The sequence below is a fragment of the Aedes aegypti genome, chromosome 2, assembly GCF_002204515.2.
Source record: "Aedes aegypti strain LVP_AGWG chromosome 2, AaegL5.0 Primary Assembly, whole genome shotgun sequence".
In the NCBI taxonomy this organism is placed as follows: Eukaryota; Metazoa; Arthropoda; class Insecta; order Diptera; family Culicidae; genus Aedes; species Aedes aegypti.
Genome location: NC_035108.1, coordinates 104,788,161 through 104,913,475, shown reverse-complemented (window position 1 = coordinate 104,913,475; position 125,315 = coordinate 104,788,161). Strand labels below are relative to the sequence as shown.

The 125,315-nt window shown below is 40.9% G+C and overlaps 3 protein-coding genes and 2 long non-coding RNA genes across 8 annotated transcripts; 2 read left to right on the top strand and 3 right to left on the bottom strand.

Annotated features, from left to right (window-relative positions):
• Window positions 1–39,562: 39,562 nt before the first annotated feature.
• LOC5565995 (multiple inositol polyphosphate phosphatase 1) lies at window positions 39,563–71,016 on the bottom strand. 4 transcript variants are annotated; one of them, XM_021841827.1, is made up of 5 exons: window positions 70,679–71,016; window positions 41,065–41,282; window positions 40,905–40,999; window positions 40,601–40,837; window positions 39,563–40,544 (listed from the first exon to the last, which is right to left on the bottom strand). In XM_021841827.1, the coding sequence occupies exons 2-5, from the start codon at window positions 41,270–41,272 to the stop codon at window positions 39,612–39,614; spliced, it is 1,473 nt and encodes a 490-aa protein (XP_021697519.1). In that variant the 5' UTR covers window positions 41,273–41,282; window positions 70,679–71,016; the 3' UTR covers window positions 39,563–39,611. The 4 variants fall into 4 exon arrangements, with proteins under 4 accessions (XP_021697519.1, XP_021697517.1, XP_021697518.1 ...); XM_021841825.1 differs by having other exon boundaries at window positions 70,682–71,016; XM_021841826.1 differs by having other exon boundaries at window positions 70,694–71,016.
• A 2,518-nt stretch (window positions 71,017–73,534) lies between these two features.
• On the bottom strand, window positions 73,535–74,821 carry LOC110675874. The gene is made up of 3 exons (XR_002499871.1): window positions 74,712–74,821; window positions 74,547–74,652; window positions 73,535–73,737 (listed from the first exon to the last, which is right to left on the bottom strand). It is a non-coding gene; the product is annotated as an uncharacterized LOC110675874 (long non-coding RNA).
• Window positions 73,891–74,286, top strand: LOC110675875. The gene is made up of 2 exons (XR_002499872.1): window positions 73,891–74,059; window positions 74,118–74,286. It is a non-coding gene; the product is annotated as an uncharacterized LOC110675875 (long non-coding RNA).
• Window positions 74,822–80,766: 5,945 nt separating the features above from the next.
• On the bottom strand, window positions 80,767–87,745 carry LOC5575238 (heat shock protein 83). The gene is made up of 2 exons (XM_001655591.2): window positions 87,514–87,745; window positions 80,767–83,254 (listed from the first exon to the last, which is right to left on the bottom strand). The coding sequence occupies exon 2, from the start codon at window positions 83,252–83,254 to the stop codon at window positions 81,107–81,109; it is 2,148 nt and encodes a 715-aa protein (XP_001655641.2). The 5' UTR covers window positions 87,514–87,745; the 3' UTR covers window positions 80,767–81,106.
• Window positions 87,746–116,615: 28,870 nt separating this feature from the next.
• Window positions 116,616–120,220, top strand: LOC5565405 (heat shock protein 83). Its single transcript, XM_001649702.2, has 2 exons — window positions 116,616–116,807; window positions 117,802–120,220. The coding sequence occupies exon 2, from the start codon at window positions 117,802–117,804 to the stop codon at window positions 119,947–119,949; it is 2,148 nt and encodes a 715-aa protein (XP_001649752.1). The 5' UTR covers window positions 116,616–116,807; the 3' UTR covers window positions 119,950–120,220.
• The last annotated feature ends 5,095 nt before the right edge of the window (window positions 120,221–125,315 follow it).

Below are 125,315 nucleotides of genomic sequence, written 5' to 3'. Positions count from 1 at the left end.
AGGTTAGCCCACAAGTTCTTTCCGCTCGTTCCGTTGATAACGTTGGGAACGACCTCTACCTTAACGCATGACGGTTCCGGAGTACGAATGGTGGAAAAGCTGTAATTGGCATTACGTTTCTTGGTACTGGACAAAGAAATCTTACCGCCTCGGACCAGACTATTTCGATCTGCACCTGTCAACGATTTTTGGATCGAAGCATTGAACACAAAATCGTCAGATGTGAAATGCTGGGAGCATACATAAAGCGATGTACCCAGATCTTTGATGAGCCCACAAAATTTCACCCATTTCGATCGCTTGCTAGGTTATTTGGGGAAAGTGTGAAAACTTATGCAAATATCACTGTTTTTCGCTTCCTGTGTCGTTATCTTGCACACATTGACTGCACACTGCGGCATTCTATCAAAATTTACCAGAAATTGTTAAAACTGTACGAAACAAAGTGGAAAAACTTCTGAACTCGCGCACTTTTTGCTTTCGCTTCAAGGGATTTTAAATTGTAAACACAAATAGTGACGTAGGCAAGATCAGCGATGTATTGGTGTTAGGTGTCATTTTCAACTTTATACAGTTGTCACACACACTATTATACGGAACTGCGCCACCTGTTCTGTAACTCATTGGGTGGGGCGTGCAAGAAAAATCTCCACATGCGCGGGATAGAAACGGTAGGAAAAGGAAATACAAAAGATGTTCACTCATCGCATGACTTCTTCAGTACACGGAACATTTTGTTAACAACATATTACATATTAGATTTTTTTTTATAGGTGAGTTGATTTCACCTGCTTATAAGAGAAAAAAACGTTTTTAATATACTTAACCTAACTTAACCTAAACATATAACGCATTAATCGTGGCAATAGAAGATTGTAACGATTTTTGCCTGAAATTATTAATTATTTTATTTGACATTTGTTCCAATGTTTCAACATTGAATATTCTATGTAACTCATTTGTACTATACCAGGGAGGAAGCCTCAGAATCATTTTCAAATGTTATTTTAAATTCTCTGCAGAGCTTTCTTCCTGGTATTACAACAGCTAGTCCATATTGGTTACAGCATACAACATGGCTGGCCTGAAAATTTGTTTGAATATCAAAAGTTTGTTCTTAAGACAAAATTTTGATTTTATAATAATAAGGGGATAGAGACATTTTACATATTTGTTACATTTGGCTTGAATGTTCTCAATGTGATTTTGAAAGTTAAATTCTTATCTAGCATAAGCCCTAGATACTTAACTTCATCTGACCAATTTATTGGAACCCTCTCATCGTGACAACATGTCTACTTGAAGGTTTGAAATAAAGAGCTTTTGGTTTATGTGGGAATATTATTAGTTGAGTTTTAGAAGCATTAGGAGAAATCTTCCATTTCTGCAAGTATGAAGAAAAAATAACTAAACCTTTTTGCAATCGACTACAGATGACACGCAGGCTTCGTCCTTTGGCGGAGAGGCCTGTGTCATCCGCAAACAAGGATTTTTGACATCCCTGTGGTAACTCAGGTAAGTCAGATGTGAAAATATTGTATAATATGGTCCCAAAATGCTGCCATGAGGAACACCAGCTCTTACAGGTAGTATTTCAGATCTGGAGTTCTGATTAATTAACCTGAAGTGTATGATTTGACAGATAACTTTGAATTATTCTAACAATGTATGTTGGAAAATTAAAGTTTTTTAATTTTACGATCAAACCTTCATGCCAAACACTGTCGAATGCTTTTTCTATGTCTAGAAGAGCAAGACCAGTAGAATAGCCTTCAGATTTGTTGGAACGGATCAAATTTGTTACACGTAAAAGTTGATGAGTGGTCGAATGTCCATGGCGGAATCCGAACTGTTCATTGGCAAAAATTGAATTTTCGTTGATGTGGGCCATCATTCTGTTCAAAATGACCTTTTCAAAAAGTTTACTGATGGAGGCAAGCAAACTAATTGGATGATAGCTATAAGCTTCTGCAGGATTTTAGTCTGCTTTTAAAATTGGAACAACCGTAGCATTTTTTCCATTTGTCAGGAAAATATGCTAATTGAAAACATTTGTTATATATATCAACTAAAAATGATAAGCTACTTTCTGGAAGTTTCTTGATGAGGATGTAGAAAATTCCATCATCGCCAGGAGCTTTCATATTTTTGAATTTTTTAATAATAGTTTTCACTTTTTCCAAATCAGTCTCCCAGGCATTTTCGAAAACATTCTCTTGATTGAGAATATTTTCGAACTCCTGAGTAACTTCATTTTCAATTGGACTAGTAAGTCCTAAATTAAAATTGTGCGCACTTTCAAACTGCATAGCAAGTTTTTGAGCTTTTTCGCAATTAGTTAGTAATAATTTATTTTCCTCTTTCAATGCCGGTATTGGCTTCTGGGGTTTTTTCAAGATTTTAGATAATTTCCAAAAGGGCTTAGAGCCAGGATCCAATTGAGAATTTTTTTTTTCAAAATTTTTGTTTCTTAATTGAGCAAAACGCTTTTTGATTTCTTTCTGCAAATCCTGCCATATAATTTCCATAGCAGGATCGCGAGTGCGTTGAAATTGCCTTCTCCTCACGTTTTTAAGACGGATCAGAGTTTAAGATCATCGTCTATAATCACGGATTCAAATTTTACTTCCCATTTTGGAATTGCAATGCTCCGGGCTTCAACAATGGAATTTGTTAAAGTTTCAAGAGCATTGTCAATATCAAGTTTAGTTTCTAAAGAAATGTTAACATCAAGATTAGAGTCAACATACGTTTCATATATATTTCTGTCGGCTCGTAAATAATTGAAAGTGGAGCTGATAGGATTGAGAATCGCTTCATGGGATATTTGAAATGTAACAGGATCAGAATCAAAATCAGCATGAGTAACTAATTGGCTACAAAGATGACTAGAGTCGGTTAAGACCAAATCAATCGTAGATGGATTTCTAGACGAGGAAAAACATGTAGGGCTATCAGGGTATTGAATTGAGAAATATCCTGAAGAGCACTCATCAAATAAAATTCTGCCGTTGGAATTACTTTGAGAATTATTCCATGACCGATGTTTGGCATTAAAGTCACCAATGACAAAAAATTTTGACTTATTGCGAGTCAATTTACGCAAGTCAGTTTGGAGCAAACTAACTTGCTGTCTAGAGCATTGAAAAGGCATATAGGCAGCTATGAAAGTATATTTACCAGACTGTGTTTCAACAGAAACACCTAAAGTTTCAAAAACTTTAGTTTCAAATGATGAAAACAGTTGATGTTTTATACGCCTATGAATGATGATTGCAACTCCCCCACATGCCCCATCAAGTCGATCGTTACGACAAACAAAAAGTTAGGATCTCTTTTGAGTTTAGATCCAGGTTTCAAATACGTTTCGGTAATAACTGCTATATGCACGTTATTAACTCTAAGAAAATTAAACATTTCGTCCTCTTTACCATTCAGAGAACGAGCATTCCAATTTAAAATATTCAAATTATTATTTAGATCCATTATAAAAACGTAATCCAATAACATTTGATTTGTAAATTTTACACCAACTTGGACTGCTTCAGTCATAGTGGTGGCTTTGAACATTGCATCAATCATTAGATTCAATTGTTCAGTTAGAAAATTAAAATTTGAGCCAAACATATCACTTGAAGTGGGTACATTTGATGATTTCCCATTAGAATTTTCGGTAGACAAAGAAGCTGAGTAGGAGTTACCTGTGGCGGTAGGGGTTTTTTTTTTTCCATTTGATTTGAAACAAGTAGAATGGGTACTCATGGAACGAGTAGGGGAGGAGTTCAAATTACCTGCTACGATATCGGCAAAGGATTTACCGTGGGTAGATACATTCGAAATTTAAAGATTCGAACGGCTACCCGACGGATTAAAATTAGTTTGTGAATGAGCATGATTATGATCTTCTTGATGGTTATGATTCATGATCAAGCGATCGTTAACTGAAAAATGAGCATTGTTCGATATTCTACCAGGCAAATTCTGGAAACGACCGTTATCGTAACGGATATTATCTTTTATCTGCCTGGCACGAGCCTCAATGACTCTCTTGCGTGATGGGAAACCCCGCAATTAGAGCATATGAACTTGGTGGTATCTTCCTTTACTGGACAGACGTCCTCGGCGTGAGAAGAACCTCCGCAAATCATGCACTTAGCATCCATGCGACAATTTTTTGTACCATGACCCCACTTTTGGCACCGACGGCACTGAGTGGGGTTCTTGGTAATTTCCTCCAGGTTTCTGGAAATGTTCCCATGTCACACGGACATCGAACAAAAGTTTGCTTTTTCTAAAGCTTTAATATTATTTAGTTCTTTTTTGTTAAAGTGAACTAAATAATATTCTTGAGAAAGCCCTTTCCGAACAATGCTAGATTGGGTTCTCTTTTTCATAATGATTACTTGGACTGGGGAAAATCCGAGTAAATCATTTATTCCATTTTTGATCTCTTCAGGTGACTTATAGTCACTTGACAGACCTTTCAAGACAACTTTGAACAAACGTTCAGTTTTGTCGTCATAATAGTAAAAAACTTGTGCGTCTTCTCTTCAAGATGTTTGAGAAGAAGTTCGCGATCTTTAAGAGTTTCCGGCAAAACGCGACAGTCTCCTTTCTTTGCGATTTGGAAGGAACCTTGATTCCCTTAATGGAGTTCAAGATCTCCTGCCTAAATCCCCCAAATTCGGAACAACTGACCACGATAGGCGGCACTCTTTGCTTCCTCACTTGATCAAAGAGCCTGGGCTAGAGGCTGCTTCGATTTGGTGTTCGGAAAATTTGTCTAGAGCATCGAACTGATTGCTCATTTCGATACAATTATTCATTTCACCCTTGGAAGAAAGTTCGCATTCCGGGAAAAGTCCTTTCTTCCATCCTTGCCACTGTAGTGACAGTTTTAAAACCCATTTTTTTGGAAGGAAGTAGTGAATTCAGAGATTCACCCTTCCTTTTTGTTGTTTGATACCATGTTTAATTAATAAACGAAAGAAGACGTGCTTCGATATTTTTAGAGTCTGAAAAAATATTTGATAAATTTTCTGAAGAAATTCTTCGAGATTTCAAGAATAAATGGCAAAATCTTAGTAAATCTGATGAAAAATTTCTTCAATAAATTCCCAAATTAATCGTTAAAGCTGTCTTAAGAAAAAAAATCTCTGGAAAGTACTGAGATTAATTTTTGGTAAATTCTTCGGATGGATCCTAGGAAAACCATAATACGGTTCTCTAAGAAATCCTTTAACAAATTTCTCGGGAAAACTTTGAGTTTTTTCGTGGAAGAGTTTTTGAAAGAACAGTTGAACGTATTCCGCTTGTAATTTCAAAGGAATGTTAGAATTTTCTAAACACTTTTAGTTAGGCATTTTTTAAAACATAAAAAAATATTTTCGTGAGAGTTGCTGAGATGTTGCTGATGATGTCTGTAGAGAAATCTAAAAAAATAATTATTTATCAAACAAATGCAGATAGATCTGCGAATAAGTTCTTTGAGAAATCATGAATAACATTTTCCCAATTGAACTCTTTTTAATTGCTCATGATGTTTTTGTGGAATATTACGAGGAAGCCCTAGAGCAACACCTGGAAGAATCTTTTTTTTGCAGAAAGTCTGAATAATTATTTTGCTTCGATTTTTTTTGCTTCAGCTGTTGGTGAACTCTCTGGAGAATTCGTGAACTGAATCCTTGCTTGGTGATCTTGAAGACATTTTTGATGATACTCTTTGAATTTTTAGTAACAATTTTTGGAGAAACGCTCAGTAATTTCTGATCATTCTAAACAAATTATTTATAAACAACTGGAGGATACTTTAAACTTACAATTGCAATTTATATTTGATAATTACCTACGGGGCCTTCCAGGAGAAATGACCAAAAGAATTTCTAAAGAATTCTCTGGTGAAATTCTTTGAGAATTTTTAAACAATTCGATTTTTCGAGAAATTTTATGGTGAGATCAAAAAGTCTGGGAATGATTTTCTGTAAGAATCCCAGGACGAAATACAAATCTGTTAAAACTACGAAATTTGTGAAAATCTTGTTATTGCGACTGACATAACTATAAAACTAATATTTGCAAGGCCCCCCCTAGGCCCCCTCCAGCAAAAAATCCTAGCTACGCCAATGACATTTGCACTGTCTTTCAACATAACTCCAACAGGATTCCCACAGTATATTCTTGGGTTACCATCTAACAATTCCCACTGGAATGCCAGAATCCTCATTGGAATCCTCACACTATAGTTTCAAAACCCGCACTAGAAATCCATGATCTATACTGGAATCCAAAGATCCATGTTGGAATTGAAGGATCCACACTAGAAACTCAAACTCCCCACTGGTATCCCCATATTGCACTGAAATCCTAGGATCCACTTCTGAAATCCATGCTAAAATATGCCAGGATGCGCAGCGAATTCCAAAGATCTACACTGGAAATGCAAAATACTCACTGGTTTTCAAATATCTATAGTGGAATCCTAAAATTGGCACTGAAATCCCATCATTCACATTTGAAACCAAGGACCCATGTTCCAATCCTGCGATTCACTCTAAAATCGCAAGATCCATACTGGAGTATCAAGATACCGTTAATTCGGGTGAAATTGATCGGTAGGGTGAAATTGATCATCGTGTCACACAATTTTATATTTTATTTATAGAGAACAAATATCAATGCAACCTTTGGAAAATGAACGTTGTATGCCTTAATTACTGCCGAATTGCATATTGTGAAGTTTTTTTTATGCTAAAGAATGTTATTTCCATGAAAAAAAATGTAAAATTCCAGAATCATGTTTGATGTGGTATTGTGAGACATCTACAAAACTTCTAAGTTTATACTATGATTTGGACATGGTGTCAACCTAAAAGTTTGTGAGGATGCTTATAATATATCCCCAAAACAGATTGTATTATCGAAATCCGTATCAATACGTTCATTTTGTTGTAATAACTGAATTTCTGTTAGATATCAATAGATTCCTTTGGGAATTGCCTACATTTAAGCGTTTGCTGCGATAATCTTGAAAATATTTTATTTATTATTTCCATAACTATTACACTGTTAAGCATTTTTAAAGCATATTCGGATTAAGGGAGCCCAAATTAAGTAAGTAAAGTTATTTCGAAACTAACATTATTTGTTTTGACAAGTGATCAATTTCACCCCGAAATGGAGTATCCTGATTTTTTATTTTAGAGATTATTTTCAGCTTTAAAATCACATTTGTAAGAAAATTTCTGTACATGAGCCAATAAGGCTCACCGCCGTACTTGTTTTCCCGCATTTAGTTGTTTGGCATTGACATCATAGTAGAAAGCAGACGTGAAAAACTGTCAAAAATGATCAATTTCACCAGAAATTACGGTACTGAAAATCCAAGGTCCCCACTGAAATCTCAGGTTTTACATTAGAATTAAACGACGCATGTTACAATCCCAGGATCTGAACTGGAATACCAGGAGTCACACTGGAATTTCAATATCCAGAATAGAATACCAAGTTCCACACTGGCACACTATGGTCTGAACGATAGTCCCAGGATATACACAAAAATACAAACCTAGTGGAATCCCAATATTTATGTTAGAAGCCAGAGATTCACAATGCAGCAACATGATCTACACTAGAATCCTATGATCCATACTGGAACACTTGGAACCAGCCTGGAACACCAGGATCCACATTGTAATTCCAGGATTCACACTGAATTCCCAGCATTCACACTGAAACCCTATGATCCACATTAAAAATTTAAAATTTAAAATACAGAATCCGCACTGGATTCCCAGAATCAACATTGTATTGTATCCTAGAATCTAAACTGGATTTCAAGAATCCACACGGGATTCCTTGAATCCTTTCAAGATTCCCTCCCAAGTAGCAAAGTTAATTTTATGCTGTTCTTGAAGTATTCTCTTACACCAATTCTATAAAACTAGAAATAAAACCAGTAATTCTACAAACCTACACTAACCCAATGATAAACCTCTCATAAGACTAAAGTGGCCCATACTAAAGACGGTGTTGGAGAGCAACTGTCAAGTATCTCTTATAACATGTAATCATCACTCATGACAATCCTCAACACTTCAATAAACCTTTTACAAGCAATTCTCAAAACAAGTTAAACTCACAATATGTTTATCATGGTGGTTTGACTAACGAATTTATGAATACTTCTTCATAAAATTATCAATCAATAATAAAACAAAATGCAAATTAAAACATCTGTGATGATTCCGTGTTTTTTTTTTCGATACCTACCTGTGTTTCGGTTGTCACGCTGATTACATCGTGTATATCATGCATGAAACACCCGAAACGCACAATGCGCCTCGACAATATTGCATTTTCAGAAAAATAATTTCACCAACAAAAATGGTGAACAATCCAGCATACATGGATTCTCCCATCATGGCTCCCTTGCCAAAGCATCGATAATTACAATCATGGCGGTAGTTTTACTCAACATCATCATAGAACCATGATAAATTTAGCTGAACTCGGGCAAGCGTAACAAATATCACTTGAGAGTTCTTAGGCTTAAGGCGATCTTGACGAAGACAAACTGATCTTCTTGAAGAACGTGATAAGATTCGTTCGTTTTATTCAAGAGAAGCACATTTTGACGTTTGTTTATTTACACTTTTCGTTTTTGGAGAAAAGCGTTCATGCTAGATTTTGTTACGGCATGAAATTTAAAGCTACAAAACGACTAAAGGTAAATATTACCAGCTGTGGATAACTTCTTAACAAGGCCTAGATATTGAGCAGGGAAAGCAATCGGACATTTAACCACATCAAGAAGTCCACCTTGCAAGGAGGTGTCCAGTGGTCCAATTCCGCTCCTATATCATGGCCCAGGGGAGAAAGACCACTAAAATTGGTTGTTTGCGTTAACCGTGAAGAACAGATCGAAAATCCACGCAAGGATTCATAACACTACAATCAATAATGTACATATTAGTGCGTTGATTGATACGGGAGAAATTTATGATGTTCTCGGCCAAGAGTTCTTACTCTCGCTCGAGCGCGTTCTTGCAGATAAGTACGAGAGTTTCATTAAACTGTTGCCAAGGTCACTTGTTCTTATTGAAAATTAGGTTTTATGTGATGCATACGAAGTGTTCTTGAAGAAGTATTTAAAACCAAAAACGGTTCAAGATCATTTCTACTGGGTGAAAATAATTATAAAACCTAGAAGAATATGCAAATCTACGATAAAACTATCATAAAAATAAATAAAGCCAGTAAGAATCTAAATTGTTACTTGGAATCCTCTCGGGATTCCCAGAATCCGCACTATAATCCCAAAAACCCAAATTGGCATCCCATGATTCTCGACTGGAATCCCTCGATTCACATTGGCATCCCATGATATATTCTGAAATCCTAGAATTCACTCAGGAATCCCGGAGTCCACACTGACTTCCGGCACAGGATTCATTCTATAATTGTTCAGGAATATCTGATTTGGAAACCACGCTCATTGCACAGTCGCCTCTCCACATCTCGAAGGGACCATCGAGACAGGGAGAGATCGAGGCAAGGAACAAGTTTTTAATGAATACTAGATTGGAAACTACTCCGTTACCAAGAAAATAATAAACTATCAGACGTCATTTCACTTCCTAATTTGTTTTGCATACCAAAAATTTGGTCTAGTAACCTTCGATAATGGTCATATCGACATACGGAGAGAAATTTTGTAACAAAAGCTCAACAGGACGTATCGAAATAAAGAGATATCGAGATAAGGAGGATATCGAGATATATACTGCCCATAACTGCATGTTTGTAACATTCGACAAAAGTAGGCGTTGAGTAAATGGAGCACGAAGTGTGCATTTTATGGTAGTATGGGAAGAAACTAAAATGTTTAAAAATTACCAGGAACTCAAAAGTGCTTATTTGAGGCTGAAATTTTGTACAGCTCATATCGTATATTGGGTGAATAGTCAGAAAAAAATTCTGATGTAAATTTATTAACGACTACATTACGAGGCTCATGCATAATCTCAATGTGACTGTTATGCAAATGTGACAAAACAACTTGGTATTTTTTTAAGATTTGTTTTATTTGTTGATTGCTCTAAACTTCATTATCATTATAGGAAAGTTGCGCTGATACAATCCAGGAATTTTGGATTTTTTTCGTCCACTTCTTTGATGAGTTATATCATGTAATGAAAATAGCGCTCCTATGGCACTTCCAATTATTGAGTACTTCCATATAATGAAAATTACGTACTTGTGATTGAGGAAGTATGGCCGTTTTTCCACCCACCTTTCATTATGGAGTAGGGTAACGTATACTTGTAAAGCATATAATTTGGACATGCTATTCGTTATATGCTTATTTGCAATGACATAGTGAGGAATATAAGTACGGGAAATCATGTATTGCATAATTAATACACTATGCTATTAATTAATGATTACCATTTTCTTAACAATTACAAATTGGCTTCAAAAACATCAAAATTGTAAATTATATCAACAGAACATCTGTGAAACCTACGAATGCAAGAGGATGTGCATTTCAAGAACATACATTAAATGCAATAATAGCGCTAAGAATTGGCATTTATAAAAAGTTTAAAAATGGCAACTATCATGTTGCCTAAATATCTAAAATTTAAGCTAAGTTCATCTTAAATCTTAACATGAACATATAAGGCATATGTGTGCTTCATATTGTGATATTTGCAATATTTGACTATTGACAACAATTCAGGCCTAGAGAGACAAATAACTGTGCAGAGTGCTTGTTTTGAGTATAAGGCACCTGCCTGCATTGGTCCCATTAGGGGTCAATGCCAAATACACGATTTTTTTTCCAATAGTTGTGTGCTTCATGTAATTTTATGATATTTGCAATATTTGACTATTGACAAACAATTCAGGCCTAGAGGGACAAAATAACTAAGCAGGGTGCTTGTTTTGAGTATAATGCACCTGCCTGCATTGGTCCCATTAGGGGTCAATGCCAAATATATGATATTTTTTTCAATAGTTGTGTGCTTCATGTAATTTAATGATATTTGCAATATTTGATTATGACAAACAATGCAGGCCTAGAGGGACAAAATAACTGTGCAGGGGGCTTGATTGGAGTAAAATGCACCTGCCTGCATTGGTCCCATTAGGGGTCAATGCTATATATATGATATTTTTTTCAATAGTTGTGTGCTTCATGTAATTTTATGATATTTGCAATATTTGACTATTGACAAACAATTCAGGCCTAGAGGGACAAAATAACTGTGCAGGGGGCTTGTTTTAAGTATGAGGCACCTGTCTGCATTGGCCCCATTAGGGGTATGATTTTTTTCAATAGTTGTGTGCTTCATGTAATTTAATGATATTTGCAATATTTGACTATTGACAAACAATTCAGTCCTAGAGGGACAAAATAACTGTGCAGGGTGCTTGATTGGAGTATAATACACCTGCCTGTATTGGTCCCATTAGGGGTCAATGCCAAATATATGATTTTTTTTCAATAGTTGTGTGTTTCATGTAATTTCATGATATTTGCAATATTTGACTATTGACAAACAATTCAGGCCTAGAGGGACAAAATAACTGTGCAGGGGGCTTGATTGGAGTATAATGCACCTGCCTGCATTGGTCCCATTAGGGGTCAATGCTATATATATGATATTTTTTTCAATAGTTGTGTGCTTCATGTAATTTTATGATATTTGCAATATTTGACTATTGACAAACAATTCAGGCCTAGAGGGACAAAATAACTGTGCAGGGGGCTTGTTTTAAGTATGAGGCACCTGTCTGCATTGGCCCCATTAGGGGTATGATTTTTTTCAATAGTTGTGTGCTTCATGTAATTTAATGATATTTGCAATATTTGACTATTGACAAACAATTCAGTCCTAGAGGGACAAAATAACTGTGCAGGGTGCTTGATTGGAGTTTAATACACCTGCCTGTATTGGTCCCATTAGGGGTCAATGCCAAATATATGATTTCTTTTCAATAGTTGTGTGTTTCATGTAATTTCATGATATTTGCAATATTTGACTATTGACAAACAATTCAGGCCTAGAGGGACAAAATAACTGTGCAGGGGGCTTGATTGGAGTATAATGCACCTGCCTGCATTGGTCCCATTAGGGGTCAATGCTATATATATGATATTTTTTTCAATAGTTGTGTGCTTCATGTAATTTTATGATATTTGCAATATTTGACTATTGACAAACAATTCAGGCCTAGAGGGACAAAATAACTGTGCAGGGGGCTTGATTGGAGTATAATGCACCTGTCTGCATTGGTCCCATTAGGGGTCAATGCCAAATATATGATTTTTTTTTTTTCAATAGTTGTGTGCTTCATGTAATTTAATGATATTTGCAATATTTGACTATTGACAAACAATTCAGGCCTAGAGGGACAAAATAACTGTGCAGGGGGCTTGATTGGAGTATAATGCACCTGTCTGCATTGGTCCCATCAGGGGTCAATGCCAAATATATGATATTTTTTCAATAGTTGTGTGCTTCATGTAATTTTATGATATTTGCAATATTTGACTATTGACAAACAATTCAGGCCTAGAGGGACAAAATAACTGTGCAGGGGGCTTGATTGGAGTATAATGCACCTGTCTGCATTGGTCCCATTAGGGGTCAATGCCAAATATATGATTTTTTTTTTTCAATAGTTGTGTGCTTCATGTAATTTAATGATATTTGCAATATTTGACTATTGACAAACAATTCAGGCCTAGAGGGACAAAATAACTGTGCAGGGTGCTTGTTTTGAGTATAAGGCACCTGTCTTCATTGGTCCCATTAGGGGTCAATGCCAAATATATGATTTTTTTTTTTCAATAGTTGTGTGCTTCATGTAATTTAATGATATTTGCAATATTTGACTATTGACAAACAATTCAGGCCTAGAGGGACAAAATAACTGTGCAGGGGGCTTGATTGGAGTATAATGCACCTGTCTGCATTGGTCCCATCAGGGGTCAATGCCAAATATATGATATTTTTTTCAATAGTTGTGTGCTTCATGTAATTTTATGATATTTGCAATATTTGACTATTGACAAACAATTCAGGCCTAGAGGGACAAAATAACTGTGCAGGGGGCTTGATTGGAGTATAATGCATCTGCCTGCATTGGTCCCATTATGGGTCAATGCCAAATATATGATATTTTTTTCAATAGTTGTGTGCTTCATGTAATTTTATGATATTTGCAATATTTGACTATTGACAAACAATTCAGGCCTAGAGGGACAAAATAACTGTGCAGGGGGCTTGATTGGAGTATAATGCACCTGTCTGCATTGGTCCCATTAGGGGTCAATGCCAAATATATGATTTTTTTTTTTCAATAGTTGTGTGCTTCATGTAATTTAATGATATTTGCAATATTTGACTATTGACAAACAATTCAGGCCTAGAGGGACAAAATAACTGTGCAGGGTGCTTGTTTTGAGTATAAGGCACCTGTCTTCATTGGTCCCATTAGGGGTCAATGCCAAATATATGATATTTTTTTCAATAGTTGTGTGCTTCATGTAATTTAATGATATTTGCAATATTTGACTATTGACAAACAATGCAGGCCTAGAGGGACAAAATAACTGTGCAGGGGGCTTGATTGGAGTAAAATGCACCTGCCTGCATTGGTCCCATTAGGGGTCAATGCTATATATATGATATTTTTTTCAATAGTTGTGTGCTTCATGTAATTTTATGATATTTGCAATATTTGACTATTGACAAACAATTCAGGCCTAGAGGGACAAAATAACTGTGCAGGGGGCTTGTTTTAAGTATGAGGCACCTGTCTGCATTGGCCCCATTAGGGGTATGATTTTTTTCAATAGTTGTGTGCTTCATGTAATTTAATGATATTTGCAATATTTGACTATTGACAAACAATTCAGTCCTAGAGGGACAAAATAACTGTGCAGGGTGCTTGATTGGAGTTTAATACACCTGCCTGTATTGGTCCCATTAGGGGTCAATGCCAAATATATGATTTCTTTTCAATAGTTGTGTGTTTCATGTAATTTCATGATATTTGCAATATTTGACTATTGACAAACAATTCAGGCCTAGAGGGACAAAATAACTGTGCAGGGGGCTTGATTGGAGTATAATGCACCTGCCTGCATTGGTCCCATTAGGGGTCAATGCTATATATATGATATTTTTTTCAATAGTTGTGTGCTTCATGTAATTTTATGATATTTGCAATATTTGACTATTGACAAACAATTCAGGCCTAGAGGGACAAAATAACTGTGCAGGGGGCTTGTTTTAAGTATGAGGCACCTGTCTGCATTGGCCCCATTAGGGGTATGATTTTTTTCAATAGTTGTGTGCTTCATGTAATTTAATGATATTTGCAATATTTGACTATTGACAAACAATTCAGGCCTAGAGGGACAAAATAACTGTGCAGGGTGCTTGTTTTGAGTATAAGGCACCTGTCTCCATTGGTCCCATTAGGGGTCAATGCCAAATATATGATATTTTTTTCAATAGTTGTGTGCTTCATCTAATTTAATGATATTTGCAATATTTGACTATTGACAAACAATTCAGGCCTAGAGGGACAAAATAACTGTGTAGGGGGCTTGATTGGAGTATAATGCACCTGTCTGCATTGGTCCCATTAGGGGTCAATGCCAAATATATGATTTTTTTTTTTCAATAGTTGTGTGCTTCATGTAATTTAATGATATTTGCAATATTTGACTATTGACAAACAATTCAGGCCTAGAGGGACAAAATAACTGTGCAGGGGGCTTGATTGGAGTATAATGCATCTGCCTGCATTGGTCCCATTAGGGGTCAATGCCAAATATATGATTTTTTTTTTTTCAATAGTTGTGTGCTTCATGTAATTTAATGATATTTGCAATATTTGACTATTGACAAACAATTCAGTCCTAGAGGGACAAAATAACTGTGCAGGGTGCTTGATTGGAGTTTAATACACCTGCCTGTATTGGTCCCATTAGGGGTCAATGCCAAATATATGATTTCTTTTCAATAGTTGTGTGTTTCATGTAATTTCATGATATTTGCAATATTTGACTATTGACAAACAATTCAGGCCTAGAGGGACAAAATAACTGTGCAGGGGGCTTGATTGGAGTATAATGCACCTGCCTGCATTGGTCCCATTAGGGGTCAATGCTATATATATGATATTTTTTTCAATAGTTGTGTGCTTCATGTAATTTTATGATATTTGCAATATTTGACTATTGACAAACAATTCAGGCCTAGAGGGACAAAATAACTGTGCAGGGGGCTTGTTTTAAGTATGAGGCACCTGTCTGCATTGGCCCCATTAGGGGTATGATTTTTTTCAATAGTTGTGTGCTTCATGTAATTTAATGATATTTGCAATATTTGACTATTGACAAACAATTCAGGCCTAGAGGGACAAAATAACTGTGCAGGGTGCTTGTTTTGAGTATAAGGCACCTGTCTCCATTGGTCCCATTAGGGGTCAATGCCAAATATATGATATTTTTTTCAATAGTTGTGTGCTTCATCTAATTTAATGATATTTGCAATATTTGACTATTGACAAACAATTCAGGCCTAGAGGGACAAAATAACTGTGTAGGGGGCTTGATTGGAGTATAATGCACCTGTCTGCATTGGTCCCATTAGGGGTCAATGCCAAATATATGATTTTTTTTTTTCAATAGTTGTGTGCTTCATGTAATTTAATGATATTTGCAATATTTGACTATTGACAAACAATTCAGGCCTAGAGGGACAAAATAACTGTGCAGGGGGCTTGATTGGAGTATAATGCATCTGCCTGCATTGGTCCCATCAGGGGTCAATGCCAAATATATGATATTTTTTTCAATAGTTGTGTGCTTCATGTAATTTTATGATATTTGCAATATTTGACTATTGACAAACAATTCAGGCCTAGAGGGACAAAATAACTGTGCAGGGGGCTTGATTGGAGTATAATGCACCTGTCTCCATTGGTCCCATTAGGGGTCAATGCCAAATATATGATTTTTTTTTTCAATAGTTGTGTGCTTCATGTAATTTCATGATATTTGCAATATTTGACTATTGACAAACAATTCAGGCCTAGAGGGACAAAATAACTGTGCAGGGTGCTTGATTAGAGTATAATGCACCTGCCTGCATTGGTCCCATTAGGGGTCAATGCCAAATATATGATTTTTTTTTTTTCAATAGTTGTGTGCTTCATGTAATTTAATGATATTTGCAATATTTGACTATTGACAAACAATTCAGGCCTAGAGGGACAAAATAACTGTGCAGGGGGCTTGATTGGAGTATAATGCATCTACCTGCATTGGTCCCATCAGGGGTCAATGCCAAATATATGATATTTTTTTCAATAGTTGTGTGCTTCATGTAATTTTATGATATTTGCAATATTTGACTATTGACAAACAATTCAGGCCTAGAGGGACAAAATAACTGTGCAGGGGGCTTGATTGGAGTATAATGCATCTGCCTGCATTGGTCCCATTATGGGTCAATGCCAAATATATGATATTTTTTTCAATAGTTGTGTGCTTCATGTAATTTTATGATATTTGCAATATTTGACTATTGACAAACAATTCAGGCCTAGAGGGACAAAATAACTGTGCAGGGGGCTTGATTGGAGTATAATGCACCTGTCTGCATTGGTCCCATTAGGGGTCAATGCCAAATATATGATTTTTTTTTTTCAATAGTTGTGTGCTTCATGTAATTTAATGATATTTGCAATATTTGACTATTGACAAACAATTCAGGCCTAGAGGGACAAAATAACTGTGCAGGGTGCTTGTTTTGAGTATAAGGCACCTGTCTTCATTGGTCCCATTAGGGGTCAATGCCAAATATATGATATTTTTTTCAATAGTTGTGTGCTTCATGTAATTTAATGATATTTGCAATATTTGACTATTGACAAACAATGCAGGCCTAGAGGGACAAAATAACTGTGCAGGGGGCTTGATTGGAGTAAAATGCACCTGCCTGCATTGGTCCCATTAGGGGTCAATGCTATATATATGATATTTTTTTCAATAGTTGTGTGCTTCATGTAATTTTATGATATTTGCAATATTTGACTATTGACAAACAATTCAGGCCTAGAGGGACAAAATAACTGTGCAGGGGGCTTGTTTTAAGTATGAGGCACCTGTCTGCATTGGCCCCATTAGGGGTATGATTTTTTTCAATAGTTGTGTGCTTCATGTAATTTAATGATATTTGCAATATTTGACTATTGACAAACAATTCAGGCCTAGAGGGACAAAATAACTGTGCAGGGGGCTTGATTGGAGTATAATGCACCTGTCTGCATTGGTCCCATTAGGGGTCAATGCCAAATATATGATTTTTTTTTTTTCAATAGTTGTGTGCTTCATGTAATTTAATGATATTTGCAATATTTGACTATTGACAAACAATTCAGGCCTAGAGGGACAAAATAACTGTGCAGGGGGCTTGATTGGAGTATAATGCATCTGCCTGCATTGGTCCCATTAGGGGTCAATGCCAAATATATGATATTTTTTTCAATAGTTGTGTGCTTCATGTAATTTAATGATATTTGCAATATTTGACTATTGACAAACAATTCAGGCCTAGAGGGACAAAATAACTGTGCAGGGGGCTTGATTAGAGTATAATGCACCTGCCTGCATTGGTCCCATTAGGGGTCAATGCCAAATATATGATATTTTTTCAATAGTTGTGTGCTTCATGTAATTTCATGATATTTGCAATATGTGACTATTGACAAACAATTCAGGCCTAGGGGGACAAAATAACTGTGCAGGGTGCTTTTTTTGAGTATAAGGCTCCTGTCTCCATTGGTCCCATTAGGGGGTCAATGCCAAATATATGATTTTTTTTCAATAGTTGTGTGCTTCATGTAATTTAATGATATTTGCTATATTTGACTATTGACAAACAATTCAGGCCTAGAGGGACAAAATAACTGTGCAGGGTGCTTGTTTTGAGTATAAGGCACCTGTCTCCATTGGTCCCATTAGGGGTCAATGCCAAATATATGATATTTTTTTCAATAGTTGTGTGCTTCATGTAATTTCATGATATTTGCAATATGTGACTATTGACAAACAATTCAGGCCTAGGGGGACAAAATAACTGTGCAGGGTGCTTTTTTTGAGTATAAGGCTCCTGTCTCCATTGGTCCCATTAGGGGGTCAATGCCAAATATATGATTTTTTTTCAATAGTTGTGTGCTTCATGTAATTTAATGATATTTGCTATATTTGACTATTGACAAACAATTCAGGCCTAGAGGGACAAAATAACTGGGCAGGGTGCTTGTTTTGAGTATAAGGCACCTGTCTCCATTGGTCCCATTAGGGGTCAATGCCAAATATATGATATTTTTTTCAATAGTTGTGTGCTTCATGTAATTTTATGATATTTGCAATATATGACTAGCTTAGCTTAGCTTAGCTTAGACTGACTACACATATCAATGGTTGCTATTCCGTGATTGACCGAAGTCAGTGAAAATGCACAAAGAATCAACTAGAAGTTTGGCTGGGATTGGCCATAATCTTCTTCAATGTGCATAATTCAGTGCCTCTATTTATACAGGGTCAATAACGGCGCCGGCCATGTCCTTGCAGTCAGGTGGGATTGGGGGAAGGAATGTTAGTATGTAACCTTTGCTATTTGGAGACCGTGTTTGCCTCTGCATCTCCACAAAGGTTACTGGGAGGGATGTTTGTTAATGGGAAGGATCGTTGGGTCACAGGATTCACTTTGATAAGCGATTAGACCATGATAAATAATGATTTGTGAGATATATACATGCTTATTTGTAAATATAATATTTTCATTTGACATGAACAATTTCTATGTAGTGGAAAATTATGCCGACACTTGAGGTGACGAACCATTCAAAGTTTGTTGAACAAATACCTAAATGTAACATTCCTACAGCTGTCAGGACGAAAGCATGTGTTATTATATTTTACTTATTTGAAAAGAAACAAAAAACTTGATTGGTTGGCACATCATAGGACACTCTTATTCTTATGCCGACACTTACAGTGGCGAACCATCCAAAGTTTGTTGAATAAAGTGAACTTTTCGCAAGTCTACACTTGTAGTGTCGAACCATTCAATGTTTTTTTTTTTTAATTACAAAAATAAAGGTAAAAAGGGGTGTTCTGAAAATAAAAAAAAATGTGAAACATAAATAATTCATGAATCAGAGTTTGTGTCGACACTCACAGTGACGAACAATTCATAGTTTGTTGAAAATTCATATTTACGTCCCACAATTGTAACGATTAAATGTGCAGTCATACATATTTTATAGATTAGAAATAGTAGCATGAAACGAGCTCACCAATTGATCCTTTATCCTTCACTGTGCAGCCACAATCCACTCTCAGCCTCACTCGTTTGCTCGGCATATATAAAAGCACTCAGAAAAAAGAGGCGCGCGACCCGAAAAGGAAAAAAAACTTGGCTTTCTTGACGCACTGCCCAGCAGCAAGCGTCAAGGTCAAAGGATCAAAAAGAACTCTTTATCTGAAATAGTACAAAAGAAAGAAAAAGTAGAATAACAGAGAAGGAGTTGCGATCTAAACTATTAAATATATCAGGTTTGAAACCAGCTAAAAAGCGTATAACAGCACTGATAATTTTCAAGCTGATCAACGGAAATATAGCCTTTCAATCTGCTCTGAAAAACAGTGTCCTGTTGTGGTTGAACCATCTTAACATACTTGGAAATTATCATCAGTTACCTACCGGAGGCAAGTGGATAAGAAGAAATTCGAATCTAATTAAAATGTCAAATATGCAGCAGTCGGATAAGGATGGTGGTCAAAATGTTCCGGATAACGCTTCAGGGAACAATTCAATTCCGTCATCATCATCGATCATACAACTCCAGTTAGATTATTTGCAACAAGAGCATTCCATCAAGCTAAAGGCAATAGCAGATCGGGAGACTGTGGAATTGTCTCTTGCACGAAAAAAATACTACCTACTCAGATCACTACTGAAGATAGATTCCGATGGTGTAGCAAATAACTTTCTCGATTCGGATGATATTGAGAGCAGCTTCGATAGTGTAAATGTACCAGCTGCTTTTGAGTACACATCACCTATAAATGATTCGTTGCCCAAGACGTCTAACGCAAAACTAACATCGGAACAAATTTGTGCTCGCCAAGTCATGTCTGCAGATTTACCCACTTTTACCGGAGATCCTAAAGACCGGCCGGTGTTTTACAGCCAATACAAGCACACCACTTCCTTTATGATATTTGCAATATTTGACTATTGACAAACAATTCAGGCCTAGAGGGACAAAATAACTGTGCAGGGTGCTTGTTTTGAGTATAATGCACCTGCCTGCATTGGTCCCATTAGGGGTCAATGCCAAATATATGATTATTTTTTTCAATAGTTGTGTGCTTCATGTAATTTAATGATATTTGCAATATTTGACTATTGACAAACAATTCAGGCCTAGAGGGACAAAATAACTGTGCAGGGTGCTTGTTTTGAGTATAATGCACCTGCCTGCATTGGTCCCATTAGGGGTCAATGCCAAATATATGATTATTTTTTTCAATAGTTGTGTGCTTCATGTAATTTAATGATATTTGCTATATTTGACTATTGACAAACAATTCAGGCCTAGAGGGACAAAATAACTGTGCAGGGTGCTTGTTTTGAGTATAAGGCACCTGTCTTCAATGGTCCTATTAGGGGTCAATGCCAAATATATGATATTTTTTTCAATAGTTGTGTGCTTCATGTAATTTTATGATATTTGCAATATTTGACTATTGACAAACAATTCAGGCCTAGAGGGACAAAATAACTGTGCAGGGTGCTTGTTTTGAGTATAAGGCACCTGTCTCCATTGGTCCCATTAGGGGTCAATGCCAAATATATGATATTTTTTTCAATAGTTGTGTGCTTCATGTCATTTCATGATATTTGCAATATGTGACTATTGACAAACAATTCAGGCCTAGGGGGACAAAATAACTGTGCAGGGGGCTTGATTAGAGTATAATGCACCTGCCTGCATTGGTCCCATTAGGGGTCAATGCCAAATATATGATATTTTTTTCAATAGTTGTGTGCTTCATGTAATTTCATGATATTTGCAATATTTGACTATTGACAAACAATTCAGGCCTAGAGGGACAAAATAACTGTGCAGGGTGCTTGATTAGAGTATAATGCACCTGCCTGCATTGGTCCCATTAGGGGTCAATGCCAAATATATGATTTTTTTCAATAGTTGTGTGTTTCATGTAATTTCATGATATTTGCAATATTTGACTATTGACAAACAATTCAGGCCTAGAGGGACAAAATAACTGTGCAGGGGGCTTGATTGGAGTATAATGCACCTGTCTGCATTGGTCCCATTAGGGGTCAATGCCAAATATATGATTTTTTTCAATAGTTGTGTGCTTCATGTAATTTCATGATATTTGCAATATTTGACTATTGACAAACAATTCAGGCCTAGAGAAACAAAACAACTGTGCAGGGGGCTTGATTGGAGTATAATGCACCTGCCTGCATTGGTCCCATTAGGAGTCAATGCCAAATAAATGATTTTTTTCAATAGTTGTGTGCTTCATGTAATTTTATGATATTTGCTATATTTGACTATTGACAAACAATTCAGGCCTAGAGGGACAGAATTACTGTGCAGGGTGCTTGTTTCAAGTATAAGGCACCTGTCTGCATTGGTCCTATTAGGGGTCAATGCCAAATATATGATATTTTTTTAATAGTTGTGTGCTTCATGTAATTTTATGATTCCCACATTCCCCCTTGACTGCGATGACGGGGCCTGTTTAAATAGAGGCATTGAATTATGCACATTGAAGAAGATTATGGCCAATCCCAGCTGAACTTCTAATTGATTCTTTGTGCATCTTCACTGACTTTGGTCAATCACGGAATAGCAACCGTTGATATGTGTACTGCCGTGAATCGCTAGTCATTCCCATCTGCATTTTCGTCAAAATTGGGTTGAGTTCAGTTTTCAACATAACTTCTAATGCTTTTTCAGCTGCAGTAATGAGATAATGTGATTTATTCTGAAAAAATAGGAAAAAACAGCAAGTTAAATTGTCCCATAATGAAAAGTAACCGCATATCAGTCCCACTACAGATTCCCGCATTATGTAACACAAAAATGAATCGTATTTTGACCATCTTTATATTTTTCTCGGAAAGATATTGTAGTGAAAATCAAATTGTGAAAGTTTCATTGAGATATTATGTATCCGGTAGAAATCAAGATCAACATTTTTTAAAATTATTGTTTAGTCGGGCCCCGAGCGTCGCAGCTAATATGTGAATAGTGCGCTGTGTTCATAAAAATCTATTTTTGCAGCGCCACACTAAAAAACTGATTTTAAAATGCGGCGAATTGAGGCGCGTCGCGACTTTCACTGGCGCGATCCGTTTTGGTGGCGGTGCGACAATATGAACATGTTCCAATCCTCTGAAATTTTTTGAATATTCGCATGGAAAATGAGTTTGGGAACTTCACAGCCCATTATCTCAATGCCTACTTTTTACAGATGGGACTGACTTGCGATTCACGGCAGTGTAGTCAGTCTAAAGCTCTAAGCTAAGCTAAGTAAACTGCATTATGTAATTTCGTAATATTTGCAATATTTGACAAACAAGTCAGGCCTAATCACAGACAGACAGTCTGTGGCGTAATGTTAAAGTTTCCTAAAAAACGCGCATTTGCCCAAAATTCCATGCAGCGAATGGTCCAGGAAAGGTACAACCGTGTCTGATGAAACACCGCAACGTTATATCCCATAAGTATGAAGTAGAAAGTTAGCAAAATCGCGGTTGTTCCTTTCCTGGTTCCTTCGCGTATCGTGTTCCCGTGTATCCCCTTGAGGAAATGCGCTAATGTTGTCACAAAATTATTGTGCTCTGCAAGATAAATCCACGTAATGCGATTACCTGAAAATGTCGATATACCGTCGCAGTGATAATGAAAATCACCAAATGTTTCAGATTTAGCAAATTTGAAACATTTGTGTCCTTGAAGGACGAAAAACTCCAAGCCTACTTGAATTTTGACGTTGCGTTTGAATTGCGCGCATATCTTCTGCGCGTTACCGCCGCCGCTGGATGTGGATTTAATATAGACGCCGCAATATTCCAGAAAATACATTTTCATGGTTTTCCTCAAAATAGCCAAAAATGATTTAATTGGTTCAACCGGTGAAAATCGGCGCGAGCAACTTGTATACAAGAAAATATTTAATCTAAACTGCTAGCGCACTTGCATGCAAGTTACCCCCTTTTTGTTGCCCATGGAAAAAATGACTGCTAGCGCTGCTCGATTGCTCGCGCATTTAACAGCAGTTTAGAAAATCACAAGTTGATTGTACATTCGCTTAGAGGCACGTACCCCTGTTATTCTGAGGGGCCCCAACTTTGACTGAGCCCCAACACCCCTAGCTACGCCACTAGCTGCTAATGAATCCCATCAAAGAACATACCTGCATCAGCACTTTGGCGTACTCGAGCGGGTGCAAAGCGGTGGTCACTCCGAGCCGGAGCCCGAATCGAAGCCACTCACCGACCTCGTAATCGTTCCCGTTGTCGTCCTGTTCCGGCATTGTCGGCATTGGTGGCGAAGGGTTGCGAATACGGTCACTGGTGTGCAAGAACCCAAACCGAGGACGTTATTCTCAAGCAGCTGGTTTCTACAGCTAGTTTCCCGTTGAATTTATCCGGATTTTCACTGCGGATTACGAGCGGCTGCTGTTGCCGAACGTGAAAATTTTCTACCGTCGATTATTTTTTTCCTTTCCGAACGAACTGTCAAAGTCGGACCATCATCCGAGCAGCAGGTACGTTGAAAAATGATGGAACGTGTTGCTGATGGTTGACGAGGGGTGTTTTCCATTTGGATTGGGTCAACAAGCGGGATTAATTTTATTCAATCGGGAAATGGGGTTTAATGGGCAATTGGGTATATATTTAGGAGCGAAAAAAATTGTTGTGCACAAAGAGAAATATATATATATATATATATATATATATATATATATATATATATATATATATATATATATATATATATATATATATATATATATATATATATATATATATATGTAACAATATTTATAATAACAATATGTTGCGCAACTACACAGCCTGTTGGATGTAAGCTGGGAGGGAGAAACCAATACAAAATTTATGTACGTCATAGTGAGCCGAGATTCCGCTGTCACGAACCGTCACTGTGAGCCCAGATCTCGAACATTGGACTAACATGGAAAAAGCGCGTAACTGATTAAAACTCATTTTCGCATTTCATCAAAAGTTACAAAAATCGAATGATGCACACAATGCAAGTAATGTCACGTGAGCAAATTTAAATCTGATTGAATATAAAGCATTGACAAACGCATCGTTTTACTTTTTCCAATGAAAATGAATATTTAGTACATAGAAAACTGTGGCCCTTTTTCCATGTTTGTCAGGAAAGATCGAAAGTACACAACAATAGATAACTAGAGATTTTCCCCAAGCCTGCCTTGATTGTTGTTGGCAAGCTGGAGTTATCTTGCAGTTCAAACAAACGTTGTTGTATATTTCGTGTGTAGTATCTGTGCCTCCCTCCCAGGATGTAAGCATTGCATTAAGTCGAGTCTAGTACACTACACTAAAGACGGCCTTACAGTTGAATATACGCTTATCTGTCAAAGGCAGCCTATGGACATTAGCCTGGGACACGATTATATGAAAAATTTAGATCCTCGCTCCAGTCCACTTTTTGGATTGCATTTAGGTCCCATAACAACTGTGAAAAATTTCAGCTCGATCGGTGAAACTATATTTACGCGCCAGCCGTTCAAAGTTTGTGTGGGATTTGTTGAGATTGTAGTGTCGCACCCGTAGGTAGATTATACGGGAATCGTCGGTGGTAGTATTTAGAGGTATGTTATGTTGTGCTTAGTGGAAATGAATTGTAGATACCTGGATGAAATAAAAGGAACAGCAGTTGCTAGTTGAGTTATCAGTCAGTAGCTGTCTGCAGAGGAATGGACTAGCTTGTTTTCTTTGTGCTCAATAAGCTATCCTGGAATTGGAATTGTCCTTGTGTACTTCCAATAGGATTTACTATGGGAAAACTTACTTTTGCTAAAAAAAATCGCCAGAGGTCGCCCGTTGACCTCTATAAAAATTCTGAACACAGATTCTTCTTCTTTCTGGCGTTACGTCCCCACTGGGACAAAGCCTGCTTCTCAGCTTAGTGTTCTTATGAGCACTTCCACAGTTATTAACTGAGAGCTTTCTTTGCCGATTGACCATTTTTACATGTGTATATCGTGTGGCAGGTACGAAGATACTTCTATGCCCTGGGAATCGAGAAAATTTTCTTTACGAAAAGATCCTCGACCAGTGGGTTTCGAACCCACGACCCTCAGCATGGTCATGCTGAATAGCTGCGCGTTTACCGCTACGGCTATCTGGGCCCCTGCAACACCGATCTCGATAGGTATTTCTACGATGAACAACATTGCCGAAGACCACCAAACAATCCGATGCTTGTGAAAAAAGGTCCAATAAGGTGGGAACTGCGCAATACATCGTGGAACTATTGAAATATTGAAATGTGTGAGTTATTGTGGCATTTCAAGACCAACAATTGAAAAGGCCTCAAGTCCAAAATGCTAACAAATCGGTTTCTGCTGATTTCAGTGTATAAGAGCCTATTCTTACTCAAACATACAATAGTCATTCAAAAATATGCATAAAAGTTGAAAAATAACATTTTTCTAAAAGTCCCCATCTCATTTTCCGCTAACCAGGATACTCATCGCAAATGCGGCCTTTTCTCAAAAAGGCCTCATTTCTATATCTGACGGAAACCGAGTTGAGGCCTGTTGAACAAACATCAAAATTGAAATGTGGATTGCGAAAAACGTTCCAAATTCACTAAGTAGATGCAGGTTATACTACGGAGCGACTGCTCCTTGTATTATTTTATACAGTGGTTGTCTAAACGGCTAACATTATCGGGTTCCTGTAGACTGATATATTTTGTATCATACTACCTAATAAAACCTGTGTCAGCCTGTCTGTACTTCACAAATTATCAACAAAAACACGATTTGGTTTCATTTGCATGAAAAATAACGTTCAATTGCAATATTATTTCAATTGAACCAATATTTCCATACATTTTCTCGACGACAAACTCGCGTAGCACATACGTAATGTTCATGGATGACGAAGGGTTCAATCAATCGAATATTTTATCGACCGCACGAATCTTCTCTTGCTGTAGGAATCTCCATGTACTTTACTTCACCACTTAACACTCTTCTACACTTCAAATTTCTTATTTAATCATCAATTTTGAATGATTTTCAAAAGGCCACATCAAAATATGATGAAAAAACAAGCCACAACTAGAAGGCCTCATCACATTTTAGAGTAAACAAACAGTGCCGTAGCGTGCGGTTGGCCAGGTTGGCACCCGCCAAGGGCGCCAGTCTTCAGGGGGCGCCAAAATGCGCGATGCACTTGTCAAAATTTTGGAAGAAACATATCTAATAAATGTTCCATTTTCAAAGGGTTTTCGTTGACTTTACGATGGCAAATTGAAGATATTCTTGTTTTAACAATATATGCTAATAGCATTTCAGTTTTTTTTTTATTATTTTAAAAATGTTATAAGCGTTAAAAATATGCCTCCTCTCCTATGTCTATTGAACTATTTGCTAAGTAAAATTATAATTGTAATAAATTTGAAGGAAAGCTGTAGCTCTTCAGAGAAGTTCGCGATCACATTTTACTGCAGCATAAACTGGATTCTAATAAAATTTCTAAAACATATACTCAAAGAATCTTGAATCTGATTCTATTCAAATCTTAGAAGGGAATTCTGGAAAAAAATGTTTGTACATAGGTACTGTTGTTGTAAAATCTTGACACAGTTCTTATAATATCTTTAGCAATATTATTACAAACTATTTGAAAGGACTGCTTCAGAATGCTTAATAGATGCTTCACAGAATTATAAACAGGAGTTTTACACATTCCGTGACATAGGGAAACTAGTTTATTTTTGCAGTGAATGGTTTTTGCATGTAAAATTTTTTATGAATTATGAGCCCAGTCGCTTTTAAGAACTTTCCATGATGCAAAGAATAAAGCTGCCGAAATACCAGATTCTAGTCACCCTAGTTAGCACACAAAATCTTCGATATATTTATGGATTTCAACATAATACTTGGTGTCATTCTGACAGAATACTAGCCAAACTATTTCTTGTGGAATTCTGATTGATATTTTCAAAGAAATTTCTAACGAAATCCTAAATTAAACTATTACGAGATCCAAAATATTTTTTGCTGAGAATTTCATTCTTTGAGAGGACACCATTTGGCCGAATGCCGTTTGGCCGACTGCCGTTTGACCGAACGCCATTTGGCCGAATGCCATCTGGCCGAAGGGGTCGTTTGGCCGAATGCCGTTTGGCCGAATTACGAATAAAAAAAATCAAATTGCCTCAACGCTGAATGTGGCCCAATAACTAATTAATTTATTGATTTGTATGATGTGACGGGATGTCATGTTTGTCACTATATAAGTGCCCCAAGAGAACGATAAAATTGACCCGTTAATTCAGAACAAGACTCTAAGCCGATGGTCAATTTGCATCTGGGTTACCAACGGTGTGCTAGGGTTTCAAGCGTATTTAATGATTTCATCAGATTTTTTTACTTCTTTCAAACATAGGCTATTCTTTAGAGTTATACTGGTTTCATCACTATCGGCAATATTTTAGCTTACATTTCTATTGGGAAGTTTACCTTCTTTAAATCATTGGCAGTTCTTTGTAGTTAAACTAATAAAAACTATTATTTGCATTACACTAGCTTAAATTTTCATAAAAAAAATTTCCTTCTTTTGCTCATAGGTTGTATTTTTAGGAATGGTGTTTTTCAGCATGGGTGTTAAATTAGGTGAGATGTCATTCTCCTCTAAGTTTAAGATAGCAACGGGTGAACTGTGCTCTGCACTATTGCTTGCGTATAGCGACACAGTGAACACTTACGTAAAAGAAGCTTACTCTTTCTCCGTTGTGAAAAGAAGAAGCCAAAACTTGTGGTCGCTAGAACTATGAAATATTTCATTTAGTATGATTCGAAAGAACTAAGCAACCCGATCCAGCAGAAGTGCGAAAAAGTCATAAACCGTTTTAGTTACTGTCAAAAGCTGACTACAAACGCGATGTAAAAACCTCTGCTGGCAGCTATTACTGCTAGCAGAGAAGTGAATAATTGCTTACATGTAGAATGTTCTTCTTTCAGCAGCATGCGTTTCACTAAAGAGCTAATCTATATAAATAAAAATGGAATGGTGTTTGTATGTCACGAAATGGCTTACGAACGGGTCAACGGATTTGAATTATTCTTTCTCAGTTTTGTTCGTCAAGGGTTCCGACGTGTTTGTGTGTATAAAACTCCCCGGATATTCACCGGGAAAGTTCAAAAAACGAGCGCGAATGAAACTGTCATTTTATATGAGACGATCAAAAGCGTTTTTCAACAGCCTACTTGATGGCAAGACAAAGTTTGCCGGGACCACTAGTTATTTGAATAACAACGATGATTTATCCTTCTTTCGAAAATAAGCTGCTTCACTTCTTTGAAATTCATTATAAATACATGCTGACTGTAGTTCACTATTGTATTTAACCCAAGACCGGTCGCATGCGTGTACTGAAAAAAGCTCGCTTTCCATACACAGCTCGAGCGAGGTGGTGCTGGCGACGGCTGAATGCGCGACCGCTCTTGAGTTAATTTCGGCCCAAACGGCATTCGGCCAAATGACTCTTTCGGTCAAATGGCGTTCGGCCAAACGGCATTCGGCCAAATGGCGTTCGGCGAAATGACCCGGAACCCTTTAAGAATATCTAGAACCATTACTGAGCCTTCATAAGCTCTTTCTTGAGTTAATATTGATGCTGCTAAATAATTTTATCGTAAACTTGTTTCATGAAAAAATAGAGATAAGTTTTGACTTTGAATAGGGGGCGCTCAAATGATGGTTCGCCAAGGGCGCCATGAGGCAACGCTACGGCTCTGTAAACAAAGGCGTCAACTCACAGGCCTCATCAGCGTCGGCCGGCGTATATGGGCACAAATGAAAAGGGCTGCACAGCTTTTGGTGAAATAAAAGCCTCATTTCCTTTGACTCGTTTTTTTTAGCAGGATTTTTTGCTAAAATGATAGTAATGAACATTCATAGCTATAAATCAGTTTATCCATCGACTATCTGGACGATAAAATAAGATACAATGCTTAAATTCATAATTTAAATTTGATTTATTGTTTGACAAAACAAGATTGCATTTTTGTCATTGTTTTCTTTTTGGAGATGAGGCCTTTTGAATTGTTAGTCTTGATTTGAACGAAAAAAATATTTAGTTTTACATATATGTATCGTATACGAAATCCAGTTTGGTTGAAAAGTATACTTATTGGGGCAAGTGTGCCACCTATTTGGTAAACAAAAATTGTGGAGTGAAATTTATGAAAATGTGAACATCATCAACAAAATCATAATAATAAACCAAAATGAGGCACCAGCAGTGGTTTCTGAAGAATAGCAGGGGAATAACTGTCATTTTCGTCCCCCAAAGTGATTTCTTTCTCAAAATATTCAATAATAACATGTTTTTAGGCGTATTAAGTACCGTTTTGCATCTCTACATTCATCTAGTGCTGATCTAGTGTAACATTATACATATTCACCGTAATATAAGGGTAATACATATATTGTATTGAATGGAGACAAAAATAACAATTTTAGTTACTTCAATTGAGAACTTAATAGATAGTTACGCATGTTTTGAACCTTGTTATAAAGCATCCCCTTAATACGTAACCTTAAAATTATTATTTAAATTATAGATCAGCGTCTGCTTTGAAAGTACCGGGTACCCCCTTTGGTTTGACCACATTTAATCTGAACACTTTTTACTTTGTACCCCGCTAATTTGCACATCGTTCAGATTAAAAATGGTTCAAACGTCATTGAGTTCATGGAACGTAGTGAAGTGAAATGGAACGCAGTGGAACAACGGAGCGCAGAATCAAAACAAAACAGTGAAAAAGGTAACCAGAAACACGGTTCTAGGTTGACTAGATGTTCAGATTAAAAATGAACCCCGATGGTTTGCATGAGGTATCGTTCAAATTAACGGGGGTAGACTGTAGTATTAAGAGGAAATAAAAAAATCATTACAAGTAGAATTACATGCGATGTTCATTCGGTGGCCGTCTTGCCCCATATGGGTTGCAAACTAGCCCCATAGTGTCAAATAATAGGTAATTTTGTATGAGCTTCGAAATTATTTTCTTTTCAAATGGCACAGTGGTTATGAAAAGCTGTGAAATAAATTGGTGGATTTTATAAGCTTTAGGCAAAGTTAGAGAACTATTTGTTTAAGGTGGCACACTTGCCCCAAATTCCGCTACTCATGAAATGAGTTTTGGAAGCTGTGGAAAACCTTGAAAATAATATTTAATCAATAATACCTATAACATTCGAGACAAAATAATGATCGGTATGCATAAGAGCTGCCAACACAGCTTACACAGGAAAAAAAAATCTGTGGTAAGAATAACTATTTTAGCTGACTACGCCCATTCTTAAAACTACCATGGAAATTCTGTTGATAATTGAAAACTCCGGGTTTTCTTCTTCTTAGAGGCTATCCACCTTCCTTTATTATCTTGCCTTCGCCAGCAAGGATCTGAAAACTGATGCCTTGTCTGGTCGTACACAGGGTATTGATTCTGATGCTTCATGGTCCACTAGCGATGGTTTTGCTACACACGTATTCTACAGTTATAGTGAGGCTTAACCTTATATGTACATAGTGAGGCATAAAAGTATTGATACAACAATGAAAATTGATTCCTCAACACGTTCCTTCAATTTTCATGTTTAGCAATCCAAACAATTTGTGATGCTGAACTTTTGATAACGGCTTTGTTAAAGCATCTGCTGGTTGATCATTAGTTTGCTTATAAATAACCTTCATATCTCCTTTCTTAATCAAGTCCCTAATGAAAACAAATTTAACATCGATGTGCTTCATCCGTTGATGTTCTCGTGGTTCCTTCGAAAAATTGATGCAGGGGATGTTGTCTTCATGTATGACAATTGGTAAGTTATCCACTTCCAATTCTGTCAACAAATGTGATAGCCACATTCCTTCCTTGGCTGCGGTACACAAAGCAACTAACTCTGCTTCTGTAGATGAAAGACTCACTGTAGGTTGACGTTTCGTTGCCCACGAAACCATATTTCCAAAAACTTGGAAAACATATCCAGAAATCGATTTCCTGTCTTCTACGTCGTTTCCAAAGTCGGCATCCGCGTATCCTTGCAGTATTGGTTCTTCTTGGCGTTTCTTATACACGATCTTCGTAGCCTTGGTTCCTTTCAAGTATCTCAAAATACGCTTTAGTCCACTCCAGTGAACATCCGTTGCACGTGACTGGTATTTACTCAATATATTAACGGCAGCGTTGATATCTGGTCTCGATGATAAAGCCAAATACTGTAAACATCCGAGAAGTTCTTTGTATGGATATTCAGTAGGTTGAACCTCTTTGGTATCCCAATTGGTATTAGCATCCATCGGTGTTGCAATTGGCTTACAATTTTCCATACCAAATCTTGCCAGAATATTCTCAATGTATCCCGTTTGAGAAATTTCCGTAACTTGGTTTTCGATATCTCGTCTGATATCCAATCCCAAAAAGTGTGAAATTTCTTTCAAATCTTTCATTTGAAATTCATCTGAAAGTTTGTTTTTAATCCAGCTAATAGCCTTAGCTGAACTTCCAATAATGAGGACATCATCGACGTAAAGAACAACGTAGAGCTGATGTTGACCCATTTTATAAATGCAACATTCGTTGCTCAATGGAACAAATCCAAGTTTTCTCATGGTGCCATCAAATCGTTCATTCCAACTTCTACCAGATTGTTTCAATCCATAAAGGGATTTTTGAAGTTTGACGATTTTTGATTTTCCAAATTCATCTGCTGGAAGTTCCATAAATACTTCTTCGTTTAGTTCTCCATTCAAATAAGCTGTCTTAACGTCCATTTGGTGGATAATTAGCTTGTGTTCGTTTGCCAATGACAACATAACTCTAATGCTATTCATATTGGCCACTGGTGCAAAAGTATCATGATAGTCAAGACCTGGTTTCTGTGAACAACCTTTCGCAACCAATCTAGCCTTGTACCGATCATCATCTTTAATGGTAAACACCCATTTTGATTTAACTGGTTTACGGTTCCCCAGTGTATTTGCAGGAATCCATGTTTGGTTTTCATCCAGTGAATTCATTTCCTGTATTATGGCGTCTTTCCAATGATTCCAATCGGATCGTTTCTTCAAATGTTCAACCGTTTGCGGAATTTCTTGCATGTTTCCTCCCGCAAGAAATGTAGTCTCGTAATCCGCAAACCATTTGGGTTGTTTTCGTGTTCGTTCATTTCTTCGTAGCTCTTGTTCTTGTATTCGATCAGTCTGTTGCACTGGATCAGCTTCCGGAATACTAGATTCTTTATCACTAGCTGTGATAAACGTATCATCGAGGGTTTCGTCTTCAACTTCATTGATAGTTATATTATGATCCACAATTTCTTCCTCAGGATGACCTCCATGGGAAATAGTGACATTATCCATGTCAATAGAATCATTAATCATACTTTCGTTCTCCGTATGGCATTCAATGGTTGGTAGTTCTTCGTTGAATACTACATCCCTGGATATTGTTATAGAATGGGTTTCTTCATCAAGTAGTCTGTAGCCATTGTTCGCATACCCAACAAATTTCAGCAGTCTGCTTCTTTTGTCTAATTTTTGTCGCTTTTCCTTAGGGATTTGAGCATATGCATCACATCCGAAAATCCTCAGTTTTTCTACATTTGGTTTCTTTCCAAACCACATTTCGTATGGAGTTTTATGCTCCAGCATCGCATTCGTTGGAGATCTATTAGTCAAATAAGTTGCAGCATACACGGCTTCTCCCCAAAGCTCTTTTGGCGAATTACTCTCGTGCAACATAGTTCGTGCCTTATCCAAAAGTGTCCTATTCATTCTCTCGCTTACCCCATTCTGTTGTGGAGTATATGGCACTGTCGCTACCATTTGAATCCCTTTTCTGGCACAGAATTGAATGAAGTCGTTTCCATAGTATTCAGAACCATTATCTGAACGCAAACAAGCTATCTTCTTTCCAAAATGCGCTGATGCCATTGCTTCGTATAGTTGGAAACAACTCAATACGTCACTTTTGTGCTGCAAAAGGTATACCACCGTAAAATGTGTGAAGTCGTCAATGAATGTTACAAAATATCGATATCCTTCGTATGTCGGTTCTTCAAAATATCCGCAAACGTCAGAGTGTACCAATTCAAGCGGTCTGTTTGAACGAGGCTTTTCTGTATCCTTGAACCTTTCTCTTGTTTGTTTTCCAAACAAGCATGAATCGCATTGTAACGTGTTACTGTCAAATTCACTCGATTTAATTTCAAATCCTTCAATCATTGAATGTCGATGCAATTTCTCCATGCTAGATTGTCCAAGATGTCCGAGGCGCTTATGCCAAGTTACCAAACCATTATTCTTACAAAGCATTGCATTATTGGCCGGTTGGTTTCCATGAACGTCAAGCCAATATAATCCATTCAAAAGATGCCCTCTAGCGATAACCTCGCCAGATTTCTCTTGAATTACAACGGATTTGTTGGAGAAATGGACTTCCTTCCCTTGAGCAACAACTCTTTTCACGGAAATCAGATTTTCCTGTAACCCAGGAATAAAAAGACAGTTATACAGCTTCAACTTCTTAATTTTATTCTCTCCAACTACAGACTTCAATGCTACCGATCCCTTCTTGGTTGCTTTCATGTGCTCACCCTGCTTTGCGGTAGTAACAATCAAATTCACATCCAAATTCTCCACATCACTCATCATGGTATCATCATTGATCATGTGGTTCGATGCTCCTGAGTCGATCACGAAACGCTTTTGCTTCACTGGTCTGGTGGAAACCATCAGCGCGTGTTCTCGATCCTTCCTGTCCGAGCTTGCCTGCCTGATCCACTTCTTTCGGATGAACTTTTTGTTCTTCGTTTCATTCGGGCATTTGTTCCGGTAATGGCCCATCTGGTGACATCCGAAACATTCAATGCCATCCCTCGGTTTGGCTACCATAGCCACATTTGTCGGTTGTCGTTCCGGTCGCTGAATCGTCTCGGCATCCAACAGCATTCGATGTAATTCGTCGAGAGGCTTGGTCTTCAAAACCGGTTCGGGTAGCATGAGAATTGCTGCCACCGCATGGTTCAGACGATGTGGTACTGCTCCGAGCAATGTTTGAATCTTCTCCAGATGCGTACCTTGTGGGTCAGCATATTCCAGCTCCATACAGAGCCGAGAATGTTCCTTGAACAATTCCTCCAGGGAGTGGAATTGGCGATCTCCCAACCTGAACAGCTGACGGCGTAGTGACATAGCCACCAGTGTTCCGCCTCTCTGGTATGCGTTTGACAAAGCATCCATGCACTCTTTCGCATATTGGCAGTGCATGAGCTTCTGGAGAGGCTTGTTTCCTATAGTGAAGATGATTTCATCGATGGCCTCGCAATCATCTTCGCAACGCTTTTGGTAAAGCGCTTGCCGACGTGCTTCTTCGGCAGGTGTGGCATTTGGGTCTGGTTGTCCATACGGCTCCTGTCGAGGCGTGCGCAGCACAGTATAGTCCAGCTTCAACCGTGACAGATGATGCATCAGACGCCATTTCCATGGCGTAAATTCTCGTTCGTCTCCCTCGAACACGCCAACCATTTGGCTTCGTCTTTCGATCAGCATCACCGTCTTCGCATTCGGCACCAAAAGATTATCCATCCCATTGGTGGCTTCGGCCGTACGAAGCCCGTCCGATGCTGTCACTCGTATCGATGGAATATTTTCTGTACGGACTCTGCCATACTGTCTGCTACTAGATTCGGCGTCGTACTGGCCTTCTTCTTCATCGTACCAATCGCCACCTGCTGCCCCAAGATTACGATCATCATCGTGCAATCTGCCGAATCGGTTTCTGCCAGGTGTTTCGTCACGCCGATCCCAACCGTGCACTCCACCGTCCTGGTCGCGGCTACGATTCTGACTAACCGTCCTGTTTATGCCACGGCCTGCAGCATCATTTCTGATATAACTGCGACTCTCACCAGCCGCATTATCTCTGCCACGATTTGTGGCAGTATGTCCACTTTCACCACGGCTAACACCAGCCGCTCTCTCACGACTATGATTTGCACTGGTTGCTCCGTCCTCGCTCCGACTTCTGCCACCGTGTTTGGGTATTGCTCCTGTCGCTCGACCTCGGCTGCTACCCACAGTCCCTCTGTCCTGGCTGCTGCCCGACTCGTTCTTGCTGCGACTCAATTCGTTCCGGCTGCTATCCACAGCCGACTCATTCCGACTGCTGCCGACAGCCGACTCGTTCCGGGCTCTGCCTACAGCCGACTCGCCCCGGCCTCTGCCTGGAGCCGACTCATTCCGACTGCTGCCCACAGCCAACTCGTCCCGGTCTCGGCCTACAGCCGACTCGTACCGATTGCTACCGGTAGCCGACTTCTTCCGGCTGCTAACCACAGCCGACTCGTTCCTGCTGCTAACCACAGCCGATTCGTCCTGGTCCATCGTTCTGTTGCGCCTTGGTATGGCCTGGGCCCATAACCTGTTGATAATTGAAAACTCCGGGTTTTCTTCTTCTTAGAGGCTATCCACCTTCCTTTATTATCTTGCCTTCGCCAGCAAGGATCTGAAAACTGATGCCTTGTCTGGTCGTACACAGGGTATTGATTCTGATGCTTCATGGTCCACTAGCGATGGTTTTGCTACACACGTATTCTACAGTTATAGTGAGGCTTAACCTTATATGTACATAGTGAGGCATAAAAGTATTGATACAACAATGAAAATTGATTCCTCAACAAATTCAGACCAAATTACTATGTTTACGGTACACCCCACCGCATTACTGGTACATTTGACAGAAATAATTTACAACAATCTGATTCCAACTACAGACATGGTAAAATCAAGCGCATTTCTGGTCTGCTGAAAATTGCCGGTGCGAGCGCTTAAGTTAACCTCCTAAAATGGTAGGATTTACCGCACAATGTTTTTGCGAGTAGAAATTGATGAGTAGATTCGCTAGATTTATTGGTGAAAGGATCGCATAAAAGCTTTTGCTCGTATTTATAGTGCATTTACTCAGCAAAAGGTCGTATAAAGAAAACTTCGAAAATGCTTACATCTCGCCTTAAGGTGAAACATCTCGGAATCCAAAGATGGCCAGCACAATGGCCGACTTCTCCCCCTACTCACGTTTTCAAAGGCACAGAATTGGAGAAATAGTTGGCAAACGTTTCTTATCTTCTTATTTTAAGCTTTCTGCTAGTGCACAAAGCCAAAATAAAAAGTGCACTGTTGTGGGATGCTTTCTTCGCGAGATTTGTGCCTTTGATGTTATAGTGCAATCTTTGAAGTTGAAAACTCTTCACCTTAAATGAGCCTTTTCATGAGACAGATCCGTCTATGCATTTGTTTACATCGGTAGAGGACCGGTGCTAACACGGGACTGTCATCTCCATAAAAGAACTGTCAAAGAGCTTCCCAATCAGTCTCATTTGGTCTCATTTGATGATGCATTGCATTTTTCACCATTAAATGTTTTACGCATCTGCAAGGTATTATTGATGTCTCCTATCCATAAAAACTGTCCCGCTCAAAACAAAAATTGTGAATTAATTTGAGATTATATATTGTCGCACCGCCACCAAACCGGATCACGTCACGCCTCCACTCGCCGCATTTTGAAATCAGTTTTTTAGTATGGCGCTGCATTCTTACGATTTTTATGAACACAGCGCACTATTCACATATTAGCTGCGACGCTCGGGCCCGAGAAAACAATAATGGTCAATAAATGTTGGTTTCAATTTATACCGGATACATAATAAATTTATGCATGATAGCTATGCTGAATACAAGAGAATCAATATTGGTGGAAACTTTGCGAAAGTATAGCGTAGCGTTCAATACAAATATTTTCATTATCGATTTTCTTTCCGTATGCCGATAAGCCCATTATTATAAATTAGGCTAGATTTTAGGGGTCCAAAACTATTTGCGAAGCCCAAATGAATCTAGTATTCATTGTTCATTATCCTGGGCGGGCAAAAATCTAAATTTCTCGCATAATCTGAGATAACGCCCTAAAAACCATTGGTAACTACGTGTGTAGCTCGTTGTTTCTGAGCAAATGAATGAATAAACATCCAAATCAACACCACTGGCAGGTAGATACCCAACTAACAATTTTAGCGCTATAAGCCAAGATTATTTGCTTTGTGCTATATAACAGTTGAATTGAAGCAGCGAACGCAGCAAAAAATGAAAGCTGTCAAAAATAGAACGATTAGCCTTAATACAGCTGTAACGCAAACGTTTTGCAGCTACAAATCTTAACTGAATAAATTTCATCAGTTATCGCTTTTGCAGCTTTCACTAAGCTGTAACTCAACACCTTAAAGGATAGCAACTTAATGATGTGGAGTAAAACTCGCCATCATCAATCCGGCTGCTTCTATACAATATGATTTGTTACGCTGCTCAATATATATTTAAGAAGCGCTTTGTCGTTAGTTATACAGCGAGCATACAGCAGTATGCTGTAAAACAACAACTTGTGGCGCATCTACTCAGCTTGTTGGATGTAAACATTGCGTTTGACGTTTCGCACCCTTTTACAGCCTGATGAAGTGGTGTAAGCGCGGCTATGGCATCTTTTACAATCATTATAAAATATTGTGTGAACCGTTTTCGATGTAGAACAAAACGGTGTGTTTTCTTTGCCTTTCGATATAGACTGTGGTGGCAACAAGGACAGCGTCGAGACTTGTGGATGCAGAGATCGTGAGTTCGATTCCAAGCGGTGGCAGGTAACGTTGGGAACATTAAATTCAGATACTTATGATATGAATTCCGGAAGCTGTGAAACAGCTTGATAATAATATTTAATCGATAATACAGCGAAGCTGTATAATAATTATTCAACAGTTGCAAAATGGTTGAGAAAGCGCCTTCCAAAGATGTTACACAGCTACTTGTCGTATAACTGTCGAGATAGAGCAATGATCGATATGAATAAGAGCTGCCAACACAGCTTAAAAGTAGCTGAGTAGATTTGACAGATTTGTTGGTAAAAGGATCGCATAGAAGCTTTCATTCGTATGTACAGCGCCTTTACTCAGCATAAAGCCGTATAAAGAAGGCCTAGAGAATGTTTACATTTACACTAAATGTTAGTTGGGTAATGATCATTTCTTCGCCATAGCGTTGTTAAATAACGTGTAACTCCATTCAAATGCTCAGAAACAACGAGCTACATACATGGTTACCAATGGCTTTTAGGGCGCGATCATAAGTTATGCGAGATTTGTTGTAAATTTACAACCTTTACTATTTACCACATTTTTTACATTGAACGTATACGTATCAGAGGACTGACACGGCTGTCATCCTGCATACATTTCGGCGCTTCCTCACATCGTTTTGGTACTTCGCGTTTTGGTACCCACTTTCTGGTCGGTTTGCCCTAAACTTGCACCTAGATGTAGATTCTGGCAATTAGAAATATCGCATAAATCATCGTATTTGATGACGCTTTCCACTTTGTTTCATGTTTTACGCATCAGCGAGATATCATTGATGTCTCCTACCCATAAAAACGCATGTTTTGTCTCTCTCAAAACAATCAAAACAAGAACACTGGACGCCATGTTAAACAATGTTGGATTGGTAATTATTGACTCTTGTCACCCCCCCTGATACTTATACGGCCAGCTGTCTTTGCCTCTTTATAAGGAAGCGAAAAAAAAATACTAGAGAGGCAACGAAAAATGAGTGAGGAAGATGTGACACAAAACACACCTGAGGAAAAAAAGAGTGCCATCACAACTCCGCGAGACCTGTTTTGTTTGTACGGGTCACTCAAAATTTTTTTTTAAGTGTGAGTAAGGGTGAGCAGAGCATAGAAGCAATAGAGAAAAGCACCAAAAAAAAAATGCTCGCATTTCTATGCACTCCGAAATGTTTGAGGATTCGTGTTGTGAATTTCTAGTTTATTTTTTACTCCTCGAAAAAAACCTCGAAATCGCTAAATTTTTGCATCGCAGAAAAGTTTCTGCAAGTCTGAAAATGAGTGATCAAAAGACTTCCCTACTTCCATATACAATCAAAAATTATCACATGGCGACCGTAACAGGACTCGAACCTACAAATGCAGACTAAACCTTCGGATCCATCTATCGAGAGGCGGTGAAAAAGTGGAGTGAAGGAATGCTAAATGGATAAATTAAAAAAAGGGTTATAAAGTATATCTAAACTAAAATTTATTATCTATCAATACTGTCCGGCAGCTACAATCGTTGTTGCGCGAGGAACGTTCCGCCTATTGCCAACACGACGCCCATCGCAGCCGTCCAATGCAATGTGCTGCTGGACGCCCCGCTTCCACCACAGTACATTTTGGCACAATCTCCCTTGGTAAATCGCTCGTAACGCCGTACCACCTCGGACCAGTTGCAAAGCCCAACTCGACACCAGTCGAACATCAATGCCTTTTCATTCAGGAAGAAAATGACCTTCACCGGTTCTACCGGATCAGCACACTGATACCTCACGACTGCAACGTTAGACGCGAACGGAGTCAGCTCACTAGATCTGAAGTTCCGATTCTGCATGGCGTAGTAATTATCTGCTCTGAGTGCTATTCTATCCTTCAGCGCACCCAAGGCAGCCAGAAAGATCTGAATCTCCGACTCGTGTGTGAAGTAGGCGATAACTTGTTGACCGTCCGCACGTCCCAAATGCTTCATCATATCGGCGACGGCATAGCAGGCCAAGTCGGCACTCCTCTCGTACCCATAGCTATTCTGATAGTAATACTTGAGGTCTTCCTTGTACTCCAGAACATTGACCTGACTCTTGGTGAACACACTGCACCAAGGGCTGTACTGCTGCAGATGCCATGCCTGCTCGTACCTGCAAATGTCCCACATGGCTTCAATCTGATCGGTGCTCAGATTGTACCGGAAGCCCAAACGTGTCGAAATATCCGACAGAGTTTGCAAATACATCGGAGACCTTAAAAATTTATTCAGCTCGGAGTCCGGTTGCTTATTTTTGTCCTTGTTTGCATCATACGCCGGACAAAAATCATAAGGCTTCAGCAGAGTATCGTCGCTAGGTTCCGGGTCCGCGTTGATAAAGTTATACGCTGCATCTCCAAATAGGCCCTCAACAAACGCTTTGAAACTGGCCTCGGTGCGTTGCGCTTTCGTGTGACGGAACTACAAAGGCAGGTTGAACTACAATCGTATCTTATTCTTGGTCTGCACGTACTTACCAAATAACGCTGCTTATCGTAGGGCCCGTTGAACACTTCGTAGAAGCGATCCTTCTCTCGCCTGGCCAGCAGCTTTAAGTCACTCCAACCCTGATCGGTGAGAAAGGATTCGTACTCAACGGAGACGTTCCGGTCCCAGCGCCACGATCGCAGTAGATCCAAATCGTCGGCGCACATACGTCCTATGTCTGGAGCTGTACGACGGTTGTCGTAGTTGTCCAGAATCGAATTTCGAAGCTGAAATCAAAAAGCACTGTTCAATATCTTCGCGTTCATCGAAGTTGATGAGGACACCAAAACCTACATTATTCAGAGCTTGCGGTAGTAACTCGATATCCTTTTTACCCGGTAGTCTCGTTCCGTGGCGGCTCAGCAGCCAAAACTTGGACGGAATACAATCTGTAACGGCAATCATCATCCCCGATTAGTTACAAAAAGGCGAAACTACTCAAGGATTCTCTTACTTGGTACGATGTGTTCCCGACTGGAGGACGAACCGTGGATCACTTCGTAGGAGGTTTTCGTGGCGAAATGCTTCGACTGACTCCGGTCATGATCTCGGCTGTAGCAGTAGTCTTCACAGCATCTGATGTTCTGGGCATGCACGAGTTGGACGGCGGATATACCGAGGATGATCGAAACGATCGGAAGTATCCAGCCAATGCGGGTCATTATGGAATGTCTGAAGATGTGACGGAGACAGTAGAAGATAAATGGGTGCTCGAAACTATGTATAGCTTCAGAGAATCAGAGATGTTGTCCAGTAATAATTTCAAATATAGATTTTAGAATTTTGAAGAACAATATTTTATTATAGTTAGGGCCGATTTCTTCACCTTCGCTTAAGCCGTAAACCACGCTTACCCATATAGATAAACTAGGTTTAAGGTCTAAGCGAGGGTGAAGAAATCGACCCTTAGTATAGTTATAACTATAGTTATTCTCACTACAGTCATTAAATTCCAAATCATCTTGTGTCATCGCAATTTTGTCAAATGGAGCAGATCATAGATCTTCTGCGATCGATGAAATTATAGTTTTGCAATTTTGATCCCACGATAAGCACATTCCAGAACTGTTTTTTGCATAGATCATCAGATCTACACGTATGATCAGCGACCTTTCAACGGCTGAACACATTCAATAGTACTAGGTATATCATGTTTTGAGTCCCACGAATATTCAAGACTATCCAAGGGCTTTTTCTGGCTACACCTACCTCTTAGTTGGAGGTGATGATTAAGTTTCGTAGTCATGAGGGTTCAAACTCTGCTCTGTCAATTGACGAGTTCAACGACTTTGACATTTGAGGATATGTTCAAAGAAGTCCATGAATATTCTTAAGCAGTCGTTGGACTTGATATTTGATAGAGTATATTATATTTATCGAGTCTACGTGCAGACCTAAACTGTACACATAACTGCATATTTGCCAGGAATAAGCCATTTTACGAAGCTGGTCAAATGACAGAATACTTGGGAGAATTCAATCATCGTCGTCAGTTTTCGCGAACATGTTTGGATCTCTTTTTTGTCATTTTCTCCATGTCTCCGTTTGGTAAGATAAGGCGTTGTTAAAAATCACGCTGGATTTAATCCCAGGTCTCCTGTCAATTGACGCCGTTGCGGCGATCAGCTGTTCCGGAACGTCTCGTAAAATGGCTTATTCCTCTTAATTTCCCACTACCGGGTACCCCCGTTGGGTTGACCACATTTAATCTGAACACTTTTTCATCTGTACCCTGCTAATTTGCACGTCGTTCAGAATCAAAACGGTTCAAACGTCATTCAGCTCATGGAACGGAGTAAAGTGAAATGGAACGCTGTGGAACTGAACGCAGAATCAAAACAAAACAGTGAAAGAGGTAACCAGAAACACGTTTCTAGGGTGACTAGATGTTCAAATTAAAAATGAACCCCGATGGTTTGCATGAGGTACCGTTCAAATTAGCAGGGGTGCACGGTATATATTTTCTTTGTGTTGCCAAAGACATTTCTATAATAACCATTCAAATAATTTCAAAAATTCGTTCCAGAAAAAAAGAGTAGCTGGATTTTTTCATCCAGCGCTCAACAATATCTTAAGATATTTTCTGCCTCTCAAAATGTTTCCAGAAAATAATCTTTGATTTCACACGATAACACTGCGGAACACGTTTTTTTCTCAAGCACCAAAATACCGCTATTCACTTAATAACGGGTTGCTGAATCCATTGCCGTTTTCAAAAATATCATAGCACGTCTAGTTTTTGAGGTATTGACTGTTCAAAATACAAAACTTAACTATTTAAGTTAACTTGCATGCAAGTTTGCCTGCTTGCATGGCAATCTTTTTGCTTAATGTGCCACAGAATTCAAACATTATGTGTATAACAATTGGGTCCTAAAGGCCTGTCCCAATTTTAGTGCCAAACACTTAAGTTTAGTCCAAAAACACATATTTACACGGAGAGATATAAAAATACTATTTAGAGTACTAATTATTACATCTATCAGATTTAAGACTTTTAATACTTGCTAATCATATTCGTTTATACTTTCCCATGCATTTTCAGGAAATATTATTGGCGGTGCATTTGCGTTGACAGATGCTACACTTCGGACTTGGTTGTTTTTGTCTAAGATAAGATCGGACACCTGGCTTCTTTTAGTAGTTCTTCTTTTCATCCATGAGCCCAGTTGTGAATTTTCCACCCTTGCGTGTTACGTAAAAACAGTGTTGCCATTTGTATGGAAGACGGTACACTATTTCACAAAAAATATTCCTAATTATTATTTATTTTTTAATTGTATTGATTAGGTGAATTATAGTGTATTCTTCTTCTTGGCATTACGTCCTCACTGGGACAGAGCCTGCTTCTCAGCTTAGTGTTCAATGAGCACTTCCACAGTTATTGACTGAGAGCTTTTATTGCCAAAGTTGCCATTTTCGCAAACGTATATCGTGTGGCAGGTGCAATAATACTTTATGCTCAGGGAAAGGGAATTTCCATTGCGAAAAAATCCTGGACCGACCGGGAGTCGAACCCAGACACCTTCAACATGGCTTTGCTGTGAAGCCGCGGACACTAATTTTTTTTTTTTTTTTTGACGTTAACTACGTCTTAAGACCCAAACGCAATGATAGCGGAACGGCAACGGAAAGCGGAACCGGTTCGCCAGCATGAAACACATCGTCCTGAACGAACGAAAATGAACCAAGTCTGAGTCGACAAACATGCTATAGCTCATGCTGGCGAACCGGTTCCGCTTTCCGTTGCCGTTCCGCTATCATTGCGTTTGGGCCTTTACGGCAATATAGGGATGGTACACAAATTATGTCACGCTAAATTTCAACTTTTTCGACCGCCTCCCCCCCCCCTTTGTCACACTTTTTGTATGAGTCCTCCAAAAATTTTGTAAGGCTTGTCACGCTTGGCTCGACCCCCTCCCCCCCTTGGAGCGTGACGTAATTTGTGCATGACCCCATACTGGGTGTTAATTGAAAATCTAAAATTTTGCGACTGTCACGAAATTATGTAAGATTTTGAACGCAAATACCGTCAAGCTACCATTCACCGTGCATTTATGAAAAATTTGCACTTCAAAAAATCATATAACTTTTCCAAATAATTTGGAGCGTACTAGAATACCACTACGTAGCGTGCTATTATATAATAATTCAGGGAAAAATCTGAAACTAGTGATGCGTAACAAAAAGTTACTCAAAAATTATGTTTGAAAATGTCATGTTAAGGTCGCCTCGTACCGTTCTATGTCACCATTTACCGTGCACCTAGTGCACCATTCACCGTGCGTATAGTTTTCGTTATGATTTAATTTTGTATCTTGAAGAAAAGTTGTTGGTGGGGCAACTTTGTTGCTAGTAGTGTGCGTACTCATTTTTAAGAGTATTCAAATCTTCGTTTACAATAAAAACCGAAAAAAAAATTGCCTAAATAATTATTTTTTCATTAAAATCGTTATCAGAGGTTTGACTGTATTGTCCAAATCATTCCATATTCACTCAAAAACTAAATATGAAGTAGTTTAATCCCGACATAATAATAAATTTAATAAAACCGAATAAATTCAAGCTTTTTATACTTATGCAGGGTGATAGGAACCATATATATTGAAAAGGATCCATTCACCGTGCATTTGGGTTTTGACTGAAACACAATAAAAATTCTAATTTGCATAAAATATCATTGCTCATACGATGAAAATAATCCTAATAATAGTATCCACAGTGAAAACTCGTTGAAATTTCGAAAAATGTCATACTCTATCGTTAAAATGGAAAATGTGAATTTTTGGCGTTTCTACTAAGAGTGATGAAAAATCTCATTATCTAACAGAAGTAACATGATTTTGACTACATAAACCAGGTTTTTCATAATGCTTTGTGATAAAAACTACTTCATTTCATCAGTTTTATCTTATTTTGCTGACAAAAGAATAATTTGTGAAAATTGTATGAATATTCTGTAGGAATTTGTATATGTGCACGGTGAATGGAGGCCGCACGGTGACTGGTGACTTAACGGTAACTCAGTCATTTATCGATAGATTTTCAATATTTTCCCACCAATCGGTCGGAAATGTATACAACAATTACCTCGAATGGAGAAAACTTTTGATTATTCACAATGAACTATTGAAAATTGGGAAAATGTCGACCCCTTTCTTACGCAACCAATCACGTGCAAGCAGTTCTTTTGCGTTCCGCTTCGCACTATAAAAGCAGACCGATTCCTGCTTCTTCGCTCATTCTTCTTTTTGCCGTCAGACTGTGAACATGGTCGGCGAGCAAGTCTCGAGTGCCTTTCGCATTCTCAGCTCAGTTTTCAATGGAACGCGAATGGAACAACAACACGCCGCCGCGACTGAAGCCGCTTGTTGAAGCGCCCATCGTCATCGCCACCGCAAACCTCATCGGGCGAGGAGGATTTCTACCAGTGCACCGTCAAAATGTGTCCATGTTACGCAAATTCAACAATTCAATCGGCCCTTTCCCGAGTCAACAAATGTGATTTAAAAAGTTGATTGTGTAATATTCTTTAATTTGTTCGAGATGGCTGAAGAAAATCGACCAAAGCCGCCAAAATGTGTCCGAGTTACGCAAATTCAACAATTCAATCGGCCCTTTTTAGAGCCAACAAATGTGTTTTAAAGAGTTATTTGTGTAATATTCCCTAATGTGTTTACCACATACTTGCTATAATCTCTTAATTCATCTCATAGCATCATACAATAATTGATTTATTACGAATAATTGACAATACGGCTATTTGAGGATGTTTCCGAGAACGCTGCTGCAGTGCCGTCGGGATGCAATAACAGCATAATGCTCATCTTGTACATCCCTTACCAAGACATCAGTTTCATATAGCCTATTTCCCAGATAAGAAAACGAAAAATTTGAAAGAAGGAGCATCATCTGCTATTCTAAGGGTATAAAGGCCCAAACGCAATGATAGCGGAACGGCAACGGAATGCGGAGCCGGTTCGCCAACATGAATCACAACATCTCGACTGAGCTGACAACGAATGAAATTGGATCAACACTGAGTCGACAAGCTGATTATAGTTCATGCTGGCGAACCGGTTCTGCATTCCGTTGCCGTTCCGCTATCATTGCGTTTGGGCCTTAAAGCATCATTCTGTTTCATTCTGTTTTCGCTTTCGAGCTGGTAAGAGCTCCTCCAAACCTGCTCAGCTCCTCGCTACCAAAGGCAAGCTGTTGATCACCAAGTGGCGGCAAGTTTGTACGAGATGGCTGAAGAAAATCGACCAAACCGCTTGTTGAAGCGCACATCGTCATCAGCACCGCAAATCTCACCGGGCGAGGAGAATTGCAACCAGTGCGCCGTCAAAATGTGTCCGTGTTACGCAAATTCAACAATTCAATCGGCCCTTTCCAGAGCCAACAAATGTGGTTTAAAGAGTTGATTGTGTAATATTCCCTAATGTGTTTACCACATACTTGCTATAATTTCTCAATTCATCTCATAGCAGCATACAATAATTGATTTATTACGAATAATTGACAATACGGCAAGTTGAGGATGTTCCGAGGACGCTGCTGCTGTGCCGTTGGGATGCAATATATTTTCTATTGTTAAGGAATGATTCAAATATTACGTAACGCAAAATTTTCCAGCTTTGGTTCCCCTTCTTTCCTCACGTAATAAAAGATTTTGAATTTTTATGTTAACACTACGAAAGACCCTCTCCATCCCCCTGTTGTGGTACGTAATATTTGAACGCATGCTTTCCATTTTCCATTGTGATGCACCATCATTGCCAAAGCCAAGATAAACATTTGCCTAAAATCACAAGATGCAAATTCTTCTTCTTCACAGCAGCAAAAATAATCTTATTTCATAATGTCTATGATAAACTCTAGAAGGGGAGGAACTTAAGTCTATATTCTGGGGGTATAAAAGATGCAGACATCAGCTGTTTGCCATCATTTTCATTTGAAGCGCTCGAGATGACGAAACCAGAAGGTGTCGTCACGAAGAAACGCGTGATCTTCGATCAAGAAGAAGGCACGCCAACGCAGGAGGAGGAAATACTTGCAAACGAAGTTTGTAAGTATCGACAGGAGGGTTTTCCGACGGGGTAGTAACATCCTCGTTACTATCACGTACGGAAAAGTCTAACAACGTGATAATAAAACGGCCCTTTTCAGGGCCAATATTACGATTGAAGAGTTGTTTCGAACAGTTTTCCTTTATTCTAATAATAAGCAATTTGGTAAACCAGTTATGGACATAGTGGTTCCCTATTTCGCCATAAGTGATTACTTGAATGTCTTCTAATTTTGATAAGTTTATTGTGTTATAGCAGATAAAATCAAGATATATATTGATGTTAAAACATTCAAAGAAATTGAAAATGAGAAATATTTCGAAACATATGGAACCACTATGGCCATAACTGGTACATTTTCCCTATAAGAGAGCTTCGAAGTGGCTCTGTTGTGACTGCTGATAATATATTTATTTATAATTTGGTAGTCATGATAAGAACAACATGCATGTGGAAACATGTAGCGCACATTTTTGGATTTTGACGTTAACTACATCTTACGACAATATACTGCGTGTAAATTGAAAATCTAAAATGTTGCGACCGTCACGAAATTATGTAAGATTTTGAATACTATTAACTCAGCCATTTATCGGTAGAGTTTTAATATTTTCCCACCAATCGGTAGGGAATTTATACAACATTTTACTCAAATTAAGAAAACTTTTGATTTTTGACGATACACTGTCGAAAATTGTGAAAATGTCGACCCCTTTCTTACGCAACCAAACACGTGGGTTGGGAAGCACACTATAAAAGCAGACCAATTTCTGCTTCTTCGCTCATTCTTCTTTTGACGTTAACTACATCTTACGGCAATATACTGGGTGTCAATTGAAAATCTATAATGTTGCGACCGTTACGATATTATGTTAGAGTTTGACTAAAGGAAGGCTGCAACTATGACAATCGACTAAAATTCAAATGCAGAAAATTACTTGGCGTAGTTAACGTCATGCGGTCGTGTCTTGTACACAACCCCCTCTGATTTTTTCAATTTGTTTTTCAATTCGAATAATTTCATTCGATTCAATTTTTCATACATTTACTTTACTTATTTATAGGGCCTTCCTTAGCCAAGTGGTTAGAGTCCACGGCTACAAAACAAAGCCATGCTGAAGGGTTCTGGGTTTGATTCCCGGTCGGTCCAGGATCTTTTCGTAAACGAAATTTTCTTGACTTCCCTGAGCATAGAGTATCATCTTATCTGTCACACGATATACGAATGCGAAAATGGCAACTTTGACATAGAAAACTCATAATTAATAGCTGTAGAAGTGTTCAGTGAACACTAAGCTGAGAAGTAGGCTCTGTCCTAGTGAGGACGTAATGCCAAAAAGAAGAAGAAAAAGGCATATCTATCAAAGGCAAAAGTTCTGTCACTTCGACTTGTGCCGTCTTCTCCTGGAAATGTTACTATTACTTGTAGTTTTGCAACATACAGTTTCAAATTTTTTATTCATTCCGATCTGATTTCGTTTCACTTTTTTGTTACACGGGAAAAAATTCTGTGGTAAAAATAACTATTTTAGCTGACTACGCCCATTCTTAAAACTACCATGGAAATTCAGACCAATATACTATGTTTACGGTACACCCCACCGCAATACTGGTACATTTGACAGAAATAATTTACAACAATCTGATTTCAACTACAGACATGGTAAAATCAAGCGCATTTCTGGTCTGCTGAAAATTGCCGGTGCGAGCGCTTAAGTTAACCCCCTAGAATGGTAGTTTTTACCGCACAATTTTTTTGCGTGTAGGTTTACATCAGTCGGCTACAAACTTTTATGCATAACCGTAAAAAATAACGACCCAATATAGTAATCCGGCAACACGGGCAAAACCAAAACAAACGCATCCGATGGTAATTTTCCACACGCAGCTACACACTCGCAGACATCAAATTCAACCAATCAGCGACTGGATCACAAACTGGATTCAATTTTATTCCCAGTTGTCCTATCTTTGTTCTATTTTCGCTCTCAGTCAGGAGCATCTTTGAGATGTCTCCAAGTTCGCGGAATTTAGTGGATTTCAAGTATGTAGTGGCGCTTATGAGTTTTAGCTGAAAGGCTGCTACTATTATGTACACTGTGCATGTACTTTCGGAACGAAATGCTGCTATTGTTGTAGCGAAAAGTGTAGGGGAATTCGGGGTAAAACCGACACCCTAAGCTTATTGATAAAATTTATGTACTTTAGCTTGTTAAACGAACCCAAAATTGTTGTAGAATCACATATTGGTTACAAATCTATCAATCCTTGCAATCGCTGGATGATATATTAAGGTTATATAGTGATTTAAATCAAATTGATATTGCATCATTTTTAGGTGAGACAATTGAGAGTGCGGGTAAGATCGACACCCTGTTGGGGTAAAACCGACACATGCACTTTGAGTAAAATTTATACGTTGTAAACATCACCATCACATTTCATATTCGAAAGAATGCTTTAAACATGGCTTTCGACATTTATGACCCCTTCCTCTGAAGGATCATACACATATTACGTAAATTATTGAGGAGAGGCCAAAGATCCACTAAATAAATGTGAAAATTTCTATGCTAAGATTATAAAGTTGGGGTGAATACACATGGATATTATTAATTTGTGTTCATGTAATGTTTACGTAGATAAAGTTGTAGCGAATAATTGGTTGTGAAAATAAATACTGTTTTATTTTTACAAAACCGAAAAGTGTAATTATTTTGAGATAATAAAAACTGTCGAACCTCATGGTTTGTAAATAAATAATAAGATTAATTTATGTGAAAATATTTCAAATTCTGTTAATTCTTCAATTTTATATGAGAAATTTTTCTTCAAGCTTCATCAAATAAGTTGAAACGTGATACAATAAAAATATTTTTTTTATACTTAATGATAGCTTGTGACAAGTTACATAGTGTCATATTTTACATGTTAACAAGTTTGCCGTCCATGAACTTCACTGGAATTCAAAAATAAAGACTCACATAAACTACAGAGATAGTCCTCCGATTAGAAAGATTCCCTGAAATTAGATTATGAAGCAAAGAAAGGTGTCGATTTTACCCCAAATGAAAGTGTCGATCTTACCCCGAGTGGACATTTATTTTTCAATAGAGTTTTCAGCTGTCGTAAAACCAAAAAATAATTTCTCCTTCATGCTGTATCAACGTAATAATAGTAAATGATAATGTATACGCATAGCAAATAATGACATTTAAAAAATTTCACATGCGAAATAGTTAAAGAATAACAGCCAAATATTGCAACTGCTGTTGCTTCTATGTTATCCAATATGATTTTGCTGTTTATTTTGGCAGTTTATTGGTAGCGTAAGTTGTAATGTCATTTGAAACACAACATTTCACAAGTTAAGATAGAGCGTGGTGGAAACTGTATGAAAATCTGCTCAAAACATGAAAAATCAAAGGGTGTCGATCTTACCCACAGTGTCGGTTTTACCCTGATTTCCCCTACTCCCCCCTGATAGAGAATATCATACTCCACATGTGCGGACAAATGGTAAGTTCCGGAATAACGTACATGTATCAGCATACCAACCACTACCTTGGCGCACTAATTAGACTTATTTTTCATTTTCCCCATGTTTTCTCCATTACACAGCATCGGGGGAGTAAAATATTGTCATCAAGCGAGCCAAGTGATTCTTGAATCAGCGAAGAAGATCGCAGGAAGTTGATGAATTCATCTTGTGGCAGCAGTATTTGCGATACATAATCTGTTTTTTACCGAAGGTGTCTAAGCACAACGTGATAGATGATAACAACGATCATATGACTTATTTAAATAAACCGATATTTATAATTTTGTTTCATTTCTTTACTTTGTTTGTTTTCATATTCCTCCTTGAAATCTTGAAGGTAAACAAAAGCATACCGCAGCATAAAAAAAAGACATTTATGCATAAATAAATAAATGATAAATGTCGTTTATACTAAGAATGATTAAACCCCAGATATGCACCCCATGGAGTGAATAGATCGAATATCATTTTAGTATGACCTTTAAGCTTTTCAGTATTTAATTATTTAAGCGTGTACTCCATTTTTTAATGTTTTTCTTTTGTTTAAGTCCAAAAAAAATGTTTTTAAATTTTGTCACACTCCTTGGCCTATACTGAAATTTTGGGTGTATTTTGCTTTCCATGTCCCTTCCGAAATGTCAGATAGGAACAACCCCAGTGTTAAAACTAAAAGCCCTGCACGCTCGTTCAGATCTACTCAAAAGTGAGTAGATTTCGACTCACTTCGGAACAAAGTGGAACTGCTCAAAAGTGAGTAACACCATCGTTACTCACTTTAGAGTAACATAGTCAAATGTCAATAGGGGAGTAACACTTACTCACTTCGTTTAATCTGAAATTTGCGAAAGTGAGTAGATGTCACTCACGTCAGGAAATAATAATTTTGGAAATAAATGTATTATGTTATTTATAAAATCAGAAGAAATATACAAAGAGCATAACATTTATTCATTATATCATACATAATACATAATAATAATACATGATAACAAGTAAAAAAATTGAGATATTTGTGTTGAAATTTTCGCTGCTCTGGAATGGATCCCCGGATGTTATAAATATCTGGGGCATTGATGAAAGTCATGGAGGATGTAGTTTGACCGATCCAGTAGCCTTCCCGGTTAGACTGTAAAGTATCAATTAGTCCAATAAAAAGAACGACGGTAAAACTTACAGTTTATATTTTTTTTTGCGGTTATTTGATCAAAACCTTGGTCATTTTCAATCCGACCTCGCTTCACTTGATATGAGGATTATTGACTTCGCAGCACTAATCTGGAGTTCGCCGGTTGGACTTCCGAAGCGCTCTGCCGGCTCGGCTTTTATCTCGACTGTTTTTGAAAACAATCCAACATCACGGCGACGGAGGAAATTTCACCACAACGGAGGATTTGTCAGTTCGAGCGCGCGAAATTTTCACAAGTCTTTGACGTTTACAAAGTGAGTCAAATATGTTTGTGTATACTCAAAAGTGAGTAAGGTCGTTTTCGTTCATGGTTGAGTAAAAAGTTACTCACTTTGATAAAATAAAGTTACACACTTTTGACAGCTAACTTGAAACTTCAAAAGTGAGTCAAAGTTACTCTCTTTTGAGTAGATTTGAACGAGCGTTTGTGGTGTTTTTGTCGATTAAGCAAACGTCAAACATGATCAAAAGTGTCAAGGTTCATTTATGGACCCAATTTTTAAAGCAATGTTTAAATATGATGTAGCCGTTATTTGAGCGGGAAAAAATGCTAAAATAGTTGCAGTAACATGCTCTTTCGTTTCATTAAATAAAAACAAGATTTTATTAAACATTTTAGGACCCAATACTTATCAACAAAGCTTATAATACTTTCGATGCGGAAAAGTTTATTTTTGATGGCTTGAATAGTATTGTATTTGCCCATATAAGAGAAACGAAGAATTTTGTTTGCAGACAGCAAGCATGTTGAAAAATCGTTTTTATCTTAATTTATTCGTCTATTTTAAGCAAATTATATTTAAAATGAAAGTTTTAGTACTATTTTGCATGCTTGGTGGATTATATCGCAAAAAAGTATGATAAATTATACTTTAAATTTCATGTGAACATCAATAAAACCAGTGTTTTATATAACTTTGATGATCTGTAGCTAAAAATAGTGACGCGCTTAAACGTTTCTGAGAATGGCATCAGATTCAGCAACCCTAAATCTACTTATTTTAACCTCTCTGCTTGTGCACAAAGCCAAAATCAAAATTGCATTGCTATTGGATGCTTCCTCCGCGTGATTAGTGCCTTTGAATTTTTAGTGCAAGATTCCAAATTGTTTCACCTTAAAGGTTTGTAGGGATTCCTCCAGTTTAAGATACCATTTTCGGGAATTCTTCAACATATCCGTTTGAAAATTTCTTAATCCATTCCCTCTCGAACTTGCTCTGAAATTATACACAAATTTATAGTTTTTTTAAGAACCATTTTTTTTTTGTTCCTTTTTAGTTTTTTATAAATTTGTCACAATGTCTTTAGTTGTCTTCAGTAATTCCTCAAAATATTCTTGGGGATTCTGATAACTCACTCGGGATTTTTCCTTCAATTACTCCATAAAATCTTTTTCCCTCAAAATAAATCTGTAAATCCATGATGTCATACAACTTGCAACTAACGTTTGTTCTGAGATACCTGTGATAACTGCTACTTTTTTATCTGAAATTCCTCTAGAAATTTTATATTCCTTCTGGAATTAATACAGAAATAACACTAAGATTTTTTCTGTAATTTGCCTTGAGTAGTTTTGAAATATGATCCAAGTAATTTCACCATAAATGTTGATTAGACTTGTTCATTAACGTTTGCACAACTTTGCGGATTTTGAAAACAAAGTTAGGATGATTATAAAATGAAGCTAAACCTCGAATTTTCAAGAGTACCAGTTGTAGCTGAATAACATCCTGTTCAGTTAAAATATGGTTTACACATACTCTTTTCAGCTGAATAAACTGTAATCAACTGCAAATGTTTACTGGGTAGAGATCCAGATGGGGCCTTCCTTAGCCGAGTGGTTAAAGTCCGCGGCTACTAAGCAAAGCCATGCTGAAGGTGTCTGGGTTCGATTCCCGGTCGGTCCAGGATCTTTTCGTAACGGAAATTTCCTTGACTTACCTGGGCATAGACTATCATCGTACCTGCCACACGAGATACGAATGCGAAAATGGCAACTTTGGCAAAGAAAGCTGTCAGTTAATAACTGTGGAAGTGCTCATAAGAACACTACGCTGAGTAGCCGACTCTGTCCCAGTGGGGACGTTAATACCAAGAAGAAGAAGAAGAAGTAGAGAGCCAAACAGCACTCTGAACTGAAAATTTGATCTGTTATAACAGCAACCAATCGATCATATTTTCAACGCGAACGGTTGTCAGGCTTAGTGAACTTGAATTCGAAGTTTTGCTTCGTTTTATAATCACCTTTTGGAATTTTTCCTGCATATTTTTCATTTTACATATTATTCAAGGAATCACAGCAGATATCTCTAAAAATGATCTTATAACACTTCTCCATCAAAGATTTTTCCAATTGATGAAAAAAATAGGTAAATGTTTGTTGGGAATATGCCCCATCTACAAAAAAGGCGACAAGTAAGATTGTGAGAACTTTCGGGCAATCATCATTCTAAATGCGGCCTACAAGTTATTATCCCATCCCAGATCATCTTTCGTCGTCTGTCACCTGTAGTAAACGAGTTCGTGGGAAGTTATCAAGCCGGCTTCGTTGACGGCCGACCGACAATGGATCAGATCTATACTGTACAGCAAATTCTCCAAAAATGTTGTGAATACCAGGTCAGAACGCATCACCTTTTCATCGAATTCAAGGCGGCATACGATAGTATCGACCACGTAGAGCTATGGAAAATGACGGACGAGAACAGCTGACTGATAAGAGCGACGATGGAAGGTGTGCAAAACTATGGGAAGGTTTCAGGCGAACACTCCACACGCTAAGATCAGTCTACCCAAATATGAGTAAAGTTTACCCATAATCGCCGAAAAGTGCACATACTCATTTTATGGGTAAAGTGCCCTTACCTATTTATAGGTAAAGCATCATATGGGTGTACTCATATATGGGTACATGTTCAGCATTGAAAAATCCAGGATTTTTTCACTCATATATGGGTAATTGATAATGATTTCCCTCTAAAAATAATCAAATAAAATGAAAATTTCGATAATTATAACTTTTTATTAATTACTATCAAGCACAATAATAAATAAATAACACTATTTTAAGAATGTCATCCAGGAAGTTTATATCAGGAGTGAAATGTCCATAGACTTGACCTCCAACGCTCTTTGCACTTTCTCCCGCAACATCCTATTCTGTAAAAAAAACATCATGTTTATTACAATTATATCCACTTACCTATTTTATTAATACCAACTTACCAGCATTTGAGTTGTATTCGGCCGAATGATGTCCTCCACAGTTATTGAAATAAGGCGAGGTTTTTTTGTTGTGCCTGGGAGCAAAAGCGTGGACAATCAAGTACTCAGAATATTGACTTCTGCGCATTCATATCTATTCGAATTAGCTTACCTTTTTCTATAATTTTAATCATCATAAAAGTCTTTTTGAACAGCAATCAATTAATGAAACAAAATATTTTGTTGCTAAGATGTTGTTCTCATCACGGAAACAATTTAAAATGGTGAAGTCCTCAAATTTTCACTCAAATATGGGTAATGGCTGTTTACCTATAATATGAGTAAAGTTTACCGCTTTTTATAGGTATATTTTACTCATATTATGGGTAACATGGCCAAAACTCAAATTTGAGTGATTTCAATACCCATTTATGGGTATCCTCATCTTAGCGTGCAGTTCGTTTGGATCCCACCGGGGACTACGACAAGGTGATGGACTTTCGTGCCTGTTGTTCAATATTGCGCTAGAAGGTGTTATGCGGAGAGCCGGGCTCAACAGCCGGGGTACGATTTTTACGAGATCCAGTCAATTTGTTTGCTTCGCGGATGATATGGATTTTGTCGGCCGAACATTTGAAAAGGTGGATGTACAGGTGTCCGCCTGAAACGCGAGGCAGCAAAAGTTGGACTGGTGGTGAATGCGGCCAAGACAAAGTACATGCTAGCTGGTGGGGCCGAACGTGAAAGGGCTCGCCTAGATAGCAGTGTTACGATAGACGGGGATACATTCGAGGTGGTCGACGAGGTCGGCTACCTTAGATCCTTGCTGACGGCTGACAATAACGTTAGCCGTGAAATACGGAGGCGCATCATCAGTGGAAGTCGGGCATACTATGGCCTCCACAAGAAGCTGCGGTCAAAAAAGATTCAAACCCGCACCAAATGTACTATGTACAAAATGCTCATCAGGCCAGTAGTCCTCTACGGGCATGAAACGTGGACGATGCTCTAGGAGGACCTGCAAGCGCTTGGAGTATTTGGGTGCTAAGGACGATCTTTGCACTGAGAACCGCGTTGCGGTTGAAAATACTATATCAGAGGGTTAAATTAAATACACAACGCCACTTGATTTGTGCAGACTAAATTTGCATTTATTTAGAATATTTTGTGCATTCAATTTTACCATGGCACCATTTGTATAGTAAAAATTACTATATCATGGTTAAAAACTTGCAGCAGACCAGAATCGAACCGAGGATCTGGCGATTGCCAAGCGCGAACGCTAGCCGCTCGGCTATCGACGCGGTTGGATAGAGAGGGAACAAAACGCTAATAAAAAGCGTTCATGATAGCTCAATCGTGGTTGGAATAGTAAATTTAAAAACACGTTCATGGTTCTCATTGCTGCAACGCTTGTTTCAGTGTGGCGGTGTGTAGGAAAACGGAGTGTAGTGGCGAAGGATGAACTACGAGCTCGCCCTACTCTACGGCGAACCCAGTATCCAGAAGGTGGCCAAAGCTGGAAGGTAACGATGGGTAGGGAATGTTGCAATAATGCCGGACAGCAATCCTGCAAAAATGGTGTTCGCTTCGGATATGGTTCGTACAAGAAGGCGTGGAGCGCAGCGAGCTAGGTGGGCGGATCAAGTGCTTCGGGCTATCGAAATCGTCTTAACTCTTAACCTCTCGAATAGCTTTGTCGAAAACATGGTCATTCTATATTGTGAGGGCATCGAGATGTTGGAATGTTGGAATCAATTAATTGGGAAGGATCTGTCATTGATTTCGAATTTTCAAAAGCAGTTTTTCTTTGTACAAAATCAAGAAAATTTACACGAAAATTTGCTCTATGTGTTCTATCCTTCAACCAAAACACAGTGAACAAATTTTTATCGAATAGTTTTTAGTTTTGAACTGGAAAACTGCTCTTGAAGTTTCTATGATGACGATGATTACGATGACAGATCCTTGAAAGAAGTCTTAAAAGAAACGGGTCCTCCAACCACGTGATCATGAAACCTCTAAGAGTGTTCTACATGAACACCACGAAGTTGACGTACTTCCAATATGGGAATATATGTACTTCTTCTTGGTGATAAGTCAGGCTTCTATAAAATCTCCTGCTCTGACCAGTAGTTTAAGATCGAGGTTGGTTATCACACGAGGAACTAAATTCAGCAAATACGCATGTGTTTCTAGGCTGTGGTATAGAATTTCTTTAATACACTTATAGAGTGAAACCTGCCATTGGAGTGAGCTTTCTGGGTAAACGCGTAGCTATTCAGCAACACCAAGCGGACGATCGTGGGTTCGAATTCCGCCAGTCGAGATTTTTTTCGTTATGATAATTTTCTGAACTTCCCAGGGAATAGAGTAGCTTCGTGCTTGTCTCATATGCACATGCAAAAATAGCCAATTGGCAAAAAAAAAACTCTCAGTTAATAACTGTGGAAGTGCTCATAAGGACACTAAACTGAGAAGCAGGCTCTATCCCAGTAGGGACGTAACGCCTGAAAGGAGAAGAATACGGCAATTTTGGCTGATCGTCAAAAATCTTTTGGAATGCATAACGAAGATCTATCGTTTAAGTTCAAGGTAAAACTAATTTGTATTCATATACATGATTATTTACCATGTAATTATTATAAACGAGTTTACCGGTGTCACAATTCTCACCACACAACGATCGCTTTGGAGCTTATGTATCTATACATTTAACGGTCAGTCATACGCGTGTATAGTTCTAGGCATAAGCATACATCAAGCAACTCAACATTGAATAGATAACCAACCAGACGACGATCCACGCAGCGGAAGATGCATTGCACTTTTCTTCATATTTTCTTCGCCTCACCTGTGCCATCTTAGCCATATTACCTATGCCTAGGTTTTGTATAGAGAGATGACGAGCATTGTTACCGGTTTTCAACCGCACGTTCTCCCATTATTTTACACACATGCATGGCGTAGCCATCTAACTAAAATATGTGATGACGACAGTTTTTTTTTATTTCAGGGCTAGGAGCAGATCTCTTTTTAGAGACTTAGTCACTATTTCTCGATTACTTTTTCAAATCGACGTAAGTAACTTTCCTACGGTTTGGAGAAGTTATTTAAGAAGAACCACAACATTTCTTCTAAAACTGTTTTTAAATGAGTCCCCTTTTAACATTTTTTACTGTGTAAATTGCTTAAATTTTGCATGTAATCAGCTCGCGTTAAAACACTAGGTAGTTCCTATAATTTCCCACAAAAAATGTATGACAAAATGAGAAGCCGTTTCAATCAGTTACTTACGACGTTTTAGTAACAGTGGAAAATCGACTCAAGTAGTGTTTTGTTTTGATTCGTGGTTAAGTCACTTTGTCTCCCATACAACAGAGCGGCGAAAGTAGCGGTTAGGTTGCGAAAGTGGAGAATCTTACTTTCGTCCGTTTGTAAATCCAAAAATTAAACGTTCTAAAAGTGAAAAAATCGAGTTGGTTTAGAGCGGAATGTGTAGAATTTAGTCTGCGAAACACGTAGGATAGATAAAGTAAGTTTGTTAACTTTTCTGACTTGAGTCTGTTTGAGTTAGTCTTCGAGATTTCATTAAAATTCTTTTTTCTTAATGGTCTCTAAAAACTGTATTTTAACTGAACTAAATTTCAAATTATCTCTGAAGTCACTATTTTTCTTACCCAGAATTTTATCTAGGATTTCTTTGAGCACTTCAACGTTACTTCCTTCAGTAATTTACTTCTTTCCCAGCAGATTTTTTTTAAAGATTTATACAGGAATTCTTTCATAAATGATCACAAATGTTAGCTTTGAAAAAATATCTATTAAAAGTCTAATGAAGACAATAATAAATAATAAGAACACTTCCAAGAATTTTCCAATCAATTCGGCAAGGGATTACTCATAAAGTTCCTCCCGTTCCTCTCTAAATTTTCAATGTTCAAGACACATAGTCTCTACCAGCCCTGTTGTTCGTGTAATGGGCGGTGGTGGGTGACGCGATGATCGCCGTTGACGATCCATGCATGAGCGCAGAACCTGTACTGGAACAGCGCGAGAAAAAACTCTGCTCGAGAAAATAATTACACGTAACGCCCATTACGCCATTTGCGACGATCTTTATGCACTCTTCGTTTCCCTTGTTCGGTTTCATTCAATTAAACACGAACAAATTGGTTAAATTGTTTTATTGGTTTTGCCTCCCGGCGGTGGCATCCGAAAACTCCAAATAATCCATGGTACAAACGATGTGGGTCTTAATCGTTCTATATTTATGTGATGATCGCGATCCATCTTCATCAGCATTGATGCGCACGCTTTCACTCTCTTTGGAATGCCGATCGATGAGAAGGGCAAGGTTTCCGTCGTCTGCTTTAGTAACGGTTCTCTGGTTCATTGATCGATTGATGACTCGATCGAGAATAAGGGTACATCAGGGAAGTCATGGACGAGAACAGCTTTCCCGGGAAACTAACAAGACTGATAATAAAGGTGTGTGTGTGTGTATGGAGATTTCAGACGAATACTCTACTTTGTTTGAATGATGGTTACGGGAACCCACCAGGGAATACGACAAGGTGATGGACTTTCGTGCCTGGTGTGCAATATTGCGCTAGATGGAAGGTGGTTTGCGGAAATTCGGGTGTTAAACAGCCGGGTACGATTTTCAACAGATCCAGTCAATTTGTTTGCTCCGCGAATGACTGGTGGATATTTTCGGCAGAACATTTGAAACAGTGGGAGTGTAAAGGGACAAAAGTTCGGTCAGAGGTAAATGCATCAAAACGCATAAAACACTCATCAATTCAAGATGGTGGATTTGAATCCCAGCTGTTGTGAATATTTTCATATACGAAATTTTCTCGACTTTCCAAAGAGATATCAAGCAAAATTTTATGGATATCAAGCAAAATTGTATAGATTTGTATACAGGACATCATTCAAGGGTTATTTTAGAAGTTTCTAAGTTGATTTCTTTTGTAATGTCTTCAGAGATTATTCCGAAATTTTCCACGGATATTCTTATAAATTTAACGTCAATGATTGTCTTTCAAAAAAGGCGAAGAAAGAGTACGACAATTTTTGTAAAAAACTACTTACGCTTTCTGCGAGGTATATATGTATTCAGTAATTTCGTCAAAAAGTATCCGAAATACAGTGAGCTCTTGAACTTTCCGACAAAAAAATAGTTATGCGTTTCTCTAGAAATCTAATATAAATTGGATATGGACATGGAGTGATTCGTAGGATATACAAATTATAATTTGGAAAGGAATCTCTAAAAACTATTAAAGTATTCCTGGAGTACCTTTTGAACCAAAAATAGCGAGTGATGGATTTCTAGAATCTGAAACAATGACAAGAGAATCGCTAGTGCTATTTGAAGAAAAAAAATCTCTTGAAAATACTCGGATGAATCTATGGTCTTCATCCTAGGGCATACAATAATATAATTCTCTGAAGAAATGCTTGAACACATAGCTAAGGAATCTTTAGTGTATTTTAGAGGAAGAATTTATTCTGCAATCAACATTTCAGGAATGTTTGATTTTTGAATTTTTCTTTGGAAGACATTTTCTAAGAAATTTTGAAGTATTATTTTCGAGAGAGTTTTGAAGGAATAAAGGGAGCAAAATCAAATTGATTTTTAGAGAAATCTAAAGAATTCTCTGTGAAAAAAAAAATGCAGATGGATTTACGGAGAACTTCTCTGAGAAATCGCTAAGAACATTTACACACTATTGAATCCTTTTCAATTGCTTATAAAAATCTTGTGGAATAACACCTGGAAGAATAATTTAATGTTTTTTACATGAAGTCCTGGATAATTTGTACTGCGATTGTTTAAAGAAATTCTTGAAGAGTGTCCAAGAGATTTTCTGAAAAAAAAAATCTAAAAGAAGCTGCAGAGGAACTTTAGGAAGTACTTCAAAAGAAAAGTTGGAAAAACTGTTGGTGAACTCTCAAAAAAAAATGTGTAAAGAATTCTTGCTTGGTGATCTTGAATTTCGATGAGTATTTTTTGTAATATATCTGCGGAAATCCTCAGTAATTGTAGAAAATCCTAAACTATTGCTATTGGGCAATTGGATGATATTGAGAAATGTTTAAAATAAATTCAGATCAGAATAGCCTAGAGAAACTTCAGTAGAAATCTGTTAATCACAAGGGATTTTCATCGTGAATTCTTTGGAAGCATCCTTGAATGAGTGGATCATCGTTGACACGGCATCCCCACACTCCCTTAATTATCTTCTCAGGCGTCTGTTTGCAGGTTTTGCCCTTGTAAAAAAATGCGTCGAAATGATATTTAATCTTTCCATTACTGTCAGATGTAACTTTTTTAAATTTTTACGGCTGGGGATTTTTTTTCATTATCGTACAAATTGGGCCGAAGGGTCTCAGATTTTCATGAAACTTTTTCCACAGGCAGGTCTCATCAATACATGAATAAAAAAAATTGAGAAAAATTCAGGGTCGCCTATTTTTCCGGAAAACTCAGGTGGATTTTTTTTGTTTTCCCTTGACACTACTTACTTTGAAAAATCATAACTCAAGAACGAAGCATTGTAGAAACAAAGTTTTTATATGAAAATTTAAGCAAATTTTCTCAAAAATCCAAAAAAAAAATGAACTGGAAAAATTTTTCCACAAAATTTTCCACCGTTTGGAAAATTCGTAAAGAAAAGCCGGAAAAACTATGCCCGAACTCGTGGAAAATTTTCAAAAAAATATTTTCGAGAAGGTAATTTTATAAGCTTTAATCACTGAAATTTTTGGAATGCACTTTTTTTCGTTTTTGAGTTATGGCCAATTTTGTGAAAAATATCCAGATGTGCCATATAAGACTTTTCTTTGAAAAATCATAACTCAAGAACGAAACATTGTAGAAACAAAGTTTTTATATGAAAATTTAAGCAAATTTTCTCAGAAATCCAAAAAAAATATGAACTGGAAAAAGTTTTCCACAAAATTTTCCACCGTTAGGAAAATTCATAAAGAAAAGCTGGAAACTCTATGCCCGAACTCGCGGAAAATTTTTATTAAAATATTTTTGAGAAGGAAACTTTATAAACTTCAATTCTAGTAACTTTTAGGATGTACTTTTTTTTTTTTGTTCCTGAGTTATGTTCAATTTTGTGAAAAATGAACATATTAGCCTTTTCTTAGAAAACCCATATTTCAATCGAAGCATCAGAAAAACAAGGTTTTTTTTATCAAAGCAATTGCAAATTTTCTAAAAGATCTGAAAGAAACGATATGGGATTGGTTTTAATGAAGTATAAGTCGGATTGGATTATATTTTTCATGAAACATTACACCGTTAAGCAAAGCTGAAAAAACTGTTTCTTTTCCATTCCAAGGGATTCTTTCTTTTCTATGGAACAAATAAGATTCTTTTTATATTTTTCTTTAATTTTATTTATTCAATTATTCAGTACATAACTTACATTTTATCTTAAAACTATCTATTTTTTCAACCGGGAAGATTGCCTTTGGTTGCTACCACCAGAAGATTTTCGTTTCTTTGTAGTATTAAGAACAAAGCATGCTGTATTTTCTTGGTTTTCATGTGCATCTGAGAATTCACTCGCAAAAATGTTTCGTTCGTCTTTTGGAATAAATGAATGATATTTTTTGTTCCAGGAATTGGAACAAGGTTAGAAAATCTCTCCTGAAGTAATTTTTCAGCCTCTGAATAGTCATTTTCAGTTGCATAGATGAATTCCCAATCTTTTTTAAATTGGTCTTTCACCTTTTGCGACACAGCCCAGTCAAAAAATTGTTTGGCGTTATTAATTTCCGCTGACTTTCTAATACTAGCATCTCTAGCCATTCGCTTAATATTGCCACCGATACCATCACATGGACCTTTTCCATGTGAGGTTGGGAAAAAGTGCCATTCTGCTCTAATTTTAAAATCATTTTCATGGTTGCATACATTTTTGAAATTTGATTTATTTTTGTACTGCTCTCCGCAACCATTAGAAAGATAAATGATTTTTTCAAGCTCAGGAAATTTATTTTTCAATCTTGAAATTAGTTTTGTTTGAAAAGCATAAACTGATGTCGTGTTATGCTTTTTTATGTCAGCAATTACAACAAAATTTAAGACTTTGATCGAAGATTTGTCTTTGTAATAAATTACAAATGGATGTATTGTTACTTGAGGTCGTACAAAGTAATGGCTTTGAATGGAATCTTGTATCACGCACGAATAATTTTCCGCGAAATCCATCTGGCACATTATTTCTTTGTTTTCAACTAGTGATTCCTTTTTAGCTCTTATAAATTTATGTTGTTTATCTACTTTGAATTGATGCACAAGAAACTTCTCTGTGAGATTTTTCAAGTTTTCTATAAAATCATTTACATTTTCCTCTTTGTTGATAATTTCACAACGACTTTCACTTTTCATCTAAGCGATTGGCAACAAAATCTAATTTCTTTAATTTACAATCCTCACAGGACTTCAAGTAACAATCATCTGTACTATCTGGACATATCATTTGACTAGTCAAAAAGGTGTTAAGTTTTTTTTCTATATTATGAACTTCAAAGCAATTAGTTTTTTTTCAATGCATCAACCATGAATTTCATATTCTCATGTATCATGCAAACACAAACATTCATGGCCGATGAATCCTTTGTATAAACACATTGTTTTGGTTTAAGTTTCCAGAACGATGTGAATGAGACAGATTCTTGTTCACTCTTACAGGTTTCCAAATATTGTTTATATAAAGTATCCAAAGGGTCAAGCAAAAGGCGTTTTTGGACATTTTGGCGCACTCCATTGGGTAACTTAATAGATATGGTATCTTTCAAGCCAGGAAATGGCCGACTGATATCATCCCTTAGGTAAAAATTTGAACTATGTCTTGGACATCTGATCCATGCGAGGGTCGTCCTACTTTTGAAAGTGGTTGAATCCCTAAATTGTATTTTTTTGATTCAGTTATAACGTGTTGAGACACGTCAAAATGAGCTTTAACTTTGGCATATGACCAATTCCTAGGAAGTTATTTTAGAAGTTCAATTTGCTTGTCAGGTTCGGCTTTTGTAACAGCTGAGTTAAAATTTAATAAAACGGAATTAAAATCCTCTGTAACATCGACAATATTAGGCGGAAACCAAGTCTTTATTTTACTCAAAATTTGATTGAACATTGCGTCCATAGAAGCATTGCGATAGTTACTACCGTAATTTCGGGTGAAATTGATCATTTTTCACTGTTTTCTTGGTATGCTTTCTAAAATGTTATCAATATCATACAACTAAATGCAGTAAAACATGTACGACGGTGAACCTCATTGGCTCATGCATCGAAATTTTTTAACAAATGTGATGTTAGTGCCAAAAATCTGGTCTAAAATTAAAAATCGGGGAATCCCATTTCGGGGTGAAATTGATCACTTATCATTGTTATTATTGTTAGTTTCAAAATCAACTTTACATCCTTAATTTGGGCCTCCTGAATCCAAATATGCTTGCCAAATTCTTAACGAGACAATATTTATGGAAATAATCAATAATAAATTTTCAAGAATACCGCGAAAAACGCCTAAATGTAGGCAATTTCCAAAGGATTTCCCAACTTCGTTGCAGAAAATTGAATTTTTCGACAAAACGAGCAAATTGGTAAGAGTTTTGATAGTAAAATTTGTTTTGGAGATATATTGTTAGCATCCTCACAAACTTTCAGGTTTACACCATGTCCAAATCCTTGTTTAGAACTAGAAGTTTAATGATGATGATCAATTTCACACTAAAATTGATTCTAGAATTTTACATTATTTTCATAGAAATAAACATTCTGTGGCACAAAAAACATCACTATACACAATTAGACATTATTTAAGACAAACAACGTTCATTTACTATAGGTTGCGATGAGCTTGGTGCACTATTAGTAAGAAATAAAATCGCGTGACACGGTGATCAATTTCACCCGAATTTACGGTACTAGAAGCATCCAATCGTGAAGATTTTACTTGAAAAGAAATTTCCAAGAATTTAGCAAGCTCTTGTATTTTTTGTACATTATTTATAGAACCAACTGACTCACCCGAGGAAGGAGTATCCTTTGGCGACGCCAACGAAGATAGTGGTGAAACTTGTTCCTCAAACGCCATTGCTTCTGGAAGATCCGTTACGAGAGCCTTCTGGTCACCGGTAATGGAGCACTCCACGCAAATTTTCATCTTTTCCGTAATCCACCGAACTCCATTCGAATGAAGCTTACTGATGAGGCCTTGGCTGATCGATCGTAGATTTGTCCTTACTGATTTGTGGCCGTCCAGTCCGAAGGGGTTACAGCATAAAGAATTGTATTCGTAATATTGAACTTTGTCCATTTCAACAGCTTCGGGAAAACTTTTTTCACTTTCCAAAAATTAATAACGAGGAATATACAGCTGATAGACAACACTTGCACTTTCTCACTGCTCTTTGATAGTTTTTGGTAAACTTATGATTCCCAAGCCATTTCAACGCTTTAAACTTGAATTGATGAATACCTATTTGTCATATTGTCTACCCATTTATTTAACTGTCAATTTTGTAGTTACCTAACAGGAAAAAATTGCCTACATTCTGATTGAAGAAAACTTTGTTTCTATGTAGTTTTGTTTATGAACTTATAAATTTGTAAATATATGGTTCAAACAGCTCATCCTAGCAATATTTCTAAAACATGATCAAATATTGCTAGGATGAGCTTTTTGAACCATATATTTACAAATTTATAAGTTCATAAACAAAATTTCTTAAGAACGAAACTACATAGAAACAAAGTTTTCTTCAATCAGAATGTAGGCAATTTTTTCCTGTTAGGTAACTACAAAATTGACAGTTAAATAAATGGGTAGACAAACGAAAAATGAGCGTATTGAAAAATATTGTAGGATTGGATCTTATTGATCGCTCTTCTCAAATATACTTTGTTTGAAAGCTGGAATAGCTAGTCGGGTTTTCATTATTTGTTTTCATAAACAGTGAAAAATGTCCTGGGAAACTGATTCCATTTCAAAAATTTCATATTTTTGAGATAATTTGAATCCGGTTCGACAAGTCATGATGAGTCTGAGTCATGATTTTTAAACGAAAAGGTATGTATGGCAAATCTTTGCATTTTTTACAGAATTGACCATAGATCAGGCACTAAAGAAAAATACATCCTAAAAGTTACCAGAATTGAAGTTTATAAAGTTTCTTTCTTAAAAATATTTTATTAAAAAATTTCCGCGAGTTCGGGCATAGATTTTCCAGCTTTTCTTTATGAATTTCCCCAACGGTGGAAAATTTTGTGGAAAACTTTTTCCAGTTCATATTTTTTTTTGAATTTCTGAGAAAATTTGCTTAAATTTTCATATAAAAACTTTGTTTCTACAATGTTTCGTTCTTGAGTTATGATTTTTCAAAGAAAAGTCTTATATGGCACATCTGGACATTTTTCACAAAATTGGCCACAACTCAAAAACGAAAAAAAGTGCATTCCAAAAATTTCAGTGATTAAAGCTTATAAAATTACTTTCTCGAAAATATTTTTTTGAAAATTTTCCACGAGTTCGGGCATAGTTTTTCCGGCTTTTCTTTACGAATTTTCCCAACGGTGGAAAATTTTGTGGAAAACTTTTTCCAGTTCATATTTTTTTTGGATTGAGGAAGGAGAAAATTTGCTTAAATTTTCATATAAAAACTTTGTTTCTACGATGCTTCGTTCTTGAGTTATGATTTTTCAAAGTAAGTAGTGTCAAGGGAAAACAAAAAATTTCCACCTGAGTTTTCCGGAAAAATAGGCGACCCTGAATTTTTCTCAATTTTTTTTTATTCATATATTCATGAGCCCTGCCTGTGGAAAAAGTTTCATGAAAATCTGAGACCCTTCGGCCCAAACCCGTACGGTAATAAAAAAAATCCCCCGGCTTCTACAAGTGGCCCAGATAGCACGCGCAGCTACTCAACAAGATCAAGCTGAGGTTCGTGGGTTCAAATCCCACCGGTCACCTGTGGCACTATGGGCGATTAGGTGGCCAATATTTGAAAAAAGGATTTGTTCTGAGATGCTCTATTCTACAACTTTTTGTTGTGTTATCCTTTGGATTTCAAATATTGTCAAATAAATTTCGACAAAATCAGTTGTCCAATGATCTTCATCAATTTATGTATTCGACTTTTCATGAAATAATATTTAACATATCATAAAAATAGTTTAAATTTCAGAAAATTAAAATGACACACGGAGTTCGCCCCTATTGATCACCATATAACAAAGCAGGTTTAAAAATAAAAAAATCCCTGTTTCGTCCGAGGTGGAGCCCTACGTTGTGTGGTGGAATGGTAGCGGGAACGACGACGATGAAGAACAAACTCGATTTAAAACTATAATTGAAACTTTATTGCTACCGAGAGGCAGCGTGCCTACTCGGTGGGGAACGAGAGATACTATATTCTATATACAAATCGGGTGCACCTTTTATAGGTGCACAGTACGGAAAACAATATCATTTACGCGCGTTCTGCTTTGTGTAGTTTGGCGCGCTTGGATGTTGCCGCCAAAGCATAGAAGCATCACGCTGGGCTGATGATGATAACGCAGATGGATAGGCGGGAAAGGAACAATACGAAAGTTGAATGAATCAAGTTTCGTATGCACGCTGCTCGGTTGGTGCGAAACAGCAACCGATGATGCCGTCCGTAGTGTGAGCGCAAACATTCCCCTATCTACTAAATTTGGGTCTCCTGAAAATGATATCAAAATTCTTACAACTCGAGTATTTGATAACTTTATTGCAAAATTAAACTTTCAAAATCTGCCTAATAAGCCTAAATGTAGGCAATTTCCCTTGAGCTTGTACTGGTGGTACATCATCCCATAGTAAACACTTATACAGCGGGGATTCGCTGGTTGGAAGACGACTGCCTTCCATCTAGCGAATCTCAGAGTCTATGAATGGAGAGTTACGCGAAGAGTGAAAGTAAATCTACCTATCGAACTGTCAAACCGTCTACCTAGCGACGATTGTGTATCCTGTTCTTTTTTGTAATTTTTATTAGCAATGAGTAGTGTTTGATCCTTCGACCTTGATGCTTGCTCCTGTGAGGCACAAAGGTCCAGATTTTCAAATAGCTGGCAAAATCCAATTTCCAAACATAGTTTTTAGTTGGAAAATAAAGTCAAGCATTCATCTACTACATCAGATAGTTAAGAATGTTGACCAGAATTGAAAGAGAAAAATAGTTTTCTACATGTTCGGACGTTAAGTAGCTACACATGTCCTAAAACCTAAATTTTTGCTAATTCATTTCCATCAAAACCCGTGCATATTCGACTTTCAGCATATTTTTTTCTGCTGTATAACTCATTCTCATATAGATTCAGCTCAGATGCAATTTTATATTCAAGTACTGTTAATCTTATTAAATCAATACTTATTGTTGAAGATTATTCAAATAATTGAATAATAGCTTCTTCATACACAAATCGCTCCCCGCGGAGATATCTTGCTCAAACGCGCTGTTCAGACATAGAAATCGATTGAAGAAGATTCTCCTTGTCTAAGTTTGCCAAAAACGATAGATGTTTAAACAAGTTGAGAGTAAGAAATGTATGAAAAACGGTATTTTTGTTAGAATTTTGCTCTATGAGAACCTAAAAATTGTGACTACCCTTATCCCACTAACTCAATATCCTTTCCATGACAACTGTGGAGATGCAGAGATATTCTCGGTAATAACAGTAATAACGTCCCAAGCCCTATTCATTCAATTAATTACTAATAACCCTAATTACTTGGTCAGGCGACAGATTTCGACCGATATCTTTGATTCAGTAGAAAGTACTCATTTTCCTTTATCGTGCTGCATCGTAAAATGTTACCAAACCTCGGTTGGATTTCATGTAATAATGCAAAGAGAATATCACGAAGTTGTGTGTAGATACGTTTCTATAATACTAAACGCGAAATCTTTAAGGGTTCCATAGAAAGTCCTACTTCTATCGTGTATAAACCCCACGGATAGTACTTCATTTTTTTTAAAAAAGAGGTTTCTAATCGAACCCTTGGAAATTTCCAGGAACGTATCCTGGAAGCATATGGAAGCATGGAAAATCCGTGATGGTATTTCTGGTTTTGTTTTAGATTTTCACCCTTGGAAATTGATGGAACATATCAAAAACAATTGCAGAAATTCATAAAAGAATCAAAAAAGAATAATCAGGAGTAATTGTTGAACAAAATATTTGATGAGTTACTTATGGTACAGTAAGGAAAAAAGTTTGATGAATTTTGAAAGAAATCTAACTGATTACTGATTCAATTCCTGAAAAAGCACCAAGGCTAGCACCGGATAAAATTTCAGGAAGGATCCTAAATTAAATGAATAACTGAAGAAAATTTTTGAGGAAATATTAGCGAAATTCCTGAAAGTACTATTTCTGGACGAATAATTTGAAAGGTGCCGTTGAAAAATTCTTTAAAAAATCTGTACAAAACCTTAGAGTAGTTCTTACACAGATAGAACTCTGAAACCTCCAGTTACGTAGTGGATGGGGGCTGCGTAAATAGAATTAACTAACTCCAAGGATTTTGATAAATATTTATACCCAGATAGGGGTATTAAAATATGTTCGTTCTTGCTTTGCGTCCAACAGATTTTAAAGGTTATCCAAGAACTTTTACGAAACTTCATCTACAAGCGTAACCAGTTGTTATTTAAAAACTACGTTGATCTCTTGGATTTCTGAGGTCAATAAACAACATTTATAGCCATATATGCATTTAACAAAGTTATGACGCAGTGAATTTGATCAAAACCGAACTTCTTACGTGGGTTAACCCATTTTTCAGCACGAAGCAGTATAAATTGATGTAAGTATAACCTTTTAGGTTTTTTATATGGCTGTTTAATGCTATCCAAGGACTACTTGAAGTATATACAGTCAAACCTCCATGAGTCAATATCTGAAGGGATCATGGAGTTATGGAACAGAAATGCTTTGGAAACCTGATTAAGGGGACCATCATAGTAACCATGAAATTTTGATTTTAGCATGGTTCCATGAGTCATGGAGGTTTCACCGTATACTTTATACTATATCTTTATAGGGCATCTGATCTATAAGCGTAATCAATGATCTTTTCGAGTACACTGACTGTTTAAGGTTATCCAAAAACTCCATTGAGCTGGTAGATCCGAAGATCTGTGATCAATGTAGTTTTTGGATAACCTTAAACAGTCGTTGAACTCGGAACTCAATTTGAAATATTTTATTGAGCCTCCTTGGTTGTGAACCTTATTTATTTAAATCAGTTGGGACATAGTGCAAGAGAGAAGAAAAAGTTTTTTGGCTTAAACCTAAGACATCTTTGTTTAAACTTTAGCAGTTAAAATTGGTGTTCTTTGAGGTATGGCTTCGTTTCATCTTCACATCTTCAATGAGCGTATTCCCTATCGATTCACAATGACCGTCTTGCAGTTGCACTCTTTCTTTCAGTTGCACATTGAACTGATACCAACGCCCATATGATTATGTCGAAGGCAATGCCTTTCTTTCGCAAATCACCACTTGTCCACTTGCCGTGCTGCTCTCGATCCGATGCCACAAATGCTGCGCAGATAGATACCTTTAGAACAACACCCAACGGGGACACGACGACACGGCTTGTTGCCCTATGAAATGCATTCGATAGAAGCCGCGCACAACGTTTAACGATTCACGGCGTTCTTTTCTCGGTCGGTGGACGATAGAAGACGACACCCGCCGCGGTTAGGTCAGGAATGCTGACACTGTGAGTAGGAAGGTTGGAGATCTTGAACTTGAACTGAACGATGGGAGACGATGGAACGCGATGCAGCCGAATCGACCGACCACTCGTTGGAAACTGTTGAAGAGCAGAGTGGATTTACCGCTTAGACCTAAAGTGGCTAACCAGCTCTATCGGCTCTCCTGGACTGTGCTGCAGCATCATGAGCTAAGTAAGATGGCTAGGGGAGACTTGTTCACCTTTTCCCAATGCGGCTGTTAATCTGCCGGGAAATCAAAACATGAAGAGCAAATATTTTTTGTTAGATCATACATTGAGAAATGGTTCTAAATTGCTTGCAAAGCATTCAAAACTTCTTTCTTTCAGTGCCATGTTTTAAGAAGTAGGTATTGAAATATTAAAATCTGATGATATTTCAGTATTCTCTAAGCGTTTACAAACAATCTGTTCTACGATCACTATTTAATGAACTTTTAAAGAGTTTGTCTCTTATCCTTAACAGCGTACTTATAATAGAACTTGAATGCGTTTTCAAATTTTTACAAATTGGGACAATTTTTATAACCAAATTTAGAAGTGCCCATATAACGTTAAACGGTACTTAGCGTGATTCATTCGATTTTATTTCAAACTAGTTAACCGGCGAACGTTGTATTGCCAGGCATTAGGCTGTTTATTGAGGCTTTATAAAATCCCGAACATAATTACAATTTAGTTTTCTCTTGTTTTCTACACTTTTCCGGTACATTTCCCTAACTTTTAGTACCAGAACACGTCGTCCTTGACTAAAGCAACAGTACAAAAACTGTGTGTGAAAGTCTGTGGACCCATTCTCAAGCCATTTCGTGACATACAAACACCATTTCATTTTTAGTGAGATTTAGTAGTTTTTACTACATTTGGGACGTTTCGATGATTTATACGCAAAGTTTTGAAAAATCCTTATATTTCTAAACCGTGCAAAAAATCTCCTGATGAGTTTAAGCAAACTGCCCCAAAATATTATTCGCCTCGAGGATTAAGTCTATCCAGTCTCTCCTATAGCAGTGCATGATGCATCGTAAAAAATGGCTGAGAGAGAACACGCTGCGTGAGCGTGGTTCGATAGATGATAAAACGGATGGAACACCTGGTGAGAGAGTCGCTTGGTTGGGAAAATCGTTCACCTTTCTCCCTGTCATATGTGATAGCAAGAGTAGACTTAGACCCACCCTTTTAATGCCAACATACAACTTTTGAAAGAATACGGTATAAAAGTAATCACAAGCCCACATTTTTTGCATTATTAACGATATCTAACATTTAACTTTGCGATATAACTATTGAGCAACGTTCAATTTGAACGACAGTTTAAATGCTTTTCGGCATAACTTCATTCCAACAATGACCTGAGCAATTAAGATGAACTGGGCCACATTTACGGGTGGAGGGAGGGAGAGTTGGGCGAGGGGGCCATGGCCCCCGGGCCCCCGTATATTAGGGGCCCCCAGAAATCTATTATTATTATTATAGCTTTATTAAGGAGATTTTCAGCCCTAGGCCCCAGAAATCTAGACAAAAATATTTAAAGTTAAACTTTCGCGCATAATTAGAATCAATGCTATAGTACATACTCTTCAGATACGCATCATGGTTTGGAAGATCCATTTTTTAATGAATCTGGAATTACTTACGAAGTTTTTGAAAACCTACTCTAATATTGCAATTTTAGGGAAAACTTTCCGTTTTACGGTGCAACGAAAAGCTACCGCAGCTGTCACATCACTGATTTGCACTGGTGAATCATCAGTAGGCTTCAATGATACCTTGAATACCGTCTTGATGATCGTTGTTTGTTGCTATTTTTCATAGCGCTCTTTCAAGCATACTATGATTGATTTGTTTGCTTCAATGATGGAATGATTTCGAAGCCTGCGGTAGAACTTTGACAGCTGCGGTAGAACTCTGCGGCTACCGCAAACCGGAAAATTTTCTTAACAACCGTAATATGTAAAATTACTAGTTTTGTCGGAACAAGTAGGAGCAATGCGTCCAGTCCGAACCAAACTATTTATAGTAGGCTATGCTTTTGTTATTAGAATAAAATTTTCACTTCCCTAACAACCGTAAAACAGTGTAGTTTGATTTACGGCTACATCTAAAAGGTTATCCCGCATAATCAAGAACTATATTCGTACTATATCCCGTACTGTGCACAACAATTTGCAACAATATATCAATAATTTCGTTAAACATCAAAAATAACAATAAACCGACACTACCGAAAACGGTTTTTACAAATTGGTGAACAGTAACCGAGAAAATCACAATATGGGGAATAGGCGGTTAAGTTATGTAACCATTTAAAAACGTCGATTTCTCCGAACAAAATTTTTCGTTTACAGTTTGCCAAATGCTGGATATATTGTCCACTCTTCCACACAAATCACTGTATTGGAAATAGCTATGGAATAGTTGACCTATATGATTGGAATGAAAACGGGTAATGTATGTGTAATTATTGAAATATGGTTTGCTACGGTATTTGAACCGTATGCGGTACTGTACTTAAGTGTTTATATTATAAGAATGATTTTCGAACAAATTGAATAAGAAATAATTTCAACAACAAGTTTAACCTTTTTTTCTGTATTTCATTATGTTATATTATTTATAAACACAAAACATGAGCTTAAATCAGAATTTTCATTATCCGTCCTGCTCGTTCCCGTTGAGCATTCAGAAGCTCAAAAATTACAAAAAATCGTCGGTCGTCTACTGGCCCTCCCGGAATGATTAAGCAAGGATCGGGATTATATCTTAGATGGTGTTTTGGTGATGCTGCTGCCGGGGTACAAGTCCGTCGGTGTAACAGGAACTGCAACATAAAAGGATAGCCAGTTTAACCATTCAAATTAACAATATCAATTCTAAATTTTCCTTACACTGTAAACTCGGCATTACCCTTTAAAGAATAAAAAATGCCCATTTTTTGCTGATATATGCAGCTGTCAAAATAATGGGTATTTCAAAATTTCAAATAATGGGTATTTTGTGCCCTTTTACATATTCCGTTCATTTACTCTTTAATGGGTGAAAAATTACTTGACAAGAATCGGTCGGCAGTGTTTGGGAAGTGCTTCAAAGTTGTTTCCCGTAATATCTAAATAAGTTAGCAGAAATGCGGGAACGTCCAAAAGGTAGGTACATGAATTGCTTTTATTGCCGTTTCATCTATAAAACAATCCAATTTTACAGCTGCAGAGTACATCCCGTGTGAATGTTCTGCTCTTTACTCTACAAGAATCTCCAGCGCCATTTTAGAGGTCCAAAACAAACTCAATCCCTGATGGATGAAGAGGATGCATGGAGATATTGATCGAAATAGTATATTTTATTATGCATTGAATAAATTTGTTTTTATTTATGAGATTTTATTGTTGATTATTCTGTGAAAATGAATATAAAAATTAAATAAGATTTTCATCTACAAAAAAGAGTAAATTTTACTCTGTTTCTTACAAAATATGTTTTGGATAATGGGTAAAATTTACTCGTTGATCTGACGTACAAGCCGTTTACTCTTTAAAGAGTAAAGGCCCTTTACTCTTTTTATGAGTTAAACTAGTTTCTCTCAAAGAGGGTACTTTTTTACCCTTTAAAGGGTACTTTGACCTTACAGTGTACGATGTTTCTACGGACGTGGTTTGAAATCGTTTTTGATGCGTATTTTTCTTGTGGCCCAAACGGTAGCCGGGTCTTCAATTCTCCTTTTGTTGAACGGTTCGTTGAACTGAAAAAGAAAAACGTAATCAATGACGCTGTATTCATGACTTACGTTCATTACCTTACCTGTTTCCTCAAGCCGTAGGCCGCACAATGTCCCATCGCTGTTTTTCTGCATCCTTGAAGGAAAAAACGGAACAAACTTTTCGCGACCGAGGTTCTGGTTGTTGTTTTTTTCACGGTCTCAATATAGTTCAACAATATCTACACATTATAGTGTTACGTCACTGTTTAGGATAGTTTACCTTAACAATTTTTAACAGTTCCTATCTTAAGGCTTCATATTGTTCAATGAAATAGCAACTGCTTGTGATACACTTACCATAACAGTTAAAAGGAACTTACTGTTTGAAATGTGCAGCAAATTGTATTTTTCTATGCGGGATGGGCCCAGCAAAAGAAGTTTAAAGTTTTTCAAGAAAACTCAAGATGTCCTTCGCAAACGGACAAGGCGATCCTCAAGCAGTTCCTCAAGCACCGTAGCCGAATCTTCAAGCCCCGTATCAAGTCCAAAACCTGAACAGTCTTCCGTCCATCGAGCGGCTAACCGGCCGGGACAATTGGCCGACGTGGAAGTTTGCCGATGAGACCTTCCTGGAATTGGAGGATTTATAGGAAGCTGTGAAGCCGGTCCCAGGTGCAGACGGAACGATGCCAGCAATCGACGAGCGAAAGTGTCGCAAGGCACGAGCAAAAATTATTTTGCTGTTGGATCCCGTTAACTACGTCCATGTCAAGGACGCAAAAACGGCTCGTGACGCGTGGAAGAAACTGGAAGCGGCGTTCGAGGACACCGGACTGACCCGGCGGGTCGCTCTTCTACGTAAGCTCATCACGACCAATCTTGCGACCTGCGGCAGTGTGGACATCTACGTCAACCAAATCGTTTTCACCGCCCATCAGTTACGCGGCGTAGGATTCGATATCTCCGAAGAGTGGGTCGGCACGCTGCTCCTCGCTGGACTTCCAGAGGAGTACAAGCCGATGATCATGGCACTGGAGAACTCTGGTCTGGCGATCACCGGGGATAGCATCAAGACCAAGCTACTTCAAGAGGTCGAGGCATCGACGGGCAAGACCGCATTCATCGGAAGGAAACCGTTCCCCCAAGGCAGAAGAAAGGCGTAACCGAGGACAGGTCAGCTGATCCGCCGAAGGGACCGAAGTGCAAGAGATGCAGTAAGTACGGACACATAGCCAGGGACTGTCGTTCGAAGAAAGGATCCGCTTTATGTACTGTGCTCGCTACGGATGCTGGTGTGACCGATGACTGCTGGATTTTCGATTCAGGCGCTTCAGACCATTTTACGAAAAATCGAAGCCTACTGATGGATGACCGAGCGGCGAGTGGTGTTGTCATGGCGGCCGACAAAGGTGCGATGAACATCGTAGTTACCGGTGCGGTGAATTTGAAGCCAAAATGCTGTCATGAAGGCCCGATCACAGTGAATAACGTGAAGCTTATCCCTACGATGTCACATAACCTGCTGTCGGTAAGTCAGATCGTCCGGCGTGGTCATGAAGTGAAGTTCACCGATCGCGGAGTGACGGTAACGGACCCGGAAGGAGCAATCATTGCAACCGGCAGGCACGACGTGAAGAATGGATTGTTCGTGTTCCAAGAGCACGAAGATCGCAGAGCGCTATCCCTTGCATCCTCGCCAGCAAACTTGGATGTCTGGCACAGACGGATGGGCCACCTCAACGTGCACAGTCTGCACAAACTGAAGAACGGCCTGGCCTCCGGAGTGCAGTTCAAGGAATCGGCGATGTCCAACTGTGTCGAGTGCGGTAAGCAGTTTCGTCTTCCGTTTCCCAAGAAAGGACGACGAGCAACCGAGATCCTGGAACTGGTCCACACAGACCTATGTGGACCCATGGAGAAAGCATCACTAGGCGGAAGCAGGTACTATGTGTCGTTCACGGACGATAAGACGCGGAGGATTTTCATCTACTTCCTGGAGCAGAAATCCGAAACCGAGTTGATGAATGCATTCAACCAGTTCCACAGCCTCGCGGAGAGGCAGACGGGGCGCAAGCTGAAGACCATTCGCAGTGATAACGGTAAGGAGTTCATTAACAAATCGTTACAGAGACGCCTGAGGGAGCTTGGAATCCAGCATCAAATGTCGACGGAATACACGCCGCAGCAGAATGGGCTGGCTGAACGAGTCAATCGGACCGTGGTCGAACGAGCCCGTTGTATGCTGCACGAAGCAAAGCTGCCGAAGTCATTCTGGGCGGAAGCGGTAGCTGCTGTGACGTACCTCATCAATCGATCCCCTACCAAAGGACACCATCTGACACCGGAAGAAGCTTGGAGTGGCCGCAAGCCCGATTTGTCGCACGTACGGATTTTTGGTACGAAGACAATAGCCCATATTCCGAAACAAAAACGGAAGAAGTGGGACGCCAAGTCAATGGAAGCCATCCTCGTCGGTTACGAAGAGCACACCAAAGCTTACCGACTGTACGACCCCGTCAAGAAAAACGTGTTCCGAAGCCGTGACGTCGTCTTCATATCCGAAGCGAATTCCGAGAAGCAACCTGATGACCAGCAGCAAGTCACCCGGCGCGAGAAGCAACGAACGAAGACGTACGACAGCCTGGAGTATGATCCTGAACCTGAAGTCGCTACTGTGCAAGAGCAGCCGTTCATGGAAGATGAAGATGAAGATCCTGTTGACGAAGTGGCTGATGAAGATCAAGTCTTTTCTGAAGCAGAAGACGAGTCGGACTCCGAGGTGGAATATTTCTCGCAAGTTGAAACCAGCGGTGGCGAAAATCAAGATTCCACTGACGACATAGGCGACGTGACGATTTCGGCGCTCCCTCCGCAACAATCTTCAAATCCACCCGTGTCACGCGAGGTGTTGAAGCGCAGTGGCAGGGAGCGCGCGATACCAGGCAAGTACAAAGATTATATCTTTCCGAACAATCGCTTTCCGTTCCAACATCCAACAGATCCAGCCGTTCTCACATCTGAAGACCAATCCGGTCCCAGTGACGTTCAGCAAGGACTGAAGGCGAGCAGGTGTTTGCCGAAACGATCTGATGGCCCCCGAACTCTGGCGGAAGCGATGCGAGGTCCCGACGCGATCCAGTGGCAAGCCGCCATGAAGGAGGAGCTACAAGCGTTGAGGGACAACGGGACGTGGGAGTTGGTTCAGCTACCACCAAACAAGAAAGCCGTTGGATGTAAATGGCTGTTCAAAACCAAGGTCGACGAGAAGGGTGCCGTGGTGCGGCACAAGGCTAGAATCGTAGCGCAGGGCTTCACCCAGAAGTACGGCAGCGACTACGATGAAGTTTTCGCACCGGTTGCAAAACAGGTGACGTTCCGGACACTGCTGACCGTTGCCAGTCGGAGGAAAGCCATCGTCAAGCACGTCGACGTGAAAACGGCGTACCTGAATGGTGAACTGGAAGAAACCATTTACATGCGCCAGCCGGAGGGATACACTACCGGCGATGACCGTACTGTGTGTCTTTTGAAGAGGAGCCTGTACGGATTGAAGCAGTCGGCGCGCGTCTGGAATCAAAAGGTGGATTCCGTCTTTAAGGCCATGGGATTCCAACAATCCAAGATGGACCCGTGCCTGTACATCCGGCGGAAGAACGGCAAGACGGCGTACATCCTCATATACGTCGACGATATGGTTATTGTTACTCAAACCGAGGAGGAGTTCAAGTCCATTTTCGATTCTCTACAAGCGAACTTCACCGTGTCGAACCTCGGTGACATCCGTCATTTCCTGGGAATTGAGGTGGAGAAGAGCGCAGCCGGTTACAAACTGAACCAAACAACGTACATCCGGAAGCTCGTTGGAAGGTTCAAGACGGAGACCGCGAAGCCATCGAAGACCCCTCTCGACCCAGGCTACTTCCAGCACAAGGAGGAGATGGATCAGCTGCCGAACAACAAGGACTATTTGAGTCTGATCGGTGGTCTGCTGTAAGTAGCGGTTCAAAGCAGACCGGATATCGCAGTCAGCACGTCCGGCAACTACCGCGACCGGAAATCCAATTCTGGTCACCTGCTGCTACTTGGAGGAGGAGTCATCGCGTGGGGTTCCCGAAAACAAACTTGTGTTGCACTGAGCTCCACCGAGGCGGAATTCGTTGCCCTTGCTGAAGGGTGCCAGGAGCTGTACTGGACCAGAAGACTGCTCGAGGAGATTGGAGAAGCAGCTCAAGGTCCAACCGTCGTATTTGAGGACAACCAGAGCTGCATCAAGCTAGTTGAGAGCGACAAGATCGAGCGACGCAGCAAGCACATCGAGACGAAATATTTTTTCGTACGAGACCTACAGGAGAAAGGTATTATTAATTTGCGTTTCGAGCCCGTAGAAATGTGCATGTTCCATTAAAAATGGAGACTATTCAGAGACTTTCATTAAAATAGACACAGTCTCTAGAAAAGACCTGCTACCAACCCTACACGCAAAAAAATTGTGCGGTAAAAACTATCATTCTAGGGGGTTAGCTTAAGCGCTCGCACCGGCAATTTTCAGCAGACCAGAAATGCGCTTGATTTTACCATGTCTGTAGTTGAAATCAGATTGTTGTAAATTATTTCTGTCAAATGTACCAGTAATGCGGTGGGGTGTACCGTAAACATAGTATATTGGTCTGAATTTCCATGGTAGTTTTAAGAATGGGCGTAGTCAGCTAAAATAGTTATTTTTACCACAGATTTTTTTCCCGTGTACAGCAATTTCTTCAACTCAAAACTGTTTATTAAACAAAATTTATTTGTTTGCTCAACAACTTGAAAATTAAACATGAATAGAATAAACATAATTTGAATTAAGGTACCTTTAAAAAGAGAAACATCAAAGGAATTTTGTTGTTGACATTGACAAAAAACATTGAATTGAACCTGTAAACATCTAAAATCTACTAATGTCGAATTCGTTTTTGAACCCAGGTTGGAACTGGCGCAACCCGTTCTGAATCACAGTTTCAACCCCAACCCGAATCAGGTTCGACCGGACTACAATTTGTTTGACGTTTGTTTATTTATGTGTTGATCACCGACCCAGTTCCTAAAAACGAAAACGACATAAGATGTATTAGGGCAAACGCTCCCTTAGTGGAGGTAGCTCCAATAGTGGAGGTAGTGTGTTTTGACATGTTTCGCACTGTTTTATGGCTATGTGATATTTTTCTATGATGTACGATGTGAAAATGATACAAGTTATCGAAAAATATTCATGAAATTTAACCATAAACCTATTTTAAACAATTATTTTGCTTAAATTTTTTGCTCCTTTGCACCTATAGTGGTGCATCAGTACCTATAGTGGAGGGTCTCATAAGAAATCAATGGTTTGCGCCACTAAAGGAACCATTCTTAAAACATACCTCCACTAAAGGAACAGTGTTCCTATTGTTGGTGCAAGGCTTTTTGCAGGGAAATTTCAAATGAATCGTGATTTTTATACATTTGAAAGATAGAAGGATTTGAGATCTAGCGATTGATACGCTAAAATCATATAATTCATGATTTTATCACCATGTTTTAGCAGTTTTCCCTTAGGTGCACCACTAATGGTACATTTGCCCTAGATATAAAAAAGACATTACCTACATTACATTTAAATTTTAAATCGGTTTACGATCATAGGGGATTTGAAGTATTTTTTAACGTTATAAAATAGTTTGATTATAGTAATGAAAACCTTATACAAACATTACAAATATCTATTCTATGCTAAAATATCAAAAGGGCCCTTGGATCCGCGTAACAAGAATCAATGTGATTGTTAATGGCTCCACATTAATAAGCTATAGAGAACTATAAACGAGAACGGGTTACTCGAGAAGCTCCAAATTAGATAATTTCGTAAAGATCTCGAGCGAAAATTCCGTATTGTTAGAACCTCTTCCAGGGCTAAGGCTGAGCGATGGACTTATGTGGTTTACCAGCCGAGGTACGATTTTTTCGAGATCCAGTCAATTTGTTTGCTTTGCTTATGACATGAAGATAATCGGTATAACATTTGAAACGCCACGTCTGGAAAACAGCGTTATGATAGACGGAGATTCTTTCGATGTGGTGTATGAGTTGATTTAATTATACATAGTCGAATGAGGAAAACAAGTGAGTATGAAACAGTTTGCATATTCTGACCAGTATCATTTTTATTATGTATCCGATGTAGAGTAAGATTTTAAACAGGTTAAATACACGAAGCGTAAGTACGATCTACAAACTACATTTACAATGTAATGCTTGTTTTTTATTAGATTATCTTAGAACCCTCTTGTCAAAAGAGAATGCTTCATTGGTTCATGTTTCTAAATGGTAAATGTTTCAGGTAAAAAAAAGCTTTTGATCCAATGCAATCGTCTTCCGCTCTCATCAGACCGTTAAAACACGGCAAAAACCAAACAAGGTAGTCAGTCTCTTTCAACAAAAGTGTGTGTATGTCTACCCCAGCGGCACGATCGAGCGTTCAATCGACTTCCTCCATGTGGGAGGCATCCTCGGCGTCGTCCACTAGTGGTGGAGCATCACCGCCGGCAGCAGGTGCTGATTCTTCGGCGCTAACTGGCTCATCTTCATCGATTCCGAGACCCAGCTTGACCATACGATAAATGCGAGAGGCATGCACTCCAGGTTCATCCAGGGAGAAACCAGACGAGAGCAGGGCAGTCTCGAACAACAGGATGACCAGATCCTTAACGGCCTTGTCGTTCTTGTCGGCTTCAGCACGCTGGCGGAGGGTTTCGATGATCGAGTGGTCAGGGTTGATTTCCATGTGCTTCTTGCCGGCCATGTAGCCCATGGCAGAGGAGTCGCGGAGGGCCTGAGCCTTCATGATACGTTCCATGTTGGCGGACCATCCGTACTGAGAGGTGACGATACAGCATGGGGAATCGACCAGACGGTTCGAAACGACGACCTTCTCGACCTTGTTGTCCAGCACGGACTTCATGACCTTGCAGAGGTTCTCGAACTTGGCCTTATCCTCCTCGCGCTTCTTCTTCTCTTCCTCGTCTTCTGGCAGTTCCAAGCCTTCCTTGGTGACGGAGACCAGCTGCTTGCCCTGGTATTCCTTCAGCTGCTGGATGACGTACTCGTCGATGGCCTCAGTCATGTAGATGACCTCGAATCCACGCTTCTTGACGCGCTCGACGAAGGCCGAGTTCTTGACCTGCTCGACGCTTTCGCCAGTGATGAAGTAGATGTGCTTCTGGTTCTCCTTCATGCGGCCAACGTAATCGCCCAGGGAGCAGTACTCGTCTCCAGAAGCGGACGTGTTGAAGCGCAGGAGGTCGGCCAACTTCTGACGGTTGGAGGTGTCTTCGTGGATGCCGAGCTTCAGGTTCTTGCTGAACTGGTCGTAGAACTTCTTGTACGTTTCCTTATCTTCAGCGAGTTCCTCGAACAGTTCCAGGCATTTCTTGACCAGATTCTTGCGGATGACCTTGAGGATCTTGTTCTGCTGCAACATTTCACGAGAGATGTTCAAAGGCAAATCTTCCGAATCGACGACACCCTTGATGAAGTTCAGGTAGTCGGGGATCAGTTCCTCGCAGTTGTCCATGATGAAGACACGACGGACGTACAACTTGATGTTGTTCTTCTTCTTCTTGTTCTCGAAGAGGTCGAAAGGCATACGACGGGGCACGAAGAGCAGTGCACGGAAGTCCAGCTGACCTTCGACGGAGAAGTGCTTGACGGCAAGATGGTCTTCCCAGTCGTTGGTGAGCGATTTGTAGAACTCGCCGTATTCTTCCTGAGAGATATCGTCGGCATTACGAGTCCAGATGGGCTTGGTCTTGTTGAGCTCTTCGTCTTCGGTGTACTTGACCTTGACGGTCTTCTTCTTCTTGTCCTTCTTCTCTTCGTCATCCTCGACGTCTTCGATCTTGGGTTCGTCCTTCTTGTCTTCTTCCTTCTTTTCCTCGTCCTTCTCTTCGGCTTCATCATCGCTGACTTCCTTCTCGCGTTCCTTCTCAACGAGGAGCTTGATTGGGTAACCGATGAACTGCGAGTGCTTGTTCACGATAGCCTTGATCTTGCTCTCTTCCAGGTATTCCAGCTGATCTTCCTTGATGTGGAGGACGATCTTGGTTCCACGGCCAAGGGGTTCACCGGTGTCCTGGCGAACGGTGAAGGAACCTCCAGCGGACGATTCCCACACGTACTGTTCATCATCGTTGCTCTTGGACGTGACGACGACCTTATCGGCCACCAGATAGGACGAGTAGAAACCCACACCGAACTGACCAATCATGCTGATGTCGGCTCCGGCCTGCAGGGCTTCCATGAACGCTTTGGTACCGGACTTGGCGATCGTTCCCAGGTTGTTGACCAGATCGGCCTTGGTCATTCCGATACCGGTGTCGATGATGGTCAGGGTGCCGGCTTCCTTGTTCGGGATCAGCTTGATGTACAGCTCCTTGCCGCTGTCCAATTTTGAGGGATCGGTCAGCGACTCGTAGCGGATCTTGTCCAGGGCATCGGACGAGTTGGAGATCAACTCACGCAGGAAGATTTCCTTGTTCGAGTAGAAGGTGTTGATGATCAGCGACATCAGCTGAGCGATCTCAGCCTGGAACGCAAAGGTTTCCACATCGGCGGCGGCTTCCGGCATCTGGAACGGAGTGAAGAAGGAAAAACAAGACGCTTAGACTAAATTCGTATTTAATAGTTAATGGTGAAAAGGCATAAATTGGAGGAAAACACGTGCTTTGTCTACTACAAGCAAGCTCATCTGCAATGTGATATATAACACATTACAACAATTACAGCACATTATCTTATCTGATCACTTTGATCATCTTCAAGATTTCAAGAATTGGAGTCTTCAAATTTGAAGAGCAAGACCAGTAAAATAGCCTTCAGATTTGTTGGAACGGATCAAATTTGTTACACGTAAAAGTTGATGAGTGGTCGAATGTCCATGGCGGAATCCGAACTGTTCATTGGCAAAAATTGAATTTTCGTTGATGTGGACCATCATGCTGTTCAAAATAAACTTTTCAAAAAGTTTACTGATGGAGGAAAGCAAACTGATTAGACGATAGCTACAAGCTTCTGTAGGATTTTTGTCTGGTTTTAAAATTGGTACAACCTTAGCATTTTTCCATTTGTCAGGAAAATATGCCAACTGAAAACATTTCTCTAAAACTTTTCAAATAGTCTCAAGTCAAAAAAGTGAATAAACTTACTTAATTGATCCTACGTGTTTCGCAGACGAAATTCCACATGTTCTGCTCCTACCCAACTAGATTTTTCACTTTTAGAACGTTTAATTTCGAATTTACAAAACGACGAAAGTAAGATTTTCAACTTTCGCAACCTAACCACTACTTTCGCCGCCCCGCTGTATAGAGAGACAAAGTGACTTAACCACGAATCAAAACAAAACACTACTTGAGCCGATTTTACACTGGTAGAAAAACGTCGAAAGTAACTGTTTGAAACGGCTTATCATTTTGTTATAATTATTTTTGTTGAAAATAATAGAAACTATCTAGTTTTTGAACAGTTGTGATTCTTCTCAATTAGTTTTCTCAAAACCGTATGAAAGTTACTTACGTCGATTTGAAAAAGTAATCGAGATTTGTTAAATACATTAACTAAGAACTAGCTTACCCAGCGTGGCTAGCCACGCTCTAACAAAATTTGAAAGCGGAAAGCTATGCATAATCTTGCAAAGATTGATAATGTTTAGGTTTAACTGCAAAATAACAACATAGACTAATAAATTTCTCTGCTCATGACTGTGAAAGTGCTCTATAAATAATAAGCTGAGAAGCATACTCCGTTCCAGTGGAGGTGTAATCTTAGAAGTAGAGGATAATGATTATCATTTTATTGACCTGATTAACATGACCCGACATTGAGACGCATGATACTAATGACCGCCAAATCGCTTAAATTTATGCTCTGACAATACTCTATTGAGCACGTGGCCTTAATGCTGTTGTAATGTTCTAACCTGGAATGATTATAGCCCTAATGCTGCTCTAGTGTTTCATTATCTGTGAAACATTTTGAAAATTCCAGAACATTCTATAACTTAGAGAGAATAACATTCTCGAACATTCTACTGAACAGCTGTTGGAGTGTTCCATAATTTATTGTTGTCATTCAAAATCACAGGAATGCTTTGGAAAGCCGTTATGAGAGACCACCATAGTAACCTTGAAATTTTGTTTTTATTTTGTTTAAATTTCACTGCAAATATAATAAAAACTATTTGGTGGACAATAACCTGATTCAAACTTGCGTTTAAAGGTTGGAACTGTTGAAATCCCTACTGAATCACATATTTAACCCCAACCTAATCCGAATTCGACCGAACTACAATTTGCATGAAGTTGATTTATTCACGATTGGATCCCCGAACAACCAACACATCATGTTTGAAATGTCAATACCTTCTGAAAAACTGCTCTTTTGTTGATTTAATTCGCTTGGCAATATGAAGCTTATCAGTGTCACATGAATTTTTTGAATAATACGCATATAGGGTGCCGGAGCCATTAGTGGACTACCTAAGCTATAAAAAATCATAACAAAATAACGAAAAGCCCTAACAAATATCTTTTGGCGTCAACAGAAAGATTTCAACCTCTACTATATGGGAAAAATATAAAGAGTGGTAAAACTATTTTTTTAACATAAAATCGCTTGAGCCACTATTGGTACACGTGTTCCAGTAGTTGCGCTAGTGCTCCAGTAGTAGACGTTCGGGAACGATACAAGGAATTTTCAACAAAAGGGTAAATTTTTACATAAGTTTATAATTTTTCCCTCGGAACAACAACTAATATCTTTCGAATGAACCATAAAGATCATCTCTGGGAGTTTTCTTTATTTTTATACATCCATTTTAAAAACTGTTTCCAACCGTTGATCCATTACTGGAACAGGACGGCAACTATTGGTGCAAGGGAGCCATTTTTTTTACGTAAACTTTATTATTTATATGACTTTTTGATAAAATAAAAAGCTGACATTTGGCAAATCGACTAAACTACAGGCGATCTATCCACCAAAAATAGCACATGTCGTTTTTATCGAAAAATGTACGTTTTATTCCATAGTCCAATCTACTGGTACATTACAACCATCGGTACCGGCACCCTATCTGCACAAAATTGATTTTGTAGCATGAGTGAACATAAATATATTGGTTCAGGAGAGCTCGATTTTGATTCACTTTTTTTTAAAGAAAAGTTCCCAAAAATGAAAACGACAACGATGAAAAATTCTAGAACATTCTACGAATGGGGATGTAACATGCTACATAAAACATTACAATATTCTGTCAAATAACTGTTGTAGTGCTCTACAATTTGAAATTGTAAAGTTCTAACAAATCAAATGTACTGTTGTAGTGCTTCAAAATTGCTGTTGTAGCGATCAGGGAAACTTTTCGGTGAAATATTTCAAAGCGTTACTGACAGACAGACAACTCTGGGATGTTATATATATGATGATAGACTACTTTCTGGAAGTTTCTTTATGAGGATGTAGAAAATTCCATCATCGCCAGTAGCTTTCACGTTTTTTATTTTTTTAATAATAGTTCTCACTTCTTTCAAATCAGTCTCGCAGGAATTTTCGAAAACGTTCTCTTGATTGAGAATATTTTAGAAGTCCTGAGTAACATGATTTTCAATTCGACAATCAAGTCCTAAATTAAAATTGTGCGCGCCTTCAAACTGCATAGCAAGTTTTTCAGTTTTTTCACAATTAGTAATAATTTGTTTTCCTCTTTCAATGCCAGTATTGGCTTCTGGGCTTTTTTTTCCAAAATTTTAGATAATTTCCATAAGGGCTTTGAGCCAGGGTCCAATTGAGAAATCTTATTTTCAAAATGTTTGTTTCTTAATTTTGCAAAACGTTTCTTGATTTCTTGCTGCAAATCCTGCCATATAATTTTCATAGCAGTATCGCGAGTGCGTTGAAATTGCCTTCTCACGTTTTTAAGGCGGAACAAAGGGTTTAAGATCATCGTCTATAATCACGGATTTAAATTTTACTTCACATTTTGGAATTGCTCTTGGCTTCAACAATGGACTTTGTTAAAGTTTCAAAAGCATTGTCAATATCAAGTTTTGTTTGTAAAGAAATGTTAACATCAAGATTAGAGTCAATATATGTTTCATATATGTTCCAGTCGGCTCGTAAATAATTGAAAGTGGAGCTGATAGGATTGAGAATCGCTTCTTAGGATATTTGAAATGTAACAGGGACATGATCAGACTCATCAGCATGAGGAACTAATTGGCTACAAAGATGACTAGAGTCGGTTAAAACCAAGTCAATCGTAGATGGATTTCTAGAAGAGGAAAAACATGTAGGGCTATCAGGGTATTGAATTGAGAAATATCCTGAAGAGCACTCATCAAATAAAATTCTGCCGTTGGAATTACTTTGAGAATTATTCCATGACCGATGTTTGGCATTAAAGTCACCAATGACAAAACAAAATTGATTTATTGCGAGTCATTTTGCAGCAAATTAACTTACTGTCCAGAGCATTGAAAAGGCAAACAGGTAGCTATGAAAGTATATTACAGTAAATACTTTTCAGCACCAAACCTGGCTTTATCAGGACAACGTCAATGGGCCAAAGAAACCCAACTTAACGGTTTATTTACAGTATAAAAATATTGTTAGATAATGTTTCACCACGTGCTGAAACCTTACATTCGCTTAGCGTTCGTACGAAGATCAAATCGTTAGATTCACTAAATCAACGGTAAATTACAAAACATCGGCCTCGAATTCAGCGAAGCAAAACGTGCTTTCCACATTTTGCGCAGCGGCTTGTTCCCCCTGTGTAAAAGCCGCTACGACTCCTCCCGGACAATGAAATTTATCGACGGCACTCACCTTGACTTTGAGCGTTTGTTGTCCTTCCGGATCACTAGAAACACAACACAAAAATCACCGACGGTTTTTCCTCCTCTGATCACACTCTTTCTAGAAGAAGACCCGTTTTTTTCTTCCGGAGAAAATTCGGGAATTTTCTGGTGGGCACTTTTTCTCGAACCACTTCTTACAACACCGAGCGCAAATGCGTCTGGAACAGTCAACCGGTTTTTACAGAATGAATCGACGGAATCGAAGCGGAGAGCGGGAGATTTAAACAACCGGTTGGCAAAAGTGTGATCGGCTTTGTTCGGCTTAACCGATTCGATTCGCGATTTTCCCCTCCACGACACGGTTGCGGAACCGGCATCGCATCGCGATGTGTGAGTGAAAGCTGATACGATAGATTTGAGTAGTGTGAGAGAGAGCGCTTAGTAGAGGGTTTCGATTGTATGGTCGAAAAAGTAATAGAGCCAATTTTGTTCAAAGATATTATATAATATAAATAAATTGTGGATTTATTTGGAGGATGGATTATTGCAGGATGTGGGAAACTCGGCCCAGATAGCCGTAGTGATAAACGCGCAGCTATTAAGCATGACCAAGCTGAGGGTCGTGGGTTCGAATCCCACCGGTCGAGGATCTTTTCGGATTGGACATTTTCTCGACTTCCCAGGGCACAGAGTATCTTCGTACTTGCCACACGATATACACATGCAAAAATGGTCATTGGCATAGTAAGCACACGATATACACATGCAAAAATGGTCATTGGCATAGTAAGCTCTCAGTAAATAACTGTGGAAGTGCTCATAAGAACACTAAGCTGAGAAGCAGGCTCTGTCCCAGTGGGGACGTAACGCCACAAAGAAGAAGAAGGGAAACTCGGCTCACCTAAAATTGTGCCGATTTGTGCCGACTGTGCCAAAGTGAGCGACCGTATCGATTAGTGATCCTTTATAGAGAGATAAGCGGAAGTAAAATGGAATGATTTGGCAACAGACCAGCAGTGCTGATTTTGCTCGGCGTCGAGAATAATATTGTAACACGGACATGACTTCCTCATTGCTATAAAGTGTGTTTTGCTTCGTTATAGATCTTTGAGCTACATATCAAAACTAATAAACAGCCGAAAAAATCAAAAACTAAAAATCGCTTTGACAAAAATTCAAAAAAGTAAAACATTTCATTTGTTTTGCTTCATGCGAAATTACTTTTACCGAAATAATTTCAAGCGGATTACATTACTCCTCAAGAAAAGTTCAAAACAAACATAACGCATGTTCGTTTGGCTCACACTTTGACAGCTCTCGCTGCTCGATTGGCTCACACTTTGACAGAAATGTCAGCTTCCGCGAATCTCTCTTATAAAGCTTTTCTAGTATCGATATGTCCTATTTGAACTGGCAACTCTGCCCGAGGAGGAAAGAATAACTCGCAATAACTTATGCATACCATATTTTGGTATCATACCATAATTAGGTATTGATCAGTTGTCAATACCTCATTTTGGTATTATAATGGTATTTGAAAAAAAATGTTCAAAACAATTTGTCGGCGCAGGAGACGGCAAGCTGGCAACCCGGCCAACCTCCGCCTTTAATGCGACGCTTCCTTCTGTCAAAGCTTCGCTGCAATTTTGATGTAGATGACAGATGTCAATCTGAAAGCGATGTAAGAGTGTTTCCGGTATTCAGTTTTATACAGTCCACCATACAGTTTGCCAGACAGGTCATTTCAGTGCAGTAGAATTGTTACGTTAGGTAATAATTAGTCCGGTTATGAGGTAAATTTGAGGTGTATGCAAACTTTATTCCAGTCGTGTAGAGTGTAAACCCACCTGAATGTAAACAAACTATCACACTACTGAAGGGCGCTTGCTTGAAATAGAAAGCTCAAAAGAAAATAGCTTGTAAAACAAAGTGACAGATCCCCACTTCCGCTACGAGACTGCTCACCCTCGCACACTCGCGCATACCAGTTGGAAAAAGCTTCAGAAGTGATTAGACCGTGCGGTAGCAAAGTCGCCTGCTGCGGCCGTCGAACCGGCATCGAACTTAAGTTGTGTTGTGCAGAGTGGCACGCTAGCAGCACGCTTTTGGCTGGCGAGAAACCCTCAGCTAATTACATCCCGCGACACGAGGCACGCTGATACCCCTCAAGGACGTAACAGCTACCGTCAGCAAAGAAGAGATCACCAATCGGAACCCTCTGCAGGGAAAACGAGCGCCGCAGGAGAATTCGGCTTGCCAATTAAAATCCGAAGCCATCGCACCAGCGGGTGGTAACAACCCGGGCATTGACAGAGCCCGAAACGTCACCTCAAGGACGATCAGGCAGCTCAGGAAGCGATACGAGACATCAAACTGATCCGACCGCATTGAAAGAGCACCGATTTCCATCGGACATCATCAACCACCACTGGAGGAAACAAAGGAAGAGCCTTCAAAAGAAGTGAGTGAAGCACTAATGGACGAATGACGCTGATCCTAACTGAGGAAACGCCTCAGGGCTCTTTTCTTTTTATTTTGTGCAGTTTTCGATCACCCCGCAAAAGTCCCGATCAGGCGGCGGCTCAATTCGTCGATCAGGTGCTGACTGCCTGACTAGCAAACAACCGCAATCATCCCTGGGGATCAGCGACGAGCGCCGGCAGCAGCATATTTGCATCCATCACCGGGAAGAAAGGCCAGTTTGCGTTTAGCCGTGAGGAGTGAACCAATTCGCCAGCTCGCGGACGAGAAGACCGTCGAGGGTGCAGTTATGCACCGTGGAAGGCTGCTCTGGTCCCCGCCAAGCAAGCAGAGCACGGAACGGGCACGTTCACCAGGCCGCTCCGGCCCCTGAGAAGCATGCACGGAAAAGGAGAGACACGTCGGAAGCAGTGTGCGTGAGTAGCCTAAGCGGTTTTACCTAAATGTAGATAAGAAGAAGTGCCATGATTTGGAAGATATCTAAGAATCCTCAGTAGGGTAGCTTTAAGGAGCAGGAATGTAAAATAAATGTTTGCATACAGATTTTGGTTTTGAGGCGTTTCTGATGTTGCTAGCCGGTCCGATCAAAGCCCCTTTTATTCCGGCAGAGATCGTTTCACAACATTGGCGCCCAACAAAACGAACCATTTTAGTTTGTGGTTTATAGTTTTAGAATTTGTGTTGAATTTGTGGCACAATTCTGTTATTTAGTAACACATTTGTAGAACCTACCACTTATTAGTTCTTGTCTAGTTGGCTAATTAAGACCATTTGGATCATGGATCCAGCAAGCCTGTCTGAAGAAGAGATCTGTTACGAACTGGCGTTGCGCCACGTTAACAATCTCGGAGCACTTCCTCGCAGGGCAAGAGCCGTTCGCTTGCGTGCTCTGATGCAGGAAGATGAGATTAGAGGCATGATTTATGACAATTCCTCCCATGTTATGGATGCGGGGGACAACATCAGTCAATGTCAAACTCGTGTGCGCGAATTACTACCAGAAGTGGAAGCAGCAATGAAACGCGGGGATCTGCCGGCCGTGCGTCTGCTACGATCGCGATTAATTCACTATCGGAATAGGTTGGATATCATCGATCCGCCGGAGGTTTTCGTCGACACGCACGCTACATTATCACTACTAGTGCAGTTTTCGTTGGAGGATGTGGGCGATGCGCTGGGAAGAACGAAGAAAAGTGCCAGAACAGTGAACAGTGAAAGTGTGAACCAAAGCAGCACCGGAGCAGTTCCAAAAAGGCCCAACCAGACTTCTATATCCGCCGAAGCAGATCTTCAAGGGTTCGACGCAGAGGGAAACCCGTCTTTTCGGTCAAGTTCATCGAACCATGCAATCATCGAACAAGCTGGACAGCCGCAACGACAGTCTACATCTCCAGCGATTGAAGCGTTGGAGAATCGCTCGCAGCGGATGAACTCAACTCAACACGACAACGAACGGGGAGCAGAATCCTTGGAAGCCTTGTCTATCAACCGAGGAAGAGGTCGGGGAGCGTTAAGGCCGCGGGTGGCAACCAGCAACAGATTCACCATGGAGAAAGATTTCGGCCGGCATGAACCGAGGATAAGCAGCATACCACCTCCGCCGTACGAACCGCCTAGAGTAGAAGCAGATGAAGCTGACGCTAGAGAAGATTACTACCAACTCCGAGCCGATCTGCTACGACAGCTGAACCAGAGACCGCAAGAATACTTCCCAAGGCCGTTGTTGGAAGAAAGAAGAACACTGAAGGCAATCCACAATTGGCCGTTCAGGTATAAAGGCGAGAAAGACGGTTCGTCGCTGAATACGTTTCTCCAACGCGTAGAAATATTCGCAGCATCTGAGGGAGTTCCTGAGGACGTATTGTTGAAGAACGTTAAGTACCTGCTAATGGACGACGCGCTCGACTGGTACAGCAACGTTTACGTGACTGGCGAGTTGGTATCCTGGGATGATTTCAAGCGCCTAATCAGGCACGAATTCCTTCCAGCGAGCTACGCCTATATCCTGAGAGCAGAGGCCTACCATCGTCTGCAGGGGGAGGACGAGCCGTTCAGCAAGTTCTACCAGGACATTACCACACTATTCCAGTACGTAGACCCTCCGATGACCGATCCAGAGAAGCTGTTCATCATCAAAAAGAATATGAACTCCACCTACGCTCCCATCGCAGCATCGCACCATTCCACACGCTTGCTGGTAAAGGCGTGCAAGGAACTAGATGAACTTCGAAAACTACAACAACACCAACGAAGAATCTCGTTACCATATGGAGCACTTATCGAGCCATCACTAGCTACACCGCACTCTTCATTGCGTTCATCAAAGCTTCAGCAGCCGCTTCAAAGATTTGGAAAGGTCCATGCGTTGGAATCTGAGAAGTTGCAAAGCTATGGAGACAATCATTACATTCCGGAAACCGAGCAGTCAACGCAAGAGGAAGAGAAGGTGGATCAGCGAATGGAAGCCATACTCCAACAAGTAAACGCGCTCAAGCTAAGGTTCGATCGACGAGAAGCAGGAGGACGACAGTCGTCCAATCAATTTCCCCAACAATCAGTGGCCAATCCCAGCAACCAACAAGCCGCGGATGCATCCAATGCACGGGCACCTCCAGCGGTGATGATGTGCTGGAACTGTGATGAAGAGGGGCACCGCTTCATGGACTGTGCCAAACCACAGGCGGTGCTGTTCTGCTATCGCTGTGGTCAGAAGGGATTCTCGCTGCGAAGTTGCCCGACATGTCGTCAACGCTCGGGAAACGCGCAAGCGGGGAACCAGTAACCGAGGGTATGGAATCCTCGCTTCACCATAACGATCCCTCAGTAATACCCGACTTAGTCCAAATCAGTTCACTGATTATCAATCCCGACAATGACAATCGTCCGCATGCAGTGGTGGAAGTTTTAGGAAAGCAAGTCACTGGTCTTCTCGACAGCGGTGCCAACTGCTCCATTTTGGGAGGCGACAACGTAAAGATGGCACAAGAACTGGGCTTGCAGAAAATAGCGCTAGTTGGAGGCATAAGAACAGCAGATGGCACGGAGCATCGCATCCAATCATATACTCGCTTGCCCATAGCCTACAACAACAAGAGTGAAGTCGTGACGATGTTGCTACTTCCCACGCTGCCGACATGTGTGATCTTCGGAATGAACTTCTGGAACGCATTCAGCATCAAACCGGTCTGCTGCACGATAAGCCTGGAGCCTGACATAGAAAGCAATACTCAGCAAGTGTCGATGAAGTCGCTGTCCGAAGAAGAAAAGCGGAGACTGGAAGAAGCCATAAGCCATTTCCCAAAAGCAGAACCCGGCAAATTGGGAAGAACTGACCTATACGTCCATCGCATTGACGTCGGAGAAGCGAAGCCTCGGAAGCAACGGTACTATCCCATGTCGAAGTACGTTCTAGACGAAGTGAATAAAGAGATCGACCGGATGCTGGAGCTCGACGTGATAGAGGAAGCGCTGTATTCACCATGGAATAATCCGCTGGTTGCAGTAAAGAAAAAGACCGGCCAGTACAGAGTCTGCCTGGATGCCCGCCACCTAAATTCGGTGATGGTGAACGAGGGGTATCCCATCCCACAAATATCGGCTATTATAAATAACCTCAGCGGGTGCAACTACATATCAGCGATCGATCTGAAGGATGCATTCTGGCAACTGCCTTTAGAAGAGAAATCTCGTCCGGTGACAGCGTTCACGGTACCACAAAGAGGGCACTTTCAATTTAAAGTGGTACCATTCGGGTTATGCACAGCGAGTCAGGCCTTGGCGCGGCTGATGACCCATCTTTTCGCAGATCTGGAACCTCATGTGTTCCACTACCTCGATGATATCATCATCTGTTCAAGATCGATCGACGAACACATTGACATGCTTGAAAAGGTGGCCAAGCGACTGAGGGATGCCGGTCTGTCCATATCCGCAGAAAAATCCAAGTTTTGCTTGGAGGAAATGAAATATCTAGGCTATGTGCTAAATCAGAGCGGATGGAATGTAGATCAGGAGAAAATCGACTGCATCGTGCGTTTCCCAGCTCCTCAATGCCGAAAAGAGGTGCAACGATTCCTGGGGATGTGCAATTGGTATCGCAGGTTCATAGCGGACTTCTCCAAAATAGCAGTACCGCTGACGGAGCTGACCAAAACGAAAACGAAATTCCGGTGGACAAAGGATGCAGAAGATGCGTTCCTGAAATTAAAGTCAGCACTCGTATCAGCGCCTGTTCTAGCAATGCCAGATCACACCAAGCCGTTTGCGATTGCCTGCGATGCGAGCGACGTAGCCATTGGGGCGGTGTTAACGCAAGAAACAGACGGAGAAGAGCACCCGATTGCTTATTTCTCTCAGAAGCTGTCGTCGTCGGAGCGGAAATACTCGGTAACCGAACGAGAATGCCTAGCCGTGATAAGAGCAATAGAGAAATTCCGAGGGTACGTAGAGGGTACAAAATTTACCGTTCACTGCGACCACTCAGCATTGAGCTATTTGAGATCGATGAAAAACCCTACAGCGCTTATGAGCCGGTGGATACTGCGACTAAACGCATTCGATTTCGATATAAAGTACCGAAAGGGCGAAATCAACATAGTTCCGGACGCGCTTTCCAGAATTGTTAGCACGCTGGTGTTTTCCGCCGACGCCGCCGTCGATCAATGGTATCAGAAGCTGATGGAAAGAGTGCAGGAAGCCGGGGACAAATTTCCGGATTTCCGTGTGGTGAACCAAGAGCTTTACAAGAACTGCAGCAGCAAAAATGAAGAAGGAGCCTTGACACACAAGTGGAAGAAGGTCGTGCCGCTCAACCAGCGAGCTGGAGTGATTGCGAAGTTCCATGATTCAGCCTCAGGAGCTCACCTTGGCTTCCAGAAAACATGGCAGAAGCTGCAGAACCACTTCTATTGGCCGAAAATGATTGATGACGTAGCACGGCACGTTAGGGCGTGCGAAACATGCAAAGCAAGCAAGGCGCCGAACAGAACAATGATGCCGAACATGGGTGGCCCTAAACCTGCTCGCGTGCCATGGGAGTTGGTTTCGGTAGACTTCGTAGGCCCATTCACCCGTTCTCGCGCCGGAAACACAGTTATGCTTGTCGTGGTAGACTGGGTGACCAAGTACGTCGTCGTTCATCCCATGCGTTCAGCAGATTCGGTGAAAATGGTAGACTTCCTAGAACAGCACGTCTTCTTGCGGTACTCTCGACCTCGTATCATCCTCTCGGACAATGGAAAACAATTCCTATCAGCAGCATTCAAGGCTTTAATCTCCAAGCATAACATCATCCACATGAATACTGCGTTCTACTGTCCGATGGTGAACAATGCGGAAAGGGTGAACAGAGTCCTGATCACTTGCATACGAGCCCTGTTAGACGAAGACCACCGTGGATGGGACGAAAACCTACAAGCCATCGTAGCAGCTATCAACGGAGCAAAACATGAGGCCACCGGTGTCAGTCCGCACGTTGCAAACTTCGGTAGAGAGCTAATACTGCACACTGACCTCTATACTCAGCAGGAGTTGAACACGCCCGATGATCCGAAGGTAGCGCAAGAAGTACGTCTCTCTGCGATCCGCCGTATCCACGAATTCATTATCCAGCGCATCAAGAACAACCACGAAAAGACAAAGCAGCGGTACAATATGAGAACAAGGGACATCGTATTCAAGGTCGGAGATCTCGTATGGCGAAGAACGTTCACGCAGTCATCCAAGATAGATCACATTAATCGCAAACTCGACTCCAAATTTATTCCGGCTACAGTGATTAAGGTCTTGGGGAGCAACTTGTACATGCTGGAAGACGTCAGGGATGGCAAGCGAGGACAGTACCATGCCAAGGACATAAAACCGGACTAGTGAAGCCTTTTTATCAAGCTATGTAAGCAGCAATAGCTGCCAACCACAGATTATCCACGGAGAATCAGCAAAACACGCAAAGCGGTCATGATTTCTGTGTGCAGAACGATTAGCAGACAACGCCTATGGGTAGCAGAAGGAACGCAGTGAAGAATCACCTTAACGCGCTCCGAAATCACGGAGGACCTAGACGGCGCTGCTCCGCATAAGTTTCATCTCTCTGCACCAGAATCAAAGCCATCGTTCAGCGGCATTTTCAGCCGAAGAAGTTCGAAGCTGAGCTGAATCCAGCATTGTCCGTCAGGTGTGATGAGCAACAACATTCTTTTAGACTACCTCTCCACCTTGACCGGAGTCCAGCTATGAAAGCAAACGTTTTTGCAGACAACTGCCTTCGCCGAGAAGGAAACAACACACGCATTGCGGTCATAGAACAGAAGTCCCCAGCGGTTTAAGGAGATAATTCAGCGGTACACCAACACTTTCATCGCGCCAGAAAGTGTACCGCGCGCCGTTCGCGAGTCGGGAGAAATCGCACCTTGCATTTCTGGAAACGGGAAGCAGGGATCTCTGCAGTACACCAGCTGGCTTCTGGATAGGAGGAGTGGAGAGCCGGAGATCGACGATTGAGTTCGGTTCGACGCGGATTCGAAGCTTACGGCCACTATCAGGCGCAGCGGAATCGCACCTGGACTGTACTGAGAGAGGAGGAGTACGTAGCGGAGCCTACGACAGGCTTGGGAGATTGGAACCCCGAAAGCAACCAAGTTAGTAGGGAGGCTCCAAATACCAGAAACAGTAATGACGCAACAGAAGGAAAAGCCCACCTAAGGCCCGGGAGATTGGGACCCTGAAAACTAGTCAGTTAGTAGGGAGGCTCCGAATACCAGAAGCAGCGACAACACGGTAGAAGCACAAAGCCTACGGAAGGCCCGGGAGATTGGGACCCTGAAAGCCAGCTTGCAAGTAAGGAGGCTCCAAATACCAAGAAAAGGAGAGATAACCAGGACGCAACGCCACAGAAGTTCAGAGCCTATGGAAGGCTCGGGGGATTGGAACCCTGAAAGTCAGAGGATGACCCCAAATACCAGCAACAGTGTCTGTGCAAAGAAAGTCGGAGGGCACAGCCGGCGAGGGAGATTGGGACTCCAAAGAACTAGTAAGGTGGCTCCAAATGCCGGACAAGCTATGCAGACAGCGAGCAAGGAGTTGTTGACGACGAGCATACGCTTCATCAAAACACGTTCTGCGGCAGAAACTAGAGGACCCAGATCACGAACCGAAACCTCGCCGTTCCTTGCATACCAGTGGACCAGCACACCAGTATCATCTGTCGATCACGGTCTGAACCTCAAATACTACGAGCCATCAAGCAACCATCAGTGGAGCCCATTGCAGTCGACCACAAGTCGTCGGACCTGAAGCGCGCACACGTCGCCGATCAACCGATCGGACACATCGCAGTCGGAGGAGTAAATCCAACCGAGTGTCATTGACTGATTTCCAGGCACAGGTCTTGAACGAAGTGGTAGTCGGTTGCATGGGGGTCACTACGAAATCTTTCTCTAAAGTAACGCGACCGGGGGGCGCGGTAAAGCCTCCTAACTGGGCTCGTAGTGATTTAGGTCGAGGAAATGCGACCTTTTCTCAATCGTAACTGACAATATCCACTATCATCGTTTTCATATTAGCCAACATTAAATGTACATTTCGTTACATGTTTTGATCTCTAGTTTTATTGTAGCTCTTAAAACTAGCGTAGATCGTACTGAGTGTTTGCCACAGGAACGGCATAGCACAGAAGATGGGACAAGAACTAGCGCAGAGACATTTGCTCATTAGTGAGCGTTCAGATCACCTTTGGCAGGATTCGCTGTCTTTATGTTTGTTTCGATTATGTTTGAGCTTTTGGATCTGGTGAGCATTAAGGCTCGCGTATGTTAGTTTTGCTGTAGTTATCAACATCTTAAGGTCTGCTTAAGTGATGACTTTCAGATCTGCTCCAGTCTCTCTGCGACTTCTTGTAGAAGTGAGTCTGAGAGTTTTTTGTGAGCTGCCTGTCAGCGCTCACAAAAAACTCTGCGCCTGTGGTAAGGTTGTGTTACGTTAGGTAATAATTAGTCCGGTTATGAGGTAAATTTGAGGTGTATGCAAACTTTATTCCAGTCGTGTAGAGTGTAAACCCACCTGAATGTAAACAAACTATCACACTACTGAAGGGCGCTTGCTTGAAATAGAAAGCTCAAAAGAAAATAGCTTGTAAAACAAAGTGACAGATCCCCACTTCCGCTACGAGACTGCTCACCCTCGCACACTCGCGCATACCAGTTGGAAAAAGCTTCAGAAGTGATTAGACCGTGCGGTAGCAAAGTCGCCTGCTGCGGCCGTCGAACCGGCATCGAACTTAAGTTGTGTTGTGCAGAGTGGCACGCTAGCAGCACGCTTTTGGCTGGCGAGAAACCCTCAGCTAATTACATCCCGCGACACGAGGCACGCTGATACCCCTCAAGGACGTAACAGCTACCGTCAGCAAAGAAGAGATCACCAATCGGAACCCTCTGCAGGGAAAACGAGCGCCGCAGGAGAATTCGGCTTGCCAATTAAAATCCGAAGCCATCGCACCAGCGGGTGGTAACAACCCGGGCATTGACAGAGCCCGAAACGTCACCTCAAGGACGATCAGGCAGCTCAGGAAGCGATACGAGACATCAAACTGATCCGACCGCATTGAAAGAGCACCGATTTCCATCGGACATCATCAACCACCACTGGAGGAAACAAAGGAAGAGCCTTCAAAAGAAGTGAGTGAAGCACTAATGGACGAATGACGCTGATCCTAACTGAGGAAACGCCTCAGGGCTCTTTTCTTTTTATTTTGTGCAGTTTTCGATCACCCCGCAAAAGTCCCGATCAGGCGGCGGCTCAATTCGTCGATCAGGTGCTGACTGCCTGACTAGCAAACAACCGCAATCATCCCTGGGGATCAGCGACGAGCGCCGGCAGCAGCATATTTGCATCCATCACCGGGAAGAAAGGCCAGTTTGCGTTTAGCCGTGAGGAGTGAACCAATTCGCCAGCTCGCGGACGAGAAGACCGTCGAGGGTGCAGTTATGCACCGTGGAAGGCTGCTCTGGTCCCCGCCAAGCAAGCAGAGCACGGAACGGGCACGTTCACCAGGCCGCTCCGGCCCCTGAGAAGCATGCACGGAAAAGGAGAGACACGTCGGAAGCAGTGTGCGTAGTAGCCTAAGCGGTTTTACCTAAATGTAGATAAGAAGAAGTGCCATGATTTGGAAGATATCTAAGAATCCTCAGTAGGGTAGCTTTAAGGAGCAGGAATGTAAAATAAATGTTTGCATACAGATTTTGGTTTTGAGGCGTTTCTGATGTTGCTAGCCGGTCCGATCAAAGCCCCTTTTATTCCGGCAGAGATCGTTTCACAACAGAATATAACAAGTGAATAGTAGAAGAAGTAATCTTGAATTAAAGGATTTCCAGTTGAGAGTTTGCTGGAATCCTCGAGTTAAAGTGCGCATTAATCGAGTCGGTTTGCAGTGGAAATAAAAGTGTTGGTATTGATTGAGGTTAGTTACACATTAGTCTGCATTTTCTAGTTAGAGGTTTAATTGACGAATTCTGTAGTTGATTCCGAAGTCCGTTGCCCTCTGAACGCTGGTCCGGTCATCCGTTTCTCCATAAAAATACCTGAAAAGAAAAGTAAGATAATTAATTGAATTTGATGATAAACTTATTAATACTAACCATACTAAGTAGGACGTGCCTCGTGTAAAGTTGAGATCGAATCGTAGGGTGCACGTACCATAAAGGCTACCGAATTGTAAGTCATAATTGTAAGATACTAGAGTGTAACATTTGTACTTACCAGAAATTCCTAATTACAGTTGAAGCATACTTTACGCTATCAAAACCGGTACACCCTTTTCTTCACCCTACCTCCCCGAATAATCTTCAAAATTCGCTGCTACACGGACATGGACGGCCACGTGGATGGATCTTCGAGAGGCCACGTGGGAGAATCCAACTGCACGGATTGCCAACGACCAGACACGGCGGAGGACATGGTACAGTGTGACCAATGTGATGTGTGGAAACACTACACGTGTGCAAAGGTCAACGAAAGCATCGCTAGCCGATCGTTCGTGTGCGGGAACTGTACCGCCCAGCAGTGCGCGGTCGATCAAAGTGCGGCGGACCAGAACGCTAGCGATGTGATGTCGGTGCGCAGTGGATCTAGCCGCTCAAGTTCAACGTCAGCGTTCTCCGTCTGCCTGAGCCAGCTGGTAGACCGGCAGAAGCTAGAGCGAGCACGTATCGAATTAGAGCTGCAACGACGTCATCTTGACGAGCAACAGCAGCTGATCGATAAAGTGCTAGACGGAGAGGAAACAGCGAGTCGTCGGGGTGGTGATCTACCTGGTGGGCCAAGGGGTGGTGCGAACAACGAGCTAGCGCCTCCTTCATCGAAGGCACTCCCAACACCACCTCCTCCGGGCGCTCTCCTAACCAGAACTGCTGATCCATCAAAACAGTCGATCGTCAAAACGACTGATTCCACCGAACCACTTATGGTGACGATTCCCCTTTCTGTGCTGGATCCGAGCACGGTGGAATCATTAAAATTACAAGTAAATCCCCTGGAACTCAGGAACCGGATTGAGCATTGCGAGTCTCGCGCCAATCCAACACCTGAACAGGAGGAGAATCCATCGGTGATAGTGTCAATTCCCTTTTCTGCCTTGGATTCGGGCACAGTGCAATCTTTAAAGGCAAAAAAGGATCCCCAAACTGCCCTACGGGAGCTCAGGAACCTGGTTGAGCAGTGCGAGAATCGCGCCAACCCAACACCTGAAGAGATGGCAGATTTGCAGGTGCAAGTAGAACGGTGCCGGAAACTCCTGGAAAGATTTCAGACAAGCGCGGAACCGTGCAAAGCAGCTCGACGACAGGAGACGAGCTATCCGGCAAAACTTCAGCCCTTAAATCCAGATGCCAACTCGACACGCATCGACAAGCAGACCGGCGCCATTCCGAAAGCGACTCGGAATTTGCCCGTGGTCGTGGAAAACGATCAGGTTCTTTCCCAGGCTGGCGCAGTGGGAGGAATTGATACTACGAAAGAGATCTGGCCCCTGAAGATGCCGGTAAGCCGAACTTGCTGGGCCCCGGTAAGTCAATCCATCGCAACATCCGAAACGCGTCCGAACGATGCGGGACCGTCAGGTAAGCGTCAAGCTTTGAATAACCTTTTTAATATAAACGAATACGCCTCCAAAAATTGCCCCACGACCAATAATCCAATAACCCGAGAGCAGCCGCCTTTCGATGCGCGCCCGGGAGAAACGCATACACTTCCCACAAACTCTCACGAGCAGCTGCGAGAATCTTTCGCGCGCTCTGGTGATGCGACTTTGTTCAATAGCGAATATGATCAAAATTCAACCCGCCTTCTAACGCGTAACCTCCCCTCGCGTGCGGTTGATTTGTCTCTGCCCCCTCGTCATTCAACGAACTACCAAGTCAATCCAATCCCAGATCCAGAGCGCCCCACACAGCAGCAGTTAGCAGCAAGGCAGTCCCTGGCTAAGGATCTTCCTCGCTTCTCTGGCGACCCAGCTGAATGGCCGATTTTCATTTCCAACTACCGCTACACCACAGAAGCCTGCGGCTACACGAACGGCGAAAACATGCTTCGGCTCCAGCGTTGCTTATCCGGGCCGGCATTGGAAACGGTGCGCAGTCGGTTGGTGCTGCCAGCAGCAGTGCCACAGGTCATCGAGACGCTTCGTTTGCGGTTCGGACGTCCAGAGTTGCTGATCAACGCGCTGCTACGAAGAGTGCGTGAAATTCCAGCTCCGAAGTCCGACAAGCTGGAAGGACTCATCGACTTCGGGATGGCGGTACAAGCATTGTGCGACCACATCGAAGCTGCGAATGAACGCGCTCACCTTTCCAATCCATCACTTCTCCAAGAACTCGTCGCCAAGTTGCCCGCGGATCAACGGATGATGTGGGCAGGGTACAAACGAGGCTTCCAGAACGTCGACTTAAGAACGTTTGGAGATTATATGGCGGCCGTTGTACAGGACGCAACCAGCGTAACGACATTTGAACCAGAGGTGAAGCGGATCAACGCTCGTGATCGTCCGAAGCACAAGGGCAATTCCCATGCGATGGAGACAACCGAAAGAAATGGAGATTCGTCGTACGCTTCCAAGGAAACGCCGAAGCAGATCATCTGTGCTCACTGCAATAAAAGTGGGCACCGATTGCGAGAGTGCAATGCGTTCATTCAATTGAAGCTAGACGATCGCTGGCGACGGATTCGTGAGCTAAAGCTGTGTCAAAGCTGTCTGTTTAGCCACGGTCGGAGAGCATGCCGCATTCGGAAGACTTGCGAAATCGACGGTTGCCAGTATAGCCACCATAAGCTTCTTCACTCTTCTGGAAGACCTCCAAAGCCATCGGCTCCGCTTCAGGTGGCGGAAAACCATACCCACCGTCAATCTACCTCCTCTACGTTGTTTCGGATCATCCCAGTGACGCTGCACGGAGATAGCGGGTCAATCAGCACCTTCGCCTTTCTCGACGAAGGGTCCGACATGACATTGGTGGAGAATGACTTGATTACGTCGTTGGGGGTCAAAGGTACCCCACTTCCGCTATGTTTAAGGTGGACTGGGAATACCTCACGAATCGAAAAGGGATCGCAACAGGTCACTATCGAGATCGCTGGAATCGGGCAGAAAAAGCGACACAAGCTACTGAATGCGAGAACAGTCAGCAACCTTGGACTTCCCCGCCAAACTTTCCAAATGGAAGAAGCGGAGAAAAGGCACCAGCACCTGAAGGGCATTCCGGTCTGCAGCTACGAGAACGTAGTTCCCAAAATTCTGATCGGTATCGACAACCTGCGTCTAGCGCTGCCGTTGAAGGTAAGGGAAGGAGAAGGTACAGCGCCAGTGGCGGTGAAGACCAGGCTGGGCTGGTGTGTCTATGGACCTCAAGTACGCAACAACCGCGAATCCTACAGTTTCCATATCTGTGAATGCTCCTGCGACGATACCCTGCACGAAGTGGTGAAAGAGTTCTTCGCTGTTGAAGGAGCTGGAGCAGGACCGGTGGATATTCCATTGACACAGGAGGAAGAACGAGCGCTGAACACCATGGAGCAAACGACTCGACGAGTTGGGAATCGTTTCGAAACGGGATTGATTTGGAAGCAAGAAAATGTGGAGTTCCCAGACAGCTATTCCATGGCCGTGCGACGACTGGAATGCCTAGAACGCCGAATGGACCGCAATTCGGAACTGAAGGAGAACCTTCATCGGCAAATCTCCGAGTATGAAACAAAAGGCTATGCTCACAAAGCTTTAAAAGCAGAATTGGAAACAGCCGATCCGAGGAGAATATGGTATCTTCCAGTCGGAGCGGTAATCAACCCCAAGAAACCAGGAAAAGTTCGGGTCATCTGGGACGCCGCTGCCAAGGTGGAAGGCGTATCACTAAACAGTCAACTTCTGAAAGGTCCCGATCAGCTTTCCTCTCTTCCGGCAGTTCTTTTTCGCTTTCGCCAATACGGAGTGGCAGTCAGCTCGGACATCCAGGAGATGTTTCATCAAATCCGAATCCGAGAGGAGGATAAACATTCTCAGCGTTTCCTGTGGCGTACCAAACCGTCCGATGAACCGACCATCTACCTGATAGACGTCGCAACATTCGGGAGCACCTGCTCCCCAGCTTCCGCACAATTCGTGAAAAATTTAAACGCTGAACAACATCGCGAGCGGTATCCTGAGGCGGGGAGTGCTATCATTGACGACCACTACGTCGACGACTATTTGGCGAGTTTCGAATCCGAAAAAGAAGCAGGAAAGGTAGCTCAAGATGTACGATACGTACACGGCAACGGTGGTTTCAAGCTGCACAACTGGCGTTCGAACAGCACTAGGGTACTGGAAAAACTGAACGAAGTGCAGCCCAAAGCAGGCAAGCTGCTGAACCTAGTCGACGGTGGGAAGTCCGAGAGGGTGCTTGGAATGCTGTGGAATCCGTCGGCCGATGAACTGAGCTTCTCCACTCAGATGACCCAAGAGATGCAGACTCTGATCCAAACCCGAACGAGACCGACGAAAAGACAAGTGCTACGGTGCGTCATGACGCTGTTTGACCCTCTGGGGTTGCTCTCACCGTTTGTAATCCACGGAAAAGTTCTGATCCAGGACTTATGGCGAGAAGGCACGGAGTGGGACGAACAAATAAGCGATGATGTCAACGAGAAGTGGAAGAGATGGATAAGAATGATCGTGTACATCGCGGAAATACGGATCCCTAGATGTTACTTCCACAAAGCCACTAAGGAAACATACCAAAACTCGGAGTACCATGTATTCGTCGACGCTAGCGGGGAAGCGTATTGCTGCGCGATTTATCTACGCACGATCAACGAAAGAGGAGATCCGCAATGTCGCCTGATTGCTGCCAAATCGAAAGTCGCTCCGATAAATCCATGGTCGATTCCCAAACTCGAGCTCCAGGGATGTGTTCTCGGGGTTCGTTGGTCGAAATTCGTCAAGGAGAATCATAGTTTACCCGTGTCAAAGATGGTTTTCTGGTGTGACGCCACAGTAGCACTGGGCTGGATCAAAGCTGACCCCAAGAACTATCGACCATTTGTATCCTTCAGAGTAGGCGAGATTCTGGAGCACACAACGACAAACCAGTGGCGCTGGGTACCATCGAAGGATAACCCAGCTGATGAAGCAACAAAATGGGGTAGCGGGCCGTATTTCGATCCAGAAAGCAAGTGGTTCCATGGCCCCAACTTCCTTCTTCTACCAGAAAGCGAGTGGCCACGGCCCAAAGAGCGCGTGATCGCCCCTTCCGAAGAAATGCGTGCATCAATCCTTCATCATTGTTCGTCCGTACCCGTCATCGACTTTGAACGGTTTTCTTCCTGGAATCGACTACAACGATCGACGGCGTACGCCCTTCGATTCCTGCATAATTTGGCCCAGAAGCAGCCGAAATTCACTGGACAACTCTCGCAAGCCGAGCTCGAGGCAGCTGAAGAAGTTGTTCTTAAACTGGCGCAACTCGAATGTTACCCAGACGAGATTGCAGCACTTTCGAACAAGGCGCCAAACGAAATCGATCAGAAGGCTATCGGGAAAGATAGCTCGATTTATCGACTGATGCCGATGTTGGATAAAGTCGGTGTACTGCGTGAGCGTGGCCGAATCAGCGCTGCCTCAGACGTCTGCTACGAAGTGCGGCATCCGGTCATCCTTCCACGAAACCATCGAGTCACGGAGCTCCTCGTACACCGATTCCATCAGCAATACCGCCACGGGAATGCCGAGACAGTGGTTAATGAGATCCGTCAACGCTACACCATACCAAGACTTCGCCTGGTTGTCAAGCAAGTGACCCGGGACTGCACATTATGCAAAGTTCGGCGAGCACGACCAGCGGTCCCGCTGATGGCCCCTCTTCCACTGGCGCGCCTAGCCCACCATGAACGAGCATTCACCTACACAGGGGTGGACTACTTTGGGCCGTTGCTGGTAAAGCTGGGACGATCTAATGTTAAACGGTGGATCGCCTTATTCACGTGTTTAACAGTGCGCGCCGTTCATCTCGAGGTCGCCTATACGATGTCAACTGAATCCTGCATCTCATGTGTGCGACGGTTCGTGGGCCGTCGAGGTCCACCCGCTGAATTCTTCAGCGACAACGGAACGAACTTCCAAGGTGCCGACCGGGTATTGCGACACCAGATTAGCCAGGGACTGTCCAACACGTTCACCAGCACAAACACAAAATGGAACTTCATCCCACCAGGAGCGCCGCACATGGGAGGAGCGTGGGAACGCTTGGTACGGTCGGTGAAAGCTGCAATGTCCGAAGCGTATTCCGAGGGAAAATTAGATGACGAGGGGCTACAGACACTGGTCGTGGAGGCGGAGAGTATAGTAAATTCAAGGCCTCTGACGTATTTACCACTGGACTCTGAGGAAGCGGAGGTGCTCACACCCAATCATTTCTTGTTACTGAGCTCAAGTGGGACAAAATTTCGTGTCAAAGGAGGTTCTGATACAGTCCGTAACCAGTCCAGTGAACTAGTCCGCCGAGAAATACTGGGAAGATCCTGGGAACTGATCCAGCATCAGTTGAACATATTCTGGAGACGCTGGTTGATGGAATACCTGCCGGTGATTCGTCGGCAGTCGAAGTGGTTCGATCAAATCCGGAACCTAAAAGTGGGAGACCTGGTATTGGTAGCGGAGCCGACGAAGCGGAGCGGATGGGAACGAGGACGAATCATCCGTACAATTCCGAATCCAGATGGCCAGCATCGACAGGCTGTCGTAAAGATTGGGCAGAAGTGCGTATTGCGACCAGTAACACGGTTGGCACAGCTTGACCTCAGGGTTCATAGTGAGGCTCCGGAGGACTCCGGATCACACCGGGGGGAGACTGTCGGCGCAGGAGACGGCAAGCTGGCAACCCGGCCAACCTCCGCCTTTAATGCGACGCTTCCTTCTGTCAAAGCTTCGCTGCAATTTTGATGTAGATGACAGATGTCAATCTGAAAGCGATGTAAGAGTGTTTCCGGTATTCAGTTTTATACAGTCCACCATACAGTTTGCCAGACAGGTCATTTCAGTGCAGTAGAATATAACAAGTGAATAGTAGAAGAAGTAATCTTGAATTAAAGGATTTCCAGTTGAGAGTTTGCTGGAATCCTCGAGTTAAAGTGCGCATTAATCGAGTCGGTTTGCAGTGGAAATAAAAGTGTTGGTATTGATTGAGGTTAGTTACACATTAGTCTGCATTTTCTAGTTAGAGGTTTAATTGACGAATTCTGTAGTTGATTCCGAAGTCCGTTGCCCTCTGAACGCTGGTCCGGTCATCCGTTTCTCCATAAAAATACCTGAAAAGAAAAGTAAGATAATTAATTGAATTTGATGATAAACTTATTAATACTAACCATACTAAGTAGGACGTGCCTCGTGTAAAGTTGAGATCGAATCGTAGGGTGCACGTACCATAAAGGCTACCGAATTGTAAGTCATAATTGTAAGATACTAGAGTGTAACATTTGTACTTACCAGAAATTCCTAATTACAGTTGAAGCATACTTTACGCTATCAAAACCGGTACACCCTTTTCTTCACCCTACCTCCCCGAATACAATTGAAAATACTTCATTTTGATATTCGATAGGTATTGACGACTGCTGGAGGTATTTAATTATTGAAAAAAATCACTTTTATATGAAAATCCATCAAGTATTTTTTAGTTAATACAATAACTGATCTAATTATCAGCGCGGAATTTGTAGAATATGCTGAAGGTATTATTTGAGTTATTTTACAAATGTGATGGATTTTACTCAGGTGGCGCAGATCATTGATGCGTGCCACTAGTTCTCTCTTTCATTTAAACATTAAACATTCTTAACAAACCGTTTTTGGTATGGTCGAGTCTCTGAAAACTGCATCAGCTATGGTTAGAACTGTATCCCAGTAATGCCCGTTTATGGTTCATCAAACCATCACCATTACGGTTCAAGGAGGAACATAAACTGTATTTTGTGTAGTTCTACTACGGTTTTGATTTATGCGGGATGATTTACACGAGTATTCCTCCATAGAGGTAGGTTGACTCACTCCTTCACATTATCTATAAATATAATCATGTCAAAGGAAGATGAAGGAACACTGATCTAAACTATCGACTTAAATTATAACGAACATCAAACGGTGAAACTAGAAGTGTCACCCCCCTCGGCTTGGGATGGTTTACAATCAATCTCAAACATTGCTTCCAATCCCAATGTATTTGAATGCATGCAGCAGTGTTGATAGACTCACTCAAATCTCAATCAATATGCTCTCCCGTGAGAGCAAACTCATTAGAGATCTACTTCGCAAATCTCACGCTTGAGATTTTGATGCAAAATCACTCAATCAACTCAAACCGTAAAAATGATTCAGTTGTAAAGCACGTCAAAAACTCGTGAAACCCGAATGTTGTTGTTTACGTTAGAAATGATACTATAATTTTACCAGATTAAGCTAAGTATGCTGTTTTGCTCAAGGAAAGTAAAAAAAATTACTTGACTGAATGGGTCAAGAAATTTCCTACAGGGGGCCCCTTTGAAATGACATTTTTCTCAACTGCGTACTGCGATCAGAAAAATATGATTTCCTGGACCATTTCTGGGAAGAAATTTTCCACGCATCGAGATAGGCGTTTCCTTTTCTTGTCAGTAGCAGTGATGGAAAGTGGCGAACACTTCTTCTGAACTGGAACAAAAACAAAACCAAACGCTCCCGAGCGTCAGAGCGCTGGTTTACTCGCATCTGTCGGCTCCCGAGTAACTGAAGCTAAAAGTGATTCGCGAACGTGTTCGGAGCTGTTCAGAGTCTGACATCGAAGCAACCTGCTAGTTTGGACCAATCGTTTATCTGAACACAGTAACCTTGGCTTCTTTGACATCTTTTACTTTTTATCATTCTCAAACCAACCTCTGAATAAACCACACGTTTTGATTACACGAGCTCTGCGTTCATTTATAAAAGGTTATGGGCACCTCTACGAAAGAAGCTGTGTGTGGTATTCCACAATTCGACGGTGGTGCAGGATTCCAGCATTGGAGCTTCCGGGTCAAGATGTTTTTGGACTCTGTCGGCGTTTTGAATACGTTAACTCAAGACGCACCGGAAGCTGCTGCGGAGAAGAAGAAGTTTGAAGAATCAGATCGAAAGGCCAAGAATCACATCGTCAGCTTTCTTGCAAACGAATGTCTGGCGATCGTGTGCGAAAAGAAAACGGCTAGAGAAATGTGGAAGGCTCTTGAAAATTCTTTTGCGAAGCGGTCGATTAGCACTCAAAACCTGGTAAGGAAGCAGCTCAACCGTTTGAAGCTCCGAGACGGTGATTCGATGAGGGCGCATTTACTGGCTTTTGACGATTTGATCAGGCAATTGAAGACCGCTGGCGCAAAAATTGAAGAAGCTGATCTGGTCATTTCGCTGTTTCAAACGCTCCCCGACACGTACGACCCTTTGGTAACGGCACTTGAAAACATTCCTGAGGAAGAGCTGAGTTTGGAAGCTGTGAAGCAACGCTTACTAGCGGAAGAGCTCAAACGAACCGAACGTCACGAGGACTCAGGTGAGGTGAAGTTGGCAGCGTTCTCCGGAGACAAGCACCGGAAGCCGATTTCGAAGCCAATGAAGTTTCAAGGCAAGTGTCACAAATGCGGTAAACGGGGCCATATGAAGAAGGACTGTCGACAGAAAACTAGTGAAGCTAATTCGGCCGACCAACGATCCCAGCGGACCGCGGTAAGTTTCGTCGCAAGTCGCAAGAATGAGAAGTTTCGAAGCGGAAAAGTGGTCTTCAAACTCGACTCAGGAGCAAGCGACCATCTCGTAAATGAAGCGGAAATATTTTCAGAAACTCGCAAGCTGAAGACACCCATCGAGATTCAAGTAGCCAAAGACGGTGAAGCGCTGGTGGCCAAGTTCACTGGGACTATCGCCGGAAGCAGCAACAAGAGAACACCGTTGATCATGAAGGATGTGCTCTATATTCCCGAATTACGAGACAACCTGATGTCTGTGAAGAAACTGGTGAAGGCCGGTGTTGTGGTGATCTTCTGCGGTTCCGAAGCGATTCTGAAGAAAGGCGATGAAGTTATTGCTACTGCGAATTTGCGAGGAAACCTGTACGAGATTGAGGTGGACATTCCAGTGGCATCGGCGAATTTATGTCAAACTGAAGCGACCAATTTGTGGCATCGAAGGCTCGGACATCTCAGTCAACAAGGAATGAAAGCGATCGTAAGTAACAACCTTGTTGATGGCGCTAATTTCAAGGCAGACAAGCTGCCATTCTGCGACGCGTGTGTGCAGGGTAAACTTTGCCGTGAACCATTCAACGGAACCCGTCCACGATCTTCAAAGCCACTGGAAAGAATCCATTCAGACGTCTGCGGGCCGATCGAGCCAACTGCGTGGGACGGATCGAAGTATTTCGTTTCCTTCATTGATGATCACACCCACTTTGCAATGGTGTTCCTGATGAAGAGAAAATCGGAGGTGTTCACTCGATTCCGTGAGTACGAGGCGATGGTGACAGCGCAAATTCAATCTGAAGATTTCCAGGATGACAATTGACCAAGGCCGTGAGTATCTGTCGAACAATCAGAAACAGTTCTATTTACAGAAAGGGATCCAGGTCGAACCGACTGTTGCATACACGCCTCAGCAAAACGGCGTCGCGGAGAGGTTCAACCGAACCATAGTTGAAAAGGTCCGCACAATGCTGATAGATTCGCATGTCCCAAAAACGATGTGGTCAGAAGCTGTTCGTACTGCCGTGTATCTGGTGAATCGAAGCCCTACCGTCGCCCTGCCAAGAAGTCTGACTCCGGCTGAGTGCTGGTACAATGAGAGGCCAAGTTTGGAAAAGCTCCGTGTTTTTGGTTGTAAGGCGTTTGCCTGCCCAAGTAACCACAAGCATTAAGGTATTACCGTATTTTAACTTTAATTCAACGAGTGCAATGCATCATTGCTTTTATTCTGCAATATGCGTGCAATAATGCTTTAATCCCATTTTATGAATGCAATGTAGCATTGCTTTATTGTTGCAATGAAATGTGCATTAATGGGTGATATACGGTCACCGCTCAATGCTTCATTGCATCATCTTACTCAGTGCTTCATCGCAAGAAAAACGGCAAGACTTCAATGCAGTATTTATCGTCGATTCTTCATTCACTCAGACAAATAGACTATATAAATACTTAAATATCCCTTATGAAAATTCGCCACAAGAAATCTGGTTGAAATTCGTAGATTTATCTTATGAGAAACCAGAATTTGAAAACAAAAAAAAAAGTTGCATCAACCTGGAATTGAACCAAAAACCTTACGATTGATAGGCCCGTGCGTACACCACAGGTCTATCACCGACTCAATGTGGCAAGATGCTAAAACGATACATAAAGCGTGAAGATGAGCAACTGTTTTAGCCCCACACAATGAAAACAAAACAAAATCCCAACAGCAACAGAGCGACAGCCGCGGTTAACTTGAAAGTGCAACAGTCGTGCTCACCAACTTATTGCGCACTTCACCCCAAATTGAACTATCACGAAATTTGTAGAGTGCAGAAAAAGTGTGATAAGAGTGCACGCTTGCAACGGATTATCTCAACGTATTTGGTGCACTTGTTCCTTGAACCACAAGGAATAAGTGCACTAAACACATTATCATGATTCGACGTATCCCTGCTATCACACTTTGAGGGAGCTTACACACTTGTGATGGTCCAACTTAGAGAGAAATCGACAGTATTTGCCACCGGCAACGAAAGGGCGCTGCTTGAAGTTGCACAATTTCCCGGCCAAGACATGCAGCATCCATAGTCCGGAGGATAGGCGCGGCGAGTCATCGAAAACATCTCACTTAATTTGGGTTCGAATCCCACCAATCATACAAAAAAAAAAAGACAAGCAAATAAGTTCGTAAACAACACTGAGCTGACATCCAACGAACAAAAAAATACAATAATATTTTTGTGTTTCTATTTTTGATCTAAAAATAATGGTGCATTAAATACACTTTGGCTAAAGCTTTTATACGGTACAGACAGTAACTATACTTTAGCAATTGCCAACATAGAGCTAGGAAATGCAGCCGTATTTACACTTTAATAGCGCCCTTTTCCACCTTAATACTGCATTAATGAGACATGTAATGCAGTATGACTTTATATGTCATATTTTATAATAGCATATAAAGTGATATTGATGCAACTATATACAGCTGTACGGTTACTTGGGTGGATACCCAACCAGCACAGAAAGAAATTGGATGCCAAGAGTACCGAAGTCGTCATGGTTGGATATGCTCCCAATGGCTATCGTTTGTGGGACAGGAAGTCTGGACGAATCGTACTCGCTCGAGATGTCAAGTTTAATGAAACTTTTTTCCCGTACGAAAAGAACCGCGAAGAGCATGACAAGGTTCCACTAGTCGTTGTACCGTATGAGCATGAAGAGACTGTTACTCAAGATCAACTGTTAGTAGACGAACGCTATGAGGGTACTCCTGATCCTGGTGTTGATCCTTGTGATGAAAGGCAGCTCGACGATGCATCACTGTTACGTGCTGGTTCTCCGATTGCTGACGACGAGGAAGTTTTCGAGGCGAATCAAACCGGGGCGCTCCCTTCGCAAACAGAACAACTCGAGTCCAATGGACAAGCGACGTTGAGGCGCAGCGAACGGGAGCGCAGGCTCCCCGGTAAGTTATTGAACTTTTTTACCGGTTACAGAGCAACTTCTGTTGCGTCGTATTCCACAGATGCTCCTCAGTGCTACAGCGATATCGAGAAACGGGATGATCGAACCAAATGGCTGGAGGCTATCGATGACGAACTGAGATCCATGGAGGCAAACGGTGTGTGGAAGCTGGCGTCCTGCCCGCGCGGCGTGAAGCCCCTAAAAAACAAATGGGTATTCCGCGTAAAGGAAAATGAAGATGGTCAAGCTGCTCGTTATAAGGCCCGATTAGTAGCGAAGGGCTACCTGCAACGTCATGGCGTGGACTTTGAGGAGACTTATGCGCCAGTTGCAAAGCTAGCCACTATCAGGACGGTGTTAGCAGTAGGCGTCCACAAGCGTTTCCATTTTCACCAGATGGACGTGAAAACTGCGTTCTTACATGGAGATCTCAAGGAGGATATATACATGGAAATCCCTGCCGGCGTCAAGGCTCCACCGAACATGGCATGCAAGCTGATGAAGTCACTGTATGGATTGAAGCAATCACCACGTTGCTGGAATGAAAAATTCAACAGTCAACTAATCAAGCTTGGTTTCTGCCGATCTCGTCACGATTATTGCCTGTATATTCGTAGCGGAGATGATGATGAGCTGTACATCGTACTGTACGTTGACGACCTACTAATCGTGGGGAGGAAATTGGAGTCCATCGTTCGTTTGAAGAAGCAACTTTCAACTGTTTTTCGTATGACTGATTGTGGAGAAGCTCGTCATTTCCTGGGTATGAAGATTGCGTACGACCGGCAAACAGGAGTTCTTCAGCTTTCGCAGCAGGCGCATGTGGAAAAGGTTGTAAACAATTTCGGAATGGCAGAATGCAATCCCGCCAAGTCACCCATGGAAAAACGACTGCAACTACAACGAGAGGGGACACCTACAAAAGAACCCTACCGGGAGCTGTTAGGCAGTCTAATGTATATCATGTTGAGCGTTCGCCCGGACATCTGCTTTCCAGTAGGGTACCTGGGTCGATATCAACAACATCCAACAGAAGCTCACTGGCAAAGTTTGAAGAGAGTCGTTCGATACCTAAAAGGAAGTTCAAATACTGTATTGACGTTCCAGCGCACTGATGCTCCGCCCCTGATTGGATATGCCGATGCCGACTGGGCGGCTGACAGCGCGGACAGGAAGTCTGTTTCCGGATATACCTTCAAGGTCTTTGGATCGACAGTGTCATGGTGCAGCAAAAAACAAAGTACCGTGGCCATTTCCTCAAGTGAATCCGAGTACGTCGCTTTGAGTGCCGCTACTGCTGAAGCTCTTTGGCTGGCTGGAGTTCTTGAGGACATGAAGATGAAAAATCCAGAAACACCTGTGACGATATTTGAGGACAACAGAGGCTGTATCGGGATGGCTAACAACTTGGAGACCAAACGATCAAAACATATCGATGTTAAACACCATTTCATCAGGGATCATATTGCTGAAGGACGAATCCAAGTAAAAGCCGTTGGTACTCAAGATCAATTAGCCGATATATTTACGAAGTCCCTGGATCCTGGCAGATTTCAAGAATTGCGACAGAAACTAGGGCTAAACGATTGAGAGGGGATGACATCGAAGCAACCTGCTAGTTTGGACCAATCGTTTATCTGAACACAGTAACCTTGGCTTCTTTGACATCTTTTACTTTTTATCATTCTCAAACCAACCTCTGAATAAACCACACGTTTTGATTACACGAGCTCTGCGTTCATTTATAAAATTATAAAAGAGTCATATTGTGCTTTTGGGAAAAAAGCTGCTTCCCCTCCGAGATTTATGGTTTTCAAGGGCTTTTGACTACAAGTTAGTAGTTTACTATCGATATGATGGGTATACAATTAATTTGTCTGTTAAAACTATAATAAATCACACCTTGCTCGGTTACTCGCGAGTAAACGCTCCCGAGCTTGTTGCTACTTCTTTTGACAGACTTCTTTTTCTCCCGAGCAGACGGGTTCGGACTTACTCACACCTAGCCAGTTCCCGAGTCTGTGATGTTTGTTATGCGTTGGTATATACTCGTGAGCTGCATCGTGATGCGAACTTTTCCAGCACTGGTCAGTAGCAAACGAGCCTTTAACAAGTAACTATTGCCGTGTGTGAGAAAACTGTGGAAATACGAGACAATGCGACAAAAAGGTGAGCCAACTCATCCATGATTTTTCGACTGCTGAGTTGTGTATTTGACAATTCACGCATGAAAAATCTCAAGCGTGAGTTATGAGAAATTAAGTTTTTCACAACACTGGCATGCAGATGGCATCAATAGTCTAACTCAATGCAATGTCAACGGAAGTCACATTTTACTCGATGATCAAAAGCTGATTCATATATTTCTTGACGCGTCAATTGGTCATTTTGGACATCCATCCACCCCATCGTGACGCTTTTTGTATTGATACTCTATAATTTTTGTATGAAAAAGGTTTTCTCTGTTCTAGGTGCAAGAAGGGGTATATTGAATTGAATCAGTGCGATGGAGCATGTAGCCACTTGGAAGAAAATAAAAGCGAAAGGGAACGAGGGCAAACTAAAATTTTTGTTCTACCCTTAAGGTGAAACATCTCGGAATCCAAAGATGGCCGGCAAAATGGCCGACTTGTACCCCTACTCACGTTTTCAAGGGCACAAAACTGGAGAAATAGTTGGCAAACGTTTCTGATCTTCATATTTTAAGCTTTCTGCTAGTGCACAAAGCCAAAATAAAAAGTACATTGTTGTTGGATGCTTTCATCACGAGATTTGTGCGTTTGAAGTTTCAGTGCAATCTTAAAAGTTGATTCCAAACTGTTTCACCTTAAAAAGGTTGACTCACAAAAAACGTTTGTATCTCCGATTTGATCCGAACAATTACGCTGCACCCTTTCGATCACCACCTCCCCAGAGTCTATATAGACAGAGTTGCGCGAAGAGACTTCTTTAAATGCTTGATCTTCTTCGTCTTCGAAAATAGCCCCTTCCAAACAAATTCGGGATAACAACAATCTTGTTGAGCTGCATGACCATTTGCTGTGGTTGGTAAAAACAAAGAGTCAGCTGTCAAAAGAAAACAAACAACTGACGATTAGAAGGGTGCCCAGATATGCTGAACTGTGCCGACACAGTGGACCGAGTTTTCCATCCCCTGTACGTTAGGCATTAGGCGAGCTTGTTTGTAGTTAACAGCCGTACACCCACCCTGGCGCAAGATTGATTGAAGGGAGGTTCAGTGATCTAAGCAGTCAGTGGGTGCGAAGTGAGGTCAGCTACAGGGGAGGTGAAAGTGACAGCTGGCAGCTGGCTAGCTGGCGAGTATGTTTTCATGTATCGTTTCTTTGGGAATGTTATGGATTGTTTACCACAGAAAACAAATCCTACCGGTAAGTGAAAATTTTCTCCCGCATTTCTGAGTAACGTTTACCTTCTTCGTGTGTTTTAGAGGATGTAAAATGCAAGTGTTTCATTGATTAAAGTGAGGAAAAGCTAATAGGATGCTACATTTCTTCCATGACTAGTGATATTAAAAGCCGAACGAAACGGGATGGAGTGTGACTGTGAAAAATGTTTGGAGGTACGTCTTGAGTTGGCACCTTCAAACCAAAACAAACTCGCCAGCTGTCACCTGGTATTTCAAAATGGCGAATTAAACATTCTGACACATTGAAGTACCTCCTTTCTAGATACCTTGCCCTGGCGTACACTCAGAAATAAAAATAGTCACAGAATTACTAAAGTTTATGCATTAATGACTATTTTCTATCTGCCTCTCTTTCATTCTGCTGTGAATTTCTACACTAAATGTTATTTCGCCTGCGTTGAAGCTTAGCAATGCTTCATCCCAGTCGAATTGACAAAAAATAGGAATAAAATTCCCTGCAGAATGAAAAAGAGGCAGATAGAAAATAGTCATAAATTACTAAAATTTAGTCATTCTGTGACTAGCCGTGTTTTTGAGTGTATACCCCCCTGGCTTAGTACTTAAGAAAAGATCGTGAGCCAAAACTACATTTCGACCAACGGCGCCAATCCCACTTCTCCTCCACGAAAGAGAATCAAAACAAAACTCATGAACACGCGAAATCCGACCGACCGGCACCCTCTCTCTCTCGTCTTTCGCCGTTTCTACCCCTTCATTCGCTACTCTTTTCTCAACCGGGGAAACGGTACACTCGGCGAGCGCCGCCAGCACCGAACGGCTCTCTCTGCTCTGGGCTCTGGAACAGTCTCGAACCTTCTGGAAGCTTCGCGAAGTTTCCACACAACGGCCGCATTCAGTTTCCGTCTTCCGTCTCTCGCTACCCCAGCAGAGCGAAAGAAACCACAATAGCAAAGAGTGCGCGCCCGCGCTGACATCGTTTCCGCCGTTTCTGCTAGAAGTTTCTAGCGGTTGCGAGAGAAACGTTGCGCTGTTTGATAAAAACGCGCTCTGCGCTCCCGAGCCGGTAACAGTTAACCAAAAACCAGCAAGCGAGTTAGATCGAGGCAAGCAACGTGAAATATTCTGCAAGTGCAAGTGCATCATCAGTGCAAAAGTGTGATAGTTTTACAAGTGAAAAGTTGAAAGTTTTACAACTTTGCTATTGAATTTTGTTTTTGGAGAAAAAGCAGTTAAAAACAAGCAAGGTAAGTTAAATAATTTCTAGTGATAAATCGTGGGAAGAAAATTGTGCTTCATTGTGGTAAATTCTGGAACGAGGTCACGGTTCGTAGAGGAAATAGATTTTCAGTTAACTCATTCATTGAAAATTGAGTTTTTATTCATCTTTGGATAAAAACATGTTTAAAAATTATGAATAGAACATATCAATTCAAATTCCTAGAAAATCGATTTTTCAAAAAAAAAATTCGTTTACAAGTTTTTTTTTTGTCAATTTAAAGTAGGACAAAATCGTATGAATGGGTCGAAAATTAATGCTTTTACCCTACAAATTACATCAAAGTATTTGAATTTACAGTGATACATACCTCCATGACTCGATATCGACTCATGGAACCATACTAAAAACAAAATTTCATGGTTACTATGATGGTCCCTAGAAGCAGCTTTCCATAGGATTGCTGTTCCATGACTCGATATTTCCATGAGTCGATGGTCCCTTCAATATCGACTCATGGAGGTTTCACTGTACAAGCATGTCAATATAATTTGATGAATCATTAGCATTACCACGTGTTCTATATATGATTGATGGGTATTCTGATGTAATTCTAAGCAGTTTATTGTTCCACAGTCAACTCTCCCAAACTCGATATCGAATTACAGAACCATAGCTAAAGTTGGTTTTCATGGGTACCCTGATGGTCCCTGCAATATCGATTTTACATTTGCTTGCATTCTTAATTTTGATCCAAATAATTTTTGAGTCATTGTAAGTTCCTGTACAACATCGGTAATTTTTTCGAGTTAAAATCATTAAATTTATTCATTTCAAATTTCATTTTAATTTTGAAATGGTGAACTTGGATGGGCTAGATCGGAGTTATTGATGGACCTATTTGCATGCAAATTTCGAAGCAGGTCAGAATGCCCACCCATATGGGCACCTTATGACCTCGCCTTAAAATTACGTCATAAAATCGATACTTACCGAGTCCCTTATTTCTCGCTCCGTTCCAGATGCCGGAAGCCGCCGCCGATGTGGAAACCTTTGCGTTCCAGGCTGAGATCGCTCAGCTGATGTCGCTGATCATCAACACCTTCTACTCGAACAAGGAAATCTTCCTGCGTGAGTTGATCTCCAACTCGTCCGATGCCCTGGACAAGATCCGCTACGAGTCGCTGACCGATCCCTCAAAATTGGACAGCGGCAAGGAGCTGTACATCAAGCTGATCCCGAACAAGGAAGCCGGCACCCTGACCATCATCGACACCGGTATCGGAATGACCAAGGCCGATCTGGTCAACAACCTGGGAACGATCGCCAAGTCCGGTACCAAAGCGTTCATGGAAGCCCTGCAGGCCGGAGCCGACATCAGCATGATTGGTCAGTTCGGTGTGGGTTTCTACTCGTCCTATCTGGTGGCCGATAAGGTCGTCGTCACGTCCAAGAGCAACGATGATGAACAGTACGTGTGGGAATCGTCCGCTGGAGGTTCTTTCACCGTTCGCCAGGACACCGGTGAACCCCTTGGCCGTGGAACCAAGATCGTCCTCCACATCAAGGAAGATCAGCTGGAATACCTGGAGGAAAGCAAGATCAAGGCCATCGTGAACAAGCACTCGCAGTTCATCGGTTACCCAATCAAGCTCCTCGTTGAGAAGGAACGCGAGAAGGAAGTCAGCGATGATGAAGCCGAAGAGAAGGACGAGGAAAAGAAGGAAGAAGACAAGAAGGACGAACCCAAGATCGAAGACGTCGAGGATGACGAAGAGAAGAAGGACAAGAAGAAGAAGACCGTCAAGGTCAAGTACACCGAAGACGAAGAGCTCAACAAGACCAAGCCCATCTGGACTCGTAATGCCGACGATATCTCCCAGGAAGAATACGGCGAGTTCTACAAATCGCTCACCAACGACTGGGAAGACCATCTTGCTGTCAAGCACTTCTCCGTCGAAGGCCAGCTGGACTTCCGTGCACTGCTCTTCGTGCCCCGTCGTATGCCTTTCGACCTCTTCGAGAACAAGAAGAAGAAGAACAACATCAAGCTGTACGTCCGTCGTGTCTTCATCATGGACAACTGCGAGGAACTGATCCCCGACTACCTGAACTTCATCAAGGGTGTCGTCGATTCGGAAGATTTGCCTCTGAACATCTCCCGTGAAATGTTGCAGCAGAACAAGATCCTCAAGGTCATCCGCAAGAATCTGGTCAAGAAATGCCTGGAACTGTTCGAGGAACTTGCTGAAGACAAGGAAACCTACAAGAAGTTCTACGACCAGTTCAGCAAGAACCTGAAGCTCGGCATCCACGAAGACACCTCCAACCGTCAGAAGTTGGCCGACCTCCTGCGCTTCAACACGTCCGCCTCTGGAGACGAGTACTGCTCCCTGGGCGATTACGTTGGCCGCATGAAGGAGAACCAGAAGCACATCTACTTCATCACTGGCGAAAGCGTCGAGCAGGTCAAGAACTCGGCCTTCGTCGAGCGCGTCAAGAAGCGTGGATTCGAGGTCATCTACATGACTGAGGCCATCGACGAGTACGTCATCCAGCAGCTGAAGGAATACCAGGGCAAGCAGCTGGTCTCCGTCACCAAGGAAGGCTTGGAACTGCCAGAAGACGAGGAAGAGAAGAAGAAGCGCGAGGAGGATAAGGCCAAGTTCGAGAACCTCTGCAAGGTCATGAAGTCCGTGCTGGACAACAAGGTCGAGAAGGTCGTCGTTTCGAACCGTCTGGTTGATTCCCCATGCTGTATCGTCACCTCTCAGTACGGATGGTCCGCCAACATGGAACGTATCATGAAGGCTCAGGCCCTCCGCGATTCCTCTGCCATGGGCTACATGGCCGGCAAGAAGCACATGGAAATCAACCCTGACCACTCGATCATCGAAACCCTCCGTCAGCGTGCCGAAGCCGACAAGAACGACAAGGCCGTTAAGGATCTGGTCATCCTGCTGTTCGAGACTGCCCTGCTCTCATCTGGTTTCTCCCTGGATGAACCTGGAGTGCATGCCTCCCGCATTTACCGCATGGTCAAGCTGGGTCTTGGAATCGACGAGGATGAGGCCATGAGCACCGAAGAATCCGCTCCGGCTGCCGGCGGTGATGCCCCACCACTAGTGGACGACGCCGAGGACGCTTCGCACATGGAGGAAGTCGATTAAGCGGCGATCTCTCTTCCCCCACACTAGCGCTAGATTAATTTATTCAAATTGACGCCCCCGGTTTTAACTAATTTCAAACAGGATTTTTAGTAAGCGTGGGTATAACTTTTACGTTACTTTCCAATTTTTGTTCCGCGTTCTAGCGGCTGCAAGGAACAACAAAGATGTACATTCTTGTCATTTATTAGCAGTTAACGGACGAATATGCATTCGAACTGATTATCTTTAATAAAAAGTGAATTTTCAAATAAATCGTTAGTAAAATGTAAAACTTTAATGCCTACCGACTTGTAGCATCCGAAAGCATGTCTCCCATTCCGTGTAAGGGTTCCATGAATAACAGAAAACAGGTCACGTTTTTGATTACGTACACTCGGTATTCCACCTTCAGGTCATTCAGGTGTTTATCGTAGTACCGCTTCACCTTTCAGTCAGCTCATCTCCATTCTTATCCCAGAATTCGGCATGCGGAACGCCGTGTAAATCAAATGGAGAGTCACTTCACTCGAGATCGACAATTGTCACCTCACGCAAGTCGTAGAATAAACCCAGAAGTCTGATGTCAAATTGTTTTTGAACCTAGGTGGGAAGTGACGTAACCCGGTTCGAACGAACTACAATTTGCTTGACGTTGATTTGTTTACGATTTGATCACCGACCCAGATTCTAAAAACGAAAACATTTATTAGCGAGCACTTGCACAGTGGGGCAGCGGAGGTCTCGCCTGCCATCTACCTTAGAAAGGGCACCCAGATGGCGGAATTCAGGGTGCCGGTTGCTGAGGCCAACCAAGCGAAGGAACTAGGGCATACTCAATCACGGAGAAAAAAATATGGTAAATACAACCAAATTTTACTTGATTTCAACCAAAATCTTAAGTTGAAATTTGCACAAACATAATTTTAGTTGATGATAATAGTAGTTGAAATTACTTTGTGCGTTGTTTGTAACAAACTAAAATAATTCATTGTAGTTTTTATGTTGAAAATGTCATTAGATTTTACCATCTTTAGTTTGAAACAACCTAGACATTTGTTGTTTGATTTGGCAACGGTGAAAACAACTACCTAATATATTACTGTGTGTGTTTCAAATGCAAATATCAAATGCGGGAACACCAAACGCGGTAAGATTTTTCACAAGGAAGGCGATGTCAAAGATCGTTTTTCTTTGGCGGTGCAGGTTTTTAGGTTGGCGGTGCAATTGATCATGATTGCCAAGTACTTTTTGTTACCGCATTTGAAGCTAAGTTAGGTAAGATTTGCACGTCAAACGCAAACAGCAATAGGGTAGAAGCACCGGTTTTGGCCATACGCCAGTTGTAGCCATAGTGGATTATACACCGTTTTACATAGCCAATCGGCATGGAATCTTTTGTGTTCAGTAGATCACATTCATATGATAGAGCTACATTTATTTACTCGTCCAAATTGATTCAAAACATAACAAACAATTCGTTTTCCTTATAATTTTAACTCCCATACACCTAATTTGGCCAGGGCACTCCTAATTTGGCCACTCTCTTGAGAAATCAATGCAATTGGCCAATTTAGGAACCGAAGTTAAATCTCTGGCCGAAACTGGTTCCGTTTGCCTATATTGACCAATGGGATTTACAAAGCGAAAAAATGGTTTAAGCTCAGTTTTGATATTTTACACACATAATATGGATTGAAAGCTTGCATTTGACATGTTTGTAGTACAAATACGGCTTCCCATTTAATTTTTATTGACATTGTCTCTTAGGCTGGCCAAAACCGGTGCTTTTACCCTATTAGGTTGTTTTAAACTACGAAAAGTGGTTTGAAACAACCAAAGTACAATTTGGAACAAAATAATTTATTGTTTGTTTATAATTATTTTTTGGTGGGGAATCCTACTTTGCATTCATTCAATGATAATAAATTAAAAGATAAAACCTACCTTGATACCTTGATGGCTACAGCGCAGCATCACGCCATTGCCGGGCGTATTGTAGAGCTCCATCTTCGTCGGTCTTGGGCGAAACTTCTCCAGTTGCCCCGAACGTTTAGGGTCGCCAGGTCCTCTTCCACTGCGTACAGCCAGCGTATTCGTGGTCGCCGACCTCTACCTGGTTCTCTGCTGAATATTATTTTCGCAATTCTTTCTTCCGACATTCGCACTAAGTGACCAGCCCACTGAAGTCTGCCGTATTTTACACGATTGATAATATTCGCATCTTTGTGCACTTGATACAACTCGTGGTTCATGCGTCTGCGCCACACACCATTTTCGAGTTTCCCACCGAGTATTGTCCGCAGCACTTTACGCTCGAAAACACCGAGAGCTTTCCGGTCTGACTCTTTCAACGTCCACGCTTCGTGCCCGTAGAGAGCCACCGGAAGAATCAATGTTTTATACAGGGTGAATTTTGTTTCGGTTTGCAAGCTGCGGGACCTAAGCTGGTTACGTAGTCCGTAAAAGGCCCTATTCGCAGCCGCAACACGTCTTTTCACTTCGCGGGAAACGTCGTTGTCACATGTCACAAGTGTTCCAAGGTAAACAAATTCTTCAACAGTGTTGATAGACTCGCACTCAAATGTCAATCAATACGCTCTCCCGAGAGAGCAAACTCATTAGAGATACGCTTCGCAAATCTCACGCTTGAGATTTTGATGCAAAATCAACTCAATCAACTCAAACCGTAAAAAATGATTCAGTCGCAAAACCCGGCCAAAACTCGTGAAACCCGAATATTGTTGTTTACGTTAGAAAGGATTACTATAATTTTACCAGACTAACAAGCAATTATTGCCGTGTGTGAGTAAAATGTGGAAATACGAGACAATGAGTCAAAAGGGTGAACCAACTCATCCGTGATTTTTTGACGCCTGAGTTGCGTGATTGACAACTCACGCATGAAAAATCTCAAGCGTGAGTTGTGAGAAATTGAGTTTTTCACAACACTGTTCTTCAACAACTTCAAACACATCCCCATCAAACACTACCTCAGCACTTACACCACCATGCCTGACTCTATCTCTACCTGCAACCATGTACTTCGTCTTGGTAGAATTGATGGTCAGGCCTATCCTCGCTGTCTCCCTCTTCAGAGGCACGAAGGCCTCTTCCACTGACCTGCGATCGATTCCAATCAGGTCTATATCGTCCGCAAAGCCAAGGAGCATGTGCGACCTTGTGATAATAGTGCCATTTCTTTGCACGCCAGATCTCCTAATAGCACCCTCCAGTGCAATGTTGAACAGTAAATTCGAAAGTGCGTCTCCCTGCTTCAATCCGTCTAATGTCACGAATGAGGTTGACACCTCGTCTGCGATCCGAACACTTGATTTCGAACCATCCAGCGTAGCACGTATCAGCCTAATTAGTTTCGCCGGAAAACCATTTTCAGACATTATCTGCCAAAGCTCATTTCTTTTCACTGAGTCGTACGCCGCCTTGAAATCAATAAACAGATGGTGAGTCTGCAAGTTATACTCCCGGAATTTGTCTAGGATCATTCGCAAGCTAAACATCTGGTCCGTTGTCGAACGGCCCTCACGAAAACCAGCTTGGTATTCGCTGACGAAGGACTCCTCGAGCGGTCTCAGTCTGTTAAACAGGATGCACGACAGAATTTTGTACGCCGAATTCAGCAGGGTAATTCCTCTGTAATTGGCACACTCCAGTCTGTGCCCTTTCTTGTAGATAGGGCGAATGAGGCCATCCAACCAGCCGGTGGGCAATTCTTCGTCCTCCCATACCTTCAGAAGTACTCGGTGGATCGACTGGTAAAGCTGCTCGCTTCCGTGCTTGAGAAGCTCGACCGGGATCTCGTCCTTCCCAGCAGCCTTACAGTTCTTCAGCTCGCTGATAGCCTTTTTAACCTCTCCTATGGTCGGTGGGTCCACAGCTTGATCGTCATCATGTATGTTCATCCTGTTCCTCGCTACATTTCCATTCTCACCAAAGTCAAATTAAAGACCCCCATGTTCCTTGCAGTTGCCCAAAATTTTATGGCTCATAAGGTTATCTAGAATGCCGTTCAAAGTGTACTGCGATCTGTCAAACTTGGGTACCTTTTGCACTACCGAGGGACCAAATGCAGTACTAGAAGTGGTACCCAATCTGAGCCCGAGTGGGACGGACCTGTTCTCGCCGTTCAACAATAGACCATTTCCGTCAGACCTTACCCCCTATTTTTATATTTTTCTTCGAAAGACGATTATTTTTAATGATTATTGACGCTTTCAGATCTAATTTATATGCACTCCTGATTTTATTGTAAATTTTTGAAAATTCGAGAATTTACCAATTTTGAGTAGTGCGGCACAGTTGTTTCAACCCTGTGGGTAAACAAAGTGGAGATTTTCCCACAACTTTCAAAACCCCTGCGCTGAGTGTTTGTAGTTATGACGAAATGTCAATGTCAAATCAAGCACACGAGACGACACGACAAAATGGAGAAATCTGAGAGAAATCTGAGGTCCGATGGGCAAGCTTCGTTGTAAATGAAGCCCATCCTTTACTATTGTACTTATAATAAAAACTTTTACCGGAAGACGACTGCTAATAGACCGTTTTAAGCTTAGCAAGTGATGGAATTCTCCTTGGAAGCATTTCTGCAACGCTGCGGAACGTTTTCTACAAGAGGGGCATATTGGCATATTGTTTTGAAACGTCAAGAATTGGACCGTTTGCAGATTTTTTGGGGAGACCTACGAGAGTGGTAAAATGGGGAAGTATGTATAATCCATTGGTCATATGGTTCCGGAACAGCTTGACGACATAAGCAGCAGATATCAAACGGTAGGGTAAACAGGTATAGGCCCCCCTAAGGAAAAACTGCTCTATCGCAGTGGCAAATCCATTACTTATACAGTTTTTGGTGTCAAAGTGTTATTTACTTAGTTAATCATGCTCTGCATGCAACTTTCTCTTGCCAGGTAGCTTCTAAAGCGAGTACAAGACGTTATCAGCAAACGGTCCAATTCTTGACGTTTAGAAACAAACCGGCCAATATGCCCCTCTTGTAGAAAACGTTCCGCAGCGTTGCAGAAATGCTTCCAAGGAGAATTCCATCACTTGCTAAGCTTAAAACGGTCTATTAGCAGTCGTCTTCCGGTAAAAGTTTTTATTATAAGTACAATAGTAAAGGATGGGCTTCATTTACAACGAAGCTTGCCCATCGGACCTCAGATTTCTCCATTTTGTCGTGTCGTCTCGTGTGCTTGATTTGACATTGACATTTCGTCATATCTACAAACACTCAGCGCAGGGGTTTTGAAAGTTGTGGGAAAATCTCCACTTTGTTTACCCACAGGGTTGAAACAACTGTGCCGCACTACTCAAAATTGGTAAATTCTCGAATTTTCAAAAATTTACAATAAAATCAGGAGTGCATA

Coding starts and splice junctions, on each gene's coding strand:
- LOC5565995 (XM_021841827.1), bottom strand. CDS start 41,272: ATGACCCGCATTGGCTGGATACTTCCGATCGTTTCGATCATCCTCGGT. Junction 41,000..41,064: donor TCGGGAACACATCGTACCAA/GTAAGAGAATCC, acceptor TTGCCGTTACAG/ATTGTATTCCGTCCAAGTTT. Junction 40,838..40,904: donor TACCGCAAGCTCTGAATAAT/GTAGGTTTTGGT, acceptor TTTTGATTTCAG/CTTCGAAATTCGATTCTGGA.
- LOC5575238 (XM_001655591.2), bottom strand. CDS start 83,254: ATGCCGGAAGCCGCCGCCGATGTGGAAACCTTTGCGTTCCAGGCTGAG.
- LOC5565405 (XM_001649702.2), top strand. CDS start 117,802: ATGCCGGAAGCCGCCGCCGATGTGGAAACCTTTGCGTTCCAGGCTGAG.